Below are 144,179 nucleotides of genomic sequence, written 5' to 3' on the forward strand. Positions count from 1 at the left end.
GTTTACATGTTGATAGTGGTTAACTCTAAGTAGTATCGGTGTTCTAACTAGTATTCATTGATTGTGTGATGATTTATCACCAGTCATGATGAGTTACCCCTAACCGACAAATTTTGGTAGTAATTTGTGATGAGTTATGTTAGATTGTCTAGATACACTGCACTTAGGAAATTGTGATATGATCTGTAAGCCGACATGAAATCTAATGTCTATATAATGACATTATGATGAACTATTTCTTATTAGATGATTTGATGCAAAGATAGAAGTGTTAAGTTGTTGAAGGCATTATAGAATATGTTGGTGATGTAGTTTTGAGTGTGCAGAAGATAATCTATTCAAGCAAGTTGTGTTACTTCTAGATCACACCACCTATTATTTTCTAATCACTACAATAGTCAAATCCCCTAACCTAGTAATCTCTAACAAGCATCATTGTACAAATCCTTTAACAAGGCGATCCATTAGTTTGGATTCATAAATCCTCTACCAAGGTTACTCCTAATAGGGTACTACCTTTAACAGGGTATAGCTCCTAACAGAGCTTTGGGATCTTTAATAGGATTCACTCCTAGCAGAGCACTTTTGTAGACCTTCACCGATTAGTTACCTATTACTACAGATAGTTAACTTGTGAGTTCCATCTCACCGTGGTTTTTCCCATTTGGGTTTTCCACATATAAACATGTGTTATGGTGGATGTTTTACTTATTGTGGTCTTTAATATCATTTTTGATTGCATGCATAGTGTTTAGTAAACTTGTTAAGTATCTCAATCGGTTAGTGTTTAAAGTAGTACTAGTTTTGTTGTCACTGATTCACCCCCCCCTCTCAGTGCTTTATAAGTCTATCAACCTTCTCCCTCAAGAAATGATACTTTATAGACACATGCTTGGTTTTAGAATGCAAAACCAGATTCTTTGAAATATTTATAGCACTTGAATTATCACAATATATAATAGTAGGCATATCTTTCAACATCTACTTCATCCAAATTACCTGAGTACAATTACCACCAATAGTAATGTATTCAGCTTCAACAGTAGATAAAGATACAACATGTTGTTTCTTACTTGACCATGAAATCATCTTCTTTCCCAAAAAGAATGCTCCACCTGTAGTGCTCTTCTAGTCATCAGCATCACTGACCCAATCAACATCAGTGTAGGCACACAACAGGAAATGATCATTCTTCGAATACCACAAACCATAGCCGACAGTCTCTTTCAAGTATCTAAAAATACTCTTCACAACAATAACATGAGTCTTTAGGATCTGATTGAAATCTAGGACAAAGACAAACAACATGCATAATATCCGGTCTAGTCTGAGTTAAGTACAATATTACACCAACCATAGATCTATACAAGGTCTAATTAATTTTCTAAGATTCATCATTCTTAGACAACTTTCATCCAGTCACCATAGGAGTTCCAACACATTTAGAATCAGCTAATCCAAACTTTTTCAACAATTCCTTCACATACCTGTTTGATATTGTTGGTCATTACTACTGCTAGGATATGTTGTTGTCATTGATGTAAACATATTCATGTGTATTTCTCTAGTGAGTTTGGGAAGATCATATGATCTAGTTTTGCACTTTATTTTTTGTGATCAGTGTTTTGCAGAGTTCAGTATATCCTCTGGTATATTCCAGTGTGATCAGATCTTGTGCTGATATTTTGGGATATTGTTTTGGATGGTCTTGTGTATCTTCATTTTATATGGTTCATGATTTGGTTCTCCACAAGTTATCTTTCTTCATCACAGTTGTTGATTGGTTGTGCTCTTGAGCTTTCAGACATTGACCGATGAAGATTTGATAAGTGGTGTTGGTGCAGCTATTCATGTTGATTCTAACATTCTTTCTAGTGTTTACTAGTTGTTCTCTTTTTTTTTTGGTGATCCGCATTGATTGTTGTGCGATGTTTTGGTGGTTTCTATGAACTGATGATGATTTTCATGTTATGTAGTTTTCCTAGTGGTGTAGCGTGTTGTGGTTGATCTTGGCATGATTTCTAGTATAGTTGAGCATTCAGGAATTTGATTTAGGTCCATGTTATGCTAAGTATATCATTATATTGGTCTAGTTGTCAATCTTTGTATCATATGATATAATTTTGTAATTATGAGCTGAGGGTTGAGGGTTTGGCCGACCTTGTTGTCAAGGTTGATGAATTGTATACATAGGTGATATATTCATGTAATTGAGGTGTCGGTGTTATGTCTATATTATCAGAGGGAGTTTTATGTTCAAATAAGTGATTTATCCTTCAATGAAGTGTTGAGGTGAGATTGGTATTGTGGGGAAGATAACTGTGCTTAATCGGAACTATAATCAAGTATTTGGAGATGCTATTCTTTCAGTTCATTTGTTTCAAATTTTAGTTTGAATCTTATTGTAAGTTAGTGAGACTTCTCTAAGGGTTGTAGCCTTCTAGGCCATTATACTTGAGCAGTAATCTCTAGGCAGTGTGCCTCAATGCATGTGCATTCCCCATTGTAATATTTTCACATACTATTATAGAGTATCATCTTACTGTGGGTAGGTTACCACTGTGGTTTTTCCCTTAACCAGATTTTCCATGTCAAAATCTTGGTGTTGTGTGTTGTGCTTTCAATTTCCTATCTGTCCTATTATTGTAGTTTGTTAGATCTATTTTTGGTGATTAATTTTGTTTATCTGGTGAGGACTAATTCACACCCCCCTCTCAGACTTCCTTCTTTGCTTCTACTAACAATTGGTATCAGATCTAGATCCTCCAATAGAAGCTTAATCACTTGAGGAGATCCAATATGGCAGCTCAAGGTATTATCCTTAAGAAGGATAGTTTGAGGTTTGATGGAGGCAACTATGCTATATGGAAGAATTGGATGGAAGTGCAGTTCAAATGTCTTGGAGAAGATTACTAGAAGATTACAAAGAATGTCTATACTATTCTTTAGAATGGACCGACTACTCCTGATGAGATCAAGGAAGTTGAACATAATATTAGAGTGAAGGAAGAATTTCTTAGTGCCTTGACTGATTCTGATATGATAAATGTAATGGGACTTTAGACTGTACATTAGATCTGAGAGAAGATTGAGATCCTATATGAAGGAGATAAATAGGTGAAAGTTACCAAGTTGTAGAGTTTGGAAGGAAAATATGAGACATTAAAGATGGGAGATGATGAGAACATACACTATTTTATGGCTAACGTGAATGATCTTGTCCTAGGTATCAAATGTGCTAGTGGAACTATTAAGGAAGATGAAATTTTACTAAGGTGCTGAGATCTTTTCCTCCTACTTATAAACATAAGGTTGTTGCTATTGATGAGATTTGAAGTGTGACTACAGTAACAAGAAGTGTGTTGGTTGGAAAGCTTTCTGCATTTGAGTTGAGCGAATTTGGAGAGTCACATGGAAAGTCTAAGATAACATTTAGAGCATTTGCATCTGTATGCAGTAAGCAGAAGTATGATCCTAATGAATGCAAAATATCTAGATATGAAAGAGAGAGTAGAGAGATGGAAGAGAAAGAAAGAGAGCTAGATGAGCTTGAAGCATTGATTGCCCAGAGATTGTTGGCAATTGACACTCATCTGGTGGTCTCTGGTGATTTCTGGTGGTTTTCGGTGGATGATTATTGGTTTATGGTTGTTATTGATGGCAACTCATCTTGGAGATCCTGTCTGGTGATCGTAATTCTTCTTATCTGGAAGTAGGTGTTAACCAATATCTGACTAACTAACATCTCAAGAAGAACAAAGCACTTTTGGGTCCGGATGCTTTCCGGTGTTTGTGGTGCATTGAATTGTGTTTTTGTTGATTGGGCCAACTTAGATATATTATTTTATTATCATTTTGGTGATCTACATTTATCTTTTTGGATTTGGTCAAGTTGACATGTAACTACATGTTACAACTTCAATCTGACATGATGTATGACCTATTTTGTGGTTACATGTATATAGGTTTGGTATGGGTGATCTTTTTTATGTAAGGTGAAATTATATGTGAGTGAGAGGTGATCAAGAATCTATTTTGGCATAGTTTCACATGCACATTCCTAATCCAGTAGCTGATTGAGATAGTGTGTAGGGCAGAATAGAGAAGAATGGAGAAGGCGATCCAGTCAATGTTTTTGCACTTAACCGGAACTCATCCGATCATAGTAGATGCTATTTTAGAGTTAATACATTGTAATTCATCACTGTAACAACTATGTAAGTCATTGAGACCTCCCTAGGGTTGTAGCCTTCTGGGTTATTGGAATTGAGCAATCAACACTAGGAAGTGTTCCTGAATGACTGTGCATTCCCATTTTGTAATATTGTTTTGCTATTGGATATAGTGGAATAATATTGTGGGTTCAAATCCCACTGTGGTTTTTCCCATTTGGGTTTCCATGTAAAAATAGCGATGTTATGATCTTGTGGTTGTGTGTTTCATGTTTGTTTCTGGTGGTTAAAAGTTAGGTTTGAAAATCTGCTAACCGATAGATCACTGATTCAACCCCCCCCTCTCAGTGATCCCTGATTCCATCATAGATTACCTAAAGGAGCCGGTAAGTATGATGGAAAGTTTCCTTTGAAATGTTTCTCTTATAATAAGATAGGACATTTTTCTTCTAGATTCCCAAAGAGAATGGCTAAGTGTGACAAGCATGATAAGCATGATAGGAATGATAGATATGAAAAGCATAAGAAGTATGATACACCTTACAAGTCTAACTGGAAGTATAAAAATCAGAAGAACTATTATTATGTTGCTGATGAAGGTATTACAGATGAAGAATCAGAAGGAGATGAAGTTGTGTTTATTGCCATTAAAGAAGATAAACCTTTACCTGTTGATTCCACTTAATGTACTATTGAGAAGAAATCTTTAGCTGCTAAGGTTGAAGAGAAAGATGAATGGGTAATTAAGAGTGGTATTTTACATCATATGACTGGTGATAAAAGTAAACTTGTGAGCATGAAAAGGTATGATGGTGGAATAGTTAGATTTGGAGATGACAAAGCCTGTGTAATCTGTGGGAGAGGTTCTATTTCTTTTGATGGTAAGCATACCATTGATGATGTCTTGTATGTTGAAGACTTGAAGCATAATATTTTGAGTGTTGGATATATGGTTGATAAAGGTTATGATCTACAATTGAAGGATGGAAAATTCAAGATCCTAAATGCCTCCGGTATAGAGATTGCATCTGGAACTAAGATAGAAGGTAACATTTTTCATTTGATTGTTGGTGAGAAAAGTTGTTTGATTGCTCAAATAGATGAAAGTTAGTTATGGAATAGGAGAATGTGTCATGTCAACTTTTATTCAATGATTAATATTTGTTCTACTCAAGCTATTAGAGATCTGCCTAAGATTGTTAAGCCTACTAATCTAATATGTAAGGAATGTCAGTTGGGTGAGCAAACAAGGATTTCTTTCAAAAGAAAACTTTATAAATCTGATGGATTGCTAGATCTTGTACATACTGACCTATGTGGACATACAAATGTTAGAAGTATGCAAGGTGATAGATATTTTATGTTGCTAATTAATTATTATTCCAAGATGATGTGGGTTATCTTTTTGAAGGAGAAATCAGAAGCATTGGACAAATTCAAGATATTCAAAGCTAAGGTCGAGACTGACTCTGGGTTGAAGGTGAAGTGTTTGAGATCTGATAAAGGTGGAGAATTTTGTTCCGGTGAGTTCAATTCATTATGTGAGATGCATAGAATTAGAAGACAATCATCTACTCCTATAACCCCTTAGTAGAATGGAGTTGTTGAGAGGAAGAACATAACTACTTTGGATGCTGCAAGGACTATGCTGATTGAAGGAAATATTTTGAAGATCTACTGGAGATAATCCATTAGCACTTCTATTTACACATTCAACAGAGTTCACATCAAAGGTGATACCAGTAACACCCCTTATAAGCTATGGTTTGGTCATGTTCCTACTATGAGATATTTCAGAGTATTTGGTAACAATTGTTATATCAAGAGAGATGAGGACATAGGAAAGTTTGATGCTAGAAGTGATGAAGGTATTTTCTTGGGATATTCAACAAAGAGAAAAGCCTACTGGTGCTACAATAAGAGACTGAGAAATATAATGGAGAGTACAAGTGTGAAGGTAGATGAGAACTTTGGGAAAGATATCAGAGCATGTGGTTATGATGATGGACAACATGTTGTTTTAGCTCCTATTTAGACTGAAGAACCTAAGCAAAATGTTCTGGTAGAAATTGTTGACCTGGATGTTGTTGCTGCCAGTGAAGGAGTGCAAGAACATGAGAATTAGAACAATCAGAAGACTCCAAGGTATGTGAGATTGAATCATTCTAAAAATTAGATTATTGGTGATAAGAATAAAGGTGTAATGAATAGAAGAAGGCTAGTTATTGAAGAAGTATGTTTGATTTCTAAAGTTGAACCTAAAGATGTTGCTAAAGCTTGTAAAGATGAAAGTTGGATGAGAGTTATGGAAGAATAATTAGATCAGATTGAAAAGAATAATACTTGGGAACTTGTGCCTAGACCTAAGGATAAGAATTTTATTGGTAGTAAATGGGTATTCAGGAACAAATTGATTGAAGTCGGTGAAGTAGTCAAAAATAAGGCTAGACTAGTTTGTAAAGGATATTCACAACAAGAAGGAAATGATTATGAGGAGACTTTTTCTCTGATTGCCAGACTTGAAGTTGTTAGACTATTGCTTTTATATGTTGCTTATAAATATTTCAAGGTATATCAGATGGATGTCAAATTTGCCTTTTTAAATGGTGACCTTGAGGAAGAAGTCTACATTGAAAAACCTGATGGATTTTCATTGTCCGATCATGGAGACATACTATGTAAATTAAAGAAAGCTCTTTATGGATTGAAACAAGCTCCTAGAGCCTAGTATGCTAGATTAGATAAATATTTGTTAAAACTGGGATTTACTAAAGGTGCTATTGACAATAATTTGTACTTTAAGATTGAGAATGATAACATCCTGATTGTTGAAGTCTTTGTTCATGATATTATCTTTGGAGGTAGTGATGACTTGAGCATGAAGTTTCTTGGTGATATGTAGAAAGCATTTGAGATGTCCATGATTGGTGAGATAAAAATTTTCTTAGGTTTGCAGATTGTACAGACTGAAAAAGGTATATTCATATCTCAAACTAAGTATGTGAAGGAATTGCTGAAGAAGTTTGGGTTAGATGACTCCAAAACGATTGGAACTCCTATGGTGACTGGTTGTAAATTGTCTAAAAATGATGAATCTCAAAAAGCTAATCAGATTTTGTACAGATCTATGGTTGGTGGACTCTTATATCTTACTCAGAATAGGTCAGACATTATGCATTTTGTGTGTATGGTTGGTAGATATCAAGCTGATTTGAAAAAGAGTCATGTGATTGTTGTTAAGAGGATATTCAAATATTTGAAGGGAACTATAGATTATGGTTAGTGGTATCTGAGGAATGATGATTTCATGCTATGTGCCTACACAGATGCTAATTGGGCTGGTGATGTTGATGACCAAAAGAGCACTACCAATGGAGAATTATTTTTGGGAAAGAAATTGGTTTCATGGGCTAGTAAGAAACATGATTCAGTGTCCTTATCTACTGTTGAAGATGAGTACATTGTTGCTGCTAGTAATTACACTCGAGTAGTTTGGATGAAGTAAATGCTAAAAGACATTAGAGTTATTTATGATGAGCCTACTGTTATTTACTGTGATAATTCTAGTTCTATTAACATTTCAAAGAATCTGGTGCAACATTCAAAGACTAAACATGTGTCAATCAAATATCACTACTTGAGAGAGCAAGTCAGTGAAGAGAAGGTGAAGCTGGAATATGTATCTACAATGGAACAAATAGTTGATATTTTTCACTAAATTGTTGCCTGTAGATACATTTGTCTACTTGAGAGACAATTTGGGGGTATCCACCCCTCTTGATGAGAACTAGATGCATTGAGTTGCATCAAGCCGGTGGACTTCACAGTCTTATCTTTTTACCCAGATTGGTGAATTGGTGTTTCTCCTTTGGTGGAGTAGTCCTCATTTTAAGGGGAGATATTCTTGAGATTCATGTTTCTATTTTGGAGGAGAGACTTTTGTTTTCTATTTTTGAGATCTTTCCCATTATTGTCAAAGGGGGAGAGAGATCATGTGAAAAATTGCTATATCTATCCTGATCTTAGGGGGAGTTTGTTGGAGATATCTTCTTGCTTTGCATTGACTATTTTTTATAATCATATGTTGCGATCAATGCCAAAGGGGGAGATTGTTGGATATTGTTGGTCATTGATGTCAACATATTCTTGTGTATTTCTTCGATGTGTTTGGGAAGATCATATGATCTGGTTTTGTAGTGGTATATCCTTTGATATATTGCGGTGTGATCAAATCTTGTGCTGATAATTTGGGATATTGTTTGGGATGGTCTTGTGTATCTTCATTTCAAATGGTTCATGATTTGGTTCTCCACAATTTATCTTTCTTCATGATAGTTGTTGATTGGTTGTGTTCTTGAGCTTTCAGACGTTGACCGACGAAGATATGATAAGTGGTGTTAGTGTAGATGTTCCTGATGATTCTAACATGCTTGTTGGTGTTTCCTAGTTGTTCCCTATTTGTTTTGGTGATCTGCATTGATCATTGTGTTATTTTTTGGTGGTTTCTATGAACCGGTGATGATTTTTGTGTTATGCGGTTATTCTGGTGGTGTAGCGTGTTGCGGTTGATCTTGGTGTGATTTTTGGTAGAGTTGAGCATTTGTGAATTTGATTTAGGTCCATTTTATGCTAAGTATATCATTATATTGGTCTGGTAGTCGATATTTGTATCACATTATGTAATTTTGTAATTATGAGTTGAGAGTTGAGGATTTAGCCGACCTTGTTGTTAGGTTGATGAATTGTATATATAGGTGATATACTCATGTAATTGGGGTGTCGATGTTGTGTTTGTATTATCAGAGAGAGGTGTATGTGTGAACAAGTGAATTATCCTTTGGTGAAGTGTTGAGGTGAGATTGGTGTTGCAAGGCATGTAGACACCTAAAAATGTCCCATTGATCATGTACTAATAATTCCTCTAATTGATTAAATAATTCCTTAATTATTTAATTAAGTTAATTAATCTTATTCTTCTAATTCTTCTATTTCTTCTATTTTCTTCTAATTTCATATTTCCTCATCATCTTATTAATTATTCTATTTTCCTATTCTATCATCATTTAATCATTTTAATCATTTCCTAAATATTAATTAAATATTTATTATTTAATTAATTATGGTTAATTCCTCAATTTAAATAATCTTTATTATTTAAATAAATAAACTGATTATTCTCAATTTCTCTCTAATCAACTAATCATTCAACTCTCTTCTAAATATTAATTAAATATTTATTATTTAATTAATTGTGATTTAATTATTTTAATTTAAATAATCTTTATTATTTAATTAAATTCCATTTCTACATAATTAAATAGTTTCTTTAAATTATTTAATTAACTAATTAATTCCTTCATTTCCAAATCCCCAAATTCTAATTTCATTATTTCTTCCAAATTCAAGTACATGTGCATGATTTCAAAAACCAAATTGAAAATCAAAGTCAAGTTCTAAATATATTCAAATACCAAATTGAATTAATAAATTCAATTATTTGAATAAATCTCATGCAAAGATTAAATTGAAAATCTAAATCTAAATGCAAGCACATGCTAAATTAATTAGTTAAATTAATTAATTAATTAAATCATTTATCTCTTCAACTTCTATTTCCATCTTTTAGTTAGCATTTTATAAATTAAGCTCTCTATGTCATCTTCTTTATTTCCTCCAATCATTCTTTTTCTTCCCTCAGTCAGCTTTTTCTCAATCGGTTGACTCAATTAATCTATTCAATCTATTGAGTTTCACTCCTACAATCAGTAGTTCAAAGGTCAATTTTCATGTGAGCTCACCTGAGTTCCACCTCTTGATCAATCTATTCCACCTTTCAATCAATCCTCTTCAATTTTTTATAAATTGAGCATCCAATCTCACAATTACTCTGAATCATGAACTTTGAATCTTTGTGTCACTTGCAATACCAATGCAATATCTGAGAGCCATCATACCATGAAGAGGAGAAGAGAAATGGAAGCAATATGTGATCTTGGGATAGGGATTTTTGATTTCATTTGATTATTTTAATTCCTATTTGCTTGATTGTGTTATTCCATTATCTTATTTGTTAAATTCTTTGGTTAGGAGGGATTTTTGATTTCCCTTTTGCTTCTAATTGATATTTTATAAGATTAATTTTACATGTACGACATTTTGGTGAACCCGACGTGAAATAACAACAATTTAACCTTCATTATTTTTCTATGTGATTTTTTCAGATTGTGTGGTTTTTTCATCCTTTTTGTAGGTTACATGAATTTCGAGAAAAGATTTTTCTGTCATGCAATCGCATAGACAGCATCACACATTCAATCCTTTAGGGTCATGCATTTTTTCTGATAGGGTCACACAATCACCTTGTCTAGATCATGCAATCACCCTTTCTGGATCACGCATTCGCAAGAAGCTTTTCTGTTTAATTTTTTCTTCCATCTATTATCTGTTTTGTTTAATTCTGTCTTAAATTTGGTTAATCCGGGATCAAATTGCTTTTATTTTTATGATTTGATTAATACAGTTTATGGCAAGAAAAGTTCAATTCAAGATTTCAGGTGCAAGAAGGACGAAACAACAAAGGAGAGAAGCCAAACACTATCAAAAGGTTCTCTAGGCAGAAAAATTGATACATGATTTGGAAGAGAAACTGGCCTTAGATAGATATAATAGCCTAGTTCTTTCTTATACATTTAAACATAATCTAATCAATATTGAATGGATGATGAGGGATTTGGATAGGGCTTCACAATTGGTTTCGTAGGTTCCTGATCAAGTTTAGCTTTCTGTTATTTTTTAGTTTTGAATTTTTGTTGTTGTCTTCCTTCTATCATGCAATCGACTTGTCAGTGCTACACAATCGACCAGATATCATCATGCATTCAATCTGTCAGATTTATGTATTCACTCTATTAGATTCATGCATTCACTCTATAAGTATCACGCAAACACACAGGTAAAATTACGCATTCGCCTCTGTCAAGTTTTGAGTTTCTATTTTCTGTTAGTTTGATTGTACTACTAATCTTTTGTTTACAGCTTGTGGCAGATTTTCAAAGAGGATTAGATTAGTATTTTTGCATGCACACTTCACACTTGATTTTTAGTGCTTAAAATCAACAACAGTTAAAATGGACATGCATGGATAATCTCACATTTCGTTGTTGGTGCTTAAAATGAACATGGGCTAAAATTGGCATGCATGCATCTCACACTTGGTTTTTGGTGCTTAAAATCAACAAATGGTTAAAATTGACACATATGCCTTCATACTTGGATTTGGTGTTTAAAATGGACATGCACATGCATATCTAACACCTAAATTTGGGCTATAAAATGAACGTGAATCAGGCTGCATTAGATTAAATCATTTTTTCATTTTTTTAAGGTAAAGAACTTTTTATTATGTCTAGGGTGGACCTACTGTTGCACTAACTGACTTTCTACCCGCCATTGGGCTCTTGGGAGAAAGAAGGAAAGTGACAATGAAATCCAAATTTTCTTTTATTCTACGTAGTGAGGGGTATCTTTGACTGGGGATTTCATCACCCCATAGAGGTATTTTGAATTGGGATGCGTTAGGTATATCATCTCTCCTAGCGTACTCTCGAGCGGGTTTTCGAGCCGTTATATAAATATACTGGTTAGGCGGCTAGAGTGTTGAGTGAATTTGACATATGTGGGGGGCCTTCCCTGTATCGATAAGCTTAGATAAAGTCTTAAGTGGCTTGCTCTGAGAATCCATCATTGGATCGGGACCCCTCAAAACCTAATACTAAGAACCAATTTAGTTGCCAAAAATCCTACATTCAGTGGTTTTGGGAGTTTAGATCGTATCCCATAGATACCCTTCATGTACCTTACACTATGATATAGGAATCCCTCGGCTATAAGATCCTTGGATCTTTGGGGTAAGAGAGACTGGTATGCCTAAGAAGTGTGTGCCGTGGAATGGAGCCAGTGTTGCCAAACTCTCTATCTGTTCATTTTGTCTTGGTATTTCATAAGGGCCTCACTGAATGGTGTCCACTATCCAGCCTAAGATTGTATTCCATGCTTTTTTATGTATCGATGTGCTAGACTAGTATTGAGTCAGTCCCTTAGGCTATTGCAGGCCCTTTCCCACGCATCTCTGAATTTTTTGAGATTGCATGAAAATTGAGCCAGACAGCTATACATACCCACCATCAATTGTTCTCAGATTTGGAAAACTACAAAAAATTGTCCTACACATGAAGCTACAGAAAACAAAGTCCATTTTGAAACCAAAATTCAAAAGTCCTTACATACTTGTGACCCTTGGTAGTTTTTTACATAGTCCCACTTATGTCCTCATTATCATCCTATGTCTTTTGTATAGTCCCACTTATGTCCTCATTATCATCCTACGTCTTTTGCATAGTCCCACTTACATCCTCATTATCATCCTACATCTTTTGCATAAGTCCCACTTACATCCTCATTTTCATCCTACCTCTTTTGCATAGTCCCAATCACGTCCTCATTATCATCCTAAGTTTTTTGCATTATCATCCATATTAGTTACATAGTCCTAGATTATCATATACATTTTCATCTAGACCTCATATATGTCTAAGTCCATGGTTAGTTTTAGGTTCATAGCATGTGCCTTTATGGGTCTCCCAGGAGATGGTTTGCTCCCCTTTGAGCAATCTAATTTAGTTCCAAATGGCAGTCAATGAGAAATCATTGATGGTCTTGCTAACTTAACTTGGGATTTAAGAAGAAGCATACCTCAATATATAGGAGTCATACATGAGATAAACATTGAGTCTAGGATTTCCCCTATAATTGATAGAGAGATTGAGGCTGAACAACTTCATCAACAAATGGAAAGACTTGCATTAGAGAAATATAGGAATGCTCAAAAGGTCTCATGTCAAAATCCTCAATAGAGAGTCTAGTATAGTCTTGCATACCTTGCATTTATGTCTATAGTCTAGGGTTAAGTCATCGTCTTGCATAGAAACAACCTCATATAAGCAATTTTAGATGCCTGTCACAAGGTCGCAGAAAGCGAAAGGAATAGTGAACCCGAACAACACACAGTCTATAAACCCTACTTGGAATTTAGACATGTCAACATGTCAACATTCAAGTACACAGATAATGTCCACCATAAAAAAATTACAACAACATTTGACAAAAGAAGAAATTGAGTCCACTCAGCAAGACCCACATGTCCTCATGATCCTAGATGCACTTATACATAGCGATAGGGACAAGTATCTTTCGTTGTTAATACAAAATGGGGCAAAACTACCAGAGGATTTTGATGTCACAAGGATTTTACCACCAGGAAAAACTTTAGGTCAAGATAGCAGTCAAACACCACCCTTGACACAAATACAAGCAACAACCTCTAGTTTTCCTCAAAACGTACCTATCCAAACAAATGTCAACACAAATGCAAACTTTCAAACAAGTGTGTCATCCTCAGTGATCAATGCTAGTATACCATCACAGAGCATACTGATAATATCAAGTGTCTCAACACCTATTCAAACGTAAGAAATAAGTGCAACCCAACCTCCATTTTCCTATTCTATGGGATCCACATATAGTTATCAAAATGCAAATCTAGGTCATGCCAATACAACAAGTACAACTCAACCAAACATGGGTTCGCATATCAGCTATTTCAAAGTACCTTGTGGAACATACAATACACAAGGTTATAATCTTGGTACCTTTCAACAACCTCCTAGTTATGCATCCACGAATACTTTTGTGGGACATACACAAACACAAGGTATACCTTTGACACAAACAAATATTCTGACACAACAAAAACAAAATTTACAACAACAAATGATGACCATGCAAACTGGTAATGACAAGAAAAGCTACACAATGCAGGACTTACATCCTTATCCATTTGATCACACAATTATACATGCCGGCTTTCCCACAACATTTTGAAATGACATGTATAGAGGTTGTCTCAGAAGATACTTATCTAATGAGACTATTTCCTAAAAGTCTGGGAGGACCGGCTTTAGAGTGGTTTTCACATTTACCACCAACCATCACATCATGGGGAGAATTAGCTGAACAATTTATTGCAAACTTCTCACACAACATTGATACCCTGGTTACTTTGATGGACTTGTGTTTTGCTAAACAATATGAGAATGAATCATTTGCATCCTTCATACAATGATGGAGGGATCTCTATAGGAGGTGCAAGACAGTTATCCCTGAAATAGAGCAAGTGGATATGTTTACGGAAAATTTGATTCCTAAGATTAAATATCTGATACAAATGCAATGTTTAGCCATATTCAAACAAATCATGGAAAAATCTCTCAAATGTGAGAAGGGACTAGTAGAACAAGGTCTTATTAAGTATGGCAATACGAACAACAATGACAAATCTGAGTTTTGGTCGAAAAACAAAAATGTGACCAATGATGGTATTGTAGATGCCAGAACAATAAATAGAATTCAACCCATTTTATCTTTGGGAACAAGTATGTCATCTATTCCACATATAGGGAGTAACACAACATCAGCAAATGTAAATGCTACACAAAACATGAACACAAGATAACCTAGGGTAAATGCTCCAAGAAGAAATTACACACCTCTAGGAGAACCTATTGAGTCAGTGCTCAAAAAGTTAATACTGACAAATATGATCACTTTACCTGAGGTAATAGTGTATGAACCAGGTCCTTTCAAACCCACATGGTGGAATGATAATGATTTCAATGATTATCATAGGACTAAAGGTGACAAAATGACAAGTTGCTACAAATTGAAAAACTTGGTCCAAGATATGATAGACCAAGGGGACATCACAATTGATATCGATAAAACCTCAGCAAACACAAATCATACGATTTTTAAGGATCCTTTTGTTAAGCATGACAAGGGGAAAGCTACCACATTAGGTAAACAAGACAATACAGCTAACTACACAAAGGTCTCATATGACTACACTATTCATGCAATAAGCTCAGGAGATGTAGAAAACAATGATTCACAAGAAACACTTGATCAAGATAACCAATATCAAGACACTCAAACAAAGGAAAACCAAATTTACGTGATATCAGAGGCACCAAAGTATGATGATGATAGAAATCTCTGTCATAGAGACTAGGGGCATGATCAACCATCTCATTCAGGTTGGTTTGAAGATGAACTCATAGAACATATCATGGATGTCAAACATATCCATAAAGACTATGAAGAGGGATTTAACATAAATCTTGATAAAACAACCTATGATACAAATGATACAATCGCTACGATCACCATAACTCCCAGAGATAGAGACTGTGTAGTAGTTACTCGCAGATCAAAGGTGACTTTACAAGGAATACCACAAAATCAACCACCAGTAGTAGGAACTTACAATGTTGTTGACCAAGTTGAGAAACTCCTGCACAGATATCATTATTCGAACTATTACGAATTTCACCCAATCATAGAGCTATATTGGACAAAGCACTTCAAGATTCGATAGTGAACAAAGATATAGATGAAAATACCATCCAGTCTATGGTGGGAAATCTGACACAAGGTACACGTATTGCATTCACAGAACATGATATTCCTAGTGATAGACTACTTCATAATGACCCTCTACATCTAGAAGCTTACATTCATAAGAGAAGAATCAAAAGAGTACTCATAGATGGGGGAGCTGGTCTCAACATTTGTACTTTAAAGTTGGTCAAAGCACTAGGGTACTCTGAACTTCACATTGATTCTTCTAAGAGGATAAATATCAAGGCTTACGATGATGAATAACATACATCTAAAGGCACTGTAACCTTACCTATACAAGTAGGACCCATAATGATAGAGGTCACTTTTCAAGTCTTGGACAAAGAGCTAGGATATAACATGTTATTGGGCCACCCATGGATCCACACCATGCAAGCAGTACCATCCACGTTCCATCAATGTGTCAAATTCCCATACAATGGTATTGAAATCGCCATAAAGGGTGATCAAAATCCATTTCAACATTGCAATTATATGAAAGATAGTGTGGATAATCAGGGTTCACCTCTCACTACATAGCTGGAAACATTAAAGATCACAGAAAAAAAAAGGAAATGCCTACAACATCCTCCTTACAAATCAAAGATATGGGTTGTGGAGAGTATTCTACTGTAAATAATTTAAGTGGGAAATAGTTGTCTCTTTCTCCTAATTCCTTTGGGAAACCTCACACTACAATACACAAACAGGACAAAGGAAAAGAAATTGTTAGATACATAGACTCATGCTCTTTCATTAGATGGGGTGACTTACAAGAAGAATCCTTGAATGAATATGTTAACCATTGGATATATAGAGAAGAATATCATATGACAATACCTATAATACACATAGATGAGTATGGAAATGGATTCAAAATACTCCAAAGACATGGATATGATGGTACCACAGGCCTTGGGTTACACAAACAAGGAAGGCTAGAACCCGTTGTTCCTAATGATAATCCAGGGAATCAAGGATTGGGATACAAGCATGTACAACATATCACCAAAGAAAGACAACATACTCTTGATATATTAAATTGACCAAGCAAACCATCATATTACATATCATAAAGGAGTTTTTCCACATGGGAACTTCCATCTTCATCTTAAATAAGTAATCAGGTACCTACATCACCTAGTGCAGAATCAGATGGAGAAGACATGAGACAACTCTTGCAAGAACCTACCACTGAGCTACAAATGATGCAGTTATTAACACAACAACACAGGCTAATGTGGCAAGAGTTGTAGGTTTACCACCACCACCCAAATCCCACCCATGGTTATTGTCACTACTTCCACCATGAGAAGCAATGCAGGCTCCACCTAATGAAACAAATGAAGAAAGATTGTAAAGGCTTATACCAGGCTTAAGAAGGGTAACTAATGTCCAAAGAAGACTGGTCAATCTACAACAGAATCAAGAACAGGAACAAGAAGAAATAAGTGATGATAGCTCATATGATGAAACATATATTGAAAGTGAGACAAACTCTCATGACTATGAATTCTTATCACTCCATGATTCTAGCCCACCAGAAAGTGTAATATTAAGTAATCAAATAAGGCTTATACAGGATGAAGATACACAAAGTCAGTCAAACAATCAAGTCTTCATGTTATCAGAGTCTACTAAAGAAGGGAGTAATGATTTATCCCTAGTTCATTCACACTTGATTGATTAGGGGCAAGAAGGAAAACCAACGCTGGATTGGTTTGAAAATGATGAAGCCATTTCAGAATTTCTAGGAGTCAGAGAGGGATTTCCACAAGGTGATCATAAAGCAGGATTTGTTATAGACCTGAATAGAACAACATACTTTGGAGAAGAAAGTACTTCTACAACAGAAGATAAGGATCAAACTACCCATAATGACAAGAGTGACTTGGGTAATCTTCCTATGGAAAGAGAAAGGTCAACATTACTTACAGAGGAAATAGAAGAAGTAAACATAGCAGAAGGGGAGGTTGTACATAACATCCATATGGCAAAATCACTAAGCAAGGAAGAAAAAGACAGATTCATCCATTTTTTCAAACAAAGACCTATCAACTTTGCTTGGTCCTATTCAGACATGCCAGGTTCAGACTCTAAATTAGTGTTGCATCACTTACCTTTGATACCAGGAGTTAAACCTTACAAGCAAAAATTGAGAAAAATGCATCCAAGTATCACATTACTGGTTAAAATAGAACTACAAAAGTTGTTGGATGTAGGTTTTATTAGACCTATTGACTACGCAGAATGGATATCCAACCTGGTACCTATGACTAAGCCCACAGGATGCATAAGAATCTGTATTGATTTTTTGGATCTAAATAAAGGTTGTCCTAAGGATGACTTCCTGCTACCCAATATCAACATGATAGTTGACCTAACAGCTGGAAATGAGATTCTATCCTTAATGGATGGTTTTTCAAGATATAACCATATTAAAATTGCACCAGAAGATCAACATAAAATGGCCTTTACATGCCCATGGGGAACATACTACTGGAATGTGATGCCATTTGGTCTCAAAAATGCTGGAGCAACATACCAAAGAGCCATGACAACATTGTTTCATGACATGATCCACAATATTATGGAAGATTATGTGGATGATATATTGGCTAAATCACAAACAAGAGAAAGTCACCTTGCAGTTCTTACACAGATATTTGATCGGTTAGAACAGTATAATGTCAGATTAAACCCGAAGCAGTGTGTGTTTGGCATAACAACAGGTAAACTGTTAGGGTTTATAGTATCAAACAGAGGAATTGAAATAGACCCTGCCAAGGTCAAGGCAATCATTGATATGCAACCTCCATCAACACTTAAACAACTCAGAGGGTTACAAGGAAGACTGTAATCCATAAGGAGATTCATAGCACAGTTGGTAGATAAGTGTCACCCATTTTGGCATTTACTCAGGAAAGGAGTTACTTTTAAATGGATAGAACAATGCCAAGAAGCTTTCCAAGCTCTGAAAGATTATCTTTTGAACACACCAGTGTTAATATCTCCTACTCTAGGACAACCTCTATTGTTATACATATCAACAATGAACTCAGCTCTAGGAGCTCTATTGGCACAACATGACAAAAATGGAAAAGAAAGAGCCATTTATTATATAAGTAGGACTCTGATTGTCTATGAACTTAATTATACCCCTATAGAGTGAGCATGCTTAGCAGTAATGTTTGCATCCCAAAATCTCATACATTACATGTTGAGTCATAAGGTACAACTCATTGCACGCTTTGACCCACTCAAGTACCTATTGAGTAGAGCAACATTGACCGAGCAATTGGCTAAGTGGGTTATGATCTTGAGAAAGTTTGATATAAAATACATAGACAGAAAAGCCATCAAAGGATAAATTATAGCAGATCAATTAGCAGAGGCTCCTATATAGGACAGTCACCAGTTGCTGATAGACTTTCTAGATGAATTTGTGTTTACATTAACTGCCTCAGTAATGTGGAAGTTATACTTTGATGGGTCATATACAAGTCATGGATCTGGAGCAGGGATTCTCTTCATTACTCCTCAAGGGGATGTTATACCTAATTCATTTAGGATCAATTTCCAATGCACCAACAATATGGCTAAATATGAAGCTCTCCTCATAGGGCTTCATACAACTGTACAATAGAAAATACAAGAGTTACAGGTCTATGGTGATTCACAGTTGATTGTAAACTAGGTCAATGATGATTACAACATGAAGGATGACAAACTCGTGCCCTATAAGAAGTTGGTCAAAGATTAAAAGGAGCACTTCAGCAAAATTACCTTCGAACAAATCCTAAGGATACAAAACAAGGTAGCAGATGCAATGGCAACCATAGGATCTCTTCTGAATATGCCTACTAACAAAACTCAATTTGAGTTCATCATAGAACAGTTGATGTTACCTGCATATGAGACTCCCCTATCAGACTATGTATGTGCAATTGTTGGTCTAGAATCACCTTGGTACAATGAAATATATACATATTTACATACTCAATACATGTCACCGGATCTATCCAGGAATCAAAAGAAGACATTTATTCATTAGGCATCTAGGTACACCATTATATCTAATACTTTGTATAGAAAGGGTTTTGATGGAACTCTTCTCTGATTCCTAGATGAGAATGAGGCACACCTTGCTTTAAAAGAAGTCCATGATGGAATTTGTGGGGCACACCAAAGTGGTCTGCCATTGTCAAAGAAATTGTTGAGAATAGGTTATTATTGGCCAACCATGGAAAAGGACACTTACAAGTATGTACAAAAGCATAAACAATGCCAAATGCATGGAGATCTTATTCATGCACCAGCACAAGATCTTCAACCCATTACATCACCATGGCCATTTTCATAATGGGGATTAGATCTAGTGGGTAAAATCAACCCTACTTCTTCCAATGGGCACAAGTTCATCTTGACAGCCACTGAATACTTTACCAAATGGGTTGAGGCAATTCCTCTAACATACACCACTAGAAAATAGATAGAAAAATTCATGCTCAACTACATTATATGTAGATACAGAGTTCCAATGTGCTTTGTTATAGACAACAGGCGTCCATTTAAAAACTAGGAAGTGAAAGAGTTGTGTGATGAATTCCACATACAACAGAGATTTTGCACGCCATACTATCCACAAAGTAATGGGCAAGCAGAGGCTACAAATAAAATAATACTAAAAATCCTTAAGAAAGTAGTCACTGACACAGGATGGGACTGGTATCTCCTGTTAAATCCCGCTCTTTAGGCCTACAGAACAGGAGTATGCACACCTACAAGAGCAACACCATATAACTTAGTCTATGGGATATAAGCGATACTCCCCATTGAAATAGAAATACCATCTCTAAGAGTCTCCTTACAGAACATCATATCAGAGGAAGAATACAGGGTAGCAAGGTTACAAGAACTTGAAACCCTTGATGAAAAAAGAAAAACAATGTTTAACCATCTACAAGGATATCAAAATAGACTGAGGCAAAGTTATAATAATGGGTGCACCCATGAACTTTTCAAGTGGGAGATCTAGTACTTAAAGAGAATCAAAGGAACCTAGCAGAATGAGAAAGGCTAGGGAAATTTGAACCTAACTGGCTAGGTCCTTTCATTATAACAAGGGTCATAGGCAATGGAGCATATAATTTGGCTACCGTGGAGGGAGATCCACTCTTTGACCCTATGAACAACATGCACCTCAACCGATATTATACCTAAGAGCTATGTAGTTTAGGTTTTCCTTTCTACATTGTAGATCATATCATTTAAAAATATCTACATTACATATAGTTTCTTTTTTAAATGCATTGCATTCTCAAACGTTTCAGAAATTACATATAGCAGCATCAGTAAAACAAGGCAACTATCCAATTTTATCATCTGTTTGCATCCAAGAGAAGCAAAGGTCATCTCCTTTCTTAGATATTCGGACATGAAGCCTTGAGGTCCTAAGGTCATTCATTTTCAAGATTACCCTGTGACGACGCTTTACTTATGGTTGGGTAGTGGTTTCACTATTTGATACTTGTTAACCCACAATCTATCAATTGCTATATCTCACACATTAAGAAGATCTCTAATTCATTCTAGACACCTAGTTGATCATATGACTAGTGAAAAATCTAAAATTCTACTTCAAGGCTGCTGTAATTGTCACACCCAAGTAGGTTTCATTACTTACAAGTCAAGGCAAGAAAATAAAAATAAAAAGAGATATGCCAAGTATCCATCTAAAGGCAAAAAGAGAAATAATATATAACTGAAATATCACGCATACAAATGCGATAAAAAACTTGACTATGGGAACATGCAAGTAACTCCATCATGACTATGAATGCCTACTAGCAATGGAGCAATATTTGAGAAATTACAGTCTATAACCTCGTTGAAGCTCTCAAGGCTTGCTAGTAGCGAGGCTCTATTCGGGATTCTTTTGAAGTTAGGATAAACCATGTAGCTAGTCATATAAGATGCTAGGGATCTTTAGTGAACACAATAGCAGGAATTAACTCATCTGTACACACATGGGCAAAAGAAGATCAAAGTTTCAAGAACCAATGGGGAAGTTTTCCGCATCTCCATTTGTAAATCCTAGTCACTAAGTGTGTTGAGATGAATGATCCCAGGGACCTTAGAGATCGATTGACCGCATATATATGAAATTTTTTGCACCTCCATTTCAATTGGTGTATCACAAATGCAAAAACAAACACAGTTAACTTTGTTCGAATAGGAAATGCATCTTCATCTTGTATATTGCATTCACATAGGTCATGTCAAAAATTCATTTGTCTCCACATACATTCTATAGATCATTATGTGATATAGGTCTGCACACTGGGGGCATAACTGAAAAAATCCTAAAAATCAAATAAAGTCCTGAAAAAATCCAAATTTTTTTTTTGAAATATTCAAAAATCCAAAAACATTGAAAAACACAAAAATGCAAAAACACTGAAAAACTCAAAATCCAAAAAATACTGAAAAACTTAAAAATACCAAAAACATTCATATAACGTCCTTTAAAAAATCAACCAAAACATTGCAAAATACAATCCTGAAAAAATCCAAAACATCCATATAACATCCTGAAAAAATCATTCAAAAACATCTACAAAATGTCCTGAAAAAATCAACCAAAAACATTCAAATATCAATCTACATAATCCAAAAACATCGAAAAAGCTCTTGGAAAAGAACTAAAAATCGAAAATCAATCAATCAAAAAACTTGCAATAAAATGTCTTGTGAGAAACAAATACCCTAGCAGATATCCAGCAAACACTTCGCACGAAGTTAACAAAGGATACGACTATCCAGTCAAACATCTGCAGTTAATTGATCAAACTGTCTTATCAATCATATCATATTCATATCAAAGTGATCATTATCTTGTCTTAAACAAAAGAGGATACACTCAAAATCAAACAAGTTAGTCTTAAACAAGGTCCGCAACTTTTTGAGATCAGACATTATCAACCATCACATCAAACAACTAAGAACAAAGGCACAAGGTCAGTATAGCTTCTGAATTTTGTCTGGGTCAATCTTTATCTTTTTATCATTTGGCAATAGATATTGTTCCTATGCTACTCAAGGATGTCTACAAGTGACTAGAGGAGCTATGCTAGGCATTATCTTTTTCTTTGTTTGTTGTTTGTGGTGTGAACTGATGAAATTCTAGGGAAATTTCTCTAGTGGGTGTCTATGATAAGAGCCTTCACATCAAGGTGAAATCGCCACACATACCTCGACTCCTAGCATAATTCCTAGAATGGAGGGTTCACTCCTTGTCTGCTACATGTTTGTTTCTACAATGAGATATCTTTGCATCTTGGTTCCTTATACCCTGATGTGCTAAGCTTCATTGTTCAATAATAAGGCTCAGTGGTGAATATATATTGACACAATAAAATATGTGACACAGGTTCGTGATTCATTCAATTTCATTCTCATTCTCATCTCATTTGCTTATTGATAGTTTGTTGATTTCTCATCTTCTGTCTAAATTGCATTCTTTCTAACATTCTTCTACCATCCATTTTTCTTTCTATCATCTAACTAACATTTCTTCAAGATGTATCTAAGTTAAAATTGGTTCAACCATTATCATACAAAAAACATTCATTATAGATTCATTTGTGTGCATTATAGATTTATTTGCATTCATTAAACATTCCATCGCATTTCATATAGATTCATTTGCATTCCATCCAAATTCAATGCATTTGATATAGATACCATTAAGCATTCATTATAGATTCCATTTGCATTCATTTAGATTTCGTTTACCATCATTAATACATACATGTACTACCATTGCATTCAGAATCATATAAAATCAAATAGATATACATCATAAAACTCATAGCATCATATAAGCATACATAAGAAGCAAAGCATACATAGATCACTATCAAAACCTACATGTCATATATATATAACTCAAAAATGATAATGTGTGTGAATACAATAAATAAGCCCGAAGGCTCAAATAACATGATCAACCAACACTGCCTCTGTCAACAGGTGGATCTTGTCCACTAGATCCTGCCCCAGGATGTCAAGGTTGTCCCATAATGCCACTGCTAGTCCGTCGAGAAGTAGATCTACTCGATCTCCTCCCCATAAATGCATTGAAGCTAGGCTCTCTCTGACCCTTAGGGATGGCTCTCTTGTATGCCTGCCAATAATAAATAGACTCCTACATAGCAGTGAAATACCTATCTGCCTGGTCGCGTGCATCTGTACCTTCTCTAAAAAGCTGATCAAAGGCATCCATGGTAATCTGACATCTCCAAACTGCCTCATCTCTCTCACCCTAAAGGGCACCATAATCTGCATGATAGGTATCTCACTCGATATCTCATCTAGCAACCTCATCCTCCAGACTCTGGACCCATGCTCTAAGAGTCTACATCTCATCCTCCTCACCAACTTTTCCTATCCCACCTTCAACACCAGGCACATCCTCTAGCTCTGGCATATCCTCATCATCACTTCCACCCTCGTTTCTTGATGACTTAGAAGAATCATCATTGTCCTCATTGATAATAGACTCAGTGTCTCCACCAATGTCTACATCCTCATCTCCCTCATCTCCTCCCTCATCTCCACCACCTCCTCCCTCAGCTCCACCCTCTCCTCCTCCTCCAACTCTCTCCTCTACGTCTATCCTCAACCGTTGTCTAGGATAGCAAATCTACTATGCTGTAATCAGAATAGCAGGATTAGTCAAAGGCATTGGCATGTGCCTAGCAAACCATGCATCATACTCCGCTGTCATCCCTAGATCCACTGCACCCCTACCCCAACCCCAGAGTAATGGCTACAGAGAATCAAACTCAGTAGAAGCAACATGTGGTTGTATGCACACATCCCAATCAGATACCTCTCGTGATACACAAGAAAAATACGCAGTAACCACAGGTGTCACCTGTACCTCACCGAACTGTCTCAAAACCCACCCTGGAAGATACACCTCGATAATCCACTAGGTCTCAAAGGCCCTACCAATAAGATATCTCCATTGTGGGTAGAAAGACAAGTGCACTACATCATCAGGCCAACTAGGGCAATCTAAGTATGGTCTTCGAATAAAATGCTGCAATATGTCAAACTAATGTCTCCAGTACAAGGTGTTCTCTGAACCTCTATGTCTAATACTTGTTGTATACCTGAAAGCATAAGGCTCATCAAGTTGTAAATCTACATGAATAATAGGCCTAGAAATAGAAATGTGCTCCCATGCCCATGTCTAGAGCAAAGTAACACCACAACTGATAGAATGGTATCCGAGATACACAATACCATGCCTCTGATAGTACAACATGGCAAGTAGACAAGGACCCCAAGCATACAGTTGACAATGAACAAACATATCATGGAGCACTCTGCCTCATCCAACTGGAAACCCATGCCCTCATCTGCCAGGTATCAGTAAACCACCGACAATACCACATAATACAATAGTTAGGTCATCATAATCTAATCGGGCCCAAGGGATGTCATAATGACCACTGATCTACAGGTCCTGAATCTCACACTCAAAAAGTGCACATAGTCCATCAATGCCATCATCATGGTCATATACAACTCCCTCACAATGAATGGGAATCCGCAGTATACGCCATACATCCTCTAAAGTAATCGATGCCTCACTAGTCGAAAGATGAAAAGAAGAGGTCTTAGAATGCCACCGCTCTATCAAACTTGTAATCATGGCCTTGTTGGCCGTAGCTTTTGGCAAATGTAAAACATGATATAGACCAAGTTGTCAGATATGCTCGATCTCCTCATCTGGTAAGTCAGCTCGAAGATCCAATCCACTAGGTGTGCTTTGTTGGCAGTATAACACTCCAGTGTTCTCCTGCAATGAGAAAATGTTCAAAATATCAGATATCGGACCCCCAAAAAGAAAAACAAAAAATTCAAATGCATGACAAAAAATTACACATACAACGAATGCGTGATAGTTATGGCTAATGGGGAACAGTTATGACTCTTGCATGATGTTTAAAGCTAATGTGTAATGAAATGGGCGCATGTGTAAAAATAAACACTTATGCGTAAAGAAATGAGTGAATGTGGCATGATAACACTTACGATGCATGTGTAGCATTTAGAACATTTGCGGTACAGTTAACACTAATGCGTAAAAATCGACAGGCGATTGCATGACACAATGCAAAAATGGATCATAGAATTTTTTTTTGGAAAATGGCATAAATCAGGAAAAAATTTGGAAAAATACCATGCCACCAGTCCCAGGAGGTCTCTGATATGAACGTACTCAGTCAAATAGGTGCAATCGAGCTCTATAACCAGCCATGATGATCAAATACTCAAAAAAAAGTGCACAAATTGCAAAGAAAACCAAGGAATTACCAAAGTGCAAATGAGTAAATGAAAACCTAAAATCTCTATTTATAGCTCAAAATTAGGGTTTTTTGACACCTCGACGCCCATGGTCCCTGCCAGCTTCAAACGCCTCATAGCCTACTCAAACGATTTCAAAATTGCATGAAATTTCACACGCTTGCTCATTACACTGATATCAAAAACATGGTCTCAATTTTGGAATTTTTCGACCACCTTTTCCGATGGGGCATATTTACACTATACAACAGTATCACCAAGGCATACTGGGCTAGAATTTTTCATTTTCTTTGAAACAATGTCGTTCCGACTTTGTCTCAAAGAGGGGAAAATGTAGACACCTAAAAATGTCTCATTGATCATGTACTAATTATTCCTCTAATTGATTAAATAATTCCTTAATTATTTAATTAAGTTAATTAATCTTATTCTTCTAATTCTTCTATTTCTTCTATTTTCTTCTAATTTCATATTTCCTCATCATCTTATTAATTATTCTATTTTCCCATTCTATCATCATTTAATCATTTTAATCATTTCCAAAATATTAATTAAATATTTATTATTTAATTAATTATGGTTAATTCCTCAATTTAAATAATCTTCATTATTTAAATAAATAAACTAATTATTCTCAATATCTCTTTGATCAACTAATCATTCAACTCTCTCCTAAATATTAATTAAATATTTATTATTTAATTAATTATGATTTAATTCCTTTAATTTAAATAATCTTTATTATTTAATTAAATTCCATTTCTACATAATTAAATAGTTTCTTTAAATTATTTAATTAACTAATTAATTCCTTCATTTCCAAATCCCCAAATTCTAATTTCATTATTTCTTCCAAATTCAAGTACATGTGCATGATTTCAAAAACCAAATTGAAAATCAAAGTCAAGTTCTAAATATATTCAAATACCAAATTGAATTAATAAATTCAATTATTTGAATAAATCTCATGCAAAGATTAAATTGAAAATCTAAATCTAAATGCAAGCACATGCTAAATTAATTAGTTAAATTAATTAATTAATTAAATCATTTATCTCTTCAACTTCTATTTCCATCTAAAGTTAACTTTTTTCTAAATTAAGCTCTCTGTGTCATCTTCTTTATTTCCTCCAATCATTATTTTTCTTCCCTCAGTCAATTTTTTATCAATTAGTTGACTCAATTAATCTATTCAATCTATTGAGTTTCACTCCTACAATCAATAGTTCAACTATTAATTTTCATGTAAGCTCACCTGAGTTCCACCTCTTGATCAATCTGTTCCACCTTTCAATCAATCCTCTTCATTTTTTTTATAAATTGAGCATCCAATCTCACAATTACTCTGAATCACGAACTTTGAATCTTTGTGTCACTTGTAGGTTACCAGCACAATATCTGAGAGCCATCATACCATGAAGAGGAGAAGAGCAATGGAAGCAATATGCAATCTTGGGATAGGGAGTTTTGATTTCATTTGATTATTTTAATTCCTATTTTCTTGATTGTGTTATTCCATTGTCTTATTTGCTAAATTCTCTGGTTAGGAGGGATTCTTGATTTCCCTTTTGCTTCTAATTGATATTTTATAAGATGAATTTTACATGTACAATAGGGCAGACAACTATGCTTAACTAGAAATGTAATCAAGCATTTGGAGATGCTATTCTTTCAATTCATTTCTTCCAAATTGTAGTCTGAATCTTATTGTAAGCCAGTGAGACTTCCCTAAGGGTTGTAGCCTTTTAGGTCATTATATTTAGCAGTGAGCTCTAGGCAATGTGTCTAAATGCATGGGCATTCCCCATTGTAATATTTTCACATACTATTGTGGAGTATCATCTTACTGTGGGTAGGTTCACATCATGGTTTTTCCCTTAACCGGGTTTTCCATGTCAATATCTTGGTGTTGTGTGTTGTTCTTTCAATTTTTCTATATGTCCTATTGTCATAGTTTGTCAGATCTATTTTTGGTGATTAAGTTTATTTATCTAGTGAAGACTAATTCACCCCCCCTCTCAGTATTCCTTCTTTGTTGTTTCTAACAATACTTAGATTGAGAAATGAAAATACCTTTATCGGTCTGAAAAATCTGCAATCCTAAGAAAAGTTTCTTCTCACCTATCATAGAAATCTCAAATTCCATTTGCATATCATCAACAAACTTCATACTCAAATCATCATCACCACCAAAAATGATATCATCAACTAAGACTTCAACAATCAAAATGTTATTATTCTCAATTTTGAAGTAAAAATTACTGTCAACAGTACCTTTACAGAATCCCAACTTTAACAAATGCTTGTCCAATCTTTCATACGTTGCTCTAGAGGCTTGCTTCTATCTATACAGATCTTTCTTCAATTTTCATGCCATATCTCCTTCATCTGATAAAGAGAATCCATTTGGTTGCTTAATGTAGACTTCCTCTTCAAGATAACCATTCAAAAAGTTGACTTGACATCCATCTAATATACCTTAAATTTCTTGTAAGTAGCATATACAAGAAACAATCTAACAACTTCAATTCTAGCTACAGGAGCAAAAGTTTCTTCAAAATCAATACCCTCTATCTGAGAACACCCTTTACATACCAATCTTATTTTTTTCTGACCACTTCACCAACTTCATTTAGTTTACTCCAAAACATCCATTTAGTACCAATCACATTCTTATCCTTAGGTCTCGTAACGAGCTCCCAAGTGTTATTCTTTTCAATCTGATTCAACTCTTCTTCCATGGCATTTATCCAATTTTCATTCTTACATGCTTTTGCTACATTCTTAGGTTCAATCTTTGAAATCAGGCATATCTCTTTAGCAACAATTCTTCTCCTAGTCATCTCACCTTTATTTTTGTCACCAATAATCTGATTTTCTGAATGATTCAACTTTACATACCTCAAAATCTTCTAATTATTCTAATTTTCAAGCTCTTGCACTTCTTCACTGGCAGCAACAATATCTGGATTAACTATCTCCACTGGATCATTTTTCTTCAAGATCTTAGTCTACACAGGCTTAGGTATATCTTCATCATCAAATTCATATCCACATGCTTTGATCTTCTTTCCAAGATATTCATCTACCTTCACATTTTCACTCTCAACTATCTTCTTCAGTCTCTTATTATAGCACCAATAGGCCTTTCTCTTAGTAGAATATCACAAGAAGAGTCCTTTATCATATCTTGCATCAAACTTTCCTATATCCTCATCTCTCTTGATATAGCATTTACTTCCAAAAACTCTGAAATATCTAACTATAGGAACATGACCAAACCATAGCTCATAAAAAGTCTTACCCGAATCACCTTTAACATGCACCTGATTGAATGTGTAAATAGAAGTGCTAATAGCTTCTCTCCAAAAGGTCTATGCAACATTTCCTTCAATCAATATAGTCCTTGCAACATCCAAGATAGTTATGTTTTTCCTTTCAACAACTCCATTCTGTTGAGGAGTTCTAGGAGAAGATAATTGTCTTTTAATTCCATTCCTCTCATAGAAAGTATCAAACTCCCTAATGTCAATTCTCCTCCTTTGTCAGAGCTCAGGCACTTCAACTTTAATATAGTCTCAATCTCGACTATGGCTTTGAATATCTTGAATTTCTCCAACACTTCTGATTTCTCCCTTAAGAGGGTAACCCACATCATCCTTGAATAGTCATCAATTAGCAACATAAAATATCTATCTCGTTGCATGCTTCTTACTCTAATAGGTCCACATAAGATAGTATGAACAATATCTAGGAATACATTAGATGGACACAGTTTACTCTTAAATGTAGTTCTTGTTTGCTTTCCCATCTGGCATTCCTTACATACCGGATTACTAGGCTTCACAATCTTAGGTAAATCTCTAACAACTTGAGTAGAACTTATCCTTATCATACAATCAAAATTAATATGACACATTCTCCTATGCCACAACCAACTTTCATCAATCTGAGCAATCAAACAAATTTTCTCACCAACATTCAAGTGAGAGATATTACCTTTATTCTTAGTACCTGATGCAATCTCTATACTGGAGGCATTTAGGATCTTACATTTACCATTCTTGAAATGCAAATCATATCCCTTGTTAACCATCTATCCAACACTCAAAATATTATGCTTCAATCCTTCAACATACAAGACATCATCAGTATTATGCTTACCATTGAAAGATATAGAACCTCTACCATGAATCATACAAGCTTTGTCATCCCCAAATATCACTATTCCACCATCATACCTTTCCATACTCACAAATTTTCTTTTATCACCTGTCATATGATGTGAAAAAACCATTGTCAATCACCCATTCATCTTTCTCTTCAATCTTAGCAGTTAAAGCTTTCTCCCCAACAATGCAGCTTGTAGGATTCACTGATATCGAATCATCTTCCTTGATAGCAATAAATACAAATTCATCTTTTGAATTCCCATTCTCTAATTATTTACCTATCACACCTTCATCAACAACATAATAACATCTCTTTTGATTTATGTACTTCCAGTAGGACTTATAGGGCCTATCACTCTTATCGTGCTTATCATATCTATCATACACATCAAGTCTATCATGTCTCTCATTCTTATCATATCTAGACATTCTCTCAAGACATCTAGAAGAAAAATATCCTATCTTATTACAAGAGAAACATTTCATAGGCAACTTTCCATCATACTTATCAGCTCCTTTAGGAAATCTCTAATCAATAAGGGATTCAAGCTCATCCAATTCTCTTTTCTCTTTCAAATTTGGATACCCAGAATGAAATTTCTCTCAGATCATACTTCTGCTTCCCGGATACAGAGGCTCTAAATGTAGTCACAGATTTCCCATGTGATTCTCCAAATTATCTCAACTCAAATGCAGTAAGATTTCCAACCAACATGTCTCTAGTCACTGTAGTCACACTCTGGATCTCATCAATAGCAACTACTTTATGCTTGTAAGAAGGAGGAAAAGATCTTAGCACCTTAGCAACAATCTCATATTTTTCAAGGGTTCCACCGGCACATCTGATATTCATGAAAAGGTAATCCACCTTAGCCATAAAGGTTGATATATTTTTATCTTCTCCCATCTTCAATGCTTCATATTTGCCTTTCAAACTCAGCAACTTTAACTTGAGCATCTCCTTCATACAAGGTCTCTAGCTTCTTCCAAATCTCATGTGCAGTGTGCAAACCCATTACATTAGTCATCTTCAAATTGGTCAAGGCACTAAGAAATTTTTCCTTAGTTCTTATTCCATGTGCAGCATCCTTGATCTCGATAGAAATAATCGGTCCATTCTGAGGAACATTTTAAACATTCTTTGTGATCTTCCAATACTCATCTCCAAGGCATTTCAAGTGAAATTCCATCCGATCCTTCCAAATAGTATAATTGCTTCCATCAAATCTAGGACTCTCCTTCTTGAACACATAAGTTTCCATCCCAAATCTCCTCAAGTGGTCAAGCTTCTTCTAGAGAATCTAGCTCTAATACCAATTGTTAGCAGTAACCAAGAAGGAAAACTGAGAGGGGGGGTGAATCAGTTTTCACTGGATTATAAAAATTAAGCACAATCTCAGATATAAATAACTACACAAGAATAAAGATAAACACAATAGCACCAACACACATAACACCAAGATTTTGATGTGGAAAACCAAGCTAAGGGGAAAAAAACACAGTGGGAACCTACCCACAATAAGATGATACTATGTAGTAGTATGTGTAAATATTACAATGAGGAATGCACATGCATTTAGGCACACTACCTAGAGATCACTGCTCAAAATAAGATGACCCAGAAGGCTCCAAACCTCAAGGAAGGTTCACTACCTTACAATAAGATTCGGACTACAATCCGGATTACATGAACTACAAATATAGCATCTTCTTATGCCTAATGACAGTTCTGGTTAAGCACAATTGTCTGTCCTGCAATAATCTTTGCTCAATACACAACACCAAAAGATAAATTTTCTTATGAACACATACACCACACTTTGATAATTTAGATACCACATCGACACCCAAATTACATAACTCTTCCACCTATTTATACAATTCATCAACTTTGACTACAAAGTCGACTAAACCCTCAACTCTCAATTAAAAAATTACATCACATGATACATAAATAAACCACCAGACCAATATAATGACATTTATGACATAGTATGGACCTAAACCAAATATTCAAACACAGATCACCACCAGAAATCTCACCAAGATCAACTGCAACACACTACACCACTAAGAATAGTGCATAATGTGAAGAATATCATTGAATCAATAAAATCACCAATAACACACACACAAAGATCAATGCAGACCATCAAAACAAATAAGAAATGATCAGGAAATGCCAACAAGCACATTATAACCTTTAGCAATAGCTACACCAACACCACTTATTCAAATCTTCATTGATCAACATGCTAGAACTCAAGAACACTCAACAATAGCAATTCGGACTAGAAAGATAGATTGTAGAGCAACAAATCATGAACCATCTAAACTGAAGATAACTATGAATATCCAAAATAGTCTCCCAAAATTGCAAACAAAGATATAATCATACTAGAGTTCACTAGATCAAATACCATACTTTTCCAACCACTACACTAAAAGATTGAACTACAAAATTGGATCAAATAATATGATCAAGTAAACTTCTAGATCACTAAAACCAATAAGGAACAAAGTAGAGATACTAGAGATACTTCATTACTAAACCAAAAATCCTCAAACGAACCAAATCAACTCTACACTGCAATCACTATAACACCAAACAACATTCTGCAATACTAGAACATAGGAAAATGTTGACATCAATGATAACAACATATCCTAGCAGTAGCTATATCCAATAGTTGTTGCCTGGTAGGAGGAGATCTTGTGGGTCTTCTCTTCTTACTGATAACATCAATTAATCCCTTAGTTTCCTTATTTTTATATTTCTTGTAGGTTGTCATATCCTCTTTTTCTATAACTGATTGGATCTTCTCTTCATCTTTCCTTTTATCTTCATATTTTACAAAGACATCACATATTTTGTCTTTTCTTTTCATCTTATATGTCACAATGTTGTTAGAGCACTATCCCTTCTCACAGCCTAGCCCAGTCAATATATTAGAATTTGATTGTTTACTCAACATGTTATCTAAGGTTTTAGTGCTTTTGTCACATTTCCTTGGACATACTATCCTAGCCTCAAGTAGCTCACATTCTTTTTCTTTGGCTTGCAATTTTTCTATCAAAGCATCCTATATATTCTTGCTTCTTCAATTTTAGTTCTGAGAATGATGATTAGTGATTTAGATTACATAATCTTCTTTTTGTATTTTTTATTCTTTTCTCTTACATGGTCTAGTTCATTTAAGGAAGAAATGAGCTCTCCTTTCAAATTGACCTCATCTTCTTCTTCTTCTTCGAATCTAATTGATTCATTATCATTATTTTCTAGTCTCAATCTCAAAAATTTCAATGAATAAATATTGATTTCCATGTTCCTAGAACATCTTCAGCATTACTTTCAACATCTGAGGTACCAATATCTTCTTTGGAATATAGACTCTTTTGGTTCTTTCCTTTCTTGTACTTAGGAATTTTTGATTGATTTTCATTTTCCTTTTTGTTTCTACATTGGGATGCATAATGATCTACTTTACCGCATTCAAATTATTTAAATGGTAGTTTTCCTTTGTACTTACCTAATCCTCTTCTTAACCTCCTTACAAATTTGGCCTCTTCATGGTCAATCGTTGAATCTTCCACCTCAGTAGCCTTAAATACAACTTCTCTCTTTGATGTATCACCTTTTCCTATTTTCATTTCATATACAGAAAGGGATTCAAACATTTCATCCATAGAAAATGTATCTAGGTCCTTAGCTTTTTCAATAATAGAGACTTTTGAGTCATACCTAAAAGGGTAGAGATCTTAACAATTTCTTCATGATCATAACATCCTTAACCTCTTCACCAAGTCCTCTAATAGCATTGACAACTTCATCCACTCTGAGTAAATATTCCACAACTCATTCTTCTTCCTTCATCTTCAATCCCTTAAACTGAGCTCTATAAGTTTGCAATTTTTCTTGTTTAACTGTGTCATCACCTTCATAGATACTGTGAAGTTTGTCCCAAATTTCCTTTGCAGTTTAATAGTGCATTACCTTGATGAATTCTGAGTTTGAGAGTCCACACAATCTAGCATTCTTTTCTTTTGCATTGTTCTCATATTCCTTCTTTTCATCTAGAGCAAATGGGGAATTGGTAGGAGGTGTATACCCAGTCACAACTGATAGCCAAATATCAAATCCAAGAGATGAAATGTAAGATTTCATTCTGATCTTCTATAAAACATAGTTTGATCCATTGAATGGTGGTTCCTTATTAGATAAATCTTTTGTTGGATTATTGGGGAGATTGTTTTATTTGGTTGTTCATTGTTGCTGCTAGGATATGTTGTTGTCGTTGATTTCAACATATTCCTATAAGTTATTTCGGTGAGTTTGGGAAGATTTTCTTATCCGGTTTGCAGTTCATTGTTTACCAGTTTCTGTCGGTGTTCCCTCCAATATATTTCGATGTGATTAGATCTTGTTCGAAGATTTTGGATTATTGTTTGGGATGATCTTTTGTATCTTTATTTCAGATGGTTCATGATTTGGTGTACCACAAGTTATCTTTCTTAGTGACAATTGTTGATTGGTAGTGTTCTTGAGCTTTGAGATGTTGACCAATAAAGATTTGAAAAGAGATGATTGTGCAACTGTTCTGGATGATTTATGTAGACACCTAAAAATGTCTCATTGATCGCATACTAATTATTCGTCTATTTAATTATTTAATTAAGCTAACTTACTAATTTAAATCACCACATTCTACATTACTAATTAACCAATTTCCATTCTTTAATCATTTTGTCATTCAAACCCATCTAAAATATTAATTAAATATTAATTATTTAATTAATTGTGATTTATTCCTTAGTTAAATAATCTTCATTATTTAATTAAGCTCATTTCTAATGATTAAATAATTTTATTTAAATTAATTAATTATTCTTCCAAATCCCAAATTCTAATTCTAATTAATTCCAATTAATTTCATTTATCTCAAATTCACATTCTCCCAAATTCTAATTTCATCACATTTCATCTAATTTTACTAAATTTGAGTTTCAACAAATTTCAATTAATTTCATTTCTTCCAAATTCACATTTCACCAAATGTGAATTTCAATTAATTTCATGTGCATTTCAGCATTCAAAAATCCAAATTCATTTGCAAATCAAAATGAAATTGAATATCAAGTCAATCTCCTACAACACATGTTAAAAATCTTAAGTGAGCAATCAAATCAGTTAACTAGTTAGTTAACTCAGTTAACTCTTCAATCACCCCTTTTCACTTCAAATCAGCTTTTTTGACTAATCAATCAATTCAATCTTCTAATCCATCTAATCAGTCATCTCCCCAATCACCCCAGTCAACTACCTAATCTATTCAGTTCACTAGCCAATCTATTTAGTTGACTCCCCAATCAAATGAGTTAACAAGTCAATCAATCTTAGTTAACAAATCAATCAACCATATTAATTGATCAATCTAAATTAGTTATCTCCCAATTAGGACTTGAATTCAAAATCCCTCCCCATCTCTCTTGAAAATCTATAAATTCAACCTCATTTCACATCAATCAAAGGAGAATCATAAAATCACAGAATCACAGAATCCTAGAATCACACTCCTCAAAATTATTGTCTAACGTATGCAGGAAATCCCGGTGCAATGTCTGAGAGACAAGCAATCAACAAAAATGGAGAAGAGCAATGGAAGCAAATACTCAGGATGAGGGAGTTTTTGTTTAAATTTTCTTTCTATTTTGTGTTGATTTCTATTGATTATGTTTAAAATTAGCTTAATTAGTAAATAATTGGTGATTCGTTCTTACTCCCTAGTTAGCTTTATATTTAATGGTTTCAAGCATAGAAACAATGGTGAACCTAACATGAATGATCAGTTCTAACCTTCATTTCTTATTTTCTATGATTTTGTGGGTCTGTACAAGCCCAAAAAATGCAGGTCCACAATTAACAGTGCAAAAATGCATACTTGCCAATATTAATCCATAGTTGATGTTAAAATCGCATGCAATTGCTATTAAAATCTCTCACAATTGCTAAAAAACCACTGCGATTTCCAGAAAGGGCCAAAAGTCAATTTTTATTTGTCATTTCTTAATTAATTGGTCTTGTGCACCTAACCCATAAATATTTTTAAATTTTGGAAAATTAATCTTTTTTGCATAAAATGTGTCTAATCTGATGGCAGGAAAGGTGACTTTCAATATTTCAGGTGTCAGGAGGGCAAGACAACATATAAGAGAACAAAGAACATACCAAAGTCTTCTAAAAGACGAAAGAGAACTTTGTGCAATTGAAGAAGGAAAGGCAATCGCTCAATACCACAGAAACATTCATCGATTCCTTGCCAAATTCAATTTTTATGATGACATTGAAGTGATGGCTCACGTGATCTGGAAGGACATCACCATAGACTAAACTTCTCTCTTTTGTCTTATACTTTTGTCTAAATTAAACTCTACCTATTAACTAATCCGCAATTGATATGACAGTGATACGTAATTGCTTAGAGATCAGTTCACAATTGATAGCACAATAATTCACATTTGGAAGCACAGTAATTCGCACTTGATCAAGAGGTAATTTGCATTTGATTAGTAGTTAATTCGCAATTGCCATTTAAAAATTTCTGCATTTTGTCTTTCATATTTGCTGATTTTTGTCAGAACTACTCTCTAATTGTACAAAGACAAAGCTCTATAACTAAGGGAAAGATAGGCTAGATAGCCCACCATGTGTCCACTAACGTCATTTTCATGTGTAGGGTTAGAGTAGAAAACTTTCTTGTTGGTTCTTTTAAAAAGAACAAAACAAACTCTTTACTTTAATTCATAAATTGCTATGAGAATTAAAAATGAACACCATGCCTATGTGGAGCAACATCTCCACTTAGAGTAGAAAATCATTACAATTGAACGATAATAATAATTTTGTTTTACGTGTCTTTGAAGTGATAGGTATTATGGTCTCCCCTTCAATGGGTAATCAAAAAACCAAACTCTCTTATTTTATTCTTTCATTTAATTTCTGTACTTACATCCTTTAGAGGTCCTGCCTTCTCGAGTTGCCTTGAGGGGGCCGGTGTGAAGGGAATGACCCAAGTGAGTATGGCTAAAGCCAAGTATTCTAACTCACTATAATCAAATCTCCTTTAGAGATGAAAATATTGGGTGATAGAGCATATTTTAGTTTATCTCATATCGAGCACTTTGTAGGGCTTTGTGATGCAGGAATGCCAGTGTAGTTCATACCGATTTGAGCAGTTAGCAGTGGAATTGCTTGGATATTGTGGCATTTCTTCATGTTTGAGAGTTTAGTATTGAGGATTTGGATTTATCACCTTGAGTTTGTTGTCTTTATCATGTTTGAGATTCATGGCATTTGGATTTGATTCTGGTATCATTCTGGTATTGGTGTGTTCTTACCAGTTAGTCTTGCAGAGTGTTGAGTGAAGTTGAATTGGGTTGCGGTTGATTCCCATGACTTGCAGATTGTTGAGTTATGTTTCTTGTGCCTTGTCTGATGTTCCCAAAGAACTATGTGACATTTTATACACTTTGGAGATGATCTTAGTGATTTGAGCCGATATGTTACCGTTATCATGTTTCATCTTGAACCAGTTGGTATTTGGCAGACTTGATCGATTTATTAATGCTTGTAGATGGTATAAAGAGAATTTTTTCAAATCATTTTAGGGGACGAAAGATAGAAGACAAAAATTAGTGAAGGAAGATGTAGATACCAGCGAGATTCTAGTCTGTTAGGAATGAAGCTGGAAGGGCTGAGGTCCGGATCAGGGTTTAACCGGTAGACTGTTACCAGAGGCCGAATTGTTGTGTAGATGATCTATGGATCTTGTATTGGTGTTGTAAGCATTATTTTTAATTCTAGGTTGTGGTCCAACATGTGGCATATGTAATTCTTTAAACTATTATAAGAATTGTTTATAATGTTTACTGGTTATGTATTTTGTGTTGTTACCGATTTCTCTTTCTTCTTTATCTCATGTTGTGTTACCAGTTACCGGTATATCTTGCATGATGTTTGTGTTAGGCTGTAAGGATGGGATGTCCTTAATTGCATCTCCCTACCTTGACTGCATCAAATGATATCAGAGCAGGTTTGTGAACTTGTTGATCAAGGAAGACACAGTTATGCACCGGTTGCTTGGAAAGGAAGTTGAGGCAACTTGTGTATTTGTTCAGATCATTGAACGTGAGGTAGAGAAATGTTTGTAGGTAGACCACCTATCCTAGAGCCCAAGCTTGAGGCAGTTAGTGGGTGGAGACTTAAACAGATCATCGATGGAAGAAAGCTACAAGTTGGACCGATAGATCGTCGAGGAGAACCAAAACCTAAAATCAAATCACCAAACCCTTGATGTAGTTGCAAGTACCTACTGATAGATCGTCAAACTAGATCAAGTGATGGGGCTCACTTTTCAATTAACCCCAAGACTTTGATGCAGGAGCACCAATGTAGTTCATACCAGTTTGAGCAGTTAGCAGTGGAATTGCTTGGAGATTGTGACATTCCTTCATGTTTAAGAGTTTAGTGTTGAGGATTTGGATTTATCACCTTGAGTTTCATTATCTTTATCATGTTTGAGATTCATGGCATTTGGATTTGATTCCAGTGAGATATCGATTCTGGTATCATTCTAGTATTGGTGTGTTCATACCGATTAGTCTTGCAGAGTGTTGAGTGAAGTTGAATCGGGTTGCGGTTGATTTTCATGACTTCTAGATCATCAAGTATGTTTCTTGTGCCTTGTCTGATTTTCCTAGAGAATTGCATGATGTTTTATGCACTTTGGAGATGTTCTTAGTGATTTGAGCTTGCATGTTACCATTAGCATGTTTCATCTTGAACCGGTTGGTCTTTGGCTGACTTGATCGAATTATTAATGCTTGCAGACGGTATAAAGAGAAGTTTTGTGAATAATTTTAAGGGACATAAGATAGAAGACAAAAATTAGTGAAGGAAAAGATCAAGCGAAGATGTAGATACCGGCGAGATTCTGGTCTAGTAGGACTTAAGTCAGAAGGGCTGAGGTCTTGATCTGGGTTTAACCTGTAGACAATTACTAGAGGCTGAATTGGTGTGTAGATGATCTGTGGATCTTGTATTGGTTTTGTAAGCATTATTTGTAATCCTAGGCTACGGTCTAGCATGTAGCATATGTAATTATTCAAACTGTTATAAGAATTATTTATACTATTTATCAGTTATGTATTTTGTGTTGTTACTGATTGCTCTTTCTTCTTTATCTGGTGTTGTGTTACCAGTTATCAGTATATCTTTCATGATGTTTGTGTTAGGCTGCAAGGATGGGATGTCCTTCATTGGATCTCCCTACCTTGACTGCATTACCTTGAGGTCTCAATCACACTTTCATGACTACATCTTGCTTGGTACTTTGTTGGGCTATAAGCCTCAATCGCCCTTGCACGGCTTCAAAGGGTATCTTCGAACAAAAGCCTGGTTAAAAACCTTAGGATCTAGAGGCCAAACTGAGTTAATAAACAAACACTTGAATTATCACAGTGCAAGGGTGGGGAAGAATCTACCCCCAAGACACTCACCATATATCTCCTAGGAGAATGAACCAATTGAGGAGCGATATTCTTTGGTCTTTTTGGAAAAAGGCAAAAAAAGGGGTGTACCCTAGGGCATTATAGGGTTGTTTGAGCTGACGAAGTATCAATCTATGGGTTGTGGTAATACTTGTGACCTTTTGTCTTTAGGAGAGTCTGCTTGATGTGCTATCGAATTGCCAAAATAATATCAAAAACAAAATGGGATCTTGAAAAAGATCTCAACGTTCATGAGGATTTGAAAAAGTCCTTTAAAAAAGTGCTCTCTTTGCTTAGTTTAGATTATTTTCTTTCCTTGCTATTGTGTCTTTGCAACATCAATTTCAACAAAATCAACACATCAACAAAGCCAAGTTTCAACATCAACAAGATCAAATCCCTCAACAAATTCAAGTTTCAATATCAACAAGATCAAACACCCAGAACAAGATCAAGTGTCAACATCAACATCAAAATCAAAATCAAACATTCAAGAAATGGAGAAAACATCTTACATGTTGTGATCTTAGGTCCAGACCATTCAAGCAAATATCATGGACTGGTGTTATGCATATTTCATAGGGAAGGTGAAGAATTCATACCTTCCATTCCTATTATGTCACCATCCATAGAAATCCTAGCTCAACAAATCAATACTTTGCAACAACAATTGAGAGACATGACTAGTCCTAGCAACCATAGGGGTTGGTTAGAAAATATGGTGAGGGAGGTGATAACCATGAGGGAATCATTATCAAGCCAACCTTCTTTTTCTTGTGAGACCATTCAAACTTGCCAACCTTCATGCTTCAACAAAATCATTCCTACCTCAGTTCAACCAACATTAGAGTCATGTTGACCTTCTTTCAACCCAACATATCAAACATGCCAATTACATCAACCAAACATTCAACCTTCTTTCAACCCAACATATCAAATATACCAATCATATCAATCCAAAATTCAAACCTCTTTCAACCAAAATCAAACCCCTTTCAACCAAAGTCCAAATCAAAATTTATTCAACCAAAATCAAACCTCTTTCACCCAAAAGCATAGTCCTTTCAACCAAAATCAAATCATGTTCAACCAAAGTCCAAATCAATCATTTATATCCACTATTTCACCATCCCTTTAAGTTACGCAAGAGTAATCCACACCATCTCTATCCAATAACACAATCTCCCAAGGGGTATCCATAGCATAAATCCAATCTAATCCAATTCATGATTCAGAGAGTCATTCAAAATCCTTTCTCATCAAGTCAAAATATTGAAACCTTCCAATAATCTCCCATGAATATCCAAACTCCATCCCTATGTCAAGAGGATAATCCAAAATCAAAAGAAATGAGTCCTTAAATAAATCAAGATCAAGAACAAGCCCTTTCATCATACCCAATTTTTGAGTCCAAATCAATCATGTATTTCCACCATTTCACCATCCCTTGAAGTTAAACAACAGAAATCCACACCATCTCTATCCAATAACACAATCTCCCAAGGGGTATCCATAGCACAAATCCAATCTAGTCCAAGTCATGACTCAAAGAGTCTCATTAAAAATCCTTTCTCATCAAGTCAAACTATTGAAACCTTCCAATAATCTCCCATGAATATCTAAAATCCTTCCCTGTGTCAAGAGGATAATCTAAAATTAAAAGAAATGAGTCCTGAAACAAATCAAGATCAAGAATAAGCCCTTTTATCCTACCCAATTTTTTATCAAGAATCCTATGATGATCCCCTCATTCTCTTCTATTCCACTCACAATGATACCCTTTTATCTCAAGAACAAAGTGTCTTTCCAAGTCCCCTTCAGCATCCATCTCCTGAGCAAGATCATAATGATCCAATTCAAAATTAGGAGCAAAGTGCAAATTCCAATGATCCAATTCAAAATCAAGACAAAAACATAAACTCCCATGCTCCTATTCTAAGTCAAGATCAGGGATTCCCTTCACCTCCATGTCATATTCCTCCTAATCCTCCTAAAGATATCATCATTCCTTCTTATCCCTCTCATGGTCCTAATCTTCTACCAGATCTTGTTGCATCTATACAAGTTGTTCATAAATCTCGATCTGGTCCACTTCATGATCTTGTTATTTCTTTCATACCTTCTTCTCAATCCCAAATTCCTTCTTCTAAATCCCAACATAACTATCCTCCTTAACTCTTCAAATCCATTTTGGATCCTTTTATCCCAAAATCAAAGACTTCCTCTCTTCCATCCGTATTAGGATCCTACATCTCTTCATCAACTACTCATATGATCCCTAGCTCACAATCTCATCGATACCATCAAAAGAACGCATATTTTATCACCTTCCAACCATCTACCCACATAAACTCATCAAAACTACCTCTATATCATTCCTATATACCCATGAATCTTATTCCCTTTGAAAGTGATTCAGATGCCAAGCATAAAAACAAGTCCAAGAATCCGCATACCTCCAAAGATTAACATGTCTCATCCAAAAGACATATCAAATCAAAGAAAAATCTAATCCAAAAGAAAAAGGCAATATCCAAAAAGCTACAAAGGCCCATTATGAGAAAAGAAAAATCCAAGACTATGTGAATTCCTAAGTCACCCATAGAAGCAATGTGTTCCAAAGAATCAGAAACAAAAGAGAAATCAAAATCTATGTGGATTCCCATAAAAATGTTTCAATCCAAAGAAAAATCAAAATTGGCATCCGGACTTGCTATTCAAAATGCATCCCTCAATCGTCTGTCTTCATATCTCCTACTTTCCAAATCTATTCTTCCATTGTCTCCTTCATCCATTTTGGGTTCTTATGTCCCAAATTCCACATCCACTTCTCCCTCAAAATCTCAACATCCAAAATCAACTTCTCTTCCTTTACTTCACCACCTCATAAGGTGGGTGTCAAAGTTCATCTTGAAAACATTTTCATCTATCCTTATACAAATTTTCCAATATCCTTTCTATTATCCAACACCTATTTTCCATCCTTTCATCCTTCCCCAATAACAAAATCCACCTTAAAAGATATTACATCTAAGAGATGGGTTCATTTCAATTTTTAGCATTGCATTTGCATATTTCTTTGTTGCATTGCATATCTTCATTTTAGAGTACACCATAGTTGCTTGCATATCACCAATGCACAACATATAGCTGCATATCATTATTTATTTCTCAAACAGTTGCATCAATAAAAACATGATGATTGTCTGAGTCATTTACATGTCTACACTAAAAGGAAAGAAGATAGTCTCATTTCCAAGATACTTGATCAAGAAGTCTTTAGGAGGTCTTTAGCCATTCATCTTTAGAATCACCTTGCGATTGGGCTTTATCCTTGGTTGTGTAGAGGTTTCACTATTGAGCCTTGTTACCCAAAAATCTATAAATTTCTATATATCACACATTAATCAATAGTTCTAAGTCATTACAGATACCTAGTTGGTCATGTGGCTAGTGAAAAATCCAATATTCTGCTTTAGCTCCACTATAATTGTCATACCCAAGAAAGTTTCATTACTTACAAGTCAAGGCAATAAAATTAAGAAAATAAAAGAAAAATACTATTCCAATATCCTTCTAAAGGCCAAATAAGTAATCATATATATCATGAGCAATAAAAGCTTTCAACTATGGGAACATGCAAATAACTCCATCAGGGCTATGGACACCTGCTAGCAATGGAGCAATATTTGAGAGATTATAATGCATAACCTCATTGGAGCCCTAAAAGCTTGCTGGCCGCGAGGCTCTATCGAGGTTGCTTTTGAAGTCAGAATAACCTACGTAGCTATTCACATAGGATTCCAAGGGTCTTTGATGGTTATAAGAGTCAGAATAAATTCAATTGCACACACATGGGCAAAAGAAGACCAAAGTTTCAAGAATTGATGGAGAATTTTTGCGCACCTCCATTCATAAATCTTGGTTACATAAAGTGTTAGGTTGGATGGTCTAAGGTTTTCTAAAAATGGATTGAACTCCTATCTATGAAACGTTTCCTACCTTTGATTCAATTAGTGCATTTTAGAATGAAGAATGCACACAATCATCTTTGTTCAAATAGGAACTTCATTTTCATCATGCATTATCATAACTCATATCTAAAATTCATTATCTCCATATGCATTGCCTAGATCATCATATCATACAAGTTTGCATACTTGGGCGCATAACTAAACAAAATCTAAAAATTGTAAAAAGACCTAAAAAATCCTAAAAATCATAACATCCAAAATCAAAAAATCAAAAATCAAAAAAATTAAAAATAAAAAATAAAAGCAAGAAAGCATGGGCCATCCATCAAATCAAATCAACAATAGACTAACTCTCAAAGTCTACAATCAAATGGATCACGTCTTTTAATCAATCTATCGATCAAACTTTATCAAACATCAACATGTCTTATACAAGGAAGGGTGCACTCGAAACTAGTTGGATCGGTCTTATACAAGGTACTTACTCTTTGAAACTAGACCTTCCTATCAATGATCACATAAATCAAAACAATGACATAGATTAGTATGTTTGCTAGATTTTGTCCAAGTTAGTCTTATCTTTATCAATTAATGGCAAGTCATGTTTCATCAAATCCAAAAACATCAAAAAACATAAAAATCAAACAAAAACATCAAAATATTCAAAATCAATAAAAAACATCAACTACCAACCAAAAACATTCATATACGATCCTAAAAAATCATTCAAAAACATTCAAATATGATCCTAAAAAAAGCACAAAAACATTGAGAAAATACCAAAAACCCTAAACATCGAAAAGCTCTTTGAAAACAAACTAAAAATTGAAAAATATCAAAAAATAGCAATAACATATCTCACAAGAATCAAACATCCTAGTAGATATCCAACAAACACTTCGCACGAAATCTAACATAGGATACAACTATCTTAACCAAATGTCTGCAATCAACTGTTCAAACCATCTTATCAATCATCATCTATCCATATCAACATGATCAGTATCTTGTCTTAAATAGAAGAGGATACACTCGAAACTAGACAGGTCAGTCTTATACAGCATCCAAAACTTCTGAAACTAGATTATCAACTATCACATCAAGAAATCACACGAAGACACAAATCAGTACAACTACTGGATTTTGTCCTAGTTTATTTTTTTTCTTTTATTATTTGGCGACAGATTATGTTACTATGCTACTCAAGGATGTCCACAAGTGACTAGAGGAGCCGTGATGAGCATGATCTTTTTCTTTGTTTGTTGTTTGTGGTGTGAACCAATGAAGTTTTGGGGCAATAGTTCTAGTGGGTGTTTGTGATTGGCACGTTCATTTGGTAAGTATCCCATGAAGGATAGTTATGCTTGTGACTACCACACATACTTCGACCCCTGGCACTATTCCTAGAATGGAGGATTCACTCCTTGTCTACTACATGTTTTTTCTTTGAAATGAGATATCTATGCATCTTGGTTCCTTATACCCTGGTGTACAAAGCTTAATTGTTACATAATAAGGCTCAATAATGAAAATGTGTTGCACTATGAATAAAGACAAGAAGACTATTCACCATCAATCAAATCATCATCATATCATTTCAATTGATACCATTTTTTTATGATCTCATCATGCTAATTGTTTTAATCAAGATCATTCTCTCATCAAGAATCTTTTCTTGAATCAACCTTTTCAATTATTCCAATCATTCTAACATGATCTCTCTCATCACTTAATTCCAATCTTTTCATCTATAAATATATCATTTCCTCACATTAACTATTCTATCTATCAATCAATTATTCCTCACCTTCATCATATTCTATCATTCATCCAATTTTTATCTATCTTCGTCTTATACAGGATGTATCCTTCCTAAAACCAAACTTTTTTTCTATCTATCTTTGTCTTATACAAAATGTATCCTTCCTAAAACCAAATGTTTTTGATCTATCATTTCTCTTATATAGGATTAGTCCTTCCTAAAACTAGACATGATCATCTATCTTTGTCTTATACAGGATGTATCCTTCCTAAAACCAGACAGATCAGTCTTATATAGGATGTGTCCTTCCCAAAACCAAATGTTTTGATCATTTTTGTCTTATATAGGATGTGTCCTTCTTGAAACCAGACTTTATCTTTATCCTATCAATCCCATCAATCTTATCATTCAATCAATCTACAAATAATTCTAACCTTTTCATTCCTCTAATCAAACTCATTTGTGTCACCAAGTTAACCATTCTTCCATCTCTCATCTAACATCCTTCTTCTTTTGGGAGATCATTCATGTCGTCAATGCACAAACAATCTCTTGAGGGGGCATTATACCCTAAGTATCAATGGGGCATACTGGGGCAAAAAAAATTCATTTTCTTTGAAACAATGTCGTTTTGACTTTGTCTCAAAGAGGGGCAAATGTAGACACCTAAAAATGTCTCATTGATCACATACTAATTATTCGTCTATTTAATTAAGTAATCCTTTAATTAAGTTAATTTACTAATTCAAATAATCACATTCTACATTACTAATTATCCAATTTCCATTCTTTAATCATTTTGTCATTCAAACCCATCTCAAATATTAATTATTTAATTAATTGTGATTTATTCCTTAGTTAAATAATCTTTATTATTTAATTAAGCTCATTTCTAATGTTTAAATAATTTTAATTAAATTATTTAAATTAATTAATTATTCTTCCAAATCCCCAAATTCTAATTCTAACTAATTCCAATTAATTTAATTTATCTCAAGCTCACATTCTCCCAAATTCTAATTTCATCACATTTCATCTAATTTCACTAAATTTGAGTTTCAACAATTTTCAATTAATTTCATTTCTTCCTGTAGACACCTAAAAATGGTTAACGCTTGCGAAGTCATACTTTAACAAATTGCGCATTGCCTCATTTTAGGTTTTTGTGTCGCATTAACATTTCTCCTATGATTCGCACTTGGTCTTTATCATTTGTGAACATCGAGTCGTTCTTCTACATTCTTCAATCATCTCGTCCTCAAATTTGGTCTTGTCGACAACATTATCCAGTCATGATTTTGATCAATTTTATCTTATTGCATCAATGAGCATGCTTATTTGTCATCATTTTGGACATCATCAATCCTAATTAGGGTTTTGTCCTCTTTTCAATCCTGTCAATCTTGCGATCAATTTGTCATCGATCGTTGTCCTCTTATCAATCTTGTCGATTTATCATCAATCCTTCAATCTTGTCATTTTAACGATCGATTTGTCATCGATCGTTGTCTGTCTCAATTATGTCAATTTGGATCAATTTGTCATTGTTCCTCGTCAATTGGTGCATTTTCTCAATCAAATCGTTTATCGCATTGGTCATTTATCAATTTAAAATCATGACATTAATTATCCTCAATCAAGACCTAATTGTCATTTTCGCATTTCTAATTCATCTTCTAGGGTTTTATGATTTAGTCATTTAACCTAATTTGCCATTTCTTCCTCTAGGATTACTAAATTATTTATTAATCCTAAGTCTTCTTATTACAATTAAATCTCTATTTAATTGGCTAATTATTCCTCTTTGTGAATTGATTAATAAATGAAAAATTATTAATTAATTCACTAATTCCTAAATTCTAATTTTTCATCAATTTCTAATTCCAATTTCCTAATTTGTCATCAATTTCAATTTCCTAATTTTCAAATTTCTAATTCCTTTTCCCTCCTAATTCATCTCCTAATTCTATGGGAGTGGCATTTCAATTTGTCATGAAATTGTCATAATTGATTAATCAATCAATTTTGACATGAAATATGTCATAATCAATCAATCAAATTGTGCATGGAAATGCATAATTTGTCATAATTGACATATTGATTTGCAATTTCCATTTGAATTGCATCATGCCAATTTTGTCATTTATCCAATTTCTCTATAAATTGGATAATTTTCTTCAATCAATCCCCTTGAATCGCTTCATGAACCCCGAATTGCTATCAAACTACCGAATTTTCGTTTCTAGTACTCTTGAGCTTTTTTCTTTCAATTGTGAGAGCACTTGTAGGTGAGATCCACAAAACCATTGAAGAGGAAAGAACAACAATGGAGCCACATGGAAGGAGTATTCAATCTTACATCTGGTTTGTATAATGTTTTCTTTTGAATGCTTCATTTTCATACCTCTATTGAATGTGCTTTGGAATTAGGTTCATTTCAATGAGTGTTCTTTTGATTATGTTATCATGTCTTGTGTTTTAATTGATATACTTCTTTTGATGATTCCTAATTTCTACGCTACACTTCCAAATTCACATTTCACCAAATGTGAATTTCAGTTAATTTCATGTACATTTCAGCATTTTATAACCCAAATTCAATTGCAAATCAAAATGAAATTGAATATCAAGTCAATCTCCTACAACACATGTTGAAAATATTAACTGAGCAATCAAATCAGTTAACTCTTCAATCACCCATTTTCACTCCAAATCAACTTTTTTGACTAATCAATCAATTCAGTCTTCTAATCCATCTAATCAGACATGTCCCCAATTAGCCCAGTCAACTGGCTAATCTATTCAGTTCACTAGCCAATCTATTTAGTTGACTTCCCAATCAAATGAGTTACCAAGTCAATCAATCTTAGTTAAGAAATCAATCAACTCTATTAACTGATCAATCTAAATCAATTGTCTCCCAATCAGGACTTGAGTTGAAAATCTCTCCCCTTCTCTCTTGAAAATCTATAAATTCAACCTCATTTTACATCAATCAAAGGAGAATCATAGAATATTAGAATCACAGTCTTCAAAATAATTGTCTAACTTATGTAGGAAATCCCAATGCAACATTTGAGAGACAAGCAATCAACAATAATGGAGAAGAGAAATGGAAGCAAATACGCAGGGTGAGGGAGTTTTTGTTTAAATTTCCTTTCTATTTTATGTTGATTTTTATTGATTATGTTTAAAATCAGCTTAATTAGTTAAGAATTGGTAATTCATTCTTACTCCCTAATTAGCTTTAAATTTAATGATTTAAAGAATAGAAATAATTTCAATGTTCTTGATGGTGTGTCTTAGTTGTGAGTTATTTGTCTTGGTGATCTGCATTGGTCGTTGGGTGAGTTTTTGGTGATTTCTATGAACCGGTGATAATTTGTGTGTTATGCAGTATTTTTGATGGTGTAGTGTGTTGTGATTGATCTTGGCAATATTTCTAGTGGATGTAATCAATTGGGAATTTGAATTAGGTCCATGCTATGTAATATAAATAATAATATTAGTCTGGTGGTTGATCTTTGTATCGTGTAATCTAATTTTTGTAATTATGAGTTAAGGGTTGAGGGTTTAGTTGACCTTGTTATCAAGGTTGATGATTTATATATATAGGTGATACACTTATGTAATTTTGGTGTTGGTATTGTTTCTGCATTATCAGAGAGAGGTAAATGTGAGAACAAGGATATGTCATTCAGTGAGGTGTTGTGGTGAGTTTGGTATTGCAGGGCAGACAACATTGCTTAACCGGAACTGTCATCGAGCATTTATAGATGATATTATTGTAGTTCATTCCTTTTAGATTGTAGTCTAAATCATTTTGTAAATTAGTGACATTTCCCTAAGGATTGTATCCTTCTAGACATATATCTTATGAGCAATGATATCTAGGAAGTGTGCCTGAATGCATGTGTTGTTGGCATTATGTTGTCATTGATGTCAACTGGTATAGGATGAAAACTAGTATGGGAGATGTATGTGCAGTACTGTCATTGATGCATACTAGATGTGATTTCTTTGATGTCACCTAGATTAGCAGGTCACCAGTAAAGGAGAGAATATCACCTAGCATAATGGCCATTGGAGTCATTGGTACACAGGTTAGTGTTTGACTTGTGTTAAAGATATGGACGGGAGACCAGTATGATATAACAACTAGTAAATGATGACATCTATAAGTGGGAAAGATGTTGGGCTATTGATTGTGATGAAGAGGGGGAATGTTATCAATAATCACATCAACATCGGAGGAGAAGTTTGTGTAGGTCACCGATATGCTATTGGATGTCAATCTACAGGACTCCCACCGGATGAAGTGAAGACTAGCAATGAGTGTGCCCAAACTGGATCACATGTGTATGTTTGAATATATGTTGCTCAAATAGGGAATCAACTTTTGTGTAATGTAGGGTGCAGATGACAAGCATCCACTCCCATTGGTAAGTGGAGCCTATCTCCTATTATGCAAGGGGTGCATCATAGTTCTCTAAGATAAGATAGAAGAGTTAAAGGCAGGTGATTGAAGTCTCATACCGGATCTACCGGTGAATCACAAATATGCCTCAAGTGCATGAAATCAAAGATATGCATGGAATCAATAGAGAAGGCATGATGGGTTACCGGGATAGATGAAGAGTAAGAGGTTTGTCACTTAGAAAAATGAGTCTAGCACCTTGACAAACCGACTAAGACATGAACTGGTCAAATAATGAAGAAGGAAAAAGGTTGATGACAAACTGGTTAGGGTATAACCGGCAGGGTTTGTGAACTAGTAGATGAACCCAGTTATGTGGTTGGTCGGTGATCCTGTCTGAACCAACCTAGAGGTCTAGCTGAGATGGATACCGATAGTAATCCCATGTGGAGTTGAAGAGGCAAGCATGCATGCACGGGTTGGCATGGTGGGTCAGTGAAGTGTCTATCAGCGAGGTAGATGGTGGCAGGTCAACATTTATGTCGACTGCATGATTCATGGGATGTGTAGAAGAGCTTTGTGGCTTGAGGTTAAATGGACAATAGAGATGTAGGATAGACTGATTGAGTAGATCAAAGTAGGTGAAGGAAACCACCAAACCATTCTTGGTGATCGACCAAGAGATCAGCTAATAGATTAAATGCAGATTGCTAAATATAGAAGGCATATTCTGGAAGGCATGACAATAGTGGTGTTGATTGATGAGTTGTAGATCATCAATCAAGGTGATCAGATTTGATGAGATCTAATTGGATTTGGTTTTCCTTGAGGTTGATGAAGAAACCCTAACCACCTGAAGTTTGAATTGGTTTTTGGCAAGAAGACTTGTATATAAATATGCAAGTCAAAATCGATGAAAGGTGTTACTACTATATGAGAGAGTGAAGAAGTGAAGAGAATCATTTTTCAGTCAAGTGATCAACATCGATCAGAGAAGAGATTGAGTGTGTGAGAGAATCAGGTTGAAGAGTTCAACTGGAAAGAGTGAGGCAACTGGTGGAAGGGTTTAGCAGAGATTTAAATAGTAAGGCTAGAGCAATCGGTAAACTACAAAAGTGCATCATTGAAGACAACCGGTAGTGTTAGAGCTAGATGAAGTTAGCTCAGAGTGAAGAAGTTGTGTACAAGTGTGGAAGAGAAGATTCAACATGCATAGAACAGAGCAGGGGTAAACGGGTAAGTTGAGTAACCAATAGTCAAGTGCAAAGTCTATCAGATAAACAACCGATACAAGTTGATTCAGCAAGAGAGGAGAAGAGATAGAAAGAGGAAGCAGTGAATGGGATAGAGTGTGATCTAGCAGAGAGGAGTCTGAGTGAAAGATAGAACACATTGCCAGTAAAGTTGATGAGAAGGGAAACCGACAGAGAAATTAATCATTAGTGGTTATAGAACTCCTTTATAACTAGGCTATTACTTTTGTTATGATATAATGTATTGTGGTCACTAAGTTGGTGCTTGGTGTAGGGGTTGTAGATCCTTTGGGTTGGTGCCCATAAATTGTAGTGGTTGGTGCTCCTTGGATTGGTGCCCTAAAACATTATAAACAGTTTTTCATTGTGAGGTTGGATTGGAGCAATAGACTCTAGCAGCATTTCTCGCCGAGGTTTTTCCCATCTTGGTTTTTGCTCGTATATACTGGTGTTATGTGATTTGCCCTTTTGTATGCTTGCATTGCATTATCTTGATTTATCTTACTAGTAGGCTCACTAGGTATTAGGATGTTAACCGGTACACATACTTAGAAGATTAAGGGTGAAGAAATTTGAAACCATTTATTCACCCCCCTCTTAGTGGTATCTTTTGTCCAACAATTGGTATCAAAGATTAGGTTGTCGATTGATAAGATTTCTCAAGCTTGGGTAGATTCTAGCTTAAGGACACAATGGTCCGTTTAGTGTCAATCCCAGCTCCGGTATTTGATGGTTCAAACTATTCCATTTGGAGTTGTAGAATGGAAGTCCATTTATTCTCTCTAGGGTATGATATTTGGATGCCAGTTGTTAATGGTCTCCCCAATCATGTTAGTCCTCCCACTAGTCTTGAAGCAGAAAGAAGATCTAGGTGCAATGAAGAAGCCATAAAGGCTATACTCAGTGGACTGTTTGGTGATGTTTCTTCAAAGGTGGATAAGTGCAGGTTTGCTAAGAGCTTATGGGATAGATTGAAGAAACTCTATGGTAATGAGCCTACCACTACTAGATCAAATTGTGAAAGTAAGAAGAATAGTGCAGAAGATACATGTGTAGGTGAAGAAGGCGGATTAGTCAGTAGTTGCATTAATGATGATGAAGAAACTCATCTCTTCATGGCCCAAGAGACAGAAAATGAGGAGAACACATATAAAAGTGATAAGGCAAATAGATCCCACCGGTGAGATGTGTTTGGCAGTGATAGTGAAGGTGAAGAAGAAGAAGAAGCAGAAGTTGATCTTGAAGGAGAACTTGTAAGTGCACTCGAAGAATTTAGTAGAGTGAGGAATGAGTACAAGTTATTCAAGAATGTTGCAATTGTGGAGTAGAACTGGTTAATCGGATGCCTTGAAGAATCAGAGAAATGTGTCTCAGAATTAGAAACTCAACAAGAAGACACCAAGGTGTGTCGGTGTAATGATCTAGCATCTGAGCTAAAAGTCAAGGATAAAGAATATCAGCAACTAGTAGGAGAAATAGAGATTCTCTGAAATGACCTTGAGAAATGTCAGGATGAGATCAAGGTAAGAATCTGGTTTGATGGCAGTAGTGATGCCTTCGACAAAATGCTGAAAAAGAAAAAGAATGCCAAGGATACCAGTGGATTAGGAAGTGGTGTCGGTGAATGCTCTACCAGCAAGAATGTCCCCCACAATGACATTTTGTTTGTCTCCTCAAATGGACATAACATGGGCCAGACCTTCACAGTTAGGGATTCTCCCTAGAAGAAGGTTGATCTAACCACAACCACTGAAGACATGTAGTCAAGGATGAAGACTGGTGTTGCAAGAAGAAGAAACAATTCAGATCCCAAAGGAAAAGGGAAGATAGGAGAAGGCATCTTCACTGGAAGCAAGAACATGAGAAGACAACAAAGAAGACCTCCTACTGGTAGAGGAGAAGAAAATGCTACCGCCCACAAGACAAAGCAAGTGTGGGAAAAGAAGAGATCATATGGAAGAGCTATAGAGCATAGACAATCTAGGATCCATTCTCGGAGAAGCAGAAATGGAGATGCCAAACTGGTAAGATCTCCACATGCATAGAAAAACAAATTTGTAAGTTATGTGCCCCCTTTCTCTGGTTATTGTTTTGCATGTAAAGAATATGGCCATACGGTAGATGAATGCAGAATGAAGTCTAGGAATAGACAATATGTTCTTCCTAGAAACAATAATGTCATCTGTTGGAGGTGTAATGGATTTGGCCATAAAAGTCATAACTACAGAAGGATGAACTTGCAGTCACATGACAACTGGTGTAGTAGCTATGCTCAACATGGAAATGGATATAGAGAGTATGAGAGACAAAATATTGCATGGAACAAAAGAAGAAGAGGTTTTGTTCCTACAAGATCAAGTGGTCCACCAATTCTGGTAGAAGGTTACAATGGCATGACCAGAAGAAGATGGTCTAACTAGTTTCACAAAAGCTCCCCCAATCATGCGTGTGACATGAATTTTGTTTGCTTCTACAACAACGTTTCTTATCATGATGCAGAATTTGGTAGAGAAAGGGTCCATCAGAAAAAGAAGGTAACACCTGCTCCTAAGACTGAAATTAGGAAAAAGAATGAGACCATACAGGTATGGATGAAGAAGGAAGAAGATGCAACCATGGACTGGCATTGTGCATTCAATGCACAGGTGATATCTCCTAAGGCTTAAAGGAGATGCAGGACCTTAGGGGGAGTACTACACTAACCTTTTCACTCACCCCCTCAGTGGAAGAGGACACATGGAAGAATGGGATGTTGCTGGTAAGAAAGAAGAAAATGAGATGGCAAGTGTGTGTAGTGCTTGCCTTGGCTACACACCTACAGATGAAAGAATGATCACTACTGCATGTATCAATGGTTGGAAAATTTGCAATTAAGATCAAACACAAATTGACACAAGAAGACATGAGTTATAGGAAGGTGCTCCGGTAGTGATGACGGACCAGTACAAGAAACCGGTATGTGCAGGATGTTACCGATATGAATTCTAATAAGTACTTGCAGGTTGTGTAAGACAATGAGGTTTGAGATCATTGCATTATCCCTAGTAGCATGGAATGAGGATTTTATGTCTCATGTGGTATTGGAGATTACCTAAATGATAGATGTTGTCCCAATTGTTGATTATGTATGCATGCATCCATTGTGGGCTAACCGGTTTGGTTTATGGCATGATGATGATATTGTATGGCATTGTGTATACCTAAGATTATATCATATGCTATGGTGGAAATTATGGAGATGATAGATCATTAGATTGATCACATATGCATAGCTCAACCGGTATATGGTGAAGATTGGAGCTCCGGTTTTGGACCTAACCAGCAATGTGGACCTAAGATACATGACTCAAGGGGAGTTGACAACCATGTTTTCTAACCAATATTAGACTTGCTGGGCACAGAGGGTGTGCAAGTGTCTATGGTTGTACCTAAATGTTTGTGTCTTTGAAGGTATCCGAGATTGTGGGATATTTCAATGTCTATTCAATTAAAATCACAATTGGATTATCAGGAGTGTTGCTTGAAAAGAGGGAAAGTTAACTGCACAAGAGACAATACATTTGGTATCAGAAGAGATACAATTGGTATCAGTGTTACTCTCTACACTTGATATCAGCTTTTTGGGGTCAGAATGGCTTCTGCATATCAAGGGGAGATGATGCAGTTTGACCGGTAGGTATGTTGTATTCACTAACACATGGGCCTTCAATTGGTTTTAGTCTTGCCTATGCACTAGGGTTTTGGTTTGCATATACACTTGGTTGCTGAGAAATTGGTGTCAGTTGGTGGTTGAGCCCTCCATCTCAAGTGTTGTGACTTGACAAGATGTAACAAATGATGATTAAAGGAGAAGATGCATCTGGTAGTGCAAAAGAGGAGAAAAATCTTTGTCAATGATCGGTACAAGGAAGAGAGAAACTGTGTAAGTGCCCTTTGCCATTTTTGTCAAAGTGGGAGAAAGATTTTGCAGTATGTCAGATACTACATGTGTTGACATTGTTACCTATTTTTTCTATAAGCTCAATATGCCTCAGAAGGAGAAACAAATGCTAAGTATGAAAAGAATACATGTTTTTGTCTAACTTGTTTGCTTCATGTGCAAACATAGGGTAAATAACTTTTTGTTCATTGAATTATAGCATGTGGGGTAAAATGTGGCTCCCATGAGGGTTGAGCCTAGCATGCTAAGGGAGAGGGGTGTTTCTTTGTAGTTTTTTGAATTTTTTCCTTATCGGCAACACCTACCCCGATGACTTGATAAGAAGTGTAGAGTGTGGAATGTTCTCATCAACTATCGGAAGGAGCTATCTTAGGTTATCCCAATTACCTGACGGAAAGGCTCAGGCGTAGTCTATTTATCCCACATTGGCCGCAGGGAGGAGCATTTCAGTATTTAAAGTTAAAGTCCCACACATATTAAGTGTCAAAGCTTAAGGGCTTTTGGAAAGTTGTAGCTCAGCATTGGTGGGCCCCTGCATGTGCGCGTATCTCAAAGTAGCCAAATTTTGTAGTAAAAGGGCAAATTAACCGGTGTGCAGGTTGCAGAGGATTTGACAACCATCGCTATACCGCTATGAAAAAGTGCTCGACTATTAATCTCTGCGACTTAGCAACTAGTGAGGTGGCATCCTAGTGGAAGTTGAGATGGTGCCTAGGTGGATCATGTGGCAAAACAGGGGTTGACATGTGGTGACACTGTGACTTAAGAGAGAGCCACTCTAAGAGACTAAAGACTGAGCAGATCAAGGTAGATCAACAGTGATCAAGAAAGATCTGTTGGTTGTCTCTATGTCATGAAGGGAAGATAAACACAAAATACTCCCCATGACTTGGTGACAAAGCACGTGTCGAAAAGGGAAAGTTAAAGCTCGAGCAGATCATTGAGATCCAATGACAGATCAAGGAAGATCAGATGGTGGAGTGACATTCTAAGGCTATCCATGACTATCATTGTACCACGGTTGTGAAGTGCCCGAAACGAATATCCTTGCGACAGGTTAGGTGGTGCTGAGGTGGACTCTAAGTAAATCATGAGGTGACACATGGTAACATGTGGCATAATAGGTGGCATGTCATCAAAGTGAATGTCGAACAAACCTTGGCTGCGATAGATCTCTAAATAGTTTCATCGAAATAAGAGGTATCGATGAAACTGCAGTTTTGATGAGACATGAAAACTATTCGCTAAGGGAGGTAGTTTGGCTAAAAGATTGATGCCGAACAAACCAAAGTAAAATGGTGGGTCTGGTGGTGCTGAGGTGGGTCATGTGGAAAACCAGAGATTGACATATGGCACGGATGGACGTGTGATAAAGGTAAAGGCCGAGCAAATTAGAAAGATCAATGGTGGTGCGAGAGATCTAACAGCCATCACCATACCACTATAGAAAGAAGCTCACTAGTTATCATAGTGACTTGGCAACAAAGCACATGTAGTAAAGGTGAGTGCCTCAGGTGAAATAAAGATCGAGCAGTTTGAGGGTAGATCAATAGTCGTCGCTATACCGCAAGATGAAGATGCTTGATAGTTATTCCTTGCGACTTAGCAACTGATGATGTGGTGGTTAAGTTGTTTGTCTAGGTGGGCTCAAAATGAATCAGGATGTGCCACATGGCAGAGCATAGAAGAAGAACTAGGGTGGGCCCAAGTCCATTGGCAAGTCCAAGTGGCGATTAGGTGGATCCGCGAGGCGAAACAAAGGTTGACACATGCTGCAGATGGACAAGGAGATAAGGAGCGAGTAGGTTGGAGCCGAGCTAATGACTGTCATTGTTCTGCAATGCAAAGATGATTGACAGTTATCTATCGTAGATCAACAACAAAGAAAGGAGAAGTCCAGTGGTGGGTCCGGCCTAGCGTGAAATGGCAAACATGTGGCAAGTTAGATGGTGGTCGACCGGATACAAGAAAGAACCAAATGGTGGGGCCCGACAAAGTATACTATTGGGAGCACACCATTGGATATTATACTATTGGGAGTGCACCATCAGATATCGATGGGAGTTTTTTTATGCTATGCCAATAACCCAATAAGAAGGTGCGCGAGTTGTAAACTGTCTGCAAATGAGTGACTCAATCCAGGTGAACTCAATGAGAAATGATGAGAAGTCAGCGGTTTTGGAGGAGTTTCTCTCTTAGTTAAGCCCCTGATTTTGAGGAAAGGCTTATAATTGATGACAACTGATCCATCTTGGAGACAAAAATTCAAATTTTGAATTTTTTGCAAGCTTTGGTATAAGTGAATTTTTTTCACCCTTTTGTAGGAAGTTCTGGAGTTGGTACCTGTTGTGCAGCAGAAGATACTCATGCTCCTGTAACTCATTTCTTATGAGTTTTTGAGATTTGTAATGCAAGATACCTCTTATTAATCAATAAAGAAGTCCATTTTCCTTCTCAGATTTGTGTTATTCAAGCATTGTGTGTGAGTTCTTAGAGTGAATTTTTGTGATTTTTATAGAATCCTTCTTTTCATCTTATTGCCTCAGTGTTATTATCATATGCAACATGTTATAGTGTAGGTTAGTGAATGTGTTGTTACTTTTAATGTTTGGAGTTGTGAAAATATAAGTGTTTTCCTCCTGCAAACATATAAAAGTTTAAACCTTTAATATGAATCATTTTTTGCAAGCATGCATATTTGAGTTGTGAGATTACAAAGCTTCATTATCTGAGTATTTTGTGAGGTTTGTAAGCATTTGCAAGTCATTTTCAGTCATTGGTGGATCACCTTTTTATCTATAGTTTTATCTTATGCATATCTTTCTACCTTTTTTCCAATTAAGAAGTCATTAGTTTTTAGGTGATCAAATAGGAAGCCGAACTATAATCTAGAGGTCTGCTCTCATAATAGGATACCCATAGCCTGAGAGTAGTCCAATATATCACTGGATTGTAGGAATTTCAATCTTGCATTGGGTGCAAATCCATGTGACAACAGTTTTTGGCACGCTTGGTGGGACCATTGGACTTTATAGTTCATAGAAGGCCACCGTATGTTGTCTTGGTGTGTGCAGCAACAAATTACTTTTCACACCTGGTGACTCAAATCTTTGGTATTTTAGCAGTCCAACCTTCCTAGATTATGAGAAAATACCAAAATAGGAAAAGTGCAGCCTCAGTCAATCATACCCAGCTATCACCCCCAAAAAGGAGAGCTAGGGGAGTTAACAAAGTTCCAGATCCAGCAGTTGGTGTGCTGCCTGTTAATTCTAATTCTTACCCTATTGTTATAGCTTATAACAATCCACTGTTTGCAAGTTCTTCCAATCAAAATACACCAAATATGGCTCTTAATCAACCCCTAGGGTTCATCCATTTGTGCCTTTTAATCAGGGTAGTCCTTTAAATTTGGTTCAACATGATGACATACCAATTGCAACACTTAAGAGTTTGCCATTTTTCACTGGAGAGGATCAAACAACAGCTATTGAACATATTAGAGATGTGGCTTCCTTGTGTGGAGTGCATCATATTGTTGCAGAAAATGTTGCTTTGAGGCTTCTAGCAGCCTCTTTCAAAGGGAAAGCCCTTCAGTGGTTCGGGGGCCTGCCTATGAACTCAATAGCTACATGGGATGAGCTGGGACAACTTTTAAATCAGCATTTTGAAGACAAGTTAGATCATCTTTCATTGGTGGAGTAGCTCACTACCATCAAAAGAACTCCACATGAGCATATGATGTATTTCAACTACCAATTTCAAAGGACTTGGAATCGGATTCCAGCATTAGTAAAACCTTCCAATGATTATGCTTTTTTGTTTTACCTAAAGGCTTTGAATAGTGACATTGCACTCATGATACAGTCTATGGGGGGGAATACTTTACCAATAACATTTGATGTTGTTGTTAGGGCTGAGAATAGTCTTATTCAAGGAGGGAAGATAGCACCTAGGCCTCCCATGCCAATTTTTTCTGATATACAGCCCATTATCCCTGTAGTTCCACCTGTTATAGTTGTTGTACCTTCATTTCTAGCATATAATGCTCAAGTTGCAGCTCAAGAGCATGTTGTACCTAGTCATTTATAGGAGATAATAAGTATTAAGGAGAAAAATGCTAACCTACAAAAGAATTTGCAAAATTTTGGTAATGAGTTGGTTAATATCAAGAAATCCCAAACTCAACCACCTTACCAAATTCCTTTCCAAGCTCCCTACTAGGCCTCATACTAGCCAAACTCTCAAGGTCAAAGAAGGAATTTTAACCAAAGGCCTTTTCAACAGTATAATCCTAATATACCCAATTCCTTAAGGGATATTGTTCTAGTCCAGAACAACTTGGTAGTTACCTATGAGTGGTGTTTTCCTTGCAACCAGCCACACAACCAATCTACATGCTCCAATGGCATGTTAAATCAAGCATTCATGGTTCAAAATAGTGTTGTTCTTCCAAGAAATCAGTCTCAAAAAGTTAATGACCAACAATCTGCACCCATGGAACAAGGTAGTCCTGATGTTACTTTGATGAATTGGTAAGGTGAGGAGCTATGTGGGGTTAATTAGCCTCAAAATCAGTCATATATCCCTTTAGCAGCCAACACAAGATCCAAGAAAAGGGTTGTCGACATGGGGTAGTAGATTGATAATAATAATAATCAGCCTTTCTCAAGTACCCAAGCTTAGGCAGGGCCTTTCTCCGCTCAAAATACACAGTTTCTTCAGAGATCACAGCTTGTGGTGACCAAAGATTAGCCAAAAATCCAACCTTAGCCAGCACAACTGCAAAAGGACATTGTTGTTACTAAGGGACAACAAAAGGTTAGTATGACTAATTTTAATATTTTGGATTAGTTGAAGAAAACTCATGTTAGCGTGTCAATGTGGGATTCACTAGCTCTACCTAGGAAAAGAGATTTGTTACATGATGCTTTGTTTAACCTTTCCTTGACTACCCAACCATCTAATCAACAAGATTGAAAGGTTTTTCTTACCAATAAGCCTCATCAGAAGAGTGAACAATAGTCTCAGCAGTCTAAGGTAAACAAACCACCTCTCTTTTATGTCACTCTAATCATTGGCCAACACCTAGTGAATAACTGCATGATAGATTTAGGTGCAAGTAGCTCAGTCATGCCCAAGCAGTTGGTTGACCAGATAGGATTGACTTATGAGCCATTGAATAAGGGTGTAGTGCAGTTAGATGGGAATATTGTAAATACTGTAGGATTCATTAAAAAATTGAGTCTTTCCCCAATTTTTCTATTCCGCAAGATGTTTATGTGATAGACCTACCACCCTACTTTGCAATTTGCTTATCAAGAGACTTTACAGCCAAATTAGGGTGTTATTTGTCATCTGACTAGTCACATATGTTTTTTAGGACTAGGTATGGAACTAAAGTTACTATTAAATCAGAAGCTTTAGTTAATGATCACATAGAACCCTATGTCCCTAGTGCTATCAATACCAATTTCACCATTCATGAGCAGGATGACCAACCCATTCCGCGTGATCCAAACACCCCTATTGATGACATTCCTGACATTATTCTAGATGAATGGGTAGCTGAGAATCATGAGGAAGATCCTTTTAAAAATATGGATGAGGTAAACCTTGGAGTCTATTTGTTTCATGAATAAGGTTTTGATGTCCCAAATTTGATGAAGGATGCAAGACAACAAGATAATCAACATCAAAATGAGCTTTGGAAGCTCTATTTTAATGGGTCAAGAAGTAAGAATGGTGTTGGTGGTGGTTTCATGTTGATTTCCCCTATTGATGATAAGTATTATTTATCTTTCAGGTTTTCTTTTAGCTTCACCAATAATACAGCTGAGTATGAGGCCTTAATTCATGGTCTACAATGGGCAAAGAAGAGAGGAATCAATTATTTGCAGGTTTATGGTGATAGTGAACTGGTTGTCAACCAAGTAAGAGGTCTCCATACCACTAAGAATGATATTTTAAAGTCTTATAAACATAGGGTATGGGATCTTATTGAAGATTTCCAAGCTTTCAATCTGCTATCTATTCCTAGAAATCTTAATAAGCATGTTGATAGACTTGCTACAATAGGAGCACAGTATGATATTTCAAGTGATATCAGCAATATTAATAAAGATCAATATGTAAAAGTGATTGTTAGGTCTTCTATTCCTAATAATTCTAATCATTGGCAAGTTTTTGACAGTGATCAACAGATTATTAACTTTTTGAGGGAAGAGGCAGAGTTTTCAAATACCAACCAAGAGAAGCTTAAGCAAGAATATGATGATCAGGTCATACAGCTAAAAAAAAACAAGCTACCTAAGGGTTTGGTAACATTGGAGTCAATTTTCAATGAGGATGATCAAGTGAGAAAAGAAAAATCCAGCTTGCAGATCAAGGAGGAACATTATGAAAATATTGAGATTTTCAAAAATAAGTTGTTAAATCTTGGCAAGGTGTGTACTTTAGAGGAAAGGCATGCATTTGTTTTACTATGCCAAGCGTTTAGTGACATATTTGCTTGGCAATATTCTGATTTAAAATGCTTTGACCCTAGTATTTCCCAACATACCATAGAGCTTGAGCCAAATGTTAAACCTGTGAGGCAAAAATAGAGGCCTCTTAGTCCAAAGCTTGAGCCCCTTGTGGTCAAAGAACTTAATAAACTCATTGAGAGAAGCATCATTTTTCTTATTAAACACACCTCTTGGGTGTCAAACCTTGTCCTAGTTATGAAAAAGAATGGTGAAATCAGACTTTGTGTTGATTTCCGAGATCTCAATAGAGCCTCATTGAAGGATAGATATCCACTACCCTCTATGGAGCAGATTCTATAAGTTGTTGTAGGTTCTAAGAGATTCTCCTTGCTAGATGGTTTTTTAGGTTATAACCAAGTTTTAGTGAAGGAGGAAGATTAATTTAAGACAATGTTTACAATTAAATGGGGCACTATGGCATATAAAAAGACATCATTTGGTTTGTCAAATGTTGGTGCCACTTTTCAGCATGCTATGGATATGGCATTTCATGGTTTGATGTATAAATTTGTTCTTCTTTATTTGGATGATATCACTGTTTATTCCAGAAATTCAATTGAACACCTAGCTCACCTAAAGAAATTTTTTGAGAGGTGCAGAGAATATGGTATATCTCTTAACCCAAAGAAATGTGTGTTTTTTGTTCATGAGGGTGAGCTTCTGGGCTATGTGGTGTCAAAAGAGTCTATTACTATTGATCCGGAGAGGGTAAGTGCTATCCTTTCCTTAACTCTACTAGCACATAAGAAGGGTGTTGTTCTCCAAAACTAGTTAACCCAAATACACCTACAATTGATCTATGAAATAGCCAATTTCAATCTATGAAAACTTCAAGGCTTGGACAATATAACAAGGATACAAATCCTTCTACTCTTCAAGCTCTACAAAACCTAGGTGGGTATACCTTTGATGCATTTACTCAAACCCACTACACACATATGGCAGTATCAATAAATGTAGATAGATCTCATAAGAGGTTCAAAACAAGGAGGGTACTACAGATAGGCTAAATCTACATTGACAACTCAACAAATTTGAACATGAGATAAGTGGAACAATTCCAGAGAACAAAAAAAAAAAAAAGAAAGATATTCTGATTTGATTTTAAATCTTTGAGAAAACGGGGTAAATCTGCAAGACCAGTGCCTTATCGAACTGCAATAGAGTCATACATCGGACTACAAATGAAAAAACTCATTGCAAATCCATCTTCATCATGAAATATTCTTGCATTAATGCCTTGCATAGATGCATTACTAAGCTTATCCACAGAAAATATTAGATCCAAAAACATGAACCCTATTTTATTAATGTTTGCTCACAGAAGTTAAAATCTTCCTTGAAGATTACCTACAAACAAGCATTACACTCATAGACACAGCTGCTCATGACAAACTTGATCCTCCTTAAGAATAAGATTTGAATAAAATGAAAGTACATTCCAAAGATAAATTCTGTGTGAATTTGTGTATGCCTTACATACACAAGAACTTGCAACAAATAACACCTACAGCTAGAAAATAAAACTCCATTACTTGAAAGCAGACATTACACTACAAATTTGAAGCAAACCCAGAATTGGAAACCACTAATTCACCTTACAATTACCCTTACAATTGAGAAGAATTGGGAATATGAAGGAAGGGGGAAAAATCCATAATGCATCAAAAGTTGCCATGTGTCCCCTTTTCCCTAACTGCAAAAATATCTCCTCTTCTTCTCGTGGAAACTTCTCTCAAAATATCTAATGTTTGTTGAAACAACCTACATGAATGGATTCCTTGTCCCGAGAGCTTTCCAACGGTATATGATACTTGCTATTTTGGGCAAAAATAACCCCTGGGTGAATTAATCACTTATGTGAACCATCATTTAAATTTATTTTTCCTCAATAGTCAAGACTATGCAATTTAACTTTGATTTTTTGCCAATTTTGGACCTGTGCCCTACCACATGGTAGCCTATGATTCGCTTGTGGGGTCCACTTTTTGCCACCTAGGATGACACCTCACCAATCCACCACTTGTCGGCCACTTCACTGCGTCGCAGACTGCCACCTATCTACCACTGGACTGCCCCGTCATCGCCACCTCAATGGGACCCATCAGCTCACCTACCAACCAGACCTAACACCTCATCTTTCATTGTTTCATGAAGGGTAACTGGAATGCAACTTCGCTTTGTGAAACAACGTGCATCATCGATCACCATCAAACTTGCACGCTCTTTAACTTTTCGTTGTTTCATGAAGGGTAACTAGTGTGCAACTTCATTTCATGAAACAACATGCATCATTCGATCATCCTCAAGATGCTCGATCTTTGCCTCCAGAGCCACTTTACCTATCAGGCCCACCACCTTTTCATTGCTTCACAATGGGTAACTATCATGCAACTTTGTTTCGTGAAACAACGTGCATCATCGATCATCCTCGAACCTGCAAACTCATTAACTTGCCCTTCCACTGTAAAACTTGTTTGCCTCGTGAACCATGCACACGTGGAGTCTGCCTAGTCACCAACTAGCCTCCTCAACTCAAGAATCATGCACATGCACGTGGGGTTCACTGGGCGTCAACCAGCACCTTGCATCAAAAGCCTTCAAGGCTTTGACACTATAGCTATGTGGGCCTTTGCATTTAAATACCAAAATTTCTACCTGCCCAGCCAATGTGGGATTAATGCTTATGCCTGGAAATGCATTTTTTAAGGTTTTCAATGCCTATTCACCATTTCACTCCATGCAGTGAGGATTCAACATGTTTGAAAAGATGGAGATACACCTGCTGATTGCATTGCTTTGAATTTTTAAAACCTTTTTCACTGCCAATGGGATTTGCTGAAAGTTCTATAATGCCCTTTCATTTTCCATGGCTGGCAAAGGAGAATGTTGGTTGGGCGTGGAGACTGGGCTCTACACTTACAAATGCATTTTCCTGAAAGTTTCTAACCTTTTACATTGTCATGCAGGAGGGAGTGTCATTGCAGTTAAAAGTTTTAATTACTTAAAACCTTTCACCCAACCACCAACGCAGAGGGAGATTTGGCATTTTCACTTGCCAATTTGCATTTGGTGTAAGTGTTTAAAACTACTTTTCTTACCAGCCACATGCCACACTACTTTAAATTTTATTGTGCCCACCATTTCCATACCACGCACAGGCAAGGAACTGGCAATACACTTGGCAATGCATTTGCTTGGAACTTTTGAATTGCCTCAAACCAGACCCTTCATTCTGCACAGGGAACAATTTCATTTGTTTGGAAGTTTTAACATTTACCCAATCCACTCCACATATAGCAAGGAGTATGATGGCTTTGGGCCAATAGAAATTTGGAATTATGCCTGCCATTGCAATTGCTTTGAATTTAATGTGGCTTCCTAATATGCTATGCTGCCTGCAGAAGAGGAATTGGGACTGGCTTACACTAGCCAATCTGCATTCTAGAAAAGTTTCAATGGCTTTGCCATCACCCATACAACTCCACGCAACTCACAATAGGGACCACATAGAAGATGAATTTGGCTTCATGCCAATTGCATTGCTTAAGTTTTTCAACGTGTTTATCCACTGCCAATGGCATTTGCATTGAAAGTTTTTCTAATGGCCTTTTTCATTGCTGCACTAGGAGAAAATAATAAAGGTTATGGAATTTGGTTTTAAGCTTGGAAATCACATTTGCATGGAAGCTTCTTGGTCTTCTTAACCACAGGGAAATTGATATTTACTTGGAAATTTCTTTCACCTTAGTCACATACCAATTTGCATTTTTTTTTATGTCTCTTCTCTGTCACTGAAGGAGGATTTGGCATTAAACTCACCAATTTGAAATTTCTTGGAGTTCTATTAGCATCTTTAACTCTTATAACATGTCTCGTGATTACAATCCACATTTGAAAAATTCTAAAATTCTCAGTGAACTAAGTCACCAATAAAATAATGTTACAAGGGCATGAGCCAGGTCGGGCCCCAAAGTGGGTCCGACTAAAAAAAAATTAGTTTTCATGCAACTAACCTTTAAAATGCCTCAGGAACCTTGAACATACCTCTAGAATCGATCGGCGCCATTTTCTAATCATTGAACTGAGTTTTGCAACTTTCAGGTGCTTGCGCCACATTTTCGCATTTAATCTCAAAGATGTATTTTTCAAACTGGTCAAAACACCTTTCTGGACTTCGCAAACCGATAGGCGTATTGTCTGATATACAAACATTAACTCTACCAATCCATTTCTCAAGATGAATCTCAAGTGAGGAAATATTAATGGTCAAAGATGACCAAATGGCTCTGTCAACACTGTGAACCTGATAAAACCAATGCGTAGGGACCTCAAAGTGCCTTTCTTAAAAATATCAAACGATCTCCGTAGACCCCCAAATCTGGGGCATAGGTACCTTGAAGTACAAAGAAGACCTTGGAATGTTTAATTCTACCAAAAGGTTGACTGGGTGCAAATGATGGGTTCATGAAAATGGCCACTTAAAAAGATGTAGCAATGAAAATGCAGAAAACTGAATGAAGTGGCTCAAGAAATCATCTTGAAAAACTGATCAAACGGATTCATAAAGACCTTAAACTTGGCATGGAGGCACACTTATATGCATAAAATTCAATGCACTTTGAATTTTAGCATGAAGATCAACTTGGAAAAAGTTATAGGCACTCAAAGTAGGCTACTTAATAAAATCTGCATTTGCACCTAACATGGACTTTTAGCTCACCCCTTGAAATGGGCACTTGATAAATTGATCCAAACTGAATTTTGAGAGTTGAAAACCACTTCATAGGCCAAATGAAAGGTGTACAACAAGTTTCAAAGCTTTACCTCTTGATGATTAACTGGCTCCATTTTGCATGCCCTCAAAGTAAGCCTATTAGGTTGATTCATTAGGTGGTCATTTGAAAGTGTAGATGCAAAATTTTGAAATGGGCCTCTCAAATTCACCAAATTTAATGAGTCCCAACAAAGGGCTTGCAAAGATTTATGGGTAGGATTATTTTTGTTAGGAGGTTTATTCTAGATATTGTAGAATTATTAAAACCTCTAACTTCTATGTTGAAAAAGGATATTCCTTTCAGCTGGTCTAAGGATGGGAGGAGGAGTTTTGAGCTTATAAAAGAGGCACTTGCAGCTGCTCCTACTTTGCTAAACCCAAATTTCTCAAAAGACTTTATTTTGTATGCTTATGGCAGTATTGACAACATCTCAGCTATGTTGGTTCAAGAAAATGAGCATGGTTTGGAGCAGCCTTTGGCCTTTTTCAGTCAAAGCCTTAAGGATTATGAGGAGAAATATTCTTTTGTTGAAAAACATGTTCTTGCTATTGTTAGGAGTTTGAAAAAGTTTAAGTATATGTTGCCTAACAATAGGATTAAGTTGATGGTTGTTCACCCCTTAGTTAAAGAGTTTTTGCTCAGCAAAGACTTAAATGATAAGAGGGTTGGTTGGGTGACTAAGGTGATGGAATTTGATGTTGATATTAAGGTCACCAACCTAGTCAAAGGTAAGGGAATGTGTGAGAAACTTTCTCATCACACAACAACAATAAAGAGGATGAGGGGAAGGTTGTTTTGGCCCTCCAAGATGAAGAACAAGTAGCTTTTCATGTTCCTCCTATTAGTTGGGTACAAGAAATGACTCATTTCTTGCTGACCGGTGAGTTTCCTCATGGATTGAGTAAGTCAAGAAGAAGGTATTATAGACTTCAGTCCATTCCCTATGTACTCTTGAATGGTTTTCTATTTAGAAAAGATTTTCACGGTGTATTACTGAGGTGCATAGATGTTGATCAGGTTGATAAGGTATTGCATGAGTTTCATGAAGGATCAACAAGAGGACACTTTTCAACAAGAGCTATAGCTCTGAAAGTTATGAAAGGAGGCTATTATTGGCCTAATTTGTTTAGAGATGCACATTCTTGGGTTAGAAAGTGTAAAGAATGTGCCATGTTTGTAGGAAAAGAGAGGTTGGTAGTGCTACCATTGCAGCCTATTCAAGTAGAACAACTCTTTATGAAGTGGGGTTTGGATTTCATTGGAGTCATAAATCCACCTTCAAGTGCTGACCACAAGTGGGTGCTCACAGCCACTGATTATTTTACTAAGTAGACTAAGGTTGTAGCACTAAAGGAAGCAAACGAGACAACTGTTTTGAACATTTATGATGAGTTGATAACTAGATTTGGTGTCTCTGAATCTATAGTTTCAGATAATGCTCTTGCTTTTCTAGGGAGCCAAATATCTGATTGGGCAGTAAAGAATGGTGTTTATCTCAACACCTCATCTAGCTATTACCCTCAGTGCAATGGACAAGTTGAGTCCACAAATAAGAATTTGCTCAGAATCATCAAAAGGACCATGGAAGGAAATCAGTGATCTTGGCATACCAAACTTAAATCAGCCTTATGGGTTGATAGAATCACACCAAAGAGGTCCACTGGAATGTCTCCATACATGCTTGTGTATGGGAAAGAAGCAAGGTTTCCTATTTCACTTGAGTTTCTAGCCCTTGATCTATCTAACCAGCTAGATATGATTGAAGAAGAGCCTATGATAGCAAGATTGGCTCAGTTGATTGAGCTAGAGGAAGTTAGAAATGAGGCAATGAGGCAAATTGAGCATCACCAAGCTCAATTGAGAATATCTTTTGATAAGAGGGCTTCTCCTAGAGTTTTTTAAAGGTAGGTGACATTGTCCTAAAATGGGATGAATTCAAGAGCAGGCCAAGCAAGCATACAAAGTTTGATGCTTTTTGTAGTGGGCCTTATATGATTTCTAACTGTAAGCAGCACAATGCCTTCTAGCTGTCTAAGTTGGATGGTAAAGTTGAGCCAATCCTAGTTAATGGGATTCACCTCAAGCATTCTTTTGAGGTATGTCTAAAAATTTGTACTTTTTTCAGTTTTTCTAGTGGTAATAAGGGCTTTGCACAGTAGGTCAGTTTGTAGTTTTGTTTTCCCTAAGTACCTAGAGCACAGTTCTGTGGGAGTAATAAGAATCATAATGCTACAATCCATCGAAGCTATAGAAGAGAGGTGTCCATAATATTAAACAAGGAATATGTTTATCCCCTCTCACACACAAAAGGCATCTCCCTCATATAGTTGCAATAAATTGTTGCAGTGTTTCAAAAGTGTTTTGTTGTTTTGTCCTGTCCTAATCTGTCAATACACATGCCTAATTCATGACAATAAGGTGTTAAGAAAAATACCATAAACCACACACCTATACTCCATAGATTAGGATAGGTTTTTGAGAGAAAAGAGAGTTTTTACAGTCATGTATGATGTGTTGTTTCAATTTTGTATCAGTCTCAGTGATTCTGTGCCCAATGGAGTGCATAAGGCAACTGGTCAAAATGTTTAGCAAGCAAACATATGGCAGATGTTGCCAAAAATGTTACCTATTTTTTCTACAAGCTCAATATGCCTCAGAAGGAGAAACAAGTGCTAAGTATGAAAAGAATACATGTTTTTGTCTAACTTGTTTGCTTCATGTGTAGACACAGGGTAAATACCTTTTTGTTCATTGAATTATAGCATCTGGGGTAAAATGTGGCTCCCATGAGGGTTGAGCCTAGCACGCTGAGGGAGATGGGTGTTTCTTTGTAGTTTTTTGAATTTTTGCCTTATCGGCAAGACCTACCTCGATGACTTGATAAGAAGTGCAGAGCGCGGAATGTTATCATCAGCTATTGGAAGGAGCTATCTCAGGTTATCTCAATTACCCAATGGAAAGGCCCAGGGGTAGTCCATTTATCCCATATTGACCACGGGGAGGAGCATTTCATTATTTAAAGGAAAAGTCCCACACATATTAAGTGTCAAAGATTCAGGGCTTTTTGAAAGTTGCAGCGCAATATTGGTGGGCCCCCGCATGCGTGTTGTTGGCATTCTACACTTATGAGAATAGTTTGTGTTGTCATTGATGGCAACCATCTAGCAACCAACTGGTATTCATCTAGTAAGCCACCGGCAGTTACCGACACCAACATTAGTCATCTACATACATCAACAGACACTTCACCGACAGTGGCAACAATACATACGGGCACCCCAGCCGACAGGGAATAAACTTCTGTTTATTGTATTTAAATGTAATTATCTTTTGTAAAGCTGACATGGCATATTATAAAAGACTTATATATATGTATGAGATCTTATAGGTCATTTTGTGTTAAAAAAAAGAGATAGAGGATGATATTATGATATAGTTGACAGTGAAGGTTTTGGTAATGGAATGAGCTTAAACCGGTATTGAACCTGGCATAGTTGATGCTATTTTGAAGTAGTACATTGTAGTGGATTTCATAATCCACTTTTGTAGTCAGTGTGACTCTTATTGAGCAGTGTGCTCTAGGCAGTTGGCCTCCCTGCATGTGTAGGCCCCTCATTGTAAGTAATATTTATTCATTGGTCAGTGAGTGAATATTGTGGGTCACAAATCCCACCAAGGTTTTTCCCACACTGGGTTTCCTTGTTAAACATCTTGTGTTATGGTGTGTTTTCTATGTTGTCTTTATTGTTCCTGTTTACTGCATTAATTCTTATTTATCGGTACACTGTTTTGGGATGCAAAGTTCTTAATAAGTTTAAATATTTTGCTAATCAGTTAGATACTAATTCACCCCCCCTCTCAATATCTTTGGGACTATCATTAATCCTAACAATTGGTATCAAAGCTTGGTCCTCTATTTTCAAAAGCCTAACAGCTTGAGGAAGATTCTGACACCGGTACAGATGGAGAACTTAAGAAAACAATTGGAAGGAGATCTTGTAGATTATGATGCAAAGAAGTTGAAGAATATCAAACTTGAAGATGATCCGAGGATTGTACATGAATTCATTCAAGGACTTTAGGAGAATCTTACTATAGCTCGAAATAAAAGAAAAGAACTTCATGAGAAGATGCAGAATGATAATGATGAAAAGAAAACTCTTAATGAACTTGTGAACAAGTTGAGACAAGAAAACAGTACTATCAAGAATGAAATGCAAGATATGACTATCAGGTTTTTTAAAGACATTGAAGACAAGAAGAAGAATGAAGATGACTTGACTAGGAGACTGGATGATGTTGGAAATGAAAATATAAGACTCAGTCATGAAAATGATATGTTGAAGATAGATCTGATTCACATGCAACATGATAAAACTAGAATTATGAGACAAAAGGGAATTCTAGAAAATTAGTTGGCTACTACAAATCAACACAAAGAAAAATTCAAGAAAATTTCAGAGGAACTTGATGATATGCTAAAAAGTTATAAACCAAATGGAGATACTAATGGACTTGGATTTAAAGTTGGAGAAAGTTCTGGTACTGCAAACAATCATGATCACAGTAAACTGGTAAGACAACCTAATGCTTACAAGTTTAATGGAAAATGTCTCAATTGCAAAAAATATGGTCATAAAGAAAATCAATGTAGAATTAGAAACAATCAGAACATTAATGCACCCACCGGTCAATGTTCCAAATGCAACAAAGTTGGTCATAATTCAGAAAACTGCAGAATGAATGCGAAATGTTATGTTTGTGGAAGATATGGACACTTATCTAATCAATCCATAACACAAACCAGCATAGGATATGGACAAGCTATCCAGAGGAATAATGTGACTTGTTATGCTTGTAACAAGATTGGACATATTGTAAAATTCTATAGAAATAAGACTTAACCGGCAAATAATAAAGGATCCAGTTTGAAAGGCAAAGAAAAGGTAGATGAGGTAAAGCAATAATTTTCAACACAATGGATTAGGAAGATAGATTATAATGTTGATGAGACTATTTCTTCACCAGTAGAACTGAGTAATCCTCCACCGGCAGGAGATTCTTCATCCCATTGAGAAGTAACCCTTTGGGGGTATTGCAGAAAATTGAATATCATGCAGATTACCCTCGGTCGATGTGTTATGTTTTCACTTAATTGGTGAGCATTTAATGTTGTTGTTGAGAGAAATGTCATTATAAATCATTGAATTTCACTCATTTTTTATTCACCAAGCATTCAAAATCAGCAAAGAGCGCGAAAAAGAGCTAAGGCATTCAAGGCGAAGGTGTGAAGCGATTTCTTTCAAGCATTCAGATATTGTCAAGCAGGTAAAGGTATTTTTCAAATGGCTTTATCTTCTACTCCCGAATTTATTGCAAACCCTACTATCATGGAAAACGTAAAACACCCTAAGCCCATGTTCAAAATTATTCCTAAAGTAGCTAAGCAAGATGATTCCATAGGTGCTTTTTCAAAAATTCCTAAAGGTGTAGCATATGTTGAAGACCCTAGGATTTATATTCATTGCTACATTGAAGAATTAGGTTCTGAGGAATTTTTGAAAATGTTGAGAACCATAATTTGTGATGAAAGTTGCACTATCAAACCTAAACACAAGATTGTGGAGACTTTAGGTTTTGTTGAAATATTGAATATCCCTGAATTTCTAGAAGAAGTGAGAATTGTCCTAAGTAGAGCACATGGAGAATTTCTATGGTTGGATTATGTTTACAAATTTACCCGGAAAGCAATTAGGGCAGTAACTGGTTTACCTTCGACTGACAGTAGACCAAACAAAACAAAGAAAGTTCCTAACAACAAAGTAATGACCCTGACTAGAGAAACATCAGACAGTAGACTGCTAAGAGTGAATGACATCAAAGACATAAATGTGAGATTCATAAGTATGATACTTGGTTACAAGACTACACATGCAAACCGACTTAATTCAGTTTCTAGTCTTTGCATTAATAGTGCTTATGAAATGGTCAACAACAATGCAATGATTGATGTGTGTGAATGGTTGAAAGATGAACTCATTGATAATCTGAAAAAGATTAAAGGAGATAAGAAAGGGACATTTCGCTTTGGTAATCTTTTAGTATGCTTAATGTTGTATTTCACAAAGGAACTCCCTGATATATGACATAAAGACTTTGGATATGACATACTGGTAGAGAAACAATTATAGGAAGCTTTTACCAATATGGGAACTACAAAAGACAACAATATAACTGAATACTTTAAAGCTTTTCAAGCCAAAATGAAAACTAGAGAAAGACTACCGCAGAGTGTAGTGGACAAATATGACAAAGAAATCTATTTTGTCATCAAAAAGGATGAGACATGGATGGAAGTTGTACTTCCTAGGACTGTATGGGTAACTGAAATGGGCTATGAGGTAGATCTCAACATTATTGAGACATATGCAAAAGCTTTGTTAAATGCACCAAGAGAACCAACAAAACAAGTTTTTGGTAGTGCTGAAACTATTGAGAGTGGTGTGAAAACAATGAAGCAAAGGAAGAAAACAAAAAAGTATATTAGGGATGCATCAAAGAAGGTAAAGGAAATCAAAGAAAATGATATGAACATTACTGGGATAACGGCTAGTGAGCTGGAAGGACTGCAACCGAAGGCACACATTTCACCAGTTGGCACATCTTCTAATAGTGAGATACTAGTTGAATTCAAAAGAGTTGAGAGGAAGAGAAAACCTTCACCGGTACCCTCTCCTTCACCCAAAAGAACAAAGACCTTAAGGAAGAAACAATAGGAAGTAAGGCAATCGGCTAAGAAACTAACTCTCAAGAAGAAACTCATTGGATAATTTGCTGAATGAAATAACTGATGATGGCAATTTGGCTAATGTGAGTAAATTGTATAACACATTCAAAGATTTAGACAAGGAAAGCATTGAAAATAGTATAATTTTACATTTGGATATATACAAGAAAGTTTTAATTGAAGTAGTGGATGATTTGCCCAATGAATTATATAGAAGATTGGATGCTAAGAGGATTGCAGCGATGGAATTGGACAAGAAACTAAAAGTTGAAAAACTTCTAGTTGTACATCCGGTTAACTCAAAAGAGGAAATTGATGACCTGATTTGTGAAGCTAACAGATCCATTTTTGCCTATGGTCATCGGAAAGTAAGTTTGATGGCAGGTAGAGTAAATGAGATTGCAGAGGAGATTGGTGATAAATGGGATCTCTTTTTTGTGGAAAAGGAAAAACAAGAGGAAATGAACCAGCCAAAGAAAATATTCAAGGTGTATCAGAAGGATAAGGACAAAGGGAAAGGTAAAGTTGGTGGAATACCAAACATCAAGATAACTGACAATTTGCCACCACCTTTGGATACTGCACCAGTACATACTGTTGACCCACCAGTTACTGAAAGCGAAGGTATCACACATGATGACACTAACCCTAAATCTAAAATACTATTCACCATGAATGTGGATACTCAGGAAGTGAATATTGTTGTGGATAAGGACACTATAGAGATTAAGGATGATAATATTGATAGTGGCAACATTGCTAAGAAACTGGTAGAGACTGTTGAGGTTGAGATCCCAATAGAGAAATCATTACAAATAGATCAACCATTGGATACTGGGAAGAATAATGCAAGTATAGATGCTGGCATAGAGAAACCTACTAAGACTGATATACCGACAGTTGAGCATACAGAGAAACCTACAGAGGCAGAGGTACATATTGAAGCAGAGAAACTAATAATCACTGAGACACCTAAAAAATCAGACAAACCTTTACTGGTTGAAATGCAAACTCAAACTGATCCACCGGAGGATAACAGAAGCAAAGTGGTTACAAATGTTGGAAGCACAAAGGTAATTAAGGTGATTGGTCAGACATCCAACACTTCATCAAGTGAATTTAGGCCTACTAATGTAACAGAGGTACTCCTAGATTCAATCAAGAAGATAACATATTGTAATGCATTGGCCTATAAGGCAATTGATGACACCATACCAATTCTTAAATTGATTGCACCAAAATGTAACATAGATCACGTAAAGGATTCTTTAGGTAAATTGGACACATTGTCCAAATTCATTACTGACAATGTAATAATGGTTGATAAGGTGAATGAGGACACCTTCAAAGAGAAAGTTGAAAAGGAGAAGGATAAATTATTTGAGGACACACTAAAGAAGTGTACAGAACACATGAATACACTATTACCAGCACTGAACACTACAATTTTGGAATACAAAGAGCTATACAAAGAAACATGCAAACCACATCTTTTGACAAAGGACATAGAAAAGGATATCAGCAAAGTACAGAAAGAAATAGATGACATAGATGATAACATAGTTGGTTCATCCGGACCTATATCAGTTATTGAACAAGAAATAGGAGGTTTTGAGGAGAAATTGGAGAAATTTGAGAAAGAGAAGGCAATGATTAAGGCTGATGCCAGAGAACTTAAGTACAAACTTGGTCCTAAGTTGGACAATCTAAACTCTCTGAGAAATGAAATCTCTAAGGCATTACTTCAAGGAGAAAGATCATTGGAAGAGCACATGCATCATCTCACTGGCATGATCCAACAGACTAAGGAAACCTTGAACGACATCAATAGATTCATGCAAAGTCTTAATTTGGTTTTGGCAGATATATTTCAGATTGTAACCAACTGGTTAAAAACTTTGAGGTGACATTTTTACACTCATTTGACTATTTTTGAAAACCTTTGTCATTGATGTCAATGGGGGAGTAGTGGAAAGAGAAAAATGATTATTTCAGAAGAGATCACTTGCTCAGGGAGAGCACATCTTTTTGGTAACTTTTTGGACTTCGGTTGTTCGAACAGTTTTTGGATTTTTCTCATGAGTGTTGCCATCAATGCCAAAGGGGGAGATTGTTGGCATTATACACTCTTATGAGAATAGTTGGTGTTGTCATTGATGGAAACCATCTAGAAACCAACTAGTATTCATCTGGTAAGGCACCAACGATTACTGGCACCGACAATAAACATCTACATACACCGACAGCAGTAACAATGCATACTGGCACCCCAGCCGACAGGGAATAAACTTTTGTTTATTGTATTTAAATGTAATTATCTTTTGTAAAGCTGACATGGAATATTGTAGAAGACTCATATATATGTATGAGATCTTATAGGTCATTTTGTGTTAAAAAAAAGAGATAGAGGATGATATTATGATATAGTTGACAGTGAAGGTTTTGGTAATGGAATGAGCTTAAACCGGTACTGAACCTAGCATAGTTGATGCTATTTTGAAGTAGTACATTGTATTGGATTTCATAATCCACTTTTGTAGTCAGTGTGACTCTTATTGAGTAGTGTACTCTAGGTAGTTGGCCTCCCTACATGTGTAGACCCCTCATTGTAAGTAATAATTATTCATTGGCCAGTGAGTGAATATTGTGGGTCACAAATCCAACCGAGGTTTTTCCCACATCGGATTTCCTCGTTAAACATCTTGTGTTATGGTGTGTTTTCTATGTTGTCTTTATTGTTCCTATTTACTATATTAATTCTTATTTACAGGTACATTGTTTTGGGATGCAAAGTTCTTAATAACTTTAAATATTCTGCTAACTAGTTAGATACTGATTCACCCCTCCTCTCAGTATCTTTGGGACTATCATTAATCCTAACACATGCGCATCTCAAAGCGACCAAATTTTACAGTAAAAGGGCAAATTAACAGGCATGCAGGTTGCAAAGGATTTGATGGCCATCACTATACCGCTATACAAAATTTCTCAACTGTTAATCTCTACGACATAGCGACTGGTGAGGTGGCATCCTAGTGGAAGTTGAGGTGGCGCCCAGGTGGATCATGTGGAAAAATAGGGGTTGAGACATGGTGACACCGTGACATAAGAGAGACCCTCTCTGAGAGACTAAAGACTGAGTAGATCAAGGTAGATCAATGATGATCAAGAAAGATCTGACAGCTGTCGCGATGGGAAGATAATCGCCAAATACTCCCTGTGACTTGGCAACAAAGAACGTGATGAAAAGGGAAAGTTAAAACTCGAGTAGATCACTAAGATCCAATGACAGATCAAGGAAGATCGGATAGTGGAGTGAAATTTTGGGGCTATCCTTGACTATCATTGTACCATGGTTGTGACGTGCCCGGAATGAATATCTTCACGACAAGTGGCAGGTTAGGTGGTGTCGAGGTAGACTCTGAGTAAATCATGAGGTGACACATGGTGACATGTGATAGAATAGGTGGAATGTCATCAAAGTGAATGTCAAACAAACCTTGGTTGTGATAGATCTCTAAATGGTTTCACTGAATGCATCGGTTCCATCAAAATAAGAGGTATCGATGAAAATGCAATTTTGATGAGACATGAAAACTATTCGCCGAGGGAGGTAGTTTGGCCAAAAGATTGATGCTGAACAAACCAAAGTAAAATGGTGGGTCTGGTGGTGCTGAGGTGGTGGATGGGGTCGTGCTCAAGTGGGTCAAGTGGAAAATCAGAGATTGACATATGACACGGATGGATGTGCGGTAAAGGTAAAGGTTGAGCAAATCAAAAAGATCAACGGTGATGTGAGAGATCTAACGACCATCGCCATACCACTATAGAAAGAAGCTCACCAGTTATCATAGCGACTTGGAAAAAAAGCACGTGCGGTAAAGGTGAGCGCCTCAAGTAAAATAAAGATCAAGCAGTTTGAGGGCAGATCAATGGTCATCACTATACCGCAAGATGAAGATGCTTGATAGTTATTCCTTGCGAATTAGCGATTGATGACATGGCGGTTAAGATGTCCATCTAGGTGGGCTCAAAACAAATCAGGATGTGCCACGTGGCAAAGCATAAAAGAAGAACTAGGGTGGGCCCAAGTCCAGTGGCAAGTCCAAGTGGTGATTAGGTGGATCTGTGAGGTGAAACAGAGGTTGACACATGGCACAGATGGACAAGGAGATAAGGAGCAAGCAGTTTGGAGCCGATCCTATGGCTGTCGTTGTTTTGCAATGTGAAGATGATCAATAGTTATCTATCACAGATCAGCGATAAAGAAAGGAGAAGTCCAGTGGTGGGTTCGGCCTAAGGTGAAATGGAGGACATGTGACAAGTCAGACAGTGGCCGGCTGGATACGAGAAAGAACCAAATGGTGGGGCCCAACAAAGTATACTATTGGGAGCATGCCATTGGATATTATACTGTTGCAAGCACACCATCAGATATCGGGGGGATTTTTTTACGCTACGCCGATAACCCAATAAGAAGGTGCACGAGTTGTAAACTATCTGCAAATGAGTGACTCAGTCCAAGTGAACTTAGCGACAAATGACAAGAAGCCAGTAGTTTTGGAGGAGTTTTTCTATCAGTTAAGCCCTTGATTTTGAGCAAAGGCTTAGAATTGATGACAGTCGATCCATCTTGGAGCAAAAAATTCAAATTTTGAATTTTTTGCAAGCTTTGGTATAAGTGATTGTTTTTCACTCTTTTTTAGGGGGTTATGAAGTTGGTACCTGTTGTGCAACAGAAGATACTCATGCTCCTGTAACTCATTTCTTATTAGTTTTCGAGATTTGTAATGCAAGATACCTCATATTGATCAATAAAGAAGTCCATTTTCCTTCTCAGATTTATGTTATTCAAGCATTGTGTGTGAGTTCTTACAGTTAATTTTTGTGATTTTTATAGAATCCTTCTTTTCATCTTATTGCCTCAATGTTATGATCATATGCAACATGTTATAGTGCAGGTCAATAAATGTGTTGTTACTTTTAGAGACATAAGGAGGTAACAGTGAATGGTATAGAGTGTGATCCGACAAAGAGGAGGCTGAGTGAAACATAGAACACACTACCAATAAATTTGATGACAAGATAAACTGGTAGAGAACTTAATTATTAGTGGTTATAAAACTCCTTTATAGCCAGGCTATTACTTTTGTTATGATATCATGTATTGTGGTCACTGAGTTTGTGCTTGGTGTAGGGGTTGTAGCTCCTTTTGGTTGGTGCCCATAAACTGCAGGGGTTGGTGCTCCTTGGATCAGTGCCCTAAATCAAGGGTTGGTGCTCCTTGGGTTGGTGCCCTAAAACATTATAATTAGATTTTCAATGTTAGGTTGGATTGGAGCAATAGACTCCAACAACATTTCTCACTGAGGTTTTTCCCATCTTGGTTTTTTCTCGTATATACTGGTGTTATGTGATGTGCCCTTGTGTATGCTTGCATTGCATTGTCTTGATTTATCTTACTTGTAGGCTCACTAGGTATTAGGATGTTAACTAGTACACATACTTAGAATATTAAGGGTGAAGAAATTGGAAACCACTAATTCACCCCCTCTCAATGTTATCTTGTGTCCAACAATTGGTATCAGAGCCTAGGTTGTCGGTTGATAAGATATCTTGAGCTTGGGTAGATTCTAGCTTAAGGACACAATGGTCTATTTAGTGTCAATCCCAGCTCCAGTATTTGATGGTTCAAACTATTCCATTTGGAGTTGTAGAATGGAAGTCTACTTATTCTCTCTAGGGTATGATATTTGGATGTCATTTGTTAATGGTCTCCCCAGTCATGTTAGTCCTCCCACCAGTTTTGAAGCAGAAAGAAGATCTAGGTGCAATGAAGAAGCCATAAAGGCTATATTCAGTGGACTGTCCAGTGATGTTTCTTCAAAGGTGGATAAGTGCAGGTCTGCTAAGAGCTTGTGGGATATATTGAAGAAACTCTATGGTAATGAGCCTACCACTACTGGATCAAATTGTGAAAGCAAGAAGAATAGTGCAGCAGATACATGTGTAGGTGAAGAAGGTGGATTAGTCAGTAGTTGGTGTCCTAAAACATTATAATCAGATTTTCATTGTGAGGCTAGATTGGATCAGTAGACTCGAGCAACATTTCTCATCGAGGTTTTTCCCATCTTGTGTTTTCCTTTTATATACGTGTGTTATTTGATGTGCCCTTGTGTATTCGTGCATTGCATTATCTTGATTTATCTTACCAGTAGGCCAAGTAAGTATTAGTATGTTAACCAGTACACATACTTATAAGATTAAGGGTGAAGAAATTGGAAACCACTAATTCACCCCCCCTCTTAGTGGTATCTTGTGTCCAACATGTGCATTCCCCATTGTAATATTTTCACATATTACTGCAGAGTATAATCTTATTGTGGGTAGGTTCCCACCATGGTTTTTCCCTTAACCAAGTTTTGCATGTCAAAATATTGGTTTACGTGTTGTGTTGTTTATTTGGTTATCTGTTATTGCTATGGTTTATTGATTAATATTTTGGAAGTTTAATTTGTTGTGCATCTAGTGAAGACTGATTCACCGCCGCCCTCTCAGTCTTCCTTCTTGATTGCTTCTAACAATTGGTATCAAAGCTAGATCCTCTGTTGGCATTATACACTCACATGAGAATGGTTGATGTTATCATTGATGGCAACCAACCGGTAACAGGATTCTGCAGGTTCACCAGCAACGCAAACATCAGCTACCAACACCGGTAGGCACAAAAAGTTTATTCATCAACATCTAGTTTATACCGGCAATGAAGCATACCGGCATCCAGGCCGACATGAGACAAGTTTTGTTTATATGAATTGTATTGTAATGTAATTAATTATCTATAAGCTGACATGATGTATTGTAAAGACTCATATATGTATGAGATCTTATAGGTCATTTTATATATGGTATTATGTAAAAAATAGTGAAAAGATTTTGTAATAAGGCAGATAGGTTATGTGAGTGAATATCATTCATCGACAAATTTTTGGTTAAGGTTTTTGACTAAGCTTAAACTGATACTGAATCAAGCATTGCAGATGCTTTTTTGAGCAATACATTTTCTTGGATTTAATTATCCATTTTGTAGTCAGTGAGACTCTTTCATTAAGCAATGAGCTCTAGGCTGTTGGCCTTCCTGTATGTGCAGGCCCCTATTGTAAGTAATATTTATTCATATTGGCCAATGAGTAAATATTATGGGTCACAAATCCCATCAAGGTTTTTCCCTTACCAGGTTTCCTCACCAAAATATTTTGTGTTATGGTGTGCATTTATGTTGTCTCTATTATTTCTATTTGTTGCATTATTACTTGTTTACCGGTACATTAATTTGGGTTGCAAAGTTATAAATAAGTTCAAATATTCCATTAACTAGTTAGACACTAATTCACCCCCCTCTCAGTGTATTTGGAACTTTCATTGCATCTAACAATTGGTATTAGAGCTTGGTCCTCTATTTGCAAAAGCCTAACAACTTGAGGAAGATTCTGAAACTGATACTAATGGAAAGTTTGAGAAAATAGTTGGAAAGAGCTCTCAAAGATTTTGTTGTAGAAAAATTGAAGAATATTAAACTTGAAGATGATCTAAGGACTGCCCAGGAATTCATTAAAGGACTTCAGGAGAACCTTGTTATACCACAAAACAAGAGGGAGGAACTTCATGAGAAAATGCAAAAACATGATGATGAAAAGGAAACTCTTAGAGATATTACAAAGAAGTTGAGGCAAGAGAAATGTAACATGAGGAATGAAATGCAATATTTAACCATGAGGCTATGTAAGGATATTGAAGACGGGAAGAAGAATGAAGAAGACTTGACTAGGAGACTTAATGATGGAGAAAATGAAAATCTAAGACTTTGTCATGAGAATGATATGCTAAAGATAGATCTAATTCACATGCAACATGATAAAGAGGAGCTTAGGAGATACATTGGCATTCTGGAAAATGAGTTGATCACTACAAATGAACACAAAGATGAATTCAAGAAAAGTTCAGAAAGACTTGATGACATGCTGAAAAGACAAAAATCTGATGGAGATACAATTGGACTTGGATTTGAACATGGAGAAAGTTTTGGGACTACAAATAATCAAGATCACAACAAACCGGTAAGACAACCTAATGCTTATAAATTTAATGGGAAATGTTTTAATTGCAACAAATTTGGTCATAGAGAAAATCAGTGTAGATTTAGAAATAATCAAAATACAAATTTACCCACTAGTCAATGTTCCAAATGTAATAAAGTTGGTCATAACTCAAAAAATTGTAGAATGAATGTGAAATGCTATGTTTGTGGTAGATTTGGATATTTATCTAATCAATGCAGAACACAAACTAGTCAAGGATATGGAAAAGTTATTTAGAGGAATAATGTAAGTTGTTATGCATGTAACAAGATTGGGCGTATTGCAAAATTTTGTATAAGCAAGACTATATCGGAGAACAATAAAGGATCTAATGAGAAAGGAAAGGAAAAAGTAAACGAAATAGCAAGAATTTTCAAAACAATGGATTAAGAAGAGAGATCAAAGAGTTGATGAATCTATCTCTGCATCGGTAGAATAGAGTAACCCTCCACCGATAGGAGATTCTTCATCTAACTAAGGAATAATCCTTAGAGAGTATGGCAGAAAACTAAAAATCATGCATTCTACCCTTGGTTGATGGTGAGAAGTTATATTTCTTCTTTACCGGCAGATATGTTAAGATTTTACTTAACCAACAAGCATTTAATGCGATTGTTGGAGAACTTTTTGGTTATAAAGCACCAAAAAACCCTCATTTCAATCCACCAAGCATCCAAGAATTTGAAAAGCGCAAAGAGAGAGAGAAAAGGCATCCTAAGGCGAAGCAGTAAGGTGTTTTCAAGCATTCAAGGATTTCACAAGTCAAAAGGTATTTATCTTTCAAAATGGCATCTTCATCTTCTGCACCTAAATTTATTGCAAACCCTACTGTGGTAGAAAACATTAAGTGCCCTAGACCTGTGTTTAAAATCATTCCTGAGATTGCTAAGAAAGATGATTCCATCGGAGCCTTTTCTAAGATTCCAAAGGGAGTTGCTTTTGTCGAAGACCTGAGGATTTATACTCACTACAACATAAAGAATTTAGGGTCAAATAACTTGAGGAACATGTACATAAATGTTATAACTGATGAACAAGGTTTAGTCAAGTCGGAGCATAAGATTGTTGAGGATTTAGGATTTGTTGAAATTTTGAACATTCCTGAATTTCTAGATAAGATAGTTCATCTTTTACTGAGCAAAGTTCATGGGGAGTTTATGTGGCTAGACTCTGTTTTTAAAATTACTAAGGAAGCAATCAAGGAAGTTATTGGTTTACCCTCAACTAGTACTAGGCCTGACAAAAAGAAGAAGATACCAAACAAAGGTGTTATGGACCTAACCGGAGCTACATTTGACAGCAGATCTCTTAGGGTTAATGATATCATTGATGCAAATGTGAAATATGTGAGCATGGTATTTGGATACAGAGTTACACATGCAAATAGGTTAAATTATGTTTCTAGTTTGTGTATTCATAGTGCATATGAGATGGTTAAGAAAAATGCTAAAATTGACATCTGTGAGTGGCTTAAAGATGAACTTATAGATAACTTAAAGAAGATTAAGGGTGATAAGAAGGGGACATTCCATTTTGGGAATCTACTTGTGTGTTTAATTCTTTACTTCAAAAAGGAGATACCCGACATTGGTCACAAGGACTTTGCATATGACATCCCGGTAGGTATACAGATCATGGAAGCTATTACTAGCATTGGTGGTAACAGTGATGACATGGTAAAAGACTACTTCAAAAACTTCCAAACCAAAATGAAGGCTAGAGAAAGGACACCACAGAGCATTGTGGACAAGTATGACAAGAAAATTTGTTTTGTAATCAAAAGAGATGAAACATGGATGGAAGTTGTTACTCCTAGAACTATTTGGATAACAGAGATGGGATATGAAGTTGATCTAAATATTGTTGAGGCCTATGCTAAGATACTTCTTGAGCACCAAGGGAACCTTCAAAAGAAATTTTTGGCAGTGCTAAGACTATTGAGGGTGTTTTTCGATGCAAAAGAAGAGAAAAAATCATCAGAGATGCATCCACAGTGGCTAAAGAAGTTAAGCAAAATGTGATGAACTTAAGTGGTATTTCTGCAAGTGAACTGGAAGGACTGGAACCGGTAGCTCATGTTTCACCAGTTGTCACTTCTTCTAATATAGACAGTGTTAAGGTAGCAGAGTTCAAGAGAGTAGAAAGGAAGAAAAGGAAACCCTCACCGGTACCTTCTCCTTCTCCTAAAAGGACAAGAACATTACAGAAGAATCAGCAGGTTGTAAGGGAGCCTAAGAAGAAGTTAACTCCAAAGAAAAAATAACAACCTAAGGAACCAGATACCCTTACACAAGAGGAACTGGTAAATGAAATTACTCAAGATGGTAATCTTTGTAATGTGAATAAACTTTATCATTCATTCAAGGATTCTGATAAGGACACAATAGAGGAAAGCATCATTTTACATTTTGACATCAACAAGAAAGTTTTGATTGAGGTTGTAGATGATCTGCCTAATGACTTATACATAATATTAGAGGCTTAAAGAATGTTAGATATGGAATTAGATAAAAAGTTAAAGGTTGAAGCATTGTTGGTTGTTCACCTTGTTAATTCCAGGGTGGAAATTTATGAACTTATTATTGAAGCCAACCGGTCATTTTTTATGAGTGGTCACCGACAGGTCAGCCTAATGGCTGGAAGAGTGAAAGAGATAGTAGATGAAACTGTAGACAAATGGGACATATTATTTGTTGAAAAAGAAAAGAAAGAGGAAAGGGAGAGATAGAAAATTGATGTCTTTTACAAAGGTATATCAAAAGGATAAAGGTAAAAGTAAAATTGGTAGTGTACCTGTTATAAAGGTCATAGATAACCTTTCTCCACTAGCATAGGACACCCCAAAAATAACTTCAGAGATACTGGTACATACAGACAGTCAACTGGATAAGGAGGCTGAAGAAATAACACATGATGATACTAATCCAGATTATGAAATTCTCTTTACTATGAATGTAGATACACAGGATGTTAATATTGTTATGGATAAAGAAACTGCAGAGGTTAAGATAGTTGATGCTACAAACATTGAAATCTTTGAGTCATTGGTTAAAACTACTAACTCTCAGAACATTGAAATTCTGGGGGAAGTTAAGAAGCTAGACACTAAGAAACTAGTAGAAGGAGAGGTAATAACACAGAGTGAGAAACCGATATCAACTGTAAATAAAGAGGAAACAAATGATGGAAACAAGGAAGAAATTGTTAAGGTAATTGGTCAAGTATCTATGGAAAAGAAAGTTATTGCAATAACCAAGCACATCCACTATAGATTTCAGACCTACAAATGTAACAGATATTCTTTTGGATTCAATTAAGAGGATCACAAAGTGCAATGCCTTAGCATACAAGGCCATTGATGATACATTGCCTATTTTAAAAATGATTGCACTAGCATGTAAGTTAGAGCATATTGATGGTTCTTTGAGTAAATTGGATGCATTGTCCAAATTTATTGCTTCAAATGTTCTAATTGTAGATAAGATCAATGAAGAAACCATTAAGGAAATGGTAAATAAAGAAAAAGGTGAATAGTTTGAGAAAACTATTAAGGACTATACTAAGCATATTGATTCCTTATTACCAGTACTTAATTCCACAATTTTGGAATACAAAGAATTACATAAGGAAGCCTGCAAGCCTCACCACCTGACTGAAGACATGAATTAGAAGATTAAGAAAACACAAAAGGAGATAGATGACATAGCAGATAATATGATAGGTTCTTCGAAACTTACCTCAGTTTTTGAACAAGAAATGGCAATTTTTGAGGAAAAGATAGAGAAATTGGAGCAAGAAAAGAAAGGATAAGGTTGAAGGCCTGGGAACTAAAAAACAAACTTGGACCAAAATTGAACAGTCTTATAACTCAACGGGTTGATCTATCTAAAGCATTAATTCAAGGAGAACGATCACCGAGCGAACAAATGTATTATTGTACTGGCATGATCCAGCAGACAGAAACCATTATCTCTGATAGTAATAAATTCATGCAGAGCCTGAATCTAATATTGGCAGATATCTTTCAAATTGTAAACAACCGGTTATAGGCTATGAGGTAGAATTTTTGTATTCTTTGATTCTTTTTGACATCCTTTGTCATTGATGTCAAAGGGGAAGTAGTATAGAGAAAAATGTATGGAAGAAAATGCATAGAAGAAATCACTTGCTCATGGGGAGCACACTCTTTTTGAGGATCAGTTTTGGACTTCATTTTTGGATAACAATTTTTGGATTTTTCTCATGAGTGTTGCCATCAATGCCAAAGGGGGAGATTGTTGGAATTCTACACTCACATGAGAATGGTTGATGTTTTCATTGATGGCAACCAACAGGTAACAGGATTCTACAGGTTCACCGGAAACGTAGACATCATCTACCGGCACCGGTAGGCACAACAAGTTTATTCATCGGCATCTAGTTTACACCGAAAACGAAGCATACCGGCATCCAGGCTGACATGAGACAAGTTTTGTTTATATGAATTGTATTGTAATGTAATTAATTATTTGTAAGCTGACATGATGTATTGTAAAGACTCATATATGTATGAGATCTTATAGGTCCTTTTTTGATATGGTATTATGTAGAAAATAGCAAAAATATTTTATAATAAGGCATTTAGGTTATGTGAGTGAATATCATTCACCGGCAGGTTTTTGGTTAAGGTTTCTGATTGAGCTTAAATCGGTACTAAATCAAGCATTGCAGATGCTATTTTGAGCAGTACATTGTCTTGGATATAATTATCCATTTTGTAGTTAGTGAGACTCTTTCATTGAGCAGTGATCTCTAGGTTGTTGGCCTTCCTACATGTGCAGGCCCCTATTGTAAGTAATATTTATTCATATTGGCCAGTGAGTAAATATTATGGGTCACAAATCCCACCGAGGTTTTTCCCTTACCAGGTTTCCTCGCCAAAATATCTTGTGTTATGGTGTGCATTTATGTTGTCTCTATTATTTCTATTTGTTGCATTATTACTTGTTTATCGATACATTAATTTGGGTTGCAAACTTATAAATAAGTTCAAATATTCCATTAACCGGTTAGACACTGATTCAGCGCCCCCCCCCCCCCTCAGTGTCTTTAGGACTATCATTTTATCTAACATCCTCCAGTAGAAGCTTAATCGCTTGAGGAGATCAGGGATGGCAGCTCAAGGTATTGTTTTCAAGAAGGATAGTTTGAGGTTTGATGGAAGCAACTACACTATATGAAAGAAATAGATGCAGGTGAATTTGAAATGTCTTGGAAAAGATTATTGGTAGATTACTAAGAATTCTTATGTTGTTCCTCAGGATGGACCATCCACTCCTGATGAGATTAAGGAAGTTGAATATAACATCAGAATGAAAGAACCATTACTCAATGTCCTGACTGATTCTAAAATGATAAATGTTATGGAACTTCAAACTGCACATGAGATCTAGGTGAATCTTGAGATCCTGTATGAAGGTGATAGTCAAGTGAAAGTTGTAGAGTTTGAAAGGAAAATACATTCATACATGGCTAAGGTGAATGAGCTTGTCCTTGGTATCAGATCTGTTGGTGGAAAGATTGAAGATGAGATTGTTGCTAAGGTGCTAAGATCTTTGCCTCCTCTTATAAACATAAGGTTGTTGCTATTGATGAGATCTGGAGTGTAACTACTGTGACAAGAGATCTATTGGTTGGCAAACATGTTGCATTTGAGTTGAGCGAATTTGGTGAATCACATGGAAAGTTTGAGAGAACATTCAAAGCATCAACATTAGTGTTCGGTAAGAAGAAATATGATCCTGATGAGTGCAGGATATCCAGATATGAAAGAGAAAGGAGAGACATGGTAGAACAAGAGAAATAGAGAGAGCTTGATGAGATTGAAGCATTGATTGCTCAGAGATTGCCTGAAGGTGTCGATAAGTATGATGGAAATTTGCCCTTAAAATTTTTTTGTTGTAATAAGATAGGACATTTTTCTTCTAGATGTTCGGAGAGAATGGCTAAGTATGAGAGATATCATAAGTTTGACAAGTTCGATAAAAATTCTAGATATGAGAAACATGAGAAGTATGATAAGCCTTATAAGTCTAACCAAAAGTTTTGAAAATAGAAGAACTGTAATTATGTTGCAGATGAAGGTGTTATAGATGAATAATTAGAAGAAGATGAAGTTGTGTTTATTGCCATTAAAGAAGATAGTCTTGTGCCTATTGATTCCATTACCTGTTATGTTGAGGAGAAAGCTTTGGCTCTTAAGGTAGAAGAAAAACATGAATGGGTGATTGACAATGGTTTTTCACACCATATGACTAGTGACAAAAGAAAACTTGTAAGCATGGAAAGGTATGATTGTGCAATAGTTAGATTTGGAGATGACAAAGCCTATGTAATCCATGAGAGAGGTTCTATTTCTTTTGATGGCAAGCATAACACTGATGATGTCTTGTATGTTGAGGTTTGAAGCATAATATTTTGTGTGTTGGACAGATGGTTGATAAGGGTTATGATCTACAATTCAAAGATGGCAAATACAATATCTTGAATGCATCTAGTATAGAGATTGCATCTATAACTAAGATTGAAGGTAACATTTTTCTTTTGAATGCTAGTGAGAAAATATTTTTGATTGCTAAGATAGATGAGAGTTGGTTGTGGCATAGAAGAATGTGTCATGTAAACTTTGATTCATTGATCAAGATTAGTTCTACTCAAGTTGTTAGGGATCTGCCATTGTAAACCTATTAGTCTAGTGTGTAAAGAATGTTAGTTGGGTAAGAAAACAAGGATTTCTTTCAAGAGGAAATGGTACAAATCAGATGGATTGTTAGAGCTTGTGCATACTAACCTGTGTGGACCTACAAATATTAGAAGTGTGCAGGGTGATAGATACTTTATGTTGTTAATTGATGATTGTTCCAGAATGATGTGGGTTGTCTTTTTGAACAAAAAATCAGAAGCGTTTGAGAAATTCAAGATATTCAAAGCTAAAGTTGAAATACTCCGGATTGAATTTGAAGTGTCTGAGATCTGACAGAGGTGGATAATTATGTTCCAGTGAGTTCAATTCTTTATGTGAGATGCATAGAATCAGAAGACAATTATCTGCTCCTAGGACCCCATAATAGAATGGGATTGTTGAAAGGACTAACCGTACTATTTTTGATGCCGCAAGAACCATGTTAATGAAGGAAATATTTTGAAAGTCTATTGGAGAGAAGATATTAGCACTGCAATCTATATATTCAATATAGATCATATCAAAGGTGATATCGGTAAGAATCCTTATGAGCTTTAGTTTGGTCATGTTCCTACTGTGAAATATTTCAAAGTCTTTGGTAGAAAATGTTATATCAAGAGAGATGAGGATATTGGAAATTTTGATGCTAGAAGTGATGAAGGTATCTTCTTGGGATACTCTACAAATAGCAAGGTGTATGGGTGTTATAATAAGAGATTGAGAAAGATAATTGAGAGTGCAAGTATGAAGGTGAATGAAAACCTTGAGAAGGAGATCAGAGCTTATGATGAAGGTCAACATGTTGTTTTAGCTCTTATTCAGCCTGAAAAACCTAAGCAGAATGATCTAGTACAGACTCTGAATCTAGATTTTGTTGCTGGTGGTGATGATGTGTAGGAACCTAAAGATCAGGATAATCAGAAGACTCTGAGGTATGTAAGATTGAATCATTCTAAGTCAGATTATTGGTGATAAGAATAAAGGTGTAATAACTAGAAGAAGGTTAGCTACAAAAGAGATATGTTTTTTTCTAAAGTTGAACCTAAAGATGGAGTTGAAGCTTGTAAAGATGATAACTAGATTAGAGCCATGGAAGAAGAGTTAGATCAAATTGAAAAGAACAATACTTGGGAACTTGTGCCTAGACCTAAGGATAAAAATGTATTGGTACTAAATGGCTTTTTAGGAACAAATTGAATGAAGCAAGTGAAGTAGTTATAAATAAAGCCAGACTAGTATGAAAAGGTTATTCATAGCAAGAAGGGATTGATTAAGAAGAAAATTTTGCTCCAGTTTCTAGAATTCAAGCTATTAGATTGTTGCTTGCTTATGCTGCTTATAAAGATTTCAAGGTATATCAAATGGATGTCAAATTTGCATTTTTAAATGGTGATCTAGAAGAAGAAGTTTATATTGAACAACCTGATGGATTTTCATTATCAGATGATGGAGACATGGTATGTAAGTTGAAGAAAGTACTTTATGGATTGAAACAAGCCCGTAGATCCTGCTATGCTAGATTAGATAAATACTTGCTAAAATTAGGATTTGTCAAAGATGTTGTTGATAGTAACCTATACTTTAAAATTCAAAAATGATAACATTTTGATTGTTGAAGTCTTTGTTGATGACATTATTTTTGGTGGTGATGATGATATGAGCATGAAATTTGCCAAAGATATGCAAAGATAATTTGAGATGTCTATGATTGGTGAGATAAAAAAATTCTTAGGTTTTCAGATTGCATAGACAAGAAAAGGTATCTTTATATCTCAAACTATGTATGTGAAGGAATTGCTGAAGAAATTTGGTTTAGATGATTCCAAACTAGTTGGGACTCCTATGGTGACTGGTTGTAAATTATCTAAAACTGATGAATCTCCTAAAGCTAATCAGATTTTGTACAGAACTATGGTTGGTGGACTGTTATATCTTACTCAAACTAGGCCTGACATTATACATTTTGTGTGTATGGTAGCTAGATATAAAACCTAAACCGAAAGAGAGTCATGTTACTGTTGTTAAAAGATTATTCAGATATCTAAAAGAAATTGAAGATTATGGTTTATGGTATACTAAGAACAATGATTTCATGTTATGTGCTTATATGGACATAGATTGGGCAAGTGATGTTGATGACCGAAAGAGTACTACCGGTGGAGCATTCTTTTTAGGTAAGAAGTTGGTTTCATGGGCCAGCAAGAAACAAGATTTAGTATCTTTATCTACTGCTGAAGTTGAGTACATTGTTGATGCTAGTAATTGCACTCATATAGTATGGATGAAGCAAATGTCAAAAGATATCAGTTATTTATGATGAGCCTACTATTATATATTGTGATAACTACATTTCTATAGACATGTCTAAGAATTTGTTGCAACATTTTAAGACTAAACATATATCAATCAAATATAACTACTTGAGAGAGCAAGTTGGTGATCAAAAGGTGAAGCTGGTATATGTATCTACAAAGGAATAAATTGTTGATATTTTTACTAAGCCTTTGCTTACAGATACATTTGTCTATCTAAGAGACAAGTTAGGGGTCTCCACCCCTACTGATGAGAACTAGATAAATTGAGTTGTATTGATCTGGTAGAATTCAGAGCCTTAGTCTTTTTATCCAGATTGATGAGTTGGTGTTGCTCCTATGCTAGAGTAGTTTATTGATTTGGTTGTATATCCCAAGGGAAGAGAGATTTATGATTCTATTTTGGGAGAGAGATTCATGTTTCTATGTTTTAGGGGGAGAGAGTTTTATTTTTTTGTTTTGGTGATCTTTGGCATTGCTATCAAAGGGGAAGAGAGATAATGTGAAAAACTGCTTTATCTACCTTGATCTTAGGTGGGGTTTGCTGGTGATATCTTTTTTCTTTGCATTGACTATTTTTCACATTCATATGTTGTCATCAATGCCAAAGGGGGAGATTCTTTGATTTGTATGTTCATTGTTGCTGCTAGGATATGTTGTTGTCATTGATGTCAACATATTCATGTGAGTTATTCCGGCAAATTTAGGAAGATTTTCTGATCCAATTTGCAGCTCTTTGTTTACCGATTTCTATCAGTATTCCCTCCGGTATATTCCAGTGTGATCAAATCTTGTGTTGATATTTTGAATTATTTTTTGGGATGATCTTGTGTATCTTCATTTCAAACGGTTCATGATTTGGTGCACCACAAGCTATCTTTCTTCGTGACAGTTGCTAATTGGTTGTGTTCTTGACCTTTGAAAAGAGATGATTGTGCAACTATTTTGGATGATTCCAACATTCTTGATGGTGTTTCCTAGTAATTTCCTATTTTTCTTGGTGATCCACATTGATCATTGGGTAGGTTTTTGGTGATTTTTATGAATAGGTGACAATTTATGTGTTATGAAGTATTTTTGGTGGTGTAGCGTGTTGCAGTTGATCTTGGCAGGATTTTTGGTCGATGTAATCATTTGGGAATTTGAATTTGGTTCATTCTATGTAATGTAAATCATAATATTGGTGTGGTGGTTTATCTTTGTATCATGTAATGTATCTTTTGTTATTATGAGTTAAGGGTTGAGGGTTTAGCCGACCTTGTTATCAAGGTTGATGATTTGTATTTATAGGTGATAAACTTATGTAATTTTAGTGTTGGTATTATGTTTACATTATCAAAGAGAGGTAAATGTGCAAACAAGGATATATCATTCAGTAAGGTGTTGTGGTGAGTTTGGTGTTGGACGGCAAATAACTGTGCTTAATCGAAACTATCACCAAGCATTTGTAGATGCTATTATTGCAGTTCATTCCTTTTGGATTGTAGTCTGAATCATTTTGTAATTAAGTGAAACTCCCTTGAGGGTTGTAGTCTTCTAGACATATATCTTTTGAGTAGTGAGATCTAGGTAGTGTGCCTAAATGCATGTGCGTTCCCCATTGTAATATTTTCACATACTATTGCAGAGTATCATCTTATTGTGGGTAGGTTCTCATTGCGGTTTTTCCCTTAACCCAGTTTTCCACGTCAAAATCTTGGTTTTACGTGTTGTGCTATTTATTTGGTTATCTTTTATGGATGTGGTTTATCAGTTAATGTTTTGGAAGTTTAATTTGTTGTGCATCTGATGAAGACTGATTTACCCCCCCCCCTCTTTGTCTTCCTTCTTGATTGCTGCTAACATCTCCTTCATTACCAGCCATGTGTTCAATACCAAGATCTAACTTGAGTGGTTAAGCTTGTACCAAGTAACTTCACTCTGATACTGATGTTGAACACACAAATACATTGAGAAGGGGGGGTTAAATTAGTGTATACTTTAATACTTCTAAAAACTCTTTTCAGAACTCACAAGTAATTAACCATATAATGTAGAAGAATGTAAAGAACAATAACACAACAAATGACACTAGGATATACATGGAAAAACCAAGATGGGAAAAACCATGATGAGAAAATGTTGCTTGGAGCTACTATCCAGATCCAAGCTCAGAAATGTATCAACTGATTACAATTAATTTCAAGGCACTAACCTTCAGGAGAACCAAACCACTACAGCTTATGGACACCAATCCAAATAAGCACCAATCAATTTACAACATACCATTAATGCCAAGAAAATTTATAAAAAATAACTTCTGGAGTTCTTCTCTATCTCTTTAAAAATTTGGTTCACATCCTTTTAGTTCTGTAACTCTCCTTCTTTGCTACTCTAATTGATAAAATAATATCTTCTCTTACTATGTTCTACTTCTCTACAACTCCTTAATCTTTCTTATCATTAAAACTAAATCATCTATATCAATTTTCATTCTATTTTTATTCTTTGTATTAACCTCCAAAAAGTTGGTCAATACCACATCGCATATCATACAATAATTCATTTGCAACGTAATCATGTAGCATGATTTGTATTTTTTTTATGTTGCATTAGGATCGTTCATTTAGTTATTTTGCACTCTATTCTTATCATCACAAAATAGAGAATCCATTCCATTTTATAACTATCCAATTACATTCAATTGATAGTTGTTTAAGTCGATTTGTGCAAGTTCCCAAAATGCTTTGTTATTGTGCCAAAACAAGTCCCTTCAAACCTTTAAATCTAGGTCATTGATTCGCTTTATTTCACCAAACAAATATGGTCATTGTAGCCACCATGGTAATTCCATGTACCACATCACTTTATATTTCTCTATGTTCTCAAACTATATCAGAGAGACATAGAAATTTCTCTCTTCAATGAGGTCATGTCTCATTGACATGCATCTAGCCTTCATCAACACTTTGACCTTTGCAACTGATCGAATAGACATCACAAGATGGGTATGACTCAAAAACAGTCCCCTCGAAATAGAATATTCTTGTTGATATCAACTTCATGCATCCAACACAACTTGTCACATACCATATTAGTGTGACAACATCATATCAAAGAAAGGATTGTATATCTCTTATTGATAACATGTCTCCTACTAATGGCCATTTTCAAAACCATGATCAAAGAGACATGAGCATGTCACCTCCATGCCCACTTCATACTCTTGATCAAAGAGAAATTTGTGTCAAAGAGACTGAGATCAACTCATGTCAAAAGCATAGTGTCTCCTTCATGAGCATCCACAACACAGTCCCGTTGATACAACTTTCATCAAGAATGCTTCAAATCGAGTGGCAAAATCATGTGAACTTCTACTAGCATAAACCACACTCATCGATATATATAAGAACTCGATATCACCACCACATAGTCAATGTGGGATAAATGGTCAAAACCATTACACTCATAGGTCTATTGCTTTTACATATGACCTATCTAGCTTCTATACATGATAGGTTTGTTCTTCTCAAAGGTTCACATCTACTATGTGTCCATCAACCTCATGGTGTCTCAAATACTTCCTCATTTCTCTCCATCAAGTTGACCCTTCTCAATATTGATCCCTTCCATAAATAAATATCCTTTTGACATCAATGATAAGATTATTTGAAAAAAATCAACAATTATAGTAGAGAGGCTTGAATCATAAATAGATGCATGTTTATGCTCCTAGGAAGAATACCTCAAACCCTATCTAGGATTGGCTAATGCATTAAACCGTCTACATAGATGTTTAAAGTTTCTTGGTGTGATAGCAGAGCCATTAATATCAGAAAAGGAACAAGGTGCTCCTAGGAAATCTTAGATTTTTTTGCATTTTTTTTTCTTTTGAATGAAATGCAACCTACATGCATGAGGTGGATGTAATGGGTGGATGAAGGAGGTGAATTATTGACTTACATCACTATACTAGGAAATGGGTTTATGCAATTGTTTATGTGTTTTCCAAACCATAGTACATACAACTTAGGAAGAAATGGGTGGGTGGGTCAGAAGAAATTGGAGCCTTGAAGTATATGAATGGGGGGAGTTAAATGGGAGCATTAGGGAAGTATAGTTGATGAGGTAGGATAGTGAGGAAAACTTATGATGATGATGAGAGTAGGGGATAGGAATTATTGTGCATTTTATTTGGAAATAACTCATAGTTTTGATATTGCAAAGGGAGATCAGATTGGTTAGAAAATCCAAGATGCAACAATTTCTCTATGTGTGGACTAGACTCTTCAAACAAAAGGTTATTATATGTGTAGACACCTAACATTATCATGTCTAATTAAATAAATATTTTATTTATTTAGTTGATCCCACATCTTCTATTAATTAAATTAAAATTTATTTATTTAATTAATTCATTATCTTTTTCTACCCATGACACATGTCATTCATATCTTAATTCTTTTGTTACCTATCCTCTTATTATTTTATTATTTCCTCTACCTACTCTTTAATCCTAGTCGACTATTTTATCTTTACACCTCTTAATCGTATCCCTCCATTTCTTATAGTGTTCTCTATAAAAGAGGATGCCCTCTTCCTTTTCAACCCTAATCACCTAATCAATGCATCTAATCAATCCAACTAGCTACTAATTGCATCAATCAAGCCTTCTTGTGATCAAACTCTCAACCATAATCCATTCTTTGTTGAGCTCTTGTGCACACATAAAATCTTAGAGAAAATATAACAAAACAATATAAATGGAGATTGAAACCCTACTTGACATGTGAATGGTGATATTGTTTTATTTTGTTGATTTACATGATCTTAGGTATCTCTATTTGTTGAATCTCTATGGTTTTACAATAGGTTATCATCTTCACTTTTCACTGTATACATTATAAATGTAAGTTCATGTATAAATATGACAATACATATGAGGCATGACTGAACAATGATATCTTTGTGCACACAAACCCTTGACTAGACTTTATGGGTATATGCAAAGCGAAACCACCATTATCATCAACTTCATATGTTGTCATCAATGCCAAAGGGGGAGATTGTTTGATTTATATGCTCATTGTTGCTGCTAGGATATGTTGTTGTCATTGATGTCAGCATATTCATGTGAGTTATTCTGGCAAATTTGGGAAGATTTTCTGATCCGGTTTGCAGTTCTTTATTTACCGATTTCTATTAGTATTCCCTCTGGTATATTCCAGTGTGATCAAATCTTGTGTTGATATTTTGAATTATTTTTTGGAATGATCTTATGTATCTTCATTTCTAATGGTTCATGATTTGGTGCACCACAAGTTATCTTTCTCCATGATAGTTGCTGATTGGTTGTGTTCTTGAGCTTTGAGATGTTAACTGATGAAGATTTGAAAAGAGATGATTGTGCAACTATTTTGGATGATTCCAACATTCTTGATGGTGTTTCCTAGTCATTTCCTATTTTTCTTGGTGATCCACATTGATCATTGTGCAATTTTTTGGTGATTTCTATGAATTGGTGATAATTTATGTGTTATGAGGTATTTTTGGTGGTGTAGCATGTTGCGGTTGATCTTGGCAGGATTTCTGGTGGATGTAATCATTTGGAAATTTGAATTAGGTTCATTCTATGTAATGTAAATCATAATATTGGTGTGGTGGTTTATCTTTGTATAGTGTAATGTATCTTTTGTTATTATGAGTTAAGGGTTGAGGGTTTAGCCAACCTTGTTATCAAGGTTGATGATTTGTATTTATAGGTGATAAACTTATGTAATTTTGGTGTTGGTATTATGTTTGCATTATCAAAGAGAGGTAAATGTGAAAACAAGGATATATCATTTAGTGAGGTGTTGTCGCGAGTTTAGTGTTGGAGGGTAGATAACTGTGCTTAATCGAAACTATCATCGGGCATTTGTAGATTCTATTATTACAGTTCATTCCTTTTGGATTTTAGTCTGAATCATTTTGTAATTAAGTGAAACTCCCTTGAGGGTTGTAGTCTTCTAGACATATATCTTTTGAGTAGTGAGATCTAGGTAGTGTGCCTAAATGCATGTGTGTTCCCCATTGTAATATTTTCACATACTATTGTAGAGTATCATCTTATTGTGGGTAGGTTCCCATCACGGTTTTTCCCTTAACCCAGTTTTCCATGTCAAAATCTTGGTGTTACGTACTATGCTATTTATTTGGTTATCTATTATTCATGTGGTTTATCAGTTAATGTTTTGGAAGTCTAATTTGTTGTGCATCCGATGAAGACTGATTTAACCCCCCCCCTCTTCATCTTCCTTCTTGATTGCTGCTAACATCTCCTTCATTACCAGCCATGTGTTCAATACCAAGATCTAACTTGAGTGGTTAAGCTTGTACCAAGGAACTTCGCTCTAATACTAATGTTGAACACACAAATACATTGAGAAGGGGGGGTTAAATTAGTGTATAGTTTAATACTTCTAAAAACTCTTTTTAGAACTCACAAGTAATTAACCATATAATGCAGAAGAATGTAAAGATCAATAACACAACACATGACACTAGGATATACATGGAAAAACCATGATGAGAAAATGTTGCTTGGAGCTACTATCCAAATCCAACCTCACAAATGTATCAACTGATTACAATTAATTTCAAGGCACTAACCTTCAGGAGACACCAATCCAAAGGAGAACCAAACCACTATGGTTTATGGACACCAATCCAAATGAACACCAACCGGTTTACAACATACCATCAATGCCAAGAAAATGAATAAAAAATAACCTCTGGAGTTCTTCTCTATCTCTTTAAAAATTTGGTTCACATCCTTTCAGTTCTATAACTCTCCTTCTCTGCTACTCAAATTGATAAAATAATATCTTCTCTTACTATGTTCTACTTCTCTACAACTCCTTAATCTTTCTTATCATTAAAACTAAATCATCTATATCAATTTTCATTCTATTTCTATCCTTTGTATTAACCTCCAAAAAGTCAGTCAATACCACATCACATATCATACAGTAATTCATTTGCATCGTAATCATGTAGCATGATTTGTATATTCTTTTATGTTGCATTAGGATCGTTCATTCATTTATTTTGCACTCTATTCTTATCATCACAAAATAGAGAATCCATTCCATTTTGTAACTATCCAATTACATTCAATTGATAGTTGTTTACATTGATTTGTGCAAGTTCCTAGAATGCTTTGTTATTGTGCCAAAACAAGTTCCTTAAAACCTTTAAATCTAGGTCGTTGATTCGCTTTATTTCACCAAACAAATATGGTCGTTGTAGCCACCATGGTAATTCCATGTACCACATCACTTCATATTTCTCTATATTCTCAAAATATATCAGAGAGACATAGAAAGTTCTCTCTTCAATGAGGTCATGTCTCATTGACATGCATCTAGCCTTCATCAACACTTTGACCTTTGCAACTGATCGAACAAACATCACAAGATCGGTATGACTCAAAAAGAGTACCCTCGAAATAGAATAGTCTTGTTGATATGAACTTCATGCATCCAACACAACTTGTCACTTACCATATTAGTGTGACAACATCATATTGAAGAAAGGATTGTATAACTCTTATCGATAACATGTCTCCTACTGATGGCCCTTTTCAAAACCATGATCAAAGAGACATGAGCATGTCACCACGATGCCCACTTCATACTCTTGATCAAAGAGACATTCGTGTCAAAGAGATTGAGATCAACTCATGTCAAAAGCATAATGTCTCCTCGATGAGCATCCACAACATAGTCCCATCGATACAACTTTAATCAAGAATTCTTCAAATCGAGTGGCAAAACCATGTTAACTACTACTAGCATAAACCATACTCACCGATATATATAAGAACTTGATATCACCACCACATAGTCAATGTGGGATAAATGGTCAAAACCATTACACTCATAGGTTTGGTGTTTTTACATATGACCTATCTAGCTTCTATACATGATCGGTTTGTTCTTCTCGAAGGTTCACATCTACTATGTGTCTGTCAACCTCATGGTGTCTCAAAAACTTCTTCATTTCTCTCTGTCAAGTTGACCCTTCTCAATATTGATCCCTTCCTTAAATAAATATCCTTTTGACATCAATCATAAGATTATTTGACCGAAATCAACAATTAGAGAAGAGAGGCTTGAATCATAAATAGATGCATGTTTATGCTCCTAGGAAGAATAGCTCAAACCCTATCTAGGATTGGCTAATGCATTAAACCATCTACGTAGATGTTTGGAGTTGCTTGGTGTGCTAGCAGAGCCATTAATATCAGAAAAGGAACAAGGTTCTCCTAGGAAATCTTAGCTTTTTTTGCATTTTTTTTATTTTGAATGAAATGCAACCTACATGCGTGAGGTGGATGTAATGGGTGGATGAAGGAGGTGAATTATTGACTTACATCACTATATAAGGAAATGGGTTTATGCAATTGTTTATGTGTTTTCCAAACCATAGTACATACAACTTAGGAAGAAATGGGTGGGTGGGTCAGAAGAAATTGGAGCCTTGAAGTATATGAATGGGGGGAGTTAAATGGGAGCATTAGGGAAGTATAGTTGATGACGTAGGATAGTGAGGGAAACTTATGATGATGATGGGAGCAGGGGATAGGAATTATTTTTGCATTTTATTTGGAGATAACTCCTAGTTTTGATATTGCAAAGGGAGATCAGATTGGTTAGAAAATCCAAGATGCAACAATTTCTCTATGTGTGGACTAGACTCTTCAAACAAAAGGTTATTATATGTGTAGACACCTAAAATTGTCATGTCTAATTAAATAAATATTTTATTTATTTAGTTGATCCCACATCTTCTATTAATTAAATTAAAATTTATTTATTTAATTAATTCATTAGATTTTTCTACCCATGACGCATGTCATTCATATCTTAATTCTTCTCTTACCTAACCTCTTATTATTTTATTATTTCCTCTACCTACTCTTTAATCCTAGTTGACTATTTTATCTTTACACCTCTTAATCGTATCCCTCCATTTCTTATAGTGTTCTCTATAAAAGAGGATACCCTCTTCCTTTTCAACCCTAATCACCTAATAAATGCATCTAATCAATCCAACTAGCTACTAATTGCGTCAATCAAGCCTTCTTGTGATCAAACTATCAACCATAATCCATTCTTTGTTGAGCTCTTGTGCATACATAAAATCTTAGAGAAGATATATCAAACAAGATAAATGAAGATTGAAACCCTACTTGACATGTTAATGGTGATATTGTTTTATTTTGTTGATTTACATGATCTTAGGTATCTCTATTTGTATTGGTAAATATTTCATTGTAGGATCTGGATTGTTTGTGGTTGAATCTCTATGGTTTTACAAATGGTTATCATCTTCACTTTTCACCATATACATTATAAATGCAAGTTCACGTATAACTATGACAATACATATGAGACATGAGTGAACAGTGATATCTTTGTGCACACAAACCCTTGACTAGACTTTATGGGTATATGGAAAGTGGAACCACCATTATCATATCCACATATTCATAATTATAGTAAGACTTGTTGGGTGATGCATAACAAAACCAACAAACATTCCATACAACATAAACCATCCCCCATTGTATCCCAAAAAAGATACACAAATATATGAATAGATTTAGGTGGCCTAGAGGAGGGATAGTCATGGGACAATGGGTGAAATAAAAATAAGACATCAACCATGTAAATGATGCTTTTTACCAACATACATTTACTTCCAAGAGTTAGGAAAAAGATTGAATGAAACTACTAGGCATGGGAAGGATACATCTTGGTGGCCATAATGATGATGATGATAAGATGGATTGTGAAGAATTGTCATATTGGCTTTTGGGGAATGCAGGAAAGGAGATCACAAGTCTTATTTTAGGAACCACATTTCTCACAAGTGTTTGCAATATGTCTGTCTAATAAAATTATTTTGGTGGGAAGATAAATGTGATGGGATTAAAGCTCAATGTGATGGGAATGAAACTTAGTGTGATGGGATTATGTAGGGTACACAAACATTTTCCTCATTTAGAATTTATGCTATATTACAATGCAAGTTTTTTAAGTTGAGTAAGTTAGATTTGAACACCTCAATGTTGGAAATATGCTGAAATTGTTTGTGTTGTCATTGATGTCAACAATATGCTCTGGTTGGATATGGTTTTGTCCCGGTTGGTTGTTGCCATCCCAGTTGGACCTGTTCGGGTAGACTTGGTTATCAGAGATTCTAGTCCTGTATGATTAGATTGGTTGTTTTGGTTTTGGATGGTTATATTCTTGTCATATTTAGTTGGTTCATGATTTGGTGCTCTGAAAGCTATCGCTTATGTTTTGGATTACCGGTTGACATTTCTTGGTACCGGTTGGCTTTACTGATTGGTGATATTCGATGATTTGGTTAAGTAATTTTGGTCTAACTTATAGAAATGGTTCCTAACATGCTGAAGGCATTCTTGATCATATCCTAATTGTTTAGTGGCTTTGCATTGGCTTGTGTGATGATTTGGTGGTCCTATTTAGACCTGATTGGTCATTTTGTGTTATTTGCACAGAGGGTTTCAACCGGCTAGTGAAACATGTTGGAATTGGTCTTAGTAGAATTTCCAGTGGATATAATTGTTTGAGAATTTGAATTAGGTCCATGTTATGTAATGTAAATCATAATATTAGTCTGATGGTATCGTGTGATGAAATTTTTGTAATTATGGTTTATGGGTTTAGGGTTTAGCTGACCTTGTTATCAAGGTTGATGATTTGTATTTATAGGTGATTTATTCATGTAATTTGGATATCAGTATGGTTATTTCTGCATTATTAGAGAGAGGTTTATGTATGAACAAGGTCATATCACTCAATGAATGGTTGTGAAGGTTTTGGTATTGCAGGGTAGACATATGTGCTTAACCAGAACTCTATCAAGCATTAGGAGATGTTATTTTCATAGTTCATTTTCTCTGGACTGTAGTCTGATGTTTATGTAAGTCAATGAGACTTCTTTTTGTGATAAGCAGTGAGCTATAGGTGGATAGCCTAATTGCAAGTGCAACACCCATTGAAATTATTTCACATACTGTTGTAGAAGTATTATCTAACTGTGGGTAGGGTTTCTTGCTGTGGTTTTTACCTTTACCAGGTTTTCCACATCAAAATATTGGTGTTGTTTGTTCTATGCATGCATGCTTTATCTTTCACTATGTTGTTTAAATTATCCTTCGGTAAATGGTTTATAAACTTCATTAATTGTTTAACTTATGGAAAATTGATTCAGCCCCCCTCCCCTCTCATTTTTCCTCTGGTATCAGAGATTCTATAAGACTTATGGTTGCTTCTTTTCAAGAAATGAGTAGTCTAGTTGATTGCTTCCAACCTGATCTGAATGCATGTGATATGTTAGTCCCCAAGCTTAGTTGAGTGGGTATATCTGAATTCATGATTTAGATTAACTCATCATCTTAGGTATGGAGTGGGAGATAGAGGTGTAGAGGAAAAGGTGATAGTGGAATGGTTTGTGAGGGAGAGAAGGAACTCTAACACAAATGAGAAGTGCACTTTGAAATGAATTATATTAAGTAGATAAAGATTTTTTACTCTAAAGGTGGAGCAAGAAGAAATGATTATTGTGCAAAAGATGTGATGGCAGATGGGTGATGGGGGGAGAAACGGATGCACAATAGATGGTGGTTCCTATGTAGCCTAGAAATATTTCAAGAATGAACTTGCAATATTTGTTAGTTTCACAATAATATAAACCTACAAGAAATTCCAAAATTACCAATGAAACAATTAAAAGAGATATACTTAAAACAGTAAACCTCCACTTGTTGTCTCATTGTGTCCTATTATCTTTGATCTTGTTGCATATGTTTCTCTTAGACTACACTAGTTGTAGCTTCCAAAATGACAAATGATGAATGGACCCTTCATAACTAGATGTTGTATTCAAAGTTAAATGATTTATGCAACTATATGAAAATGATTAAACCTAAAATCCAAAGGCATGCTATGAATTTCTTGAAATGCTTGAATGTTCAAAAACTCACGTGAATGCAAGATAACTACTAGATTCAAAATGATAGATAAATTCTCTTTTTATAGATTTTCATGAGAAAAATCACATGTGGCAGAGATCAATAGTTGAGATAGAATCATGCAAAATTGATGGATATGAAGGATTAGTTGGAATGTGAGAGAAAAAGGAGGAAGGGGATTCCAAGTGGCAAGATGCTCACCTTGATTGAAGATGAAGACCTCAAGAATATTGGATGGTTAGAGGATATTTAGGAAATGTAGGACAAGTGGAAGTTGATAAGGATGATGTGGAGGTAACCTCCTCCAAAGATGTAGGAGTTGTGGAGAGAATATAGGGAAGTTGAGAATTAAGTGTACGTAATCATCCTCTCAACTAGGAAATAGAGGTTAAGCTTTAATATGGCTAATTAATAATTGAAAAGAATTAATTTGTTTAGCCACATAAATATGAGTTGGCAAGATTGAGTGATGTGGAGATGAAGTGAAGTGGAAAAAGAGATTTAAATAATTGTAGAATTATTTGACTATTGAAGACTTTAGAAAATTGATCATGCATGATTAAATAATTAATATTTAATAAGATTGAAATGGAAGAAAGACTAAATGAATTAAATAAATTAACTTTTAAATTTAATTATTTAATAGAAGAATAATTATTAAATAAATAATAAATATTTATTAAATTAGTCATAGCCATTTTTTAGTGTATACTTTTTTCCCTCTTTGAAATATTGTTGGAAGAACATTGTTTCAAAGAAAAATCAAGTCTTGATTTTTGTTGCCCTTAACATTTGATAACATATTGATAGTGTGCCCCATCGGGAGATTGATCATGAAATTTTGGAAAATTTAGTTGAGCAATTAATCTCAGGATAGAATGATGAAAAGTGTGGATTAGAAAGCCTTTAGCAAGACAAAATTATTGTGAAATATAAAAACACCGCTCTCCTTTTAAAAAGATTAATTACCCTTCATTAGGTCAAAAAGGTAATTATATAAAACATAGATGGGCCCATGTCCACATTATTTGCTTTGTTGAACTTTGGAGAGTGAAACTAGGAGAGATACTTGGAGATTTGAGTGCTACCAGCTATCAAGATGGTGGTCCCATATGCAAGTCACCAATTTTGAGTGAGTGTGGAGATACCAGAGGTCGCCCAAGTACGGACCCCCAGTAGGTACCCTAAACTTAACCTTATGTTTTGATTTGTATAATTTTTTTTCCAAAAAATCCGCATGCTAGAGTAGGGTTTGAATTTTTTCAATTTTATGCTCGTGTTTTAGTGCTTTTGTTATGTTTGTTAGCGCATATGCATAGGATAGTAGCGCTTTTGTTTTTCTTGCACATATGTTCAAATTATTCACACTTTTGTTATATTTTTTCACATTCATTGATTTAGTGCAAATATTAAATGTTTTCACGCTTTTGTTGGTTTTGGTAGTGCTTTTGTTTGAAATAGTACATATGCTCATACTTGTCATGCATATTTTAGATGTTGTAGCGTTTTTGTGTAACTTGGTGCAAATTCTCATTTTGATCATGCATATGTTATGTTGTGTAGCGCATTTTCTTCAAAACAACATTTTTGGTTTTTTATCTTGCACAAATGTGTCATAAGTCAATTTTGTTTGATGAATTAATGATGTTTGATTTGATATTGATAAAGATATATGCTTTTGAGATGCGATTGATAGATATATAACCATGATTGATGATTTTTAGATTGGATAGAAATCTCTAAGAGACCAATCTAGTCTTTGATGAAGAGTTGATAGGTTAGGTCACCATCTTCGATTGTGGATTGATATCATAGATTGTTTGATAGATAGGATGGATGAATTGATAATTGACTTAGACAAGATTGTTTGCGTAAATAGGAGATTTATGATTTTCTCCAGTGTCATGAGTGGCTTCCATCCATGCGACATTTAGTTCCTAAGTTAGATACAATATCCTTGAGACATATTGATGCTTGTGGTTTGAGACATCTCTTGTACATGCCTGATATCAGGATATATAGGGGATTATTCATAGCACTTATGGAGAGGTGGCATAGCAACCACAACTCCTTTCATCTTTTGACTAGAGAGATTAGCATTACATTGGAGGATGTGTATAGGATATTGCACATCCTGATTATTGGAGAGCTTGTTAAGTATGATCATCATGAGATGGGTGGTACAACAACACTGAGGAGAGTGTTTGGTGATGAGTCTATTGATGGTTTTGAGATTATATGGGAGGACATGCTGATGTATTATGATACTCTACCTTCCATACTAGCTAGATTAGTTGGAGGATTCATTTTTTTAGATAGGAGATCACATGGATTATCTATAGGTTGGGGTCAGATTTTGTTGAGCATGATGCAACATGGGACTAGATATGTATGGGGGTTTTATCTACTTGGGCATTTATATCATAATCTTCATCAAGTTGTATATGATGGTACAACTAGTTTATATTATGGGGTTACTCTCCTAGAAGTTTGGTGTTGGCAACACATAGAAATCACACAGTTTGTTCATGATTGAGTGCAAGGAGATGGACAACCTTAAATTTATCTATACCATAGCATGCTTACCCAACACAAGTGGGGTAAGCTTGAGTACTAGATACCATAGACTCAATAGTTTAGAGACCTTATGTAGATTGCAATCCATTGATGGATGATGCTAGATCACTACCAGTTATTATGCAGAGTAGATACTTGATTGGTCAGACTCCATTTGTTATTAAGAGATGGCTCATTCAACAAGTTCTTAGATAGTTTGGCAAGCCACAGGGTGTTGCCTTGTATGCATGGACATACAATGATAGGCAACATTGGGGTCCTTCTCTTTCATTTGATGCTACGTATGCAAAGTTTATAGCTATGCCACTAGTTCCTTTTGACTTAAGACCATAGATCTTAGATGTTGGCACTATAGAGGAGTATGTGAGATATCTAGTAGGTCACCCATTCCCATGGATTGCAGATCATGTAGATCTACCACCTAGATCAGGGTATGAGGATGATGATGAGGATGGTGGCCTTTGACAAAGGAGGAGGAGGAGATGAAAAGATGGTCAATGTGGAGATGGAGATGAGGGAGATGATGGAAAAGGTGGGAGGAGAGGGCATGGGAGAGGTGATAGAAGAGGCAGTCAAGCATGTGTTCATGGAGGACCCTTTGGTGTTTGCAGTAGAGGACCATTATTACCCATGGCAAGCAAGGATGTAGATAGGGGTGCTTTGGATAGGGGACCATTACTACCTGGTGCAGGAAAATTTGGTGGGAGATATGGAGGCCAAGGGAGTGGGAGAGAGGGGAGAGGTGGTGGAGCTCTTCAGATTGGTCAGGTTGGTCATGATCCTAGTGTTTTGGTAGCTCATGGAGGGTATGATGAGGATTCGAAGGATGATGTACCATTGATCAGACATTAGATTACTATGATATAGTAGGTGGATGACCCAGTAGAGGGATATATGTCACAGAATGAGGGAAGAGGAGATTTGTAGATGTATGATGATGCACTTGAAGGCTAAGATGATATTGCTAGTTTGAGGGCACAGATTGCACAGCTCTATACATATATTTAGGCTCTTACCTTAGGCAGAGACACTACCAAACATGAGAGAGATAACTACTATTGAGCAGTATGGGTAGGTAGAGAGCATGTTAGACCATATATAGTAGATGGGAATTGAAGGTCTCACAACAGATATAGTGAGGGAGATGGTACGCACTGGGAAGGAGATTTTTCACTGGCACATGCTATATGAGAGTGTGGTTCCTCAGAGTCAGAGGGTAGGAAGCTATGTTTCCACCACATAGAAATTAGGCAAACAAGGTCAGACAAAAAGTGGTGGTGTCATGGGACCACCTCATAGAGACCTAGATCCAGGAGCTGGACTATATGGATGAGGCAATGCCCCCCATCAAATAAGTACAGATTCTGGTGACAATGCCACATGATGTATTTTGAGACTTGATTTTATCTTTGATGTTACCATATGGAACTTGTACATTATTGATGATTTTTTATATCAATGTATACTTGGACATTTTTATGTTTATGATGATATACAAACATTGATGGACTCTATATGATGCTACTTTGATATTCATGCATACTATTGTGATCATTTCCTAATTATGATTTTTATATGATGATCTCTATGATGATGACTTTATTTCTTTATCTAGATGATGATGATTATGTTGTGATCTATATGATAATTACAATTATATGATCTATATACGTTACTTATATGACTAATTATGTGATGATGTATGCATTGATTATGATGACATGATTCTACATATGATGATGTTATAATGATTTTATGATGCAATTATGATAATGTCCCTGATATTGATGATACTCATGTGATTCCTATTCTTATGGATTGTATGTGCCTATGATAATGTTAAATGATATGCTAATATGTTCTAAATGATAGATGAAATGATATTTTATGAAATGCTTATAATGAGACACTATATGCAAATGGAACTAAATGCAACTAATGAATATGATAATGAACCAATGAACTAAATCAAATCTAAATGATTAATGAAATGAACCTAATGAATGGTTGAAACTAATGCAAATGTTTTTGTTTGTCCATGTATAATCAATAATTATTTTCAACCATTGATCATGATTAATGCCAAAAATGAATGATATATTGAATGGATAATGAATTCTTGTAATGTAAATGCAAATGCAAAGACTTACCTAAATTATATTTGTCATCTTTTCAACTTTTTAGTATAGTGTTTCAATTCATCATTAAGCTTTTAAAATGTTGTAAGAGAATACAAGCACCTGGGTATAATTAGACCAAGATGACCTGCGTATCTCTTACATAGATTTTGATTTAGAAAGTTAATACAAGCATCTAGGTATAATGAACCAAGATTACCTGAGTACTTCTTGCATCAACAGACAAGGATTATCCCCTTCCATGTATGACTTGGTACATCCTCAATGATCTTTTGCCAATAATGTCCTCAGACAAGTACACACATTACTAAGGGATAAACCACAAACAATAGACAAAGAAAAAAAACTATGCCCCATCATAGCTCCTCTAGTCTTAGACATGATCGGTTTACATAGGGAACATGATTAACAAAAATCAAGATACAAACATTGAATCATGTATGTCAATGTATGTTCTCTTAGTCAAAACAAATATAATCATCGTGATTAAATGATTGTTGATATGTGTTGTCACATTTTTGTTGAATCTCCAAAGTTTGAGTTTCTTGATTCAGTTTTTGTCTATATCCTGATTTTGTTTAAGACTTGTTGTCTTACTGCTTGTCGTTTGTTTCTCTTAATATAAATTATTCCATGACTAGCTCAAGGATTTTGCCCCAGCTATGTTCATGATTTTTCCCCCAACTATAAACAAACTTTATTATGGATATACAATGATGATCAAAACCATGGTGAGATGGCTATGCCTAATTATGTACAAAAGACCTTATTATGAATATGCATAGATGTGATGGATGGATGCAAAAAGAAATGCAAACTCATAGATAGAAGAGCCAATTTTTAGATAGCACCTACTGCCAGGTTTTTACCATCTGTTTTTATTGCATTTTTTCATATATTTAATTTTTTCCATTGTTTTTGCTATTTTTGTATTTTCCTCTTTTCTACTTTTTTTTTTAGATTTTCTCTACTATTTCACTTTTTTGGATTTTCTCTGCTACTTTAACCATAGAAATTTTTCAAGTACATGGTATTGATTGGTTCCTCAAACCATTCACCCTCCAATGTAGACAACCTGTAAGCTCCATATCCATATGCAACTACTATGATAAAAGAAACCAACTAGTTTGGTTCAAACTTTCCCTTTTTCTCTCTATATTGTTGGTTGTGTGGTTTTTCCTTGAGAACAAGATCTCTCAAATGAAATACTCTAGGCTTAACTCTATGATTATAGCTCCTTGCCATTCTTTTTTGATACTCTTTTAAGTGATTTGAATCATTTTGGCGACGTTCTTGTAATAATTCCATTTCTTGCAACCTTGATACTCTATGTTCCTCATCTGGAATGAGTCCCTTCAGTGACACACGTAGAGAAGGTATCTCTACTTCAATTTATAGGATTTCTTTTGATCCATACACTAGGCAATATGGAGTTGCTCCAGATGGTGTATGAATGCTAGTGTGATAAGCCCATAGAGCAGGATTCAACTGAATGTGTCATTCTCTACCAGCCTCATTAACTTTCTTCTTCAAGATTTTGAGGATGGTTTTTTTGGATGCCTCAGCTTGTCCATTCTCTTGAGGATAGTATGGTGTTGAGAACCTATGTTGGATTTGGAATCGCTCACATAATTCTTGCACATCCGATTTTTAAACGATATTCCATTATCAGTGATAATGGAGATGGGAATGCCATAGCAACAGATGATGTAATTAAGGATGAAAGATGCAATTTGTTTTCTTGTCACTATTGTTAAAGGCACCGCTTCAATCTATTTAGTGAAGTACTCAGTTGTAGTCAAAATGAACTTGTGTCCATTTGAAGATGAAGGGTTAATCTTTCACACCAAGTCTACTCCCCATTAAGAAAATGGCCATGATATTGCCAAAGGATATAATTATTGTGTTGGTGCATGGATAATATTTCCATGAATCTGACATTGTTTGCACTTTTTAGCATATGCTAAGGAATATCTTTTCATAGTGGGCCAATAATACCCCAATTGAATGAGTTTCTTAGCCAATGTAAGACCACTTGAATGTGTGCCAAAAATACCTTCATGGACTTCATTTAGAGCTTTTTTGGATTCTTCACATTCGAGACACCTTAGGAGAGTGTTATCCAAACCTTGTATATAAAGGATATTGGCAATAATGGTATAATGGGCTGATTGACAAATAAATTTCCTTTTTTTTTATTTTGGGATAATTTTGGGGGAAGGATATTGTCCTTTTTAAGTACAAATAGGTTTGGCTATATAATGAGGAATTAGTTCTAGATATTTTGTAGACGATTTGGATATTATGAGAATTAGGGGAAGTTAAAAGATTTCTTCCACCACAAATTTGTAACGCTCTTGATTCTCTTGAGTGTATAATAGATGCTATTGTCACCATGGCATATTCTACTTTATTATCATTCCTTGGAATCTAAACAAATGTGATTTCGGTAAAGTATTTCTTGAAATCTTCAACTAGTTTCTTGTAAGGCATCAGTTTATCATCCTTGGTTTAGTATTCATCATTTATCTGGTTGATAACTAGCTATGAATCTCCATAGACATGTAACTCTTTGATATTCTATGCAATAGCCATCTTGATCCTGATGACTAGCACCTCATATTCTATAGTATTGTTGGTGTAGACATCTAAAAATGGTCAACGCTTGTGGAGTCATACTTTAACATTGGCGCATTGCCTTATTTTAGGTTTTTGCATCGCATTAACATTTCTTCTATGTTGTGCACTTAGTCTTTATCATTTGTGAGCATTGAGTCCTTCTGCTACATTCCTCATTTTTCTCGCTTTCGAATTAGGTCTTGTTGATAACAATTTTCAGTCATGATTTTGGTCGATCCTTATCAACTTGTCAATCTTGTCATCTTGTGATCAATTTGTCATCAATCGTCGCCTTCCTCAATCATGTCAATTTGGATCAATTTGTCATTGTTCCTCGACGCATTTATCAATCAAATCATTTATCAATTCAAAATCATGATTGAATCGACATCAATTATCCTTTGTCAAGACCTAATTGTCGTCCTTGCATTTCTAATTCATCTTCTAGGGTTTCATGATTTATTCATTTAATCTTGTTTGTCATTTTCCCTCTAGGTTAAATAATTTATTTATTTATCCTAAGTCTTCTTGTCACAATTAAATATTTATTTAATTGGCTAATTAATTCCCTCTCTTTTGTGAATTAATTAATGAATGAAAAATTGTTAATTAATTCACTTATTTTCCTAATTTCCACATCATTTCTAATTTTCTAATTTCCTAATTTTCTAATTTTCCTAATTCCTAATTTCCACCTCATTTTCTAATTTGCTAAATTCAATTTCCACCTAATTAATTCCTCTCTAGTCTCTCCCTATTTTTGTGCTTCGCTGGAAGCATGAATTTCTCATGCATCATACTATTGGCATAGCAAGATGTCATAAAGCTTCTAGTCCTCTAACCTTTGCATTGGCAATATGTCATAATTCATGACATAGAAGGTGTCATAACCTTCTTCTTTCCACTCAATTATGCCATTTTTGAAATCAATTGCCTCTAATATCAATTTAATGCTAATCTTGTCTTTTCTCCAATTTATCTATAAATTGGATGAATTTCTTCAATCAAAGATCCCCAATTGATCGCATTTTTGAATCCCCTGGTCCCTAATCCTTAGTCGAATCAATCATGCTTCGAGTATTCTTGCGCTATCATCTTGTCTACTTGCTTTCACATCATGCTCATGCACTAGTAGGTGAGATCCACAACAAAGCTATTTGAAGGAGAAAGAAGGACAATGGAGCCACATGAAGGAGACATTCAAGTTTGCAATGGTTTGTGTTTGAATTGATGTCTTGTTTTCATGTCTTTATTGAGTGTAATTAGGATTGTTATCATTGAAATTGAGTTTTTGTGATTGAACTAGGCTAATATTGATTTGCTTTGATGATTTCCACATTTCCTATCTACATTAATTGGTGAACCCAATGTGAACTAACCCCCTAACCATGCTTTTGAGTGCTTTTGAGTGCTTTTGAGTGTGAAAAACCCAAGAAACAGGGTAATGCAGGACTTTCTAGGCACTTTTGTGCCTGTGTAAGAGAGTTCTGCACCTATGTCAAGCAATCTGCACCTATGTCAGAGAGTTCTGCACTTGTGTCAAGCAATCTGCACCTATGTCAAAGAGTTTTGTGCCTATGTCAAAGGGATTTGCATTGTTACTACATTCTGTGCCTGTGTTACTGAGTTCTGCGCCTGTGTGAGACATTTTGCACCTGTGTAAGGCCAGAAACAGAGGTAAAAGGCACTGTTTTTACTTGCAAATTGCTTAGTTTTGCATTCTGTTCTTATATTCTAGTTTTCTTTGGTACTAATTCTCTGTGCAGCACCTTGGCATTACGTGTGACAAAGACTAAGAATGAAACTACTAACAAATCTTATGCAGGACGCGGTCAAAGACTTCTATTAAAAACATCTTGCATGTGATTTTTAAAGTAGTTGCACATTTATTTTCCTAAAGGTTAATGAACACCATGCATGCTTTGATTGCTTTTAGTTTGATTGCATGTTTTAACCCTTAGAATTGGGCCTGCCTCTCGATTTGCCTGGCACTTCACACAGGAATTGGTGAGAGGGAACGACCCTAAGTGGTGATGGGCTAAAACCAAGCTCTTCTGAACCACTCTAAATAACTGTGGATGCAACAAAAGTTGTAGACAACGGGTGCTGGAATCATATTGTGACAATTTATTCACCAGATCAATACCTACCCGAACGGATGCCTTTACTAGAAGCTCTTGTTTAGATGCCAAAAACCTTCTATCTGTTGGCTCAGGCATTGTGATACGCGCATGCTGAAGACACCTCTCATGTACTCCTTAGTTAGAGACAGCAAGTTCTTGGGAAGTGATGCCCCTTGAACTCGAAGCTTGGTATGCCCGAGAAGTGAGTGCACTGTAAGGGGGAACCAGTGCTACCAAGAGTCTAGCTATCTGGCTAAGTGTTGTATTTTATGGCTAGAGGATTCAATAGATATTGCCCTTGCCATCTGTAAGATTTGTTGTAAATGTGCTTGATTGTTTTGAGTCAAAGTCAAACAAACATTCTATTTTCCGTGATTGTCAAAGGTTAAATTAAAAACAAGCCTTCAAAAAAAAGTTTCATAATCAACTTGGATTTTCAAAATCAACAACATTCAACTCAAACAAAGGTCCAAGTTTGGCTAAGTATTCATCCAACATTTGTGGTCATCAACACATTAAATGTCTTTGTTTCAACATTCATGTCACTTTAGGCTAGGTTTTGCATAGTCCCACTTAGGTCCTAAGGCATATTTTCATCTCCTTCCATTTTAGTCCTTTTCATTGCAAGCGTCCTCATTTTGCACTTAGGTCCAAGATCATTTTTCCCTAAGTTTGCATTTCATTGTCATATCCAAGACCAGATTTCCATTTAGGTTGCATAGGTCGCATTTCACATATTCCAAGTCATTGGTCTTCATATTTTCTTATCATTACATTGTCATATCATATCCTTAGATCATTTTCATATCATATCCTGAGTCATTATCATAATCATTGCTTTCTTGCACATAGTCTCAAAAACTAGGTTTTGTCATACTTGAGTAATCCAAATCTTTGATAAACCCTAGGTCATTGTTAAGAAGTCTAGACCTTATCAAACTTTTGTCTTTTGTCATCAATGTCATTTCATCAAACCTAGCTTAGTATCCAAGCATATAGGGGAGACATTGTCATTTTATCCTTTTGTCACTTGGTCCTTCTGTCCTTTGAGGTCTAGACATCATTTCAATTTCCTAAGGGTCTCTTTTAGATTTGCATTCCAAAAAGTTTGTCAAAATATTGAAAAACAAACAAAAACATTGGTTGCATTCTTGCCATAGATTGCATTTTCATCTATCTAGTTTGCATTTAGTTTCATATCATATATTATCCTTGAAAAATTCCAAAAATATTGCATTTGCATAGTGACATGTTTGTTGAAATGAGGTCTCAACCTTCTTACGAAGCCATGTCATCACAATTGAGCAATCAATCATCTCAATCCAATCTCTACATGTCTCAGAACTTGGATCAAACTTATCATGATGATGTAAATGTCCAAATACAAAAACTAGAGGAGAAACTAGCTCAAGAAGAGGAGATATTGGAACAAAGAGTGAAAAACATTGAGAAGAATAGATCACAAATGTCCAAAATGTTTCAAAAATTTCTAGGTCTAAATCCAAAGATTGAGACAATTGATGTAAGATCTCTTCTTGAATGATCAGACATACCAGCTCTCCTCTCCCAAATAGAGATGATGAAACAATTTCAAGAAAAGAGACAACATCAATTTCAACATTATGTGCCTCCACAACAAGAACAAGAAGGTGTTTACTATCAATCAGATTTTCAACCAATACAACCAATGGTTCAACCAATTGCTCAACATATACAGCCAATACAACCAATGGTTCAATTTCAACAATATGTCCAACCAACTATACAATGTCAACAAATAATTCAACCAATGGTGGAATATCAACAAGTTCAATCAACATATCAATGTCAACAACCACAACCAAACATTCAAAAACAAAGGTTGCAGCACACACCAACCCAAGTTTCAAACATGTTAGAACAATTGAACCAAGTCCAATATCAAAACATGACATCAAACCAAGACCCAATCCTTTCCAAACAAGTTCAAATTCCAGATACAATTATGTCCAAACCTCGAAAGAAAGGTGGCTTTATTGCAATGATCTTAAGGAAATTACCAAATGAGTTCTTTGAAGAAGATCAAGATAATAGAATTATGTCTAGCAATGCCTCATCCCCCCACAAATAAATTGACTCTCCAGTAGCATATATCCCTACACCTTTAGAAGTTTCACAAGAACCTTCTATATTGTCCTCATCAAACAATACACCCAAGGATGCAATTATCCAAGGGCTATCCATAATTGATTGCCATGATAATCCAGTTCATGATGCACATCCTTGTCATGTTTCAGAAATACAAGACCCAATGCCACCATTCACTTTATTGCCATTACCTATTTTAGAGGACTCCATTCGAAGTCCCTCTTCCTCATGTTCAAGCATTGATTCCTTGCCAAAATCAATCACAAATGTTCAAAGTGCATTTCCTTCATGCCAAAACATTGATTCCTTGCCAAAATCCCCCATGCATATCCAAAGTCCAACCTCATGTCAAGAGGATAATTTAGAGCATGAAGAAACATGTCTTAAAACAGATCAAGATCAAGATCCTGAAACCTTATCATCCCATCCAATTGTTGACCAGGAGCCCATGTTCCCAGACACTCATGATGATTCCCCTATTCTTGTCCATCCTATCCAAAGTCCTATTGACACTCCATTCCCCGAGAAAGATCAAGATATCCCAGTCCATCCAATCCCAAACGATCCCCTTCCATTTCATGAAAAAAATGTCCTTTCAGATCCCATTGGCATTCCACTTCCTAAGAAAGATCAAGATATCCCTTCCATCCTTTTCGATGATCCCATTAAAAGTCAAGAGCAAAGCAACTTTAAAGAGGAATCCAATGATCTTCCTCCTTGTCAAGGTCAAATTATTCCTTTAAATCCTCCACAAGATCCTCTTCTTCCTCCATCTCCTTGTCTTAATGCTCCATATACACTCCAAGATCACATTCCTTTTGATGATCCCATTATTTTTCCCATTCCATCTCTTGAAGAGCCTGTCATTGAACCATGTCCACAACACAATCCTAGTCCCCCTCATGATCCTAATCCCCCTCATGATTCTAACATGTGAGTGCATATATGTTCATGAACCCTCGACATGCACAATGGGTTCTTCCACTTTGGTGAAATCCGATCCACTTCAAGATCTCATTATTTCTCTCATATCATATCCACCTCATAATGGACTCGCATCTTCTTCCCAAAGAAAAGAGTATCCTACAAGTCAAGATATTCATAAAGGCCAAGGGGTAGACCTTCACAAGAAAGAACTCCTCAATATGAAAGAAGACCTTAAGGGTCATGTCTACACAACTCACTCTCAAGACGTGGGTACCCCTACTAAATCCAACATCCCTTCAAAATCCAAACATATCCCTTCCCCAACATCCCTTCCATCCATCTTAGGTCCTTATATCCCTTCGTCCTCTATGCAAGGTCAACAAAGGCACACATCCTTGAGTAAATTTCAGTCATTCAAAAGAACTCCATTTCATTCATATCCATCCATGCATTCCTTTTCCCCTCCAAGCAATTTGGATGCCAAGTGTAAAAGTCATAAGTCTAGCAATCCACATGTATTCAAGGATCAACATGTCCAATATAATCGACATGTCAAAACAAAGAACAATATGATCTATAAAGAAAAAGAAATATCCAAAAGGCCACAAAGGCCCACTGAGAAAAATCAAAAGCAAAAGTCAAAATATATATGGGTTCCTAAATCCCTTGTGCAAGCAATGCAGTCTAAGGAACCACAAAAGCATAAAAAATCAAAAACCATGTGGATCCCTAAGCAGCTTCTTGAAGCACAAAAAGAAAAATCCAACTTGGCATCCAAAATTGCTATTCCTCAATCCAAACCTCTTGAATTTGTTCCTCCATCACCTCCTTCTTCCATTTTGGGCCCTTATGTCCTAAAATCCCAAGCTATTCCTCCATCCAAATCTCACAATCTGAAATACATTTTTTCTCCATCAGTCCATCACCCCTCAAGGTGTGTGCCAATGTTGATCTTGCCTTCATTTCCATCCAATGAAGCCCAATTCTTCCAATACCCTATCCATTATCCAATGCATATTTTCCATCCTTCGATCCCTTTGGTCCAATCCTTTGCATAAATCCTTGCCTTAATTTCATCTCATTTTCCATGTCCTTATCCTACCAACATCTTTGAGCATACTTTTAAAGGTCATGGTCCATTTTTTTTTCAAGGCTACTATCCAAACAAATAGATGCTTGAGTCCTTCTTCCATCCCCTATCATGTGTCCATCTTCTATTGAAAAAGAAGTCATTAAAAAACAAAAAAAAAAAAGTAAAGCAAAAATAATTCGTCCACTAGTGAAAACCTGGCAAACAAGTGTCATGTGTAATCTATGAACTTCTTACACACCACACTTGGGGACAGGTTTTATCCTATCATATCCTTTTGTCCTTCATTGTTCCATTATCCTATCATACCATGTCATACTCTTCCATTATCCTATTGTCCCTCATGTCCATTTCATCTTTCCACCTTTGATCTTGACAAGGCTGAGGATTGTCATGAGCATCATGCATCTTGTTTGCAGGTTTTAGTCCATCATAGCTTTTGGTCTTTATCCATTTTCTTATTACAACCTTTCATCCATATTCCCTGGCTTATTGCAACTTTCTGCCACTATCCCTTAGCCAATCCCAACCTTCAGTCCATGTCCCTTATCCATTCTTGGTCTTGCTTATCTTATCCATATCTTATCACTATCCATACACTCTTTTTCATTCCTTGATCTTGATTTGACAGAAGGACGTGAAATGCAAAACATGGTTTCAAAAACCTCTTGACATGTCCCTCATGCCATGTTCCTGCTTTACATTGTCATATCCAGTCTCTTGTCCCATCACACAATAGCCCTTGAAAATTGCATCCACGTTGTCTCCATAATAAAAGACCTTTGTCTTCCCTCTATCCACCATCATTTCAAAAAGCCTATTTATTCACCTGTCATATTCCTTGCCTTGCTAGACACTAGGGGCAAAATCATAAAAATTGAAAAATGTCCTGAAATAATTTTAAAAAATTGAAAAATGTCCTGAAATAAATCATAAAAAAATTGAAAAATGTCCTGAAAAAATCATAAAAATTGAAAAATGTCTTGAAAAAATCATAAAAATTAAAAAATGTCCTGAATAAATCCCTAAAAAGTCAAATAAAGTCCTTAAAAAATGAACACAAAAAAATTGTAAAAACTCGAAAAGCAAAACAAAAAAATATCCCCTTTGTGCATAGACAGCTCACTGAGTATACATCCAATGACATGCAATCACACACTGTGCTTTAATGAAATCATGCATAAACAGATGAACTTTTTCAATCAAACCAGACATTCAAACTGATCACAATTGTCATATCAATCAAACGTCATCATCAATATCATTTGACTTTGTCACTACTATCATGGGTCTTATATAGGGTGTGGTATGCTCGAAACCAGACTGTGTCCTATCTTAGATAGGGTACCGCATGTCCTGAAACCAGACAACATGATCGTCCTATCAACACTTTCAACTTTTGACAATGAAGATCAAGATGTTTGTTTGACTTGTTGGAATTAGCGAGTCTTATTATTTATTGATTTATCTTTGATCATGTTCCTATGTTGCTCGATGATGTCACTGAGTGATTTAGAGTGACCAGGATGGTTCATGGTCCCTTTCTTTTTTGTTATTGTGATTGTTGTTTGTCTGCGATGTGTCTGTCTTTTGCAAAAAGGGTTGCATTTCAGCTCTGGCCTTCAAGGCCATGATGCTATGCATCCATTTTGCTACATTAAAATAAAGGTTCTCACCTATAAAGTGCATTACTGAAAGCAAGTTTTCTTTGTCTCTAACTGTCCTCTGTTTCATTTCTTCTTACTAACATTTCTTCCGTCAATTTGGATAGTCAGTTCAATCTTGTTCTTTGATCTCCACACACAAATGCTGCATCTTGCATCCATTCGGTTAGTACATTTGCATTATATCAAACATCACATCAAGCATTTTATCCATTTCATATTATAAATACATCAAAAATACATAAAAATACATTCATACATCAACAGTGCATAAGTTATCCATACATGGAAAATAACATAAGTCATAACACATTGCATCCCATCATATCGATGCATATCATATATCAACATAATATCGGAGTACAAAATTGGACTGTCTGTCCTAAGTATGGTTCGCAGGTTGACTACATAATGTCCAACTACATATGTCTATGTCGTAAGGAGCATGTACCTCTATCACTAGGTGCTCCCTCTGTCCTCCTCATCCCTGCCATGTCTCACAAATGATGTCCCTCTTGGTCTTGGCTGTGGTGGTCTCATAGGTCCACTCACCCCCATGCTGCTCACTAACCTCCGAGAGCATGTCCTACTCTCTATCCTCAATCATACCCGATATGATGCTGCTCTCTGCTCTGGTGGAACTGCACTCTCATATAGTGTCCTCCAATGGCGTATCTCCTCTCTGGTCTCTAGCAACATCTGTGCCATCTCCTGTGCACTGGCATCCCTAATTGACCCAATATACTCAGTGACTCTCTATTCTTCTCGCTATGCCTGAGCTATTGTTGTATCTTGAGCTGCTGTAAGTCTGGCTATCTCTTCTCTGAACTGATCCTACTCTATCCTCAAGATAGCATTCTTTCTCTCTAATGTCACAATGTGATCATGCTGACTCGCTATGGTAGCCCTACACATCTCCACCTCCTCTATCCTAGTTGTCTCCGACTCTATGGGTATATCCTACAATGACTTCTGATCGGCTGAGTCTGGCTCATAATTGTCATCCCTCTCATCATCTCCATCCTCATTGTCCCTCTCATCCTCATCCCTGCCCTCATCCTCCTCATCCTCATCATCTCCCTCCTCTCCCATGAGTGGGAAGTCCTCCTGTCTCCTTGGTACTGGAATATCAGGATCTGTCAATGGCACTGGCCATCATCGTGCAAACCATCACTCATACTCCTCTGATGTCTTGGTGTCCACCACATCTAATCTGAAATCCCACTGTCTCTATTGTAGCTATGTGAAGTTCGCATATGCTATGTGTGGCTAAATCATCCTCCCCCATTGACTCGTCTCTCTGTGAGATCGAGCAAAGTGTGCAGTCCCTCTAGGTACATCCTACCTCTCTCCAAACTGTCATATGACTCTCTCTAGAAGGTACATCTCAATCACTCTTTGGTGATTCACTGGTTGCCCAATCAGGTACCTCTCCTATCTGCAATGCAATAGCTCAACACTATCATCTGACCATCCAGGGCAATCAAGATATGGCCTCCATGTGAACTCTCTCAATCTGTCTAGCTCATGTCACCAATACAATATGTATCCAAAAGGACCCTATCTCAGTGCTCCCCCATAACAGTACACATATGGTCAGTGTGGTACTACCTATCTCTCTACAATTGGTCAACATATGGCTATGTGCTCAAATGCCCATACCTGTAGCAGTGTGACTCCACAGCTCAAAGTCTGCACTCCCTGATATGCTATCTGATGCAACTAAAAATATAGCATAGCAAGTACACATGGTCCCCATGCATACGCCATCCCCTCTGTCACCATCTGCTCTAGCACTCTTCCCCATCCAATAGGGAATCCATGTCCTCGTCTATCTCCTACTAATAGACATGCTATCACCACTGCTATCACCACATATCACCGATCATACTCTGATGCCATGGTCTCCCAGCCAATCTCCCTCTCTACGATATCTAGATCATCTGTGTCGCACTCAAATAATCTGCACAAAGAATCTCTCCCTATCACTGGGTCATACTCTATCATCTCCCCATGAATCAGAATGTGGAGGATACGCCATACATCCTCTAGTGTCACAGTTGCCTCTCCAGTCGCCAGATGGAATGAGGAGGTCTCTGAATGCCATCGCTCTACCAATGCGGTAAGCAGTCCTGTGTTTGCCCTAATCTCAGGCATGAATGTGATATAGTATATTCCAAGTCCTACTAATGTATCTATGTGCGTGCTCCTAAGTCTATGTCATAACATGAAGCAGTTAGGACGGTTCTCCCATGTGATCAATGGATACTATCGACTCTGCATCACAATTGGGGCACATTTTGTCAGTTTTAGGGTTTGCTCCTACGGGCTGCATTTCCTTTTTTCATATCCAAATCAGGGTGTTTTTCATCTATTTTGACCTATCCTATTCTTATCCCTCCTTTTCAGATCATTCACATGCTATTTTTGGCCAAATTAGGGTTCCCAATGCACAACTATGCCTGTGTGCTAAGTCCTGCACCTGTGTAGCAACAACCTGCACCTGTGTACCCTACACAAGCATAGGTTACCTTACACAAGTGCAGAAGTCAGTTTCTGCACTCCTTGTGGGCCCCGCAATGTCCCGCAAGCGATCAAAATTCATAAAATTGACAATATGGGTTTTTGAGATACATACTGTTGCTCCCGCATTGTCTAGTTGTCTGTAGGTGTGTACACATTCTCCAAGGTGATCTGCCATTGGAATGTTTGCCATCTCTCTGCAAGTGTCTATTTCCAAAGCAACAAATCCTCTTCTTGGGCTAGTGCAAATGAGCAATTTTCACTCTCTTTGTCTCATTTATAGATCTTTGTCAGTCATGGTCTTTTGCACCTTCAATTGCTTGTTCTTCATGCATCCGATCTCCGATTGTCAGTCTGTTTGTTCCTATCATGTTCTATCATTCTTATCGATCAATTGGCCTCTTTTCTGGATGTTTCCGGCCAATTCCTCGAGGGGGCATGCATATGTCATTGTCATTGTCTGGGGCATTTTCATTATTGTTCTTCGAAACAACACTTAAAATCGCATTGTCTCAAAGAGGGGCAAAATGTAGACATCTAAAAATGGTCAACGCTTGCGGAGTCATACTTTAACATTGGCACATTGCCTTATTTTAGGTTTTTGCGTTGCATTAACATTTCTTCTATGTTGCGCACTTGGTCTTTATCATTTGTGAGCATCGAGTCCTTCTTCTACATTCCTCATTTTTCTTGCTTTCGAATTAGGTCTTGTTGATAACAATTTTCAGTCATGATTTTGGTCGATCCTTATCAACTTGTCAATCTTGTCATCTTGCGATCAATTTGTCATCAATCGTCGTCTTTCTCAATCATGTCAATTTGGATCAATTTGTCATTGTTCCTTGACGCATTTATCAATGAAATCATTTATCAATTCAAAATCATGATTGAATCGACATCAATTATCCTTTGTCAAGACCTAATTATCGTCCTTGCATTTCTAATTCATCTTCTAGGGTTTCATGATTTATTCATTTAATCTTGTTTGTCATTTTCCCTCTAGGTTAAATAATTTATTTATTTATCCTAAGTCTTCTTGTCACAATTAAATATTTATTTAATTGGCTAATTAATTCCCTCTCTTTTTGTGAATTAGTTAATGAATGAAAAATTGTTAATTAATTCACTTATTTTCCTAATTTCCACATCATTTCTAATTTTCTAATTTCCTAATTTTCTAATTTTCCTAATTCCTAATTTCCACCTCATTTTCTAATTTGCTAAATTCAATTATGCCATTTTTGAAATCAATTGCCTCTAATGTCAATTTAATGCTAATCTTGTCTTTTCTCCAATTTATCTATAAATTGGATGAATTTCTTCAATCAAAGATCCCCAATTGATCGCATTTTTGAATCCCCTGGTCCCTGATCCCTGGTCGAATCAATCATGCTTCAAGTATTCTTGTGCTATCATCTTGTCTACTTGCTTTCACATCATGCTAATACACTAGTAGGTGAGATCCACAACAAAGCTATTTGAAGGAGAAAGAAGGACAATGGAGCCACATGAAGGAGACATTCAAGTTTGCAATGGTTTGCATTTGAATTGATGTCTTGTTTTCATGTCTTTATTGAGTGTAATTAGGATTTTTATCATTGCAATTGAGTTTTCGTGATTGAACTAGGCTAATATTGATTTGCTTTGATGATTTCCACATTTCCTATCTACAGTTGGTACATGGGAAGTGCAACCTATATGATTGAGGAATAGTGTGACCGTGAGGCAGTATGAATAAAATTCTTACACCTAATATATGTTGTGTGTAGGAGACATCAAAATAGAACTTTCTAACAATGAGAACATCTACACCAGGAAACTCAATATGTAAGGGTGCATCATCACGCAGGGGCGCTTCATCTAGTTGATCTATAATCAGTTGTCCTTTTATGGATTTTTTATCAACATAATCAATGTCAAACTCACTCAACACCATGACCCATTTAGCTAGTCAACCTATCAATGTTGGCTTGCTAAGAAGATACTTTAGAGGGTTTTTCTTTGCAATCATCTTAATAGAGTGTGTGAGCATATAATGTCACAACTTTTGGGTTGTGAATACCACTGCTAGGCATGTTTTCTCCACTGTTGTGTAGTTTAACTCATAGCCAACTAGGGTTCTGCTAATATTGTATATTTCTCATTCTTTCCCTTCAATGTCATGTGCTAGGAGAGATCCTAATGATACATCTATAGCTGAGATGTAGAGCAATAATGGTTTTCCTTTAATTGGTGATGCCAGCATTGGTGGATTTACTAGGTATTCCTTGATTTGTGTGAAAGCTTCCTCACATTTGTCATCCCATTTGAAAGGAACATTTTGTGTAACAAGTGAGTAAATGGATGACATCGATCAGCCAATTAAGCTATGAACCTTCTTATTTATTGCAACCTCCCTTGTAGAGAACGCAGTTGACTGATATTCTTCAGAGATTACATTTCCATTATAGCTTGTACTTTCACAAGATCAACTTCTATGCCATGAGAGGATATGATATACCCTAGGAGTTTACCTAATGTAACTCCAAAAGAACACTTCTTCAGGTTTAGTCTCATCTTATTTTGTTCTAGTCTATCAAAAATCTTGTCTAGGATCTCCAAATGCTCTTCTTTGTTGTGTGACTTTGCCATTATATCATCCACATAATCGTCCATGAAGGTGTGCATCATATCATAAAAAATGGTTGTCATAGCTCTCTAATAAGTAGCTCTGGCATTTTTTAGCCCAAATGGCATGACATTCTTATAGAAAGTACACCAAGGGCACGTGAAGGTTTTTTTCACTTGATCCTCAGGGGCTATCTTAATTTGGTTATACCCCGAGAAGTCATCCATTGAAGAGAACATTTTATGTCCTATTGTGAGATCTACAATAATATCAATGCTTGGTAATGGAAACTCATCCTTTGGGCATGCCTTGTTCAGGTCCCTAAAATCCATGCATAGTCTAATACTTTTATCTAGTTTTGATACAGGTATAATAGTTGACACCCATTTTGGATATGCAACTGGTCATATGAACCTTACATCCAATAGTTTCTTCAACTTTGCTTTGACAAGAAGAGCAATATGAGGGTGCATCTTTCTGAGTTTCTATTTGACTGGTTTAGCTCCTAAAGTGACATTGATATGATACATAACAAGATCTGGTTCAAGTCCTAGCATATAAGCGTATGACCAAGTAAATTTGAATTTCCTCTTCTTGAAAAACCCGCTAAAGTCATGTCTTTCTTGTTGCATGATGAAGAATTTTAGGATTCTTTAGAGTACCAATATTAGTTGCCTTTGTAGGTTCTATCAGAATAGTTGATCTCTCTTGAAAATATTATGGGAGAGTGTCAAATCTTCCATCCTCTAACACCTCAAAGAGGTTTCACCATTAGATACACCCTTTATTTTATCTTTTGACTGATCTAATGTTGCCATAAAATGGTTTTCAGCATTAGAACTTCTTCTTTGTTTTGTTATTTCACTTTTGCGACTGGAAGATTTGGCACCCTCCTAACTAAAAGAAATGTTATTCAATTCACTGGTCAAAGCTTTTTTTGATGTTACAGGTTCAACAACTTTATGGTATACAAATATAGCATGATTGCTTGGGAAGGTATCAATTTCAATGACTTTAGTATTTCCTTGTCAATAAGTTATGGGTGACTAAGTGTAAATCATCTACTTGATCGGTCTCAAAGGTCTTAATGGTCATGATGTAGTTGTGAAAGTTTTTTGGGTGTGTTAGTCAAGTTAATGATATCACTCTCTTCAGGATATACTCTCTCGATCACTCTCCAATTAGCTTTGGTAAAGTTAGAATGGGTAGTTTGTGATTCGCCCTCATGTGGTCTATTCTCTAACATTTGTCCCTCAAATGAATGGACTGTATCAATATGTACATCTTTTGGGTAACACACCTATTCAAAAGATGCCTCAAAATTAAAGTCAGTTTCACTGCTAGCTTGTAATCTACATATTTTTTCATATTGATTATGGGTAGATTATGCTACTTTCCTTTCCATATATTTTCTTCTTTCATACTATGCTTCCTCTAGACTAATTTTTTCTTTTGTTTGGCTTGCTATCAATTCTTCTTGACTTCTTCCAATTTTTGGTCCTTGTTCTAATTAATTAGAAAAATAGGTTTTCAAGACCCAAAACCTTTAACAAAGGAGATTAAAATAAGACACCAAAAAGTCCAGTGCTTAAGAACCGCTTACAAAACGACTGGCAAAAAAGCCAACAAACCAAAAAGACAACAAAGAAAAACAACGGCAAAGAAACAAGGAAGGTGCTATATAGCTATAGTCTTCAATAGGTCCTCCGCCTTTTTCACTAGCTGGTCATAGGTGGCCCCAACAACTTTGAGATCTTCCAGGTCCTTGTTAGATTTCTTTTCTTTCTTTTTGCCTCTAGTATGAGTTCTGGGACCTTGAGCTTCTCCTGTTCCTTCAGTGTCTGGGTCAATATCTAGGATTTCCTTTTCTTCATCCAGTTTGCTGATGAGAGTGTTAGTGTTACTAGCAGAAATCTTCAGGATGCTTAAACTTTGTTCAGCAATTCTCTTCAGACACTCCTCAATTTTGCCAACTTTACTGATAGTATCCAAGATAGTTTGGTCATTAGTGTCAGCAAGATTTTTCCTTTCCAGCAAATCTTTCTCTATTTTCTCAAACCTGGGGTTGAAGGCATCTCTTATGTTTTTGGCTTTAGCAATGGTATTTTTTAGGTCCTCTATGTAATTAGCCATGGTCTTCCCTTCCCCAATGTTGATGGTTTCCAAAATCAGAATTTTGTTGCAGAGTTTTTTGTTGTCGTCCACAGCTTTCTTGTAACCAGTTATAAGCCACTCCATAGTATCCATGAAACCTTGCATACCCTTTGGAGGAGGGTTAGGGGGGGGATCAGCCTTACCAGGGATATCCTGTTCCTTTTTTGGGGTGTCCTAAAAAGTAGTTGTGTCTTCAACCCTAAGAGCCTCATCCATGGTCACCTTCTTCAGATTCTATTTGGCTTCCAAGGTCCTTTCCTGCTTATAGACCTCCATCTCCTTAACATTCTCCTCCTTCCGTTTGTGTTTATTTTTGGTCTGGGTGTGGACTTTTGTCTTCTTTTTCAACAACCCTTGAGGGTTCTCCTCCTCTAAGTCTTCCGAGACCTCCTCCTCCAAGGAAAGGCTAATCTGAGGGATTTTGCCTTTAGGCTTTTTACCCTTAGAGGAAGAAGGTCTTGTTTTGATGTGTTTCCTCTTCTTTCTAGTTTCATAATCCGAAACATCCATGCTCTCCTTAGAATCACTCAAGGGGTCACTGTCAGACTCCTCCTCCACTGAGAAGGAAGAGTCAGACCCCTCCTCCTCAGACTCTACAGAGGGCTGCATATGGACTATTTGATTGGCCTTTAGATGGTCATAAATAAGGACCATTAGGCTTTCCCCCATTGGGTTATCTTTGTAGGCCTTAATAGTGGCATTCATCGAGCAAAGCAAAAAATGAGGAAAATTAACCTTTTCATTGTGCCTAAAATGATTCAACGGGACAAAATGGTAATCATTAACTTTTGTAAACCTACCCTCTAATGTAATGTAGTGCATTAAAACAAAGAGGACCTCCCGCCAGGGTTTGATAAAAGCCCTAGGAGGGTAGTAGGTTTTTCTCAACTTTACTAGTCATTTTTTCTCCTTCTCAATTTTTGGATATCTCTTAATAGCCTCCTTGCTGACTTTCCCATCTTTGTAGAAGTTGCAACCTTCTCTTCTGAGGCCTGTGGATTGGACAATAAGATATTCATCAATTTCAACAGTCTAGTCTCCCATTTTCAACATACCCTTTTCTCCATTTTTTGCAGAAAAAATTGGTAACCGTGCCATCCCGTCCGTGGAGTCTCTCCATGAATTTCAAAAGACCACCCTTCAATAGGGTGCTCTAGACCTCCTCCTTCTATTTCCATTCTTTGCAGCTCCTTGGTTCGTATCGCTGCCTATTACCACCCATGTTCTTGTTGTTCAGAGCCAAATTTTGAAACTTGCTGAGCAAATTACCCAGAAAGCTTGTCGGAGCTATCCAAGTTACCCAAAAAGCATGGGAACTAATGAAATAGGTATTATAATAAATGAGGCTCTCATTATTATAATGACTTGAAGTACTCCAATTAGTCCTTTTCATTATTATCATGTCTATCAAAAATATTTAGAGTGCTTCTATATCGATCATTAAAAATGATTTGCCTGACATTTTCAGGGAGTCCATGTTCTCCCATCCACATAATCATGTCCTCTTTGTTAACCATCACATTGGCAACCCAGTCAGAAAAGCCATTGGACTCTCGGTAAATGTGGGATATGTAACTTTTTTTAAAAGTGCTAATAAGGTCTATAGTAGTATTGATGATGTTGTTGATCGACCATGAGGGTTTTGAGATCCCCTTAAGATATTTTATGATATTGTTTGAGTCCCCTTCAATCCATAAGTAGGGGCAATTCCATTTTTTAGCAAGAAGAATACCTTGGAGAGCTGCCATTGCTTTAGCTTTATGGTTTGTTTGGGTTCCAATAGGGACAACAACCATTTCCTTGCAAATTCATTTTTCATCTCTAAGAATAGCTCCACAACCCGAAGGACCCGGGTTACCTTTTGTAGCACCGTCAAAATTAACTTTGAACCAACCATAAAGAGGGGTTTTCCATCTAGCTTCAAGTCTTTTATTATGATTGGGGTCAGAACTGTCGGCAATCTTCAAATTCCATGCACTTAAGATATTTGATTCCAGAGGGTTGTTCGAGAAACAAGGACCCTCAATGATCCCAATATTTTCCACAATCACCTAGTGAATTTTTTGGAACACAATATCTTGATTGAGGGAGACATCCCTAAAGATACAATTATTTCTTTCTTTCCATAGTCCCCATAGGATGTGAGGAAGAGATAGTTGCCACAAAGATCTCAAAAAGGAGTTAGTCCAATATAAGTTCCAAGAAGAAAATAGATCACTGATAGTGTTAGGAAACACCCAATCAATGCAAAAAATTTTAAGAAATCTTTCCCAAACTGAGGCTAAGTAGGAATAGTGGATGGGAAGGTGGTCCATAGACTCTTCCTCTTGAAGGTACAGAGTGCATCTATTAGGGAAGGCAAAGCCTCTTCCCTTTAGGTTGTCTAGGGTCAAGATCTTATTTCGGAGGATGGTCCAAAAGAAAAAATTAATCTTGGGGGTAAGACCCTTAGTCCAAGCTTTAGACCAGTAGGGATTACCAGAAGGGGTGGGGGAAAGGATAAAATACATAAGGGAAATAGTTAAAGTACCTTTGGGTTCATGTTTCCAAATTAGGGAGCCTTCCTCTTTATTCAACCAGACCGAAGATAGATGGATCTTGAGCTTAGAAAGGCTAGGGTGAATGCTTTCAATGTTCTGTCATTTGTTACCAGACCAGTACTCAGCAACTAAGGAGCCAAAAGTTATAATATAGGAGGGAGCATCGAGGGCCCATTCATTGATTTCAGTCAAGGGTTTATCAAAAAGCTAGGGATCCTCCCAGAATTTAACTTTCCTACCATTTCCTACTTTCCAAATCACTCCTTTGGCTATGCTTTCTTTGCATTTAGAGGCATGATTCCATATGTGGGATCCATTAATACTGAGATCCGAATTGATAAAAGAAGAAACAGAGGAGGATAGAAGAGAGTATTTACTTTGCCAGATTTTACACCATTCAGTGTTTGAATGAAACATTCTCCAGACCTGTTTGGATAGGAGAGCTTCATTTAAGGTTGAATTCTCCTCAAGCCCAAACCTCCTTTACTTTTGTGTCTACAAACCTAGTCCCAAGCCACCAGAGACATTCTTTTCTTGTCCTCAACCCCAAACCATAGGAATCTTCTTTGAATTTTCTCAATTGCGTCAGCATACTTAATTGGAATTCTGAAAAGACTTAGAGCATAAATCATAATACTTTGAGGAGAAGCTTTAAGTAATTGGAGCTTTCCAGCCTGACTTAAAAGGGCTCCTTTCCAACCAGCTAGTTTTTTATGAAATTTATCCACTATAGAACTCCATAAGGGATTAGGAGGTGCAGTGCCCATGGAGAGACCAAGATAGGTCACAGGAAGATTAGCAATCCTACAATCTAGGATTTTGTTGATTCTTTGTTGTCTTCTCTCAAGAGTATTGATGAAAAAACTTTACTTTTGACCCAATTAATAAGCTGCCCATAAAGCAGAGGCAAACTTACAAAGAGTACTCTTCAAGATTTTAGCTTCATATATACTAGATTCCCCCATGATAATATTATCATCGACAAACTGTTGGTGGGAACAAATAAGGTTAGCAGAAGAAGGTTGGAGACCCTTAAAGGAGCCTTGCAAAACCATATTTTCCATAGTCCTTCCAAAACATTCTGCCATAATTATGAAGAGGATGTGGGAAATAGGATCCCCTTGACTTAGACCTCTAGAAGCTTGGAAGAAGGGTGAAGGTGAACCATTGACAAGAACAACAAAAGAGGTAGAGGTGTTAAGTTGGTTGAGGAGGTCAATAACTCTAGAGGAGAAACCAAAAGACATAAGAACCTTCTCAAGAGAAGGCCAGTCAACCCTGTCATAGGCTTTGGAGAGATCAAGCTTGAGGATGAGACCCTGCTTCTTTGATCTAACAAAAGAATGAATGTTCTCATGGATAGTTATAATAGAGTCACTCTAGGGACAAAACCATTTTGTTGGTGATTAATTAAAGCAAGAAGGACAAACAAAATTCTAGAAGTAAGAACCTTGGAGATAATCTTATAAAAAGAATTGCAAAGACTGATAGGTCTAAATTTGTCCATTGAGCTAGCACCTTGGGTTTTGGGGATGAGAGCAATAAAAGTACCATTGATTTCTTTCAAAAGTTTTCTAGCCCCAAAAAATTCCTTGACCCCATTAGAGACATCTTTCCCAACAATATCCTAAAAATCTTGAAAAAGAACATGCGAAAGCCATCTGGGCGAGGTGCTTTGTTACCATCAAAGGAAAAAATAGCATTTTTAATTTTCAATTTCAAAGGAATGGAAGAGAGGGAGATGTTCATTTGATCATCAATGAGATAAGGGATGTTATGAATAAAAGAAGATTGAGCTTCAGCATCCAATCTGTGATCCCTCTTGAGCAGTTCTGAGAAATACCTTTTAGCTTCGTTCCTTATTTCATCCTCCTTGACCAACTCCCCGCTATGCACCATTAGTTTGGTTTCCCTATTAATAACTTTATGCTTGATCATCGACATATGAAAGAATCTTGTGTTCCTATCTCCTTCCTTAAGCCAAATGCATCTTGATCTCTACTTCCAAAAGGTTTCCTCTTTAGCAATGATATCATGGTATTTTTTGAGAGTCTCATTTTTCATCAGCAAAGGACACAGTACTAAAACTATCCTTCTGGATTAGAGCCTATATTTTTTAAAGGTCTTCCTGGACTTTACCTTTGGCCTCAAAAATATTCCTAAAGCTGGATTTATTCCAGAGTCTTATGTTATCCTTTACACTTTTGAGCTTCTTAACAACTCTATACATAGCAGTTCCCTCAACTTGTATGCTCCACCATTTCTAAATGTTACTTTTGATTTCTGGGTGAAGGGTCCACATTTTTTCAAATCTGAAGGGGAAGTGTCTCCTTCTATTAATTGAGTCAGCAATGAATTTGATAGGAAAGTGATCAGATCTAACCTGAATGTGGGCCAACCGAGAACATAAATAATGACTGTACCAATCATCAGAGATGAGAGTCCTATCAAGGCGAACTTGGATAAGATCATTACCAATTCTCTTGTTAGTCCAAGTGTAATTGTATCCCTATATTTCCAAATCATTAAGAGCCTAAGAATTAATGAAATCCATAAGGGCCAACCTACTTTCCAGCTAAGGGGGACTTCCTCCAAATTTTTCCTCCTCTCTCAAAGGAGTATTGAAGTCTCCCATAACTAGCCAGCTAAGATTTATGAAGCTATCCCTGGCTTGTATAAGTTTTTTCTAGAAGGAATTTCTAGCCTTCAAAGTATTGGGAGCATAAATGTTAGTGAGAACCCATGAATTACCTTCTTTTAAATGCTCAAATTTGATACAAGAGAAATTATTTTCCTGAATAATAACATGTCCTTTGATAGTATTAAGGTTCCAGATGGTAGCTATGCCTCTAGAAGCACCTTCTGAACTACCACCACTAACATTACCATTTTTTAAAAACTTCAAAGATTCAACTTTTTCTCTACTCATTTTGGTTTCTTGAATTAGAAAAATATCAGTTTTGTTGTCCCTTACCATATTCCTAATGATGTCATGTTTATGGGGATTATTGAGTCCCCTTATATTCCAAGAGATAATCTTCATACTTACTTACCAATTCCTAGCTCCTTAAGAGTCTTCTGGGTCCCATCTGCAATGTTCTTACTAGCCTCCTTGTCTTTATGGTTAGAGGGTTGACCTAGGGAAGAGGAGATATACCCAACATCAACTTGAGCTATTCTATTGGATTTCCTTAGGAGAGAAGTCGAGGGAGTAGTTCCTTTCTTATTCCTATGTTTTGGTATTTTCCACTCAGCATCTATCTCAGGAGCTGCTTCCGGGTTGCTGAGGATTTTGAAAATTTCTTCTTCGTTACCCCAGTTAGGGCTTCTAGAAGCATTTGAATCACTATTAACTATTTTTGATCTCTACTCTGAGTCCGAAAGGTTCATACCCATAATTGCACATTTTTGAACTTCTTGTATTTCAAAACTTGGCATGAGCAATGAAGAGTCAATCTTTTCTTCTTGGGAGTCAGGGATCTCCCCTTCCTCAGGTTGGTCATCTTTCTCTTGCAGTTCCTTTCCCTCATAAGTGTCAGCTACTACTTCAGCTATATCATTTGAAGATTTAGTTTGATCTTTCAGATCCTTTGTTTGAGTAGTAACCGGGGTGTTGACTTTGGTTGATTCATTTCTCAATACTTCCTAGGTTGAGGGGCTAGAAATAGAAGTTGAGGGCGATTCCTTCTTCTCCCCCAATGGATTGAAGTGATTAGAGTTTTCTTCCTTATTCTCTGAGTTTTTAACTTGCCATACCATTTTTTTTGGAGCCCTTTGATTTTCAGTCTGGGGTTTAGACTGCTTGGCTTCTGCCTTTGGCTTGATTGGAGAGGTTTTTTCCCAGTGACCTACTTTTTTACAATGGAAGCAAGCAAAGGGAATAGATTCATATTCAATATGTTGTTTCCATGTTCCCAACTTTGATACTAGATCTATCTATTCTAGCATATTTTCATCATGGGTTATACCTACACAGAACCTAGCATGAGTGAGTCTCCTTTTTGAAGCTATGACTGGGTCTATAGAGAGGAGTTCACCAAAGGAGTTTGAAATTCCTGAGAAGATGCTTTCTACCCAATATTCAAGAGGCAAACCTAGTAGCTTTACCCAAACTAGAACTTGTGCCAAGAGAGAGTCATTCATATTCAAGTTCAGATGCCATTTTCGAAGAACCAAAGCTATCTTTCCTACCATCCAGGGGCTCCCACAAAGAATCCTTAATTTATCTTCTTCACATGAAAAAGTAAAAGACAAAAGGCCTTTAGGTAAAGCCAAGATTTCAACATTACCCTTCAGGGCCCATTTTCATTTAACATAAACCCTAACAACTTCAATATTAGGACGTGAGCCCATAAATTTGCCTACCAAGGAATTCGACATACTATTTATATATGATCTAGGACTAGATCAGGGATAGAGATAGCGAAATTTCCACCAGAAGGATCAAAAATATTCTTGATAGGAGGTAGAGACGATTTACTAGATGGTCTAGTTCCAAAGAGGGAAGACCATTTTTTTGTTTCTTTCCACTCTCCAAGGAGTCATCATGTGGGATGGGCCCCCTACTGGACCCTTCCCCCAAAAGCCCAGAGGAACCCATTGTCTTCTCTAGCAGAGTACCACCAATCTATAGTATGACAACAGCCTTTGGAATGTCCGGAGGCTTATCCTTCTCTCCTATGGGACCAGCAGCAACATTGTTCTAGCCACTCCCACCATTGGAACCAGAGTTCCCACCTTGCAGAGAATTTGAATTTTGAATTCTCTCATTGCTACTTCCTACTCCTCCTTGCTCTCCCATTGCAATACTCCAAGGATATAATTTTTGGTCCTTGTTGACTAGGGATTGATCTGGATTTTATACCATTTTGTTTTTCTGGTTGCTTATTAGTAACTGCTTCTGTTACTTCTTCTTGTTTTCTCTTGTTTTCTTTTTGTTGTTTACTAGCATGTTCGTCTTTTTGTTTTGTTGAAGATGTTTCTTGCTTTGTAGTAACTTTCCTATTCCCTAAGCTTGTTTTATCTTCATTTTCTTCACTTGACAAATCAGATGGTGAGATTGGATCCCACTCAAAATCATGCATCTTTTTTAGACTCGCTCTCTAATATTATGCCATTGTATCTGAGAGGGATGTTATATGGCGAGAAGAGTTTATCGATAATTGATACAAGTTTTGTTGCATGTTTTGATTCAACTTTTGTACTTTCTTGCAATCTTTGGATCTGTTTATAAGAAGCCTCTTCCCTTTTAATGGAAAGTTCTTCTTTTTATTGTTCATATTCTTCTTCCCTTTGTGATGCTTTCATGTTCTATCGGTGATGTTGATGGTGATATTGACTTTGTGTAGGTTGAGTATGTTAGCCATACCCAAGTATATATTTATCCTTATCATGTTGAGAGTGAGGTTTGATGGGTTCTATGATGCCTTCTTGATGCTTTCCAAGAGGGCCTTTTCCTTTGTATCCCATTCTTTGCATGATTCTAAATCCATTACCATACTGCTCTATGGGGATAGTGACCTCTAAAGCTGCTTCTCTAGTCTCTTCTTCATCCTTGTATAGCCAATTAAGGATGTCTTTGTCTTCAATTTCTTCAGATAATGCCCCATCTCTGACAAATTCTCCATCAAATATTTGAAGATATTTTGGTGGGATTTGTGATTGTGAACTTGTTGGTTTTCCAAAAGATTTTGGAGAAGGTGGTAAAGTTTGTAAAGAATACTTTCCCATTCCTTCATTATTCAGTTTTGGCTTTTTATCAAAACTTTCTAAGGTTGATGTGAATAATGTCTCTTAAGATGACGCAATAGGAGAGAATGCTTCTCTGTTATGAGGAACTATTGCATCCTGAGCTGGCTTAAAATTGCTGCAATATTGAGTTGAATTTGCTGAAATTGTTATCTCTTGTACATTATAGGGAAATTTTACACATTAATGATATGATGATGGGACTGCTTACATATCATGAATCGAGGGTCTACCCAAAAGAATGTTATACGATAAATTCAAGTCCAAGACTTGACAAACTGTATCTCTTTGAACTAGTCCTATTCTGAGTGTTAAAACCACTATTCCTTTGGAAGAACATTCTTCTTCATCATATGCTTTGATTGTTATCCTCTTCCTAGGATCCACTACATTTTTTGAAAAACCCAAATATTTTACTAAAATCAATACACAAATATTTAAGCCCACTCCTCCATCTATGAGAACATGTTTGACCCACATTTTGTGAATAAGCACTTCAATGTGTAACGAATCATTATGAGGATGTTGCAATAATACGTCATCATGTTCTGTGAATGATAATAAATGAGGGGGTATGAGATGTCCCACCATGTTTTGAAATTGATCAACATCTAATTCCTTAGAGACAGTTGTTTCTGCTAGAGCCTTTTCTAATATTTCCTTATACATTGGTGATATTTTTAGGAGCTCTAGGATTGATATCTGCGTGGGTTTTTTTTGCAACTGATCTACTAAGTTATACTACCTTGAGGTAGAGGTTGTATCATTTGTTACACCTAGGAATGCTACCTTAGCCTTACTTCAAGTAATGGCATGCACTCATTCTGAGGGTATTTTATCCTTAATAATGATGGCATTTACTATGTTGTCATAGGTACGAGCATAATTTACCTTTTCTTTTCCCTTGTCTTCTTGTGTATTTGATGGTCCACCCTTTTAATAGTAAGGGAGTGGAGTTTTGAAGGATAAATGTGATTCATTCATTTTGTGAGCATCCACTGTGATAACCTTATTGTCAATTAAATCTTGGATAAGATGTTTTAGCCTTTGATAATCATTAGTTTGGTGTCCCTTCTTTCTATGAAAATCACAAAAATGGTTGTCATTCCACCAATGGTTTAATTTTGGGTTCAAAATCTCTTGCTTCTTGTAATGTGATTAACTTGTTTGTAAGAAGTGTTTTTAAAGTTGATTCCAATGGTTCCCCAATGTTGGTAAATTTTCTGTGAGCATTGGAAAAGAAAGGTTTTAGTTTATTATTATCAAGTGGTTATTCACTAGTGCTCGACTTGAGAGTTTGAAAATAGGTTTTTGTAGTTTAACACTGTTGTTATTAGGTACTCCCTCATTAGCAACATTTATGTTCTTTGTCCAAAATTTTGGTTTATCATTGTTGTTCTGATTGTTGTTTTTGTTATTGTTTTTATTGTTGAAGTTAAAAGAATTACTTCCCTCCTTGTAGAGTTTCAATTCTCCTTTCTTGACCATACCATCCTCTATTTTTAAACCATTTTCATTCATCTTTGCAAAACTAGTATTATATTGTAACTTGAGTCTATAACTCATTTTACTAGTAAGATTCACAATGAAGATATCCATTTTCTCATGATCTGGCACTAGTCTAGGGTATCTATTAAACAATCATCTCCATCACTCTAGAAAGACCATGAAAGAGTGCCCATTATTTTGCTTGATGTTAAACAAATCCAACATTGTTATCTCATGGTGTATGCTATATGAGTATTGCGAAATGAACTTGTTCACAAGCTCCTCAAATGATCTAATCCTAGGTGGTAATTTAGAGAACCTTTCCATTTATTGTCCACTCAAACTTCTTGGAAATAAACGTTTGAGATAGGTTTCATTATGTGCACAACATACTATTGGCATTGTGTTGTCATTGATGTCAACTAGTATGGGATGATTATCAATAGAAGAGATGTATGTGCAACACTGTTATGAAGTAGTACAGGATGTGATATCTTGGATATCACCTTGTGTTGTTAAACACTGGTAAAGATAAGGAAGATGATCTCAAAGGCCATTAGTAAACAAGCTAGTGCCTGACTTGTGTGAAGAGATGGAGAAGTGTTGTGAGCAGTTACTTCAGATGAAGAGGTTGAATGTTATCTGAATCACTTCGACACTAGAAGAGAAGAATGAACCAGTATGCTATGAGGTTGTAGAACAACGGGACTCCCACCGAAAGAAGTTGCAGTCATCTTGAGAAGAGTCAGAGAAATTCTAAAATGTTTGTCACCATAACAAACTGGTAGAGGAAGGAACATCCTTGATCAAGAAGAAAGGATGTGTAAATGTAAGTATAGGAATCTGATCTCTCTGAAAGAAGATAGGAATCTTGTGAAGGTTAATGATATATGTCATCAAGAGTGGTAATTGGTATATGATTCCATCGGTTATATATGCAAGGTGTTGTTGTAGAAGATTTCCCATTTGTGGAAATGAGCATACTTAGGACTTACAAGTCTAGAAATCGGTTTGAGAGTTCCATCGATAGCTCAACCTAAGAGGAGATATGACAAAGTAACTGGTAGAATGGTTGAGATCGGAAGGGTTAGCAAATCGGCTGAAGTGAGGAATTGGTAAGGTGGTTGGTTGGTGATCCTACTTGGACTGACTTGAAGTGTCGAGCTGGCAGATAGTTGACATGGAGTCCACATGGAAAACCCGCGATTGGATAAAGATAGAATGTACAACGATGGGATTGTTGTAGGGGTTGGTCAGCTTTAATGAAAACTCACTCAAATCATGGGACATGTTGTAGAAGGATTACAAGGGTTTGAGGATCGAGGTCTGAAAGACAACTATGAGCCAGCTAAGAGATTGAGAAGATCGAGGTGATGAAGGAAACAACCTGATAGATCCCTTGTGACTAACTAAAGGATTTGCCGAGAAGGTAAAATGCAAAACACCAGGATTAAAGGGCATGATCGAGGAAACACGACAATGGCAGAGATATGCATTCAGATGTCAAAAAGATCACATCTTGCAAGATCTAATTGGATTTGGTATGTCTCAAAGATGGTGAAGAAACTCTAACCGCCTGAGTTTTGAATTGGCATTTGGCAGGAAATATGGGCTATAAGTAAAAAGGCCTAAGAGATTGTTTGATGTTGTTGAAGAGGTGAATATTGTGTTGTTGCAAAGTGGTAGACTTCTACAAGTAAAGAGAAGATTAGCCGAGTGCTCAACAAGCAAGAGAGGGAAAGTAAACCTGGTTGAATCTTTCAACCGGTTGGAGAGAAGAACCAGTAGTGACTACTCCAGCAGAGTGTGAAACCAGTGATGTGCAGAGAGTGAGGCGCAAATCCAGAAGAGTTGCAACAGGTGCAGAGTAGGAAGAAGAGTGAGTCGGTAGAAGAGAGAAGTACTTCACCGACAGAGTAAGACATTTGATAAGGTTGCAAGATTTACTTGTAACATGATAATAACTTATGTATTTGATTTTTTCTTTATGAACACTGAGTTGTAGCTCAGTGCAGAGGTTGGTGCTCCTTTGGGTTGTAGCCCATAAATCTATTAGGGGCTGTAGTTCCTTGGGTTGGTGCCCGAAAGTCAGGGGTTATAGCTCCTTGAGTTGGTGCCCTAAACTGTGTAATTGTGTTTTATCATGAGGTTGGATTGGAGCAGTAGTCTCTAGCAACATTGCTCACTGAGGTTTTTCCCATCTTGGGTTTTCCTTGTATATACTAGTGTTATGTGATGTCTCCTTGTGTGTGTGTGTATTTGAGTTAGTCTCATTACTAACCGGTAAGTCTGCATTGTGCTTGATTCACAAATCAGTGTTGCTCACAAAAGAAATCCAAAAGGAAACGTTTTGAGAACCACTGATTCACCCCCTCCCCCTCTCAGTGGTGCATTATGTCTAACAATTGGTATCAGAGCCTAGGTTCCCAGTTAGAAGAGTGTTCTCCAACTTAGGTAGATTCGGGCCTAAGGACACAATGGTTTGTTTAGTATCTACTTTTGCTCCAATATTTGATGGTTCAATTTTTTCTATTTGGAGTTGCGGAAAGGAAGTCTTCTTATCCTCTTTAGGGTTTGATGTATGGATGTCAATAGTTGATGGTCTCCCTAGAAAGATCAGTTTTCCTGCTAGATGTGCAAAAGAAAGAAGAAACCAGTGCAATGAAGAAACCATGCAGGTTATTCTCAGTGGGCTCACTGGTGATGTCTCTTCATAGGTTGACAGGTGTAAGACAACAAAGAGTTTATGGGAAAGATTGAAGAAGCTCTATGGAAATGAACCCTCAACAATAGATCCTACATTTGAAGAAAATATGAGAAATACATCTCATATTTATCTAGACCAAGAAGATAGATCTTCTAGCAGCCACTATAGTGATGATGAAGGAGCTCAACTTCTTGTGGCCCAAGAATCTAAAAGTGGCTGGGCAATCACCTCTCCTCAACAAGATGTGTTGAGCAGATGATGATGAAGAGGATGATGATGATGATGATGATGATGAAGAAGCAGGTGAAGTTGACCTTGAAGGAGAGCTTGTAAATACACTTGAAGAACTCAATAGAGTTAAAAGAGAATACAAGCTATTCAAGAATGCAGCTATTGTGGAACAAAACTGGTTAGTCAAATGCCTTGAAGAATCAGAGAAATGCATCTCAGAGTTGAAGACTGGGGCAAAGGACATAAAGGTATGCCAATGTGAAGATCTAGCATGCCAGAGCTCTCTAGTTAGAGGTGCTCCTTGAAAGAAGGTTGACCTGACCACAACTGGTGTGGACTTGCAGACAAAAGTAAAGATCAATGTTGCAAGGAGGAATCTTCATACTGTTGGTGGTACATATAAAAAATTTCATTCTATATGTTGCCTTATTGAATCATGTAGTCATCTGGTCTTTCGGTCAAGTCTGTGATTTGAATTCCCAATGTAGTTCAGTCTTTGTTGTTTTCTTTAAGTTGCACTGTGTTGAACTTGAACCTTGAACTTGAACCTTTTTGGTTCAAGGTTCAAAGTTCAACGGGCATCGTGTTAAAAGTTTTTCCTCTCGCGCAGCTTTAGGTCTTCTTTAGTTTTTATTAGCATTTAGCATTGTTTGAACCTTGAACATGAACCTTTTTGGTTCAAGGTTCAAAGTTCAAGATTTTTCATGTTTATGTTTTGTGTCGCGATTGTTCCTCAAGCTTTAGAGTTCGATATTTAGGCTTCTTGGAGATCATGTGACTTGGCATGAGGTGGCGGCACAGATTTTAAGATATGATAAATAGCGGCAGAGAAGAGGAATATTCTTTCTTTAATGATTTGAAATATATCATTTATAGCAAGTGTGATGTGGGGATCCATATTGTCAGATACGAAGTGACTTAGCATTTAATGCATGCTCAAATGTGATGATTTCAGAGTAAGGTCGCACGAGTGAAGAGTAATGAGGATAGTTCCTAGTAATCATGAGTAAGATTTTATCAGCTTTTAAATTGAGTAGATGTCAGGTTGAGATTATCATTTTTTTGGATAAGTGTCAAGAAGAGTTTTTGGAGTGGGAAGAAATAGACTGCGACAGGGGTTCGCATATGATAGAGGAAGGTATGTTCAACAACATTCCCAATTGTTGCAGTTTGTTTTAAATAAGATCTGGGTATTTTGTTAGCTGTTTGTTTCCATTTTCCCTTTTCTTCTTTGTCTAAGTTGATTGGAGAAAATCACGAGCTAAGCATGAGGCCCACTCTACCTAAATTAGTGAACTCTTCTTACCTTGTAAGTTCCTTACCAGAGCTGGGTGATACAGCTTTGGTTCAACTAGATTTAGATGATTTCCTAGAAAGAGTAGGGAACCTAGCTACTGATCCTATGATGAGAGACATCGCACAGAGCAGTTTATTAGAAGTAGCCACATTTCCCATAGCTGCTCCTTACCCTATATCAGTTTTGAAATGTATGAACCACTATGATAAAACTAGCAGATGCTTAAGGAAAAATGATGGTGAGGTTTTGTTTTCCATTGATAGACAAACAACAATGTCTGCCATGGGTATCCCACATCGGTAACCCTATGAGGATTGGACAATTGGAAAATCTTATGGAATTTATTATGAGAAAAAGTAGTATTAAAGAACTGTCATAGCACGAAATTGGCTTTTGAAGTTTCAAAAAGGGGGCTCAAGGATGCCAAGACCCTTAACCCATGAGCATTTGATTCCTGCAATCAGAGATTTGGTAATATTGTTGAGCAAAGTTAAGGGAAATTCACACTCCTTCTATTGGGAAGACTCGATGAATTTCTTCATCCAGGTCACTCTAGACCAAAATTGATTCATTGACTGGGGAACCATTATTGCAGAAAGATTGCATGAGGGTTTGAGCAATTATCTTGGGATGTCGAATTTCTACATGTCTGCATACCTGTTATATATGCTAGCTTGTATAAGGGAGTGGCCTAGATTATTCCATGCTAAATGGGTTCAAGGTATTAAAATTTATGAGTATCACCCATATTTAACTTTAAAAGGACATGTTGATAATTACCTTCACTAGAATGACATTTTGCTGGGAGGTTGACCTTTGAATTACAAGATAACTTGCATAGGAGAATGTCTGCAGAAGCGGTTGAACTAGTAAAAATCTATGGTAGTTTCTTTACATAGTTTAATCACTTCACTTACATAAGGGTCAGAGGTTTTAAAGGTGAACACTTTAGGTTACCTAAATATGCTTCATACTCCTATATTTTGATTGAACTTTCTAGGTAGCTAGCCTATGTTGCAAAGGATTATGGTGAAGACTTTGGCACAAATGGAATTTTTCCCATCGATTTAGGCCATTACAGTTGTAGGTTTGTCTCTGATGCACTAAATCTTGAGCTAGAGTTTAACAGATTTCATTTGAAAACATTTGTGAAAAGGGATAACTTTGATAGTAAAGGTTTTATTGCCCCATATGTGAAAAACATAGTGCCTGATCAACATGTGTCTCAGTTGGAGGATTATTGAGAGTATTTCCCAAATGAATTTGAGGTGAGAAAGAGGAGTTGGTCCAAGTTAACTTTGAAACAGATTCATGACATGAAATTGCCAATGGATACTTCAGGTGTCACTACTAATAATGAAGATGTATTGGATTCACAGTTTATGAAATGAGTACATAATGAACCTCTCCTAGAAGTCTACTGGAGTAAAAAGATGGAAGATATCATTCATATGTGCACTTTCAGCGTAATTCGTAGCACAAAAATTGGCTTGGGAGTTGCCAATTTCATCCGGTGAGGGAAACCAGTTCAAGAAACAAAAATGGAAAGAAGAAGATTGTAAACAAAGTTATTGTTTTAACTAACATCCCTATTTTTGTTGCAGGAAAAAGGCAGGCTAAGATTAAAGAAGAGAAACTTGACACTAAAGTTGCACTTTCTATTGGTGGTCGAGTTACCAGGTCAAGGTACAAGAAGAACTTCCAACCACCTATCACTCATCTCATTCCTTATTTGCATGCCAAGCAAGTACAGTGCGATATGGCAACCCCTGTCTCGGATGCTGATAAGGTCTTAGCTAACTCAAATACTACTACTTAAGATTCACATGTGCTTGATATCCGGTCCAATGCAGACAATGCTACATAGCCACCTTCAGGAGATATGCAATCTAAGGAACTGACTCTGGTTCCTAAATGGTTAAATGACTCAATTACCAAGAAAAGAAATGCGGTTCCTATTTTGGTGTCGATGGAGGATGTTGTAAGTAAATGCTTGGGAAGATCCACGAAGCCAAAGTGGTTAAAAATGGAGACAATGATTGGTTTTGACGAAGACACAAAGCACTGGACTACAAACATTGCCAAACCTACATCTGATAAGGATGTTGCCACTGCTTCAGAGGCAGATTATACCATTGACCGGGTTGATTTGGGGGTCAGAACTAGAGCATTCAATGTGAAACATTTGGAGACTTTGACCAAACAGATTATCTCCCACACTTGGAAGGATGAGAAGGATAAGGCTAAGTTGAAGTAGAATTTGATGCAAATGGCCCAATATATTCATGCTCTATAGAATAGTCCATTGCCCTTGTCTCAGAGCTCGATCCCCTTTAGTTAAAAATCCCTAGGAAATCAGAAGTTCTTTGATGAGGTTCAACGAAACAAGATGATCACAGAGATTTTCTCTGAATGGCTCACCTTGATCCTGCATCAAGGAACCAATTACATATCAGATTTAGTTCAGATTTTCAAATATGCTAATGAAGTTGCCAAGGAAGTGGATGCCAATTTAATCTCGTGGCAAAAAGAAAAGACCAAATGGGTGGTGATTTCAAAGAAAATACATGATATCTAGTGCTATGGCTTGATGAATTTTTTTGCCGAAAGACAAGTGCTAGGGCTGAATGAGGACATAATGTTTATATGCAAGGAAAGCATAGAGTGTCATAACCAAATCATTGAACAAGGTCATAATGAATCTAACAATCCGTGAGGTGAACTAACAGCCTTAAGAACAACCATGCAAAAGGACTTGCACTGCGTAGATTTTCAATTGCTTAAGGAAGATAGCCAGACTTTGGAAGATACTAGAGAGATGATCAATCAATTCAACAGCCACATTAAACAAATTAAAGTGGAGAAATCCTTGGCTGTGGAAGATTTTATGAGGATTTCCAAAGTGGAATTGATGCTCACGGTTTGTCTGGATCACTTGAATTCACACAGGGACAAAGTACAGATGGTAAAGAGGAAGAAAGAACTTTGGAAGCAAAGAGTAATACACATCAGCCTATCGCACGTAATAGTAATTCAAGAGTTCTTGAAGGTGCATCAAGAGTGGAGTGTGGCAAAGGCGGTTATGGTGTCCATCCAAACTAATAACTCGGGCAATCCAACTAAGATGGAATCGATGGCATGACTAGCACTACTGGCAGTTGTCTGCCAACGCATCTAGTTGTTTGTTTTATGTTTCAGTTATGCAGTTAGGGTAGTTTCTCTTTAACTCTTTTGAGTTAATTTTATCTTTGGTTCAAACTATTGGTCTAGCGACCTATTTATAATTTTTGTAATGACTTTATGTGGGTTCACTAAGTTTTTGAAAAAATATCTCTTGGATTTTGCTGAAAGACTCTGTGTATGGAAGGTTGATAATCATTTATGAATGAAAATCGATTAACAGTTATCTTTGACTTCGAATCTGTGTGTTTTATGTCTAAAATTTGATTTCTGTGAGAATCTGTTTCAAGTAAAGATCTGTTATAGCTTTCTATGTGCGCAGAAAATTACCAGTGGGATTCACCTTATAAGCTTTTCATTTTGTTTTAGTGTACTTGCGAAGTCTATCGGCTTTATACAAAGAGTTATATCTAAATCAATGCTTGCATTCATTTGGTGTTGACTTGTGAATGCAATAACCTTTTCTATGCTTTCTGGTGAAAAGTATAATATTGGTTGTGTGTAATTTGAAGCTGATTGAATATTTGCTAGAGGGAGTTGTACCTTAATTCAGAGGTTAATCAATATAATGATTTTCCAACTATTTGGTGAAATTTGTCTTTCATTTCTTGGTCTTAAGGGTATCCAAATTAAATAAAGTGTGAAAGACAAATATGTTTACCAATAGTTTTTTGGTGACTCTACTGGGGAAGAACGAGAAAATTGGTTTAAACAAAAGGCGTCGTTATAGTGATGGTTTGTTCTTTATAAATGGTGTTACCTCACAAAGGGTTCTTACCTATTTTACAACCAAATTTAAATTGGGTGCAAGAAGAGAAAAGTAACATTATCTTTGAGTTAGATACTCTAGCTTGGAGACATAGAAGAAGTCAAGCTGAGTACGATAGAATAAGTGCATTCCTCAATGAAATAGAAAGACAAGCAAATCATCCTGTGTTGTTTTTGAGAGGGTTATCATTCCTAGACTTTTCTTTATTCAAATTCTTGATAATCAACAACAAAATCCCAGATGCTTGTTACCCTGATTACTTTTCACACTGGAGTCCAAGCTTTATACCCAATCACAATGGAGGGAGGGAATTATTGATCACACCTTTCAAGAACTTTTAGACCTCAGTTTTGTTTCTCAAGTTACACCTAGAAGGGCTAGAAGTAGACTTGTATATCCACCAAGGGCAACCACTTCACCTATCTGTCAAGCCTTAACTTTACATAGTGTTGTACCGCCAATTATTATAAACCTTACCTCTTTGAATCCTATTGGAGCAATGGCCAACAATCCCTGGGGTGTCGTGATCAGACCTTTAGCTTTGGGGGCAACCCATAACCTTCCTAAGGGAGCGAAAGAACATTTGCCTAAGTTTAGTGGAGATGGTAAAGTAACCACTACTAAACACCTAAACGCTTTCAAAGTTGCATGTGGAGTGTTGGCAGTTCAGCATGAAGATGTGGCAGTGAGGCTATTTGTTCAAACTTTTACTGATGTAGCCATTGATTGGTTCTATCATCTGCCCGATGGGGCTATTACAAATTGGCAAGTTTTAACAGATAGTTTTGAAGCTAGATTCAAATTGACTGAAGATGAGCATTCACTTATTGCTTAGCTGGCTCAATTAAAGAAGGAAATAACAGAGCCTATGAGGGATTTTGTTGCCCATTTCAATAAACTTTGCCATAAAATTCCAACCGCACAAAAACCCTCCACTGAAAAACATGAAGTGTTTCTTCATGAACTCCATGCCCGCATAAATAATTTTCTTGATGAGGCACGAGCGCTTACAAACTCTTGATGATATGAAAGCTTTAGCTGTAAGTTTAGAAGATGATTTAATCATGGCAGGCAAGTGGAAAAGAGAAGTGCAAACTCCTACTTCTCAGGTTGCAAATACTTCTACTTCTTCAAATCCTGTGATTCAATGATTAATGATTGATGTGATTGCCCTAAAAAGACAAGCTCCTAAAACAAGCACTTCATATTGTCAACCTTACCAAGACATTCCTAGAAGATATCCCAATC

Source organism: Cryptomeria japonica, chromosome 6 (assembly GCF_030272615.1).
Source record: "Cryptomeria japonica chromosome 6, Sugi_1.0, whole genome shotgun sequence".
In the NCBI taxonomy this organism is placed as follows: domain Eukaryota; kingdom Viridiplantae; phylum Streptophyta; class Pinopsida; order Cupressales; family Cupressaceae; genus Cryptomeria; species Cryptomeria japonica.